This window comes from Paroedura picta, chromosome 14, assembly GCF_049243985.1.
Source record: "Paroedura picta isolate Pp20150507F chromosome 14, Ppicta_v3.0, whole genome shotgun sequence".
Taxonomy (NCBI): Eukaryota; Metazoa; Chordata; class Lepidosauria; order Squamata; family Gekkonidae; genus Paroedura; species Paroedura picta.
The window spans coordinates 20544474-20656006 of NC_135382.1; the positions used below are offsets into that span (position 1 = coordinate 20544474).

A 111533-nucleotide genomic window follows, 5' to 3' on the forward strand; every position below is an offset into this window, starting at 1 on the left:
AGAAAGGTAATGTTTACATAGATGTGAAGTTCAGGACACATTAATCCATATTGTGCCTTTTCAGTCCAAAGAGCTGCAATTCAGGATTATCTGAGAGTTAAATTCAAGATGCAGTTCCAAATTCTTTGGTGTAGTGGTTAGCAGTGCAGACTTCTAATCTGGTGAGCCGGGCTTGATTCCTTGCTCCCCCACATGCAACCAGGTGGGTGACCTTGGGCTTGCCACAGCACTGAGAAAGCTGTTCCAACCAAGCAGTAATATCAGGGCTCTCTCAGCCTCACCTCCCTCACAGGGTGTCTGTTGTGGGGAGAGGAAGGGAAGGAGATTGTAAGCTGCTTTGAGACTCCTTCAGGGAAAGAAAGTGCCATATAAGAACCAGCTCTTCTTCTTCATCCTGCCAAGCCTGCTAAGTTGCCCATGTTCTTGGGAATATGTTGAGCGTAAACAGTCACTCTTGGTCAGTGAGGAAGAGAGAAGCTTAATTTTGTAGAGTATATCTTTTGGTATTTAGCTACGTTTCCTCTGATTTGGATGTTTTGTTATGCCAATAAAGTTGTCTTGAGTCTGGTGGTACTTATTGGCCCCACTGATTAAAAAACGTAACCAATTGTGTACTTTCGATGTGAAGAAGACTTGGTTTTCATCCCAGAGATGTCCTGGGACAGAACGATGTGATCCTCTGCGGCTACAGAGCATCCTGCCCAAGATCAGATGTTGATTTTTAGCAGCCCTTAAAAAGAAATTGCTGTCAATTCACAGCCAACTTGTGATAAACTTATAGGATTTTCAAGCTAAGAGTCATTCACAAGGGGCTTCCCCCCTTGCCTGCCTCTGCATAACAACCCTGGGTCTTCCTTGGTGGTCTGCCACCTACCCACTAAGCAGGACCAGCTCTGCTGAATTTCCACAATATGACAAGATCAGGCGAGCCTGGGCTATTCGGGTCAGAGCATTTCCCTTTTCAAAACCCATGTATCACAGAATCTGTCACTCCCCCAGCTGACATTTCTTCCACTCCCCCAGAGACATACATACATAGGGGTGGTCTCACTTCCACATCATGGACCACTATGCTCTCCTCTGTATTACCAGATGCATTTTAACTTGCCATGTGTCCCATTTACAACTCCCTTTAGGTTTCATACTGATATTTATGCAGACTTGTGATGCCTAAAAAAACACATTTGTCCTTGTTGAATAAGTGGCTAGAGGCAGGGGGACTGGGGGGACAAATGGAGTTCTCCCCCACCCCCAGCATGGTTTCCCCATTTATTTCCCTGGAAGGAGCTGAATCCACTCGTGATTCTGCGCATGCCTGTCGGCTCCTATCCCATCAGCGTGTGCATTTCACAAGCCACCGTCTGAAATAATCACTTTTCTTGGGCTTTGCTGGGGCAGTCGTGGGGGAAGCAGGTTTCAAAGGTCATTCATCTCTTTCTCCACCACCCGGATCTTACCTACAGCATTTCAGAGATCAAGACTCACCCCATTCCTTCTCAGTGCTATTTTATTGTGTGCTGGGAGATTGTTTCCTTTACATGGGGGAGCATTCAAATAAGTGTTTCAGCCCTCTGTGCCGACCTGCGGTCTCAGGAGAGAGAGGCAAGGGAAAGCTTTAGGCTCTTGATGCTGCTAGTTCTGCACACTGACTCACTGTGCATGACATTTGCATTCCCCCATGGCTCTCTGAGCAAAGCAATGGCAGTTTTTGCTATTGGGTTTATCAAGAGCATTTCTATTCTGCCATTCATTCAAGAAGCTCACAGTGAACATGTGGTTCTCCATCCCCCATTTGTGAGGCAGCTAAGGCTGAATGTATTTGATGGTCCCCAGGTTGCCCAGCAAGCTTCCGTAGCGGAAAGATTTGAATTCAGGTCTTCCAGATCCTAGTCTGATACTCTAACACAGTGGTTCTCTACCTGGGGGTTGGGATCCATTTAGGGGTCGAACGACCCTTTGACAGGGGTTGGGGCAGGGCAAGCAGTTTTCCCGGCGGAGCGCCACCCACACAACAGCCTTGCGGGGTAGATTGAGTGTTTGTCCGTCTGGAGCAGTGGAAGAGAGCGAGATCGACATGGTGGGACAGAACTGAACTGAGAAACCCTGGGGAAAAAACCCATTTATATACAATCATGAACAATGGATCTTCATGCCATTGGTCAGTTTCAGTCTAATTTCTGTGCAAGAGCACTTGCATAATTTTATGGTGGGTCACCACAACATGAGGAATTGTATTGAAGGGTCATGGCCTTAGGAAGGTTGAGAACCACCGCTCTAACACCATGGGGACTTTTACACTTTAGGGCCGTCCTGGATCAGAGTCCATCTTGCCCAATCTTCCAACAGTCTGGAACCAGATGCTTCTAGTAAGGTCACAAGGGGAGCATCAGCATCAATACCCCTGAAAATGAAGGGTTGATGTTAAAAGCTACTTGGTTGCCAACTTATTTAAAACCAGTCTTTGCTTCTGTGCTTTTAAAGCAACTTCAGCTGCAGGCATTAAACAAAGGATATTTGTTTACTTGTCCTGGACAGCATGTCTTGTTGGTTTCTACAATTAAAGGCCCTGGAGCAGAACACGTAGGTTTGTCCCCAATATTTGGTTACTTTATTGCTGGGGTAGTCAACCTGTGGTCCTCCAGATGTCCATGGACTACAATTCCCATGAGCCCCTGCTAGCATGGCAGGGGCTCATGGGAATTGTAGTCCATGGACATCTGGAGGACCACAGGTTGACTACCCCTGCTTTAGTGGACATCTCTCTGCACTCAGTGGTGGTGAGTTCCATATTCAGCAGCTCTTCCCTATGTATGTACGTGCCATCAAGTCGCATCTGACTTCAGCTGACCCCAGCAAGGGGCTTTCAAGGCAAGCGAGAAGCAGAGTTGGTTGACCATGGCCTTCCTCTGCAGAGTCTTCCTTGATGGTCCCCAGCCAAGAATTGATCCTGCTTAGCCTCCAAATTCTGCCAAAATCTCTCCAGGAGCCATGTGACATAGTGGTTAGAGCTTCAGGCTCGGGTTTGGCCTCTGCCATGGAAACTGGCTGGGCGTCCTTTGAGCAGAGGCTTTCTCTCCCAGTGGTTGTTATGAGGTTAAAGGAGAAAGGAATTATGATGGAAGCAGCTTTGGGTCCGCCTTGGGGAGAAAAGCGGGGTATAAATATCTAGATTAATAAATATATAATTACAACTGACCCAGCTGCCGCTGCTGGAAGAGGGAGCCGCCAAGGCTGGCAGACTTCTTGCGGCCGCATTTACTCGGAAGTAACCCCCTTTGTTTTCAGCGGCTTGCCCCGGGAGCGCTCAGCGTGCCTTTTCCCGGCTATCTCCCTAGGCAAACCCACGACGGCCAGCTCCGCAAGCGGTGCCGTAGGGCGCCGAGCCGCGGCCTCCGCGAGGTGCCATCTTGGTGCCACCCCGACGTGTCCCCTCCCCGGTGTGGCAGCGGCGGTGGCGGCGGCCCGATCCTGGCTGGGCTCCCGCTGCGCGCAGGCAGGCCCTCTGGCGGGCAGGATCTGGCGGAACGGGGGAGGCAGCCAGCGCGCCACCAACCCAGCCCGGCCCCGCTCTCGCCTCGCCTCGCCTCGCCCCCCTGCGCCACGCCGCGGTCCCCTTAAGGAGCCGCTTGACGTCAGCCCCGAGTGGAGCCCAGCGCTCGGTCGGTTCCCAGCGCCGCAGAGCCGAGGCAGGAGCGCGCCCGGCCGGCCCCGGGTAAGTGAGCGGGCCCCGTGCGGACGAGGGCTGCCCTGCGGAGCCTCCATCTCCAGCTGCTGCCCTTGAGGCGCCCGGCCGGGCCAGCCACGCTGCGGCTGCGGCTGCGACGCGGGGCGGGTGGGGGCCCTGCACGTCCCCTCTGCGGAAGGGCAGCCGAGGGGCTCCGCCTGGCACCGACCGGGCAAAGATGGAGGAGCCCGGGTGGGGGAGAAGGAAGGGCCGGCGGGCGCTGCCGAGGCTTCCAACCTGCCCTGCGGCACGGCTTGGCCTTGGCCGTGGATCGGGACCTTGGCCGTGGATCGAGACCTAAAAGCGTGGGGGGGGGGGGTCTCTCCAAGGCCATCTTCCCAGATCGGGACCCGGTGGGGGGAGGACTCTGCACATGCTCAAGAGCGCGCCCTCCTGATGGAGATCGCGCCGGCTTGATGGACTCCTGCCAGGAAACGAGATGGTCGAATGCAGGGGTCGGCCGACTGGGCTGAAGCGCTTCCTCCAGGAACGGAAGGGTCGCGGGTTCGAAGCGTTCCCTTTAAAAAGCCCTGCAAGGAGAAAGCTAGCCCCGCGGACAAGGAGAGGGCGAGCAAGGAGCGCTCTTGCTGCAGCGCTAGTTTTCTCAGTGCAGGGGCCTTTTTTTTTTTAATGAAGAATAATTCAAAACCGGAACCTACCGCCTGTCAAGATGCAGTCCGGCCTGTATTGTACTTCCCCCTCATACTCCTGCATGTGGAAAACAGGCCTGGCGTGGGAAAAGGAGAACACTGTGGGACATTATTCCCTGCATCTCCTAGAAAGGAAATTAGCTGCTGGGAGCAGCTCTGTCTGGCTTGTAGTCTGTGTAGGCCTGCAGAGGTTGTAGGTCTTGGGGGAGGGATTCGAACCTGGGTCTCCCAGATCCTAGTTCAACATGCTAACTGCTACACTGCACTGACTCCTGACATCTTGATGGGAGACATTTTATTTGTTTAGATTCAAGTGTTGGTCTGAAGCACCACAACAAAATCAGAGTCCAGTAGCACCTTTAAACACCTTTAAGGTCCAGTAGCACCTTAAAGTTGCTACTGGACTCTGATTTTGTTATTTTGTTTGTTTATATTTATATACTGCCCTCCCTTTTGACTCAGGACGGTTTATATAATAACTCTCAAATGTGGTAAAGTACAATGAACGTTCAATATGAAACCTATTTAACAGGGATCTTGTATCAAACAGTGTAATATAAGAACAGCAACAACAAACAGTGTGGTGTAACCGTATTCAATAACAACAACAGTTTGGTCAGTCTGCACCGTGGTCCGGTTTTCAGTGCAGATTATGGGGCTTCTGGTTGGCGGCAGCGGCTTGTTCTTGGACAAATGCCTGGTGGAAGAGCACCTTTTTGCAGGCCCTGCAGAATTGTTTTAGCTCCGGCAGGGCCCTGATATCCTCTGGGAGCTCGTTCCACCAGGTGGGGGCCAAGACTGAGAAAGCCCTGGCTCTGATAGATGAGCTTCCTTGGGGCTTCCACTCTTCAGCCCTGGGTCGGAGGGGCTGCTGATCCTTCCTGGTGTTGCCAGATGAATTGGACTTTGGTGAATATACAGCTCCTTGAATTGTTAGTGCCTTGCTGAGGAATCCTGCACTGATGTTGACGTGTCCACAAAGCTAATATTCTTCCTACAGAGGTGCAGAGAATGAAGGAATGTCCACACCCCAACAATCCAAGAGCTTCCTTTTTCTGAGTGGAAAGTGCTTATTCCTCTGTCATGAGGAATCTCTGACTGGGGAATGTCTCTCTGTGGCTATCGTTATTTCGTTTCTCAAATATTTTTATATTTCTAAATTGCTATGCAATATTTTTAAAAAACCTCATTTATATAGATTCATGAACTCATGGCATTCCTAAATAGGCCACGACCTTCCAATCCCATACAATGCTGTCGTACTGTTTTAAATACACCATCGCTAAATGTATCCATGGGACACCTTGACATATGGTACACCTTGGTAAAATTTTCCAGTGCCATATTCATTGCTCAGAATGACTTCCAAGAGCCAGGTTGCAAGGATTCGACCTCACTGGGTTGTCGTGACGGTAAAAGGGAGGAGAAGGGAGCGATGTAAGCCACTGTGAGTCCCCACTGGAGCAGAGGTGTAAAATGAAGTTAAATAAATAAATTTATCCAGTGTACCCACTGATATATTGTCCGCCATGATGAAATTATCTATGTATGTATGATAAATAAGTAATAATCCATGTGTCTTTCATGTATGTTCTCCCTTTTAAAGGAGGATAAAGGCTAAGGGGATGAGCTTGAATAGTCTAGACCAGGAGTAGTCAACCTGCGGTCCTCCAGATGTTCATGGACTACAATTCCCATGAGTCCCTGCCAGCATTTGCTGGCAGGGGCTCATGGGAATTGTAGTCCATGAACATCTGGAGGACCGCAGGTGGACTACCCCTGGCCTAGAGTAGCCCAGTTCCATCAATCACAAACTAAGCCTTCGTCAGTATTTAGGTGATGGGTGACCATCACATAAGTCAGGTTGCCATGCAGAACGATGGCAAACCACCTTTGTCCATCTCGTGCCTTGGAAACCCTAAAGAGTCACATGTTCCGTCCTGGCCCCCACTGGGTGCAATGAGCTCCCAGGGGAAACCGGGGCCCAGTCGGAACTGTCTCAGTTCCGCAAGGCCTGCAAGACGGAGCTCTTCCGCCAAGCAGTTGGTTGGGGCCAGTGATTCCCATAGAATCCAATGGGCCTCTCTCAGATAGCCCTCCGTGGAGAAGGCCCTCTGACATGGGGAAACTGCTGAGATGTTGAGATTTTAATCTTCTGATTTATTTATTGGTTTTAATACGTCTTGTTGATGCATTCTATCTTATATTGCATACTACCCTGAACCGTATGGGAGAGCAGTATATAAAGCAAATAAATAAATAACAGACAGAGAGACAGACACAGCACAGTTATAGGCGTAAAATAAAGAAATCATATTAAACACATGTTCGTGAGGAGAGCATTTGGGTACCCATGGTAGATGTCTGGATCCAGAAGGTGGGGCAGCGGAGGCTTGATTGAGGCCTTCAGCCCAATGGAGCCTACTTTTATTCTTAACGAGTCTTCTTGCTCAATTAAACAGATGCAAAGTTCAACTAGGAGAACCCCCCTATCAGTCCAGTTGTTGATGGGGCTTTGCTTGGGCCTTGCTGGGAGCACCTCTGTCTGGCTCTGGATCCCTCTGTTGACACTTCTGCACTGCCCATTCACTCATTGAAGAGACCCGTTGGTGACCTGTTTTGGTGTAGGTTAGAACATTGGACTGCAAGAATCAGGGTCGAATCACCAGTCTGCCATGAAACTTTCGGTTTAGCCTACCTCACAGGGTTGTTGATACAACAGACGATGGGACGATGGTGTAAGCTGCCTTGAGAGGTAGCAAAGCAGGGTATAAATATCTAAATCCTACTCAGCAGTTTCCAGGAAGTGTGGTAGGGTGGGCAGATCCCGCTGCCTTTCCTGTCTTTGACGGTTCCTTTGCCCTGTTCCAGCTTCCCAAATGACCAGACCTCTGTGAGGCGCAGCACACAGCGGAGATGGCTGGAACGCGGGCCTTCTCGGAGGGGAAGATCGCCGGCCTCTACGATCTGGAACGCACCCTCGGCAAGGGCCACTTTGCGGTGGTGAAGCTGGCGCGGCACGTCTTCACCGGCGAGCGGGTGGCGGTCAAGGTGATCGACAAGAGCAAGCTGGACGGCGGGGCGGCCACCCAGCTCCTGCAGGAGGTGCGCTGCATGAAGCTGGTGCAGCATCCCAACGTGGTGCGCCTCTACGAGGTCATCGACACCCACTCCAAGCTCTACCTCATCCTGGAGCTGGGCGACGGCGGAGACATGTTTGACCACATCATGCAGCACGAGGGCGGCCTCGGAGAGCAGCAGGCCAAGCACTACTTTGCCCAGATCGTCCACGCCATCTCCTACTGCCACCGCCTCCACGTGGTGCACCGCGACCTCAAGCCCGAGAACGTGGTCTTCTTCCAAGAGCAAGGAGTGGTCAAGCTGACAGATTTTGGCTTCAGCAACTGCTTCCAGCCGGGCACCATGCTCACCACCAGCTGCGGCTCCTTGGCCTACTCGGCCCCCGAGATCTTGCTGGGGGACGAATATGATGCTCCTGCTGTGGGTAAGAACCGCGCTGGAACTGGCTGGGAAGGGTTGGCTAAGCCTGAGACCCGCGGGGGAAGCTTGGTGTAGGTGTGCCCTTGACCCAGTGAGAAACCCCAGAAGTGGCACAATCCTGCAGAATATGGTTGGGAAGCCTAGCTGTGGACACGCCCACCTGGGGCCCCTCCCCTTCTCACCCCTTCCAGGCCTATCATTGGCCATAGGGAAGGGGGGCAGGTTGACATGAACCATACATGGTCTTATCACCTGTAAAATGTTTAACAAATTTTAAACATATATTAAAATTAATTAATTCCCACCTGTTTGGGAAACCCTTCCAGGGTTTCATGTACCCCCTGGTTGAGACAGCTTTCTCTATCTACTACAGCACGCCGGTTCACAGACCTGCTGTAGGCCTTTTGGCCACAGATGTTAAGCAGTTATCTCCCCATGCAGAGGCTGCATGCCATAGAATGGCAAAGACAGGGGGACCTGCAACAGGGAGAGCAGTCTCCTTGCTTCTGTGCCACTGCAGAGAGCTCCCTGGAGGTATATTGCATGCCCCTGTGGGCAACCGGTTTCTAGTTTGGTCCAGTCTTTTAGACCAGGGGTAGTCAACCTGTGGTCCTCCAGATGTCCATGGACTACAATTCCCATGAGCCTCATGGGAATTGTAGTCCATGGACATCTGGAGAGCCACAGGTTACTACCCCTGTTTTAGACTTATTCATCCAGAGCAGAACTTCCATTGTGTCAGAGCAGTGTTCCATTCTTTCTAAAGACATTATTCCTATTTGTATGGATGGATAACTTGAACTCCCCCCTCCCCCGGTTCTGGGTTGGGACACATGGTCCCTACACTTCCTGCTACATTCCCACATAACTCTCCGGGTGACCTTGGACCAGTCTCTCAGTGAGCCTTCCTCACAGGGTTGTTGTGTGAACAGAGAAGCCTCCTTGAGCTCCTTGGAGGGAGTGGAGGGCAAAAATGTAATCAACAGATCCAGAAGATCTGTTTATTTTCTGCAGCATGAGATGTTACTCATGAGCTCAGAGGAACCTCACATCTTCTCTGGGATGCCCATGGGTTTCCTCGAGTGGGACAGTCCCAGCACCCCCACGGCAGGACTGTTCCAAGCTGGGGAAATGGTGTAAGGAGAAAGCTGATGTTCCGTCTCCGTGTGTATTTCCTGATTGAGAATTCTCACGTGTGGCTACAATACATGTTCTGACCCAGAATTGGAACTCAGCCCCACCTGCCTGGTTTGTAACATATGAGCAGGCCTTTGAAAGTCATTTCTGGGGCTAAGCACTGACTTCTTTCCCTCTGGACACTGTGCACACCTCGTACTTTTCACAGAGACTCTTTCATCGCTCTGTGCAATTTGGTGGCTTTTCCCTTGGCAGGGTGCGGGTGGAGTGGGCCAGCCGGAAGGAATCTTTAAATCATAGAATTGTTGTCAGCTGCCTGATCGTTTCTGGGTCCAGCCAGGCTCCTGTGTTGGAGGAGATTTCTGTGCTGCTTGGATATTGTGAGCTCAAGTGTGGGCGACTGATTTTGTATGTGTGTGCATGCACACATTTTCCATTTATCTGCCTCTGGCTGCATGGGAAGACTGGCAGATGATAAAGCCAAGTCTTAAGAGATGGAGGCTTCCTGGGCACAGCTCTGAAGGGAATGGCTCTGAATTGGTAATATAAATTCTGAGTCCAGTGGCACTTTTAAGACCAGGGGTAGTCAAACTGCGGCCCACCAGATGTCCATGGACTACAGTTCCCATGAGCCCCTGCCAGCAAATGCTGGCAGGGGCTCATTGGAATTGTAGTCCATGGGCATCTGGAGGGCCGCAGTTTGACTACCCCTGTTTAAGACCAACAGAGTTTTTTTTTTTTTTTCAAGTTGTAAGCTTTTGCATGCACAGACAATGAAATACCACATATATAAGGAGAAGGTTGGTCATGGACTATTACACAGTCTAATGAAGATGTTTACTAGGTCCACAGGCCTTGCAGGAATAACAAACTTAGATCGTAAGGTCATCTTTCATTTGGGTTCAGCTCTGGGCGAAAGAAACATTGTGAAGGAATACAAATGTGCTTTCAAGTATCTTCTTGCAAGAGACAAATCCACAAGGGTAGTCTCTTGTGACTTTTGTTGGGGGAGAAGAAGGTGATTGTCAGGTGCTTTCAGACTCCTTCCAGTAGTAAAAAGTAGAGTACCAAAAACAGCTGCTCTTCCCCCTTCAGTGGAAGCTTGCTGGGCAACTGTGGGCTTCTCAGCCTGACCGACCTCACAGGGTTGTTGATGTGATGCTAAAATGGAAGAGAGGAGAGCCATGTAAGCTGCTTTGGGTTCCCATTGAGGAGAAAGGTGTAGCATAAATGAAGTGAAATAAAATATAAATATATGTTTTGTGACTACGTTCGAACAGGTGTCATTGGTGGACTATGTGTGTGTGTTTGTGTGTGAGGTGGAATTAGAGATCCTTGTAGCCCTGGGCCCATTCCGCACACATAGGATAATGCGCTTTCAATGTGCTTTGGCAGCTGGATTTTCCTGTGCGGAACAGGAAAATCTACTTCTAAAATGCGTTGAAAGTGCATTATCCATTTTGTGCAGAACAGGCCCGGGATTCCCAGTCTTGTCCCTGGTTCTGATAATGTAAGCACATATCCTTTCTCGTTGTACATGACAACAATCTCTCCTCTTGCAGAATGTTTGGGAGACACTTCTGCCTGCTTCCTATAAAAGAGAATGAAGTATTGATTTGACCAGTTTGCAGCTGCATAAGTGAGGAGGAGAGGGAATTCTTGATCTCTTAAGAGTGTAGACATGAAAGTTCAGGAGATGAATCCTTATTAACAGCTACTCGATGACATCTGAGGCGTGCCTGCTCACAAAAGCACGTACCTTGAATAAAAAATTATTGGTCTTAAAGAAGCCCCTGGATTCTAGATTTGTTCTGCTGCTTCTGGTCAGACCACACTTGGAGTACTGTGTGCAGTTCTGGAGGCCTCACTTCAAGAAGGACGTAGATAAAATTGAAAGGGTACAGAGGAGAGTGACGAGGATGATCTGGGGCCAAGGGACCAAGCACTATGAAGATAGGTTGAGGGACTTGGGAATGTTCAGCCTGGAGAAAAGGAGGTTGAGAGGGGACATGATAGCCCTCTTTAAGTATTTGAAAGGTTGTCACTTGGAGGAGGGCAGGATGCTGTTTCTGTTGGCTGCAGAGGAGAGGACACGCAGTAATGGGTTTAAACTTCAAGTACAACAATATAGGCTAGATATCAGGAAAAACATTTTCACAGTCAGAGTAGTTCAGCAGTGGAATAGGCTGCCTAAGGAGGTGGTGAGCTCCCCCTCACTGGCAGTCTTCAAGCAAAGGTTGGATACACACTTTTCTAAGATGCTTTAGGATGCTTAGGGCATCCTAAGCGTTGGGCAGGGGGTTGGACTAGATGGCCTGTATGGCCCCTTCCAACTCTATGATTCTATGATTCTATGATTCTATGATTCTATGATTCTATGATTCTATGATTCTATGATTCTATGATTCTATGATTCTATGACCAACAGTGTGAAAATATTTTTTTAACTTTGGGAAGAAGCTTCTTGTGACCTGGCCCTCTAGTGAATGCTTCTGCTTGCTAGCACTAGTGAAGCCCTGCAGATAACTTATATAAAACAGTCCCATAAAGTTGGATTGCATTATTATTCTGGCATTGCCATGACTCTAGGAAAGGAAGTGCAGGGTTGCCAGCTTCTAGATTCTGGCTAGAGATTTCCTGATGTGACAACTGATGTCTGGTTAGATCAGTTCAGCTCAAGAAAATGGCCACAAGGAAGGTGAACTTTGGCATTGTACCCCACTGAAGTCACCACCCTCTTCAATCCCTGTTCTCCTCAGGCGTTGTGGGTGGCCAGGGAGTTGTGAATTTCCTGCATTGTGCAAGGGGCTGGACTAGATGACCCTGGAGGACCCTTCCAACTCTATGATTCTATGTCTCCCAAATTTCCAGGTGTTTCTGAACCGAGAGCTGGAGTGTGTGCGCTCAGGTTGAGAGTACAATGCTTTGACAGAGCGCTTTTAGTGAGTTCATGGCAGATATGCAGTTTGGACCAGTGTCTTTGCAAGCTCTCATGCCAAATTCAGAACTCTTAGATTTTCATATCTAATGAAACATTACACATTCATCTTCAAGATCAGCTTCATAATGAAATAATGGGTGTTTTTTAAAAATGTTGCAGTGATTACACTGTAAAGAAGAAAGGTGCTCGTAATGTGTAGCTGCTTTAATTCAGCTCCTTCCAAGCAGACCAGGCTGTTAAGTTGTTTTTGGTCAAATAGTGACCATCTCAGGGTGCAGAGCATGCTTACAGGTGCTATGGAGGGCTTGCTGGTGCCTGTCTTTGGGGCGAGAATGTAGATCAGCCTTTTTCAACCTTTAGACCATGGAGGAAACCCTAAAATATTTTCCAGACTTCGAGGAGCCCCAGAAGTGGTGACATGCCCCTTAGAGAAATGGGCACGGAAATAAAATGTGGGAGCCAGTTAATCAATCAACTGATCCTTTACTGCAGGGGTAGTCAACCTGTGGTCCTCCGGATGTCCTACAATTCCCATGAGCCCCTGCCAGCAAATTCTGGCAGGGGCTCATGGGAATTGTAGTCCATGGACATCCGGAGGACCACAGGTTGACTACCCCTGCTTTACTGCTTCCATTGTGGAAAAAGAGATTAGGCCTGTAGAGCAACAGGGGAAGTGGGCTCCAGTGGCATCTAGTGATGTCAGCGGTCATCCAAGCTTCTGAGAAAGGCTCCTGGGGAGCTCTTGCATAACCCTGGCATTCCCTGGAACCCTGGTTGGGAATCCCTGATGTAGATTGTAGCCCCTGCTTTTACCCTCAAGGTTATCCTCTGCTGAGAAACCCACTCGACTTTAATGATACAATAAAAGTGTGGCAAAAATATCCATGTGGATCAATAATACTGGACCGAGCACTTAACTTTTTATTTCAAAACAAGATTCTAACCCTCAGCATTACGGAGGAAGAATGGAAGCAGCCTGTTTTGTTGACAGTCAATAACTAGAAGCAGTTCTTGCTAAAGCAGATTAAAGGCATGCCAAAAATTCTGTGTTATATTAAAAAGGCCAACATGCCCCCAGTGTGTTGTCCCTACAATCAGTGCTTTCTTTGCCTATTGAAGCTGGATTCAAGAGGAGGACTAGACATTTCTTTTAATCAGTGATGTGAGGTGTAGTTCCTGGCCAACATTTGGGTCCCTTTCCCCGGGCCTCTCTTAACCCCTTGCTTATATTTCCTTTCATTTCCAGTCAGTCCTCATTCAAAGCCTTTCTTTAAAATCTGGACTCTTTGAGGGGATGCAGAAATCTGTTCAAAAGACATACAATCCATGAGCATCTCGATGTATTTTTTGGCTGACCTCAGTGTGGTGTTCAGAGATTCTGAAATGGAGCATATAAAAATATATATGATGTATCTGACGCATATGATTCTTCACTGCCCCAAATGACATGCATTCACTGGAATCTTCCACTCAGCATTCATAATGACCTTGGTTGTCTCTCCCTTCATTCGATATGCCTTAAAATATTCTCCCTCCCTGCTCCTTACTAGCTTTTATGTTAGGTTGGTCTTTGCATGTGTGTGAACTGGTTGTACTCATTGGTAGCCTAGCAGAAGATGGTCTGCTGTTATGCATAGGCTGAGCATAAGTAGGTGCATATGTTGTATTAAGCCTACATTAAACAGGATGTAAGAGCCTCTTGTGGTGCAGAGTGGTAAGGCAGCTGACATGCAGTCTGAAAGCTCTGCCCATGAGGCTGGGAGTTTGATCCCAGCAGCCGGCTTAAGGTTGACTCAGCCTTCCATCCTTCCGAGGTCGGTAAAATGAGTACCCAGCTTGCTGGGGGGTAAAATGGTAATGACTGGGGAAGGCACTGGCAAAACACCCCGTATTGAGTCTGCCATGAAAACGCTAGAGGGCATCACCCCAAGGGTCAGACAAGACCTGGTGCTTGCACAGGGGATACCTTTACCTTTAAACAGGATGTGTGTGTGTTTATGTGTGAGCATTCGTGTATTCTGCAAGGTGGTGAAACAGGTGTCTCCCTGTATTTGCTCTTTATGACAGGGGTATCTAATCCTGCAGGTGTCCAAAGTGGGCATGTATTCGTTTGTAGATCAGGAATGCTTGATGTCTCCCTCCATAACCGAGCGTTGGATGGGGCAGCATATTTTGCTGGAGAAAAAGTTAGCTGTGTTTTGATGTGTGGCTGTCTGTGATCTGGAAAGGCAGAACCCCTTTGGTTAGCACCAGCAGGCTGTTTTGTAATAAATAAATCCTGTACTATATTGAAGGCCTCTTGCCTCAGCATGGGGTTGGGAAGGGGAAAGGGTATGCCCCTTTGATAGGAGCAGTTTCCCTAGATGAGATTGTAGAGACAGCCTCTGATCTAGCCCCAGGACTGATGTCGCTCTTCTGCTTTCCGGTGCAGCCTTCCATCTGCTAGATAGTACAAGAACAGGAAATTTACTTCAAGTCCACCCCTCCCGTCCCCTGTGGTTTCACACCCACTGGAAACCACAGACATACCTACAGCATATGCAAGAACAGCAGATTTTCATACGGAAACAGGAAACATTTTAAAACCAAAGACAGGTGTTTTGTTCTTGCTCTCTTTGGTTTAGAAATGCATCATGGCTCCCTGCTTCAAGGATGGTCCTACGAAAAGCTGTGCTGGATCAGACCTGTGGGACCATCTCGTCCAGCATCCTTTCCCCCATGATAGCCAGATTGTTTCTCTGGAGGGTCAGGAAACAGGGCACAGAGGCCAAGGCCTTCTCCGGATAGGATGTGGAGATTCTCATTAGTCATCTTGGCCACGAGCCACTGACCTCTTCTCCATGAATCTACTTTGTAAGCTGTCTAGGGGAGCAGCAATCTCAGCTACGCAGGCAGCTAATTCTACAGTCTGATCACTTGCTGAGTGAAGAAGGACTTTTCTCATAGGAAAGGAACTCCACCCCCTTGATCTTCGTTGTCCTCTTCTGAGCTTTTCCCAACTCTGGAATGTCTTTTTGGAGATGTCGAGATTGGAATAGCCAACAGTCTTCCAAAGAGGACTGCCAACACCAGTTGGGAAATTCGTGGGGATTTTTTTTGGGGGGGGGGGAGCCTGGGGAAAGCAGAATTTGGGGAAGGGGCTCAGCAGTGATGTGTATATAGCCAAAGCTGCCATTTTCTCTAGCGAGACTGAGATGTCTGAAGATCAAGTTGAATTTCAAGAGATCTCTTGGCCCCATCTGGCGGGTGGCAGCCTTACTTCCAAATGAAGCTGCACCATTTAGGGATACAGAAATACTTGTGGTCTTATTTTTAACTCCTTTCCTAACAGTCCCTGGCTTGGAATTTGCTAGCCGAACGGATCTTCTTCTGTCTGCTTGTCAACTGTGCCTGTCTTTACCAGAGCATCTAATCTTGCAGGATGATGAGTTAATTAAGTGATCCTTAATTATTGTGTACATCAGGGGTAGTCAACCTGTGGTCCTCCAGATGTTCATGGACTACAATTACCATGAGCCCCTGCTGGCAGGGGCTCATGGGAATTGTAGTCCATGAACATCTGGAAGACCACAGGTTGACTACCCCTGGTGTACATGAGCAGCAGGCCATTTCCGGGGCGGTGGTGCAGGCTGACTCCCAGAGTGCTTTGCTTTGAGGGAGCCAGCTCACCTTTGGGACATTTGTCGACTCTTGGGGCCCTTTAGCTACAGGGAAAAAGGTTCAAGGGAAGTTGATCTGCTTTTTCTTCCTGTTCAACCTGCGCTTGCCCCAAACGGCTGCTTCTGCTCGGAGTCTCTGCCACATTCGTTTTGATGGGAAAGAAAAACTTTGTGGAAATGGCTGATTGGGTTGCCAGCACCTTTGGGGGGGGGACTGGACAAGAGTGGGACTTGAGGAAGAACAGCTTTATCAGTACTGTGGCGAGCCCAAGGTCACCCAGCTGGCTGCATGTGGGGGAGCAGGGAATCAAACCTGGCTCACCAGATTAGAAGTCCGCACTCCTAACCTCTACACCAAGCTGGTTGGGCATCTTAGTGGTTGAGGTATTTAGATTGCAGAACCAGGCAGCAGGCAAAATGCTGAATGCCTTCTCTTTCCTCTTGCTGCCCCTTTGCTCCAAATGGCCCCTTTGCAGACCTTCTGTGCAAACTATGTACTTGGCAGGGATTCAAAAACACCCCAGTAATGTGCCTTCTGCTAACCCCATCAGTCCCCTCTGATTCTGGGATTAACTTTGGCTGGGTTGCTTGTCAAACCCCAGGGAACAGTAAACTGCTGGTAAAAGGCTGGATAATGTGTGTGTTTGTGTGTGTGTGTGGGGGGGGGAACAGTGGTGCTCAGCTTTTTTAAGGTGGGTGCCAGTACCAGATACGAGTCTTAGTCGGTGCAGGGTGAATTGCTAGGTCTCCCCAGCTGGCTAATTGTCCATAGCCAACCAAACGTCTCTCCTTCTGTCCCATCCTCTCTTCCCCAGTCCCCCAGCAGCAATGAATAAGGGAGTGAAACTATTAGGGCTGCCAGCTCTGGGTTGGGAAATTCCTAGAAACTTTGGAGGTGGAGCCAAGAGTAGTTGGGATTTGGAGTGGGAAGGAACCTCAATGGAATATAATACTAATCCACCCTCCAAAGCAGCCATTTTCTCCAGGGGAACTGATCTCTGTGGCCTGGAGATGAGCTATAATTAATTCCCACTGTTCCACCTGGATCACTTTGGGCTAGTCAGAGGGCTGTTCTTGCAGAGCAGTTCTCTTAGAGCTCTCAGCCCCACCCACCTCACAGGATATCTGTTACGGAGGGAGGAAGGGAAGGAGATTGTAAGCTGCTTTGAGACTTCTCCAGGTAGATACTAGTGGGGTATTATAACTCTTTTTCTTCTTAGTTAACAGCACGTATGGGTGATGCTGACACACCAGCATCTCCCCCTGCCCTTGCTTCCGCTTGCTGTGTGCAGAGGGGGCTTTCAAGCAGAAGGCTGCTGTGTTTTCGGTACCCAGATGGGGAAGGAGACCAAGGGAGCAGGCATAACCACAGGTTCTCCCCCCTTCTCTGACAGTTGCTGAACTCAGCTAGCCACTTCCTGTTCCTTCTGATGCATGTGCACCAACACAAAGCCCGTGCATGGATTCCACCACAAATCCACTCCCTCCTTACTGCTGTGTGTGCCAAGGGTATTTATAGCTCGGGCGGAGCTGCAACTGTACAGAGAAGAGTAGAGGGGGAGGGGGAAGCCAGGCTGAGCAGCTCGCCTGACCTCCCTTCCTTCCTGCAGAGCTCAGCGTGCAGCAGTTTGCCCAGAAGAACCTCTGTGAGCTCACAAAAGCTTCTGCTGAAATAAGTTTTGTTTGTCCTTAAAGGGTTCCTGGACTTCTGCATTATTTTGCTGTTCCAGGGGTACCATGACCTGATTTCTCTATGTAGCTAGGGTGCTAAATGTAGGCAGAAACAAGGTTCAAAAGATGGGGAGATTGTGGAATTTATATATTGTGGTTTGGGTGTTCCGCTGGGCAATCTCCACCTGTGGGTGGGTGACAGTGCTTATGCCCCTGTCAGTTTTGCTTCATCTGGTGGTTACTTTTGACAGCATCAAGTAGGGGGTGTTCAGAACAGGTCTGGAGTTTGAAGTGGGTTTAAGGGTATGGACATTTTATGGTGGACAATACCTAAATCATGAATGTCAGCACAATGCCAAAACACTGTAGCATTAGTGGTTAAAGCAGCCTTTTCCAACCTTTTGACTATGGAGGAGCCCCTGGAATATTTTTCAGGCTTCAATATTTTTCAGGTTTCAATATGGCCCTTTGACCATATCATTCAGGTACATCCACGCCCCACGTGGTAGCCCTCCCCCGCATTCTGAGAATACCCCCAAAGAACAGAACCGTATCCCAAGTCCTGTGTTCCCATCTTCTCCCTTTCTCAGTGGTGATAGCTCATCTGTGGTCTGTTCTCCTGGAATCTTTAAGTGCCAAGGGAGTACATTTTTGTTTGTTCAGATCTTTTAACTCTCGCTTGTTTCACTTTTTAGTCACAAAAATTTGCTAAGTTTAGCAAGGATAGTCAAACTGCGGCCCTCCAGATGTCCATGGACTACAATTTCCATGAGCCCCTGCCAGCGAATTGTAGTCCACGGACATCTGTAGGGCCGCTGTTTGACTACCCCTGAGTTAGTGGCTGTTGCCCATTATAAAGTTGTTGAGGAGAAAGGTGGGCTTCAAAATCATTTCAGTTAATTAAATATTTTTGTCTCTGTCTGTCTGTATTTATTTGTAGCCTATATTTAACTGTATGTTATCGTGGCCCTTTCGGAAGACAGTATTTGCCTTAACACGGGAATGATTTTCACTTTTATTTCTACTACATAATGTCAAACCTGGACATTTTAATGTTTATTTAATTTTTTTTTATCTACTATGCCTCTACCTAGAAATAATCCAAAAATCTACACTGCACACTTTTTGTGGTGTTGTGTTTAGCTACCGTCTGCAGGAAATAGACTTTTATTTATTTGTGTGTTTGATTTCCCCCTCCCTGCACAGCAGGCTTATAACATGACCTTTATACAAAACTTAAATTTCATAAAACAATTTCCAAATTGTTTGGCTGAGCTTCAGGACCTGTCCTTCTTTCTCTGTCACAACGCTCTTGTGCAGTAATCTCTGATATTCCCATTTGCAGTTACAAACTGAGACAGTGTCTTGTCAAAGAATGCTGGGGGGGGGGTGGAATCTCTGTTTCTGTCATCAGTCCCAGGTTTTACAGCATAAGTTTTTGTGAAGTTTACCGGCTGTGGCCCTTCCTCAGGAAAATTGATCTGGCCACAGTGACTCCTGCTGTCATCACCCCCGGGCTTGATTACTGTAATGGATTCTGTGTCGGCCTGCCCTTGGAGACTATTTGAAAGCTTTGGTTTGTCCAGAATTAAAACAGCAGGATTGTTATTTGGGGTGAACTACAAGCCCCATTTTATTTCACTAGCATCAGGTTGCAATCCAAGCTGCTGGTTTTGACCTATTCAGACAAGGATCTGGATAGTGGGGTGGTCACCTGCTCCCTATTCATTCTTCCCGGACTCAGCATTCCCTCTACCTGGTCCATTGGTCTTCTCAGGTGAGGCAGATAACCTTGAGGCATAGGGCTTTCTCCCCAACTCCTCCAGTGTCCTTTTCTCTGCCTCTAGCACTTCCATCTGAAAATTTTCAACTTCTGACCCTAGCATTTTTAAAAAGAATTCTGTTGGCTTGAGAGTGGTTTCTTCTTTGCATCCCTATCATTTTATTGATCTTTACAGCCTTTATTTGTTTTCTGCTTTTTGATCTAATTCTCCTCAGTGTGCTGTAAATTGCTTTTAAAATCTGGCTGAAACGTTGTTGATTAAAAAAAAAAATCAAACGAGTCGATTGCATTTTGCTAATGATTGCATTGCATTCCGTCTGCTCCTGCACTCTCTGTTTCCATTGATGGCCTTGAGTGCTTCAGTGCAGAAATACACAAGTATTTTAAATAAGTAATATTGCTCTCAATAAATAATATATCCAAAGACTGCAGACTACAGTGGGAAGGGGGGGGCTTACTGGACGTTTTGTGTGGGTTGCCCAAACGAGGCGTTTGGAATTATATTTTAACAACCTTGCTTCCTTTTGCATTCTGCACAGTTTCTAAGGACTGTGGGGAATACCTTCCTATCAAATTCTCCTCACTTTTCAGTGTTGGGAGCTCAAACTGCGTGTTAAAAGGCTGCAATACTAAGCCTACTCGGAAGCCAACGCCATGGGAATGAATAGGGCTTGCCTCTGAGTAAACTTGGTTAGGGTTGGGCTGTGATCTGCTGGTGCTGTTTTGACTTCTGACTGAGGCTTTGTTTCTGGCCTGCCGTTGCCAAGGGAGATTTTGAGGGAAGAGAACAGAGCGCTCGCCCTTGCATTTGGAACTCCCAGTTCCACATTTAATTGAGGAGCGGATATAAAGCCTTCCCCTCTTGGAACGGTAACAGAAGCAGCCGGTTCAATCTCTCCCATGACGCCCTGCGGCACTTCCCAAGAAGAAAAGGCAGGCAGGATACCCGAGCAAGGTCGGATCATAACACTGTCCCTGCCCCTTTTGTTGAGGCCTTTGCCAAGAACAGTTGGTGGGAAAAGGCACAACACATGTGCTTGGTTGGCATAATCGTGAGACGCTTTGTATAATATGCAAATCAGGTGACCTGGTTTGGGGACCGGCACAATGGCAGCCCTTCTGAGCAACACCTGGCAAAGATCCTCGGGGAAGAAGCTCTCCGCAGCTTGCTCCAAGGGTAACATTTCTGAATCGGCCACCATCAAAATAACATCTAGTCTTTGTTGATCCTGTGCAGAAGGAGTCTCTTGCCATGTGTTGTTCTATAGAGCACCTCACACACTCTCTGTCCACTCTTCTTCCATCTGGAGACTGTTGAAAGTTTCAGCTAGATCACAATGCACCTGACACAAATACAAATGACCAGGAAGCTCTCTCTGTCCGGTGCTGAAAGAGCTGTGCTGATTGCGACCTGGCACAATTCAGAATGCTGGCTGTTGTTCTTTAAAGCCCCAAATGGTTTTGGGTGAGTGCCTTTAATAGCCTTCCTGCAGCTCATGCCTGCCTGTCACCAGATAGATTCAAGTGGGTAGCCATGTTGGTCTGAAGTAGCACAATGAAATCAGAGTCCAGTAGCACCTTTAAGACCAACAAAGATTTAATCAGGGCATGAGCTTTCTGTGGCGCAGAGTGGTAAGGCAGCAGACATGCAGTCTGAAAGCTCTGCCCATGAGGCTGGGAGTTCAATCCCAGCAGCCGGCTCAAGGTTGACTCAGCCTTCCATCCTTCCGAGGTCGGTAAAATGAGTACCCAGCTTGCTGGGGGGTAAACGGTAATGACTGGGGAAGGCACTGGCAAACCACCCTGTATTGAGTCTGCCATGAAAAAGCTAGAGGGCGTCACCCCAAGGGTCAGACATGACTCAGTGATTGCACATGGGATACCTTTACCTTTACCTTTAAGCTCCGAGAAGGAAGAGGCTGGATAAAATGTTAATTTGGTAGGAAAGTTTTTATTGTTGGGCTTTGTATATGCTCTTGACTCCCCTCGGTTGCATGGAAGGATCTCTGCCCTGTCTGGCAGAGGCCCCTTCCTAGTTTAACAAAGGACTCTGGCCAGTGGCAAAGGGTGATGCCCCCAGGGAGAGAAGGCAGCTGCTCTTTGGGACCTGTTGTCTCTGGCTTGTCTTGTCTAGGACATGGCATCATTTCAAGGGTAACCTGATACTGGGGACATCTGTGCATGTCAGATTGCCTGCCTGTCTGGAGAGCTATGTCTGTTAGGGGGTGGAGGGGGGGTGGCAGGATGTAGGTAAAAGGCTCAGAAGGGTTCCCCGGCCCTTTGGGTTGGCCTGCACAGAGCTGGCTTTTGAAAAGAGCCTGAGCCGATTATCGGGGCTTATCTCGTCGGCCATCTGTGCTCGGCTTCCTTTGGGGAAAGTCGAAACCTCACTTCCAGCTCACTCTCTGGCCTGCTGCCTTTCCCGCCCTTCCTTCCTTTTTGTGTGGGAGAACGGCAAGGGGTCATATCCTGCTCCTGGTGACTCCCTCTCCCCAGCCATCGGGACTTAAAGCCGCCTCCTGCCGGCCCACCCGGGACCCCTTTAGACGCACACCCTGCCCCAGCTTGGGTCTCTCTGTCACTCTGAGTCGCGTTCACTCGCTCCTGCCAGGATAGCATCTTTCACAAGGTCCCCTTGCTAGACGCCGTTGGCATTTTGAGTGAATAGGGTAGCCCTTGTATTTTCAGGTTTCACTCTGCGCGAACGAGTAGCCACACCAAACTCACATTCCCATTTGCTGGTACAAAAATGTGAAAACGTACACAGTTGGCGAATCCACGCAAAACGGCATCCGTGTGTGTGAAAAGTTCCACAACTGGAATGAGAGAGAGGGGTTATGACAGCAGGTTAGGAGCTGGCTTTGCGTGAAATTGTGAATTTTCTCTGCCTGGTATGTTCTACGTCACTTCCCCCCCCCCCCAACATACACACGCAGCCCTATCTACTCTGCTGACCCTTTTCTTCCTTCACCCTGCACAGCTCTTATCCTTAAGACAACTTACTCCAAGCAGCTTCAGAGATTTCTTATTTAATGGGAACTGTTTTATTAATTATTGTGTGAGCAGCCCCAGGACAGGATACAAATCAAGTAATAAACAAATAATTTGACACAACCCCCCCCCCTCCTTCTTTGCCTGTGAGACGCTCGAGTGGCAACTCCCCGTCCCATGGCCCTTCCTTTCAGGGGCTCCCAAAACGTTATCCACAATAGCCCCCAATCATGTGGGAGAAGTATTGCCGATGAGTGGCTTGAAGTACTTCCTCCTCGAGATAATTCCAGAGCAGACGCTGCATTCCTCTACCTCTGCAAAATGTGGGAGTCGTCCGGCTCCACCTTAGCCACAAACACAATCCATTCAGGGAGAAGCTTTTGTGAGTTGGAGCTCACTTCATCAGAAACGCTGAAGTGTCTGGCCATTAGGCACATGCCTCTGATGTAGGGCAGGGGTAGTCAACCTGTGGTCCTCCAGATGTCCATGGACTACAATTCCCATGAGCCCCTGCCAGCAAATGCTGGCAGGGGCTCCTGGGAATTGTAGTCCATGGACATCTGGAGGACCACAGGTTGACGACCTGTGATGTAGGGAGCTCTTTCCCCTGAAATATTTTCCAGGAATACTCTTCTGCTGATTTCCAAGGTGCCACTTAACTTCTGCCTTACATTCCACATCAAGAAATCTCACCCCCTGCCCTGATGACATGACATCTCAGAGTCTATATATCGCAGCTAATGCCAGAAGAGATGCTGGAATTGTCCTGAGGAGTGAAGAACCAAACAAAAGCTTTGGGATAGATCTGGTGGGAGGCATCTCTGACAGGGTGACTATTTTGTCTTTCTCCTGGAAGCTGGTCAGTCAATAGGGTGGACAAGGAACTGCATCTCCTGGTTGAGGCCAGGAGGTGTCTTTTCCTTAGGATGTTTTTCACTGCCCGTGCTCTACCTATGTTGTCCTAAACTTACAGTGTTGAGGGTGGTTCAGGAGTGTGGAGCTCAGACAGGCCGGTTGACTCTTGAGACTTCTCACAGACTCCAGAGACGGTGCTGCTAATCAAATTCCTTTCACAGGTAAAGGGTTTGATGAAATGAGCTATTCGTGTAGCCATGCGGAATCTGCCCAGGCAGTGTGAAGCAGTGCTTAGAAAGCAGAGCTAGTATGCGGGAAACCTAACTATGAATCCCCACGCAACCATGGGGGGAAGACGTGGGCCTGTCACGCTCTCTCAGTCTAACCTACCTCACAGGGTTGGTTTTATGCATATATCAGAGAAGGGAATTATATAAGGCCAATTAGAGCAGTATATAAATATAATAAATAAATAAAATAAATTCCTAAAAAGAAATAACTAAGAGCCTTGTGGTGTGAGATGCAATAGATGGTTGTGAATGTGAGGGAATGTTTTCTAGAGCTCGCGTGTGTTTGCCTCTTGACAAAAGATTGGTACCCCTGACAGCCTTCTGTTGCTGGGGTGCTCACCAGTGTCCCCCCCACCCACCCCTTTCAGCCCAGTTTCCCTCACTCCTCTTCCTTTTCTCTCTTCCTTTTTCCTGCCACAGACATTTGGAGCCTGGGTGTCATTCTGTACATGCTGGTGTGTGGACAACCACCCTTCCAGGAAGCCAACGACAGCGAGACCCTGACCATGATCCTGGACTGCCGCTACGCCATCCCGTCGCACGTCTCCTCCCAGTGTGCCGAGTATGAGACCAGCCCCTTCCTGTTCCCACTCCCATTCTCTGTGGCTCCTGTTTCACAGGGCAGGGTCATGCACCTTCCCCCTCCTCCCCAGCAAACAGGCGCTCCATCTTCTGGCCGAGCCGCCAAGTCCTTCCTTTTCCTGTTCCGTCATTGAGCACTGGTTAAGTCTCGAGTGCCCTCTGCAGACCAAAAAAGGAAATGCAATTCAAATACCCTGTCATCCCCTTATTATGGTACTGGCCTGGCTAGCCCAGTCTTGTCAGAACTCTGAGACTAAGGAGAGCCGGTCCTGGTTTGTCCTGGGATGAGAGATTAGCAAGGTTGCTACACAGGAGGAAGCAATGGCAAAACACCTCTGCTCCACCCTCGTCTAGAAACCCTCTTGAAGGGTCACCATTAGTCAGTTGCAACCTGACAGCCCTTATAATTATTATAATAAAGACTATTTATTGGATGGACAATTAGGGGGGTGCCCTGGGGAGGGGGGAGGGCCCCAGCAGCTTCCCAGCCCCTGCACTGAATCAGGGTCCTTTACTCTGAAGGAGCACTCTTCTGATGGGAGCACTACTCTGTGGATCACTCTTGCCTCCCTTAATCTCTGTGGGCTTTGCCATCCGGTCACAAGGAATAGTTAGAGGGGATCTTGCTCATGGAAGAGGAGTGGTTGTAGTAGTAGTAGTAGTAGTAGAAGGAATAATAATAATGTTATGATAATGACAACAACTTTATTTTAATAGCCTGCCCTTCCAAGCTGGCTCAGGGTGGGTAACAACCAGAAGTATACAAATAATTATGTGGATGAATACTTGTAATGCTTTATATTAACACATCTTTGTTAAATTATAATATTAACCCATCTCCTTAAAAACCTTACAATGGGCAAATCAATTTCTGTTGGGTGGGCTGGTGTTTTCTGGATAGCAGCTTTTGTGGGTGTTAGTTTCCTGGCCTCAGCCATTGGCCCAAGAGGAATAATTCCATTTTGCAGGCCTTCCAGAAGGGTTGAAGGTCTCAGCGGACCCAGATCTCACCAGGGAGAATGTTCCACCAGGTGGGGCCAGGACCAGAAAGGCCCTGGCCATGGCCGAGGCCAGTTTCACTGTCCTCATACTAGATGGGATCGCTGCATTGATTGCAGTGCAAACTTGGCTGTGTGAATCAGCAACGATGGAGGAGCAAGTGGCAGATCAGACATGGAAGACGCATAGTCCTTATCCCATTTGCAGGGCCTCCATTTAGTGTTTGAAATCCAGGCTTGGCCCTTTCTGCAATGAGACCTCAGGCTGCTTCCCCCCGAGGAATTCCGTCTTGCTGGCTGCCTGGTAACTCCTGCTGTTTTCTCTTGGCCAGCCTGATCTCTCAGATGCTGCAGAGGAACCCGCAACAGAGGGCCTCCTTGGAACAGATCGAAACCCACCCGTGGCTGCAGGGCGTGGACCCCTCCCCGGCCAGCCGCTATCTCTTGCCTCTAACGTCACACAAGAGAGTCTCGGAGGAGGAGCACGGCATCATCATCCAGGCCATGATGTGCGGCAACATAGCAGACCGGGAAACAATCCAAGAGTGAGTGTTACCAGCTAGCTCTGCCTGTCTGGCTTTCCGAATGAATCAGACTGATGGGGGTGTGGTCGGGAGAGCTGAGGGCAAATGTGAATGGCCTTTCACAACTGTTCCTGCTGATCCCAGGGTGAAGGACCTTGGGTCCATGCTGGAACAGGCATAAACTTGGGCAATCGCTCCGGTAGGGCTTCAGAGTAGCAGGCAGCAAGGGAGACAGTCCTTGTGTTTCCAGCCTTTGTGGAACTTGGAAAAATAGAAAGAAAAAGCAAGAAAAGTAGGGAAATTGAAAGAGCAATGTGAAATGCTGAGTTTGTGGAGTTACTGAGCTGTGAGCAACTAGATGGCATATAGCAGGGGTGGCTAAGCTGTTGCTCTCTATGGACAATTACCATGAGCCCCTGCCAGCATGCTGCAGGTATCTACCAGGGATGGATCTTGACATTTTGTCTTCAGTTCTGAGGGCCAGACCAAAGGAATGTTCAGAATTCTGAGTCTGGAAAGCCTTCTAGCAAAGCCCGGTTTTCAAGTGCAGTGTTTGAAACCGCTTTGGGGAGCCCCACTGCGATGGCCTTTCTGAATTCTCTCCATTTGCGTTGAGATGGGCAATATCCCTGCCCTGGATTTGTGTGCTCCTATGTACTTGTCTGGAGGGGGTCGTGGCAGAGCGCCTCCCACATCTCTGATTTTTTTCTTCTCCCTTTGTGTTTCCTGTAGAGCACTGGAGGCCAATCACTACAACCATGTTACTGCCACCTACTTCCTGCTGGCTGAAAGAATCCTGCGTGAGAAACAGGAGAAGCAGAGCCCTAGTCCTAGCTTGGTTTACAACCTTGCCCAGCACGTCCAGAGCAGGCAAGTATCTTCACTTCCTCTGCGGGGAAAACACCATATTATCACAGTTCAAGAAGGATATTGACAAATTAGAATGAAGGGCACCCAGGATGGTCGAGGGGCTGGAATCTGTGCCTTGTGAGAAGAGCTGGAGAGAGTTGGGTGGGTGTAGCTTGGAGAAGAGGAGGGCCAGGGGTGGTATGATAGCTGGGTTTAACTACGTACAAGGTAGACCTGTTGAAGAGGGGATTTGTTTGCAGCAGTTTTAGAGACAAGGACAATTATGAAAAAGGAGGTTCCACTTAAATATTAGAAAGCGTTTTCTGACGGAGAGGGCTGGCCATAGATGGAATGTGCTCCTTCTCCATTGAAAGTTTTTAGGAGGAGACTGGATGAGCACCTGTCAGGAGTGTGTGCTTTTTAAGTCCCCAAGAAGGTGTGGGGCTGGATTGGATGGCCCTTTGGCCAACAAGGAAAAAAATAGGCAATGTGTTTCTGGCTTCTCCCTCTTCATTGCTGCTTTAGCTGTTCACGTACCTTGAGCTCCTCTGTCGTGATTGAGAGTGATGAACTCTAATCTGGAGAGCCGGGTTTGATTCCCCACTCTTCCTCCACACGCAGCCAGCTGGGCGACTTTGGGCTACTCACAGTCCTTTTTGAGCTCTTCTTGTGCAGCTGTTCTACAGCAGTTCTCTTAGAGCTCTCTCAGGCCCTACCTATCTCACAGGGGAGATTAAGGGAAGGCGATTGCAAGCCGCTTTGAGACTCCGTTGGGTGGCAAAACAAACAGCTCTTCTTCTTCTTCTTCTTTTCCAGCACCATGAGCGATCTGAGCCAGCCCACAATTTTGGTGGATGAAAGCCCTCAGCCTCTGCCTACCACCAAGAGTGCTTTGGAGAACTTTACTGACCATTCTGGGAAGTCCATCCTGTCCTTCTCTGCCCTGGGAGAAAACGAGTCCCCTTCCAGCTTCCACGGATGCGGGCAGCCGATCAGAGCACTCATTCGGCCCTCCCTCATAGAGACCCCCATCGCTAAGAGCACTCCTGCCTTGCAGAAGATTTCGGAGGAGGAGGAGGAGGAAGAGGAAGAAGAGGAGGGGAAGCCTGGCCTCTTCCGAAGGAGAACCTCCTCCTTGAACCAAGAGCAGATGAGTGATTTCCAGAGTGCGAAGGCTTCTCTGCTCTTCTGCCGAAGCCTCGCAGCCCACAGCAAGCTAGCGAAGGCTCCCATGCTGGGATTCGCCAAGCCACGCTCCCTTGACCAGTCGCATGAATCTAGCCTGAACCACGTGGCTCTCCAGAGGCCCCTATCCTTAATAGACCACCAAGGCTTTTGCCAAGAGCTCCTGAACCAAGCTGTGCAACTGGGAAGCAATGCCAAGTTGCAAGGGGAGAAAAGAGCCCCTGAATCGCCCCCAGAAGGGACCGCTGAAGATACGCTGTGGCTGGGCGACAAGGAGGATCCCAGGGAGGGGGACAATGGCAGGGCAGTGCTGAGCCCCAGTGCGGTGGAACCACACATAGGGAAGGAAGAGGACAATAACAACACCCCCCCAGTTGGGCAGGGCCCTGTCAAAGAGAAGCTATTGAAGAAGGAGTCTGGGATCCATATTCCTCAGAAGAACGAGGCTCTCGCTCTGGGCACAGCTGCCCAGGCGGACACAGCCTTGGACCCAGAAGGGAAGCCCCCCAAACTGGACGGGAACCTTGAGATGGGACCCCCCAGCAGGCCAAAGCACTTGAGCGACAGCCGCGGGAACGGCAGCCCCAGCGGCAGCGAGAGTCTGGCCGACAACATTATCAAGCTCGACCCCGCCAAGGGCAAGACGGCCAACCTGAAGGACCGGATCCTACAGTTCCCTCTCTGCGAGAAGGCCCTGGCCTTCCGGATGCGGCCCGCCTCCAAGGAGAGCCTCCTTTCGCTGGGACAGTTCAACTGCTGCCACGTCATCTAGGGCCCACGTTGCGTTTGCACGAGAGAAGTGGACCGTAGCGACGAAGGCACAGGCCAGAGGCAAGCTGTTGGTTCCGTTCCCAAGATCCTCTGCTCCCCCGGAATGGCTGCTGGCAGGATGGATGCCCCCCCGCCTGCGTGAGAATGCATTCTGACTCTAGTTCTGTTGTAGCCGCATGGACGAGATGGAATGAACCAAAAACGGCTGCCCCTCCCCTCCTTTCCCCTCCACTCCTCGCTGATACTCCCCAAACCCAGCAGAGCCTCCCAATGCATGCTGGGCCTCAGTCCCCTCCAGTGGGCAGGGATGCCAGGAGGCTCTGCCGTCACATGCCGCCTTGTTTTGGAGCCCCACCTTTTAGAAGCCAGGTGGCGGTTCTGATTCAGAAAGGTGAACCTGGAGAGAGGTCAATGCTTTGAAAGAGGCCTCGATACAGGAGTCCTCCAGCCAAATCCGGGCTGCTGCAGGCCAAGGATGTGACCCTAAGAGCCAAAAACTAGCCGTCAGGCCTGCAGCTCCCTGGCCCTGATAGGTTCATCCACAGAAGCACGAGGGGGAAGAATCCCATGATGCACTGCGGTAGTAACACTTTTTGCTCCCCCCCCCCTTTGCCCAAAGAGCCATTTTCCTGCTCTTTTATGCCCTGCTACCCAATAACTATTGTAGTATAACTCAGAGATGGCCAGTCCTGCAATTTCGGTGTCTGGGAATTTATTTATCGTAGGAAAGCCGGGGGAGTCAGTTTCAAGAGCCCTTTTGCTGCATAAAAGTCCATGCAGAGTGAGGTCAAGGAAACGCCCACCCTTGCCCTGCTGCAGAGCTTGAGTCCTATCTTTTGCCTGCAGGTCCCATTCTCCCCGTGCCACTTGTAGGCCTCCCCAGTGGGCCCTGCCCCTGAACTTCCCCCTGCCCCTTGCTCCCAAGGAAAGACCAAAGCGACCCCTGTTGCTCTGTCCCAGTGCACCACTTACTGCCTCGATAGCCCAGTTGGAGCGGGCACTCGGCCCCAGGACAGATGGGGGCTGTTCCATTGCTCCTTTTCAGCCCTCCCCCCCCCCGGACTCCTCCTGGCCTTTTGTCCCACGGATGGGCAAAGGAACCCTGTGGGACAAACATACCTGCCCTCTTTGCCGTGCAAAGAGGACAGTGCGTGCTCTACTGCGAACTTCAGCAAAAGCGGTGCAGGCGAGGGAAGCCAAATCCTGCCTCCTCCCTCACCTCGCCGCTCCCCTTTGTCCTCTTCACTTGCCTTGCAGCCCGCCCCATTCCTGGGGCTAAGGCCAGGCTGGAGGACAAAGGGGGCTCGGGCAGTGGACTGCAGCGAGGGAAGGGGAGGGTGCAGATCCCCTCGTCCCCAATTCCCCTTCTGCTTTATTGGTGAACTAACATGGCTACCAGGTGAGTCCCTTGTTGGCTGTGGCCTGATGGCTAGAAGGCACCCAGGGTCAGCAGCTCACCTCTCGGCTTTCCCTTGCAGCCGGGACAAGAGGGAGAAGGGTTTGTGCAGACCGAGTTGAGGGCACCCCTTTGCTTTGGTTTTATTTTACTATAATCAGCCTACTGATTATAATAATTTATTATAATCTGCCTACTGCGTTATGGGCTTGAGGCTGTGGAGTCTAAGCTGTCCATTTGCCATTTCTACCCTCTCCCCTATGGACTAGCAGCTTGGTTTGATTTCTCCCCCTCCCTCTTGCCACGCAAGGCGGGATGCCCTTGAAGCTAGGGATGGGTCCCACTGTAAGCTCTCTCAGCTGGCCATTTCCAGCCAGTGCCCCCTCCGTGTCGCAGGCCAAGAGTCAGTGGTCAAGCCCCTCACAAGTAGCATGTGCCCCCCACTCCCCAAAGCATCCCGGCTCGGCCAACCCCCCCTGAAGAGGTGAGGTTTTTTTGTAGCAATTAAAATATTTTTTAAAACAAATAGTCTATTTTAATGTAACATAAAGATGACTCTGTACCCCTTCCTCGAGCCCAGCGTTTTCCCTGGGCAGCGATGCACTTTTTAGGAGTGAATTAGCCATGCTCTTGCCCATCTTTGGCCAACAAAGCTCCCCTTCCCTTCCTTCTCCAGCTGCCCTGCAGCTCCCTTACCTGTAAGGTAGACGAGGACACGCCCTTCTTTAGGACTTTGCTTGTTGGGATGAGATGGACAAAGAGAGGACTCCACACACCCAGTGGATCTGTGGGACCGGGTGTGCGAGACCTGCGCACCCTTAACCGACCCTGTGTTTCTCTTCCCGTTTCCCTGCTTGGCTCACCATACCAAGTGGCTCCGCGTCTGTGTTTATCCATGCCCTGTGCCGAAGTCTCCTGTCCCCACCCCACCCCCTGTCTTAAACTCTTCCAGGAAAATAAGCTGTCTGTGTATTTATCCTTCTTTTCTTGCTGGCAAGAAATGAACTGGGAAACTAGATCGCTGAGCTCTCTCTGGGTTCTGTACAAAGTGCACTGATTGGATCTAAGGCGAAGCAAGTTGAGTCCAATAAAATAACCCTTGTGGATTTTGAAGCCGCACACGTGTCCTTTTTGGAGTGGGGAATCGCAGGTGAAACTGGTTGGATCCTGCCTCAGGCACCTGACCCTTGCCCCCCAACACACACACTGACACATGGGACCCTTTTGCCCCTGTACAGGGCAGAGGCAACAGTTAACCGGAGGGTTTATGTATAGGAAAAACATGAGATGGGCTGAACAGGCCTTTTGGCTCAGGCTCACCCAATTCCAGTCTTTGTTACAATTCTTGTCCCGTCTGGCTTTTGTCTGTGAGCATCCCATGATTCTCAGCATAGTCTTCTTGGTGGTCAGAAAGCCTCCCTTCCTTCTCTGCATCATGGCCTTGAGGCTGTGGAGTCCAAGCTGTCCATTTGCCATGTCTCCTCTCTCCCCTATGGACTAGCAGCTTGGTTTGAGAAAGTCAGTTTGGTGTAGTGGTTAGGAGTGCAGACTTCTAATCTGGCATGCCGGGTTCGATTCTGCACTCCCCCACATGCAGCTAGCTGGGTGAACTTGGGCTTGTCATGGCACTGATAAAACTGCTCTGACAGCTCAACCAGTGTGGTATAGTCCTAACAGCATCAGACTAGGGGGGGACCCAGGTGTAACTCCCATGTCTACCATGGGAGCTAGCTGGATGGCCTTGGACCAGTCATAGGCCCTCAGCCTAACCCTACCTCACAGGGCTGTTGTGAGAATAAAATGAAGAGAGGAAGAGGAGGAGGAGGTTAGCTGTTTGAATCCCCAGTGGGGAGAAAGGCTGGACATAAAGGAAGTAAAAAAATAACACATCCCTCGTAACTTTGGTTATAGGGATTTCAGGCAGTAAGACTGAGTGGGGCTGAAATGATGTTTTATTTGTTTACCTCAATTTATCCTCACAACAACCCTGTGAGGTAGGGTTAGTCTGAATGTATGTGACTGGCCCAAGATCCGCCAGCAAGCTCCCATGGTGCTAGTGGGGATTCAGCTCCGGATTTCTCAGATCCCAGTCTGACACTTGTACACCACGCTGGCTTTTACGCACCCAAAATCAAAGTGGTGCCCAACACTGGCCTATTTCAAGTTCACTAATATGCTTCTGTTGATAGACATGCACATTGTACATAGTGTGTCGTCCCTGTCGGTCAAGGCTCAGTGTTTTGTTTTTTTTAATAATTTGTATTGGTATTCCAAAAAGACCCAACAATAAGAAAACCTATCGAAAAACAAGTCTAACAATATGTATCAGTCGAATTTGACCATTTCTACCTTTTGTCTTCAATTTTACATCTTAACTGGGGTACACTGAAATGATCTGATTACATGGTCCACGTAAAAATACCAGTGTTCCCTAAATTCTTCAACTGGGGGAGGGCTTCTGGAGTTAAGGCGCTGTTGGTGGGGCACCCAGTGGCACTTGAGTTTTGGCTACTGCATGACACAAAGTGTTGGACTAGATGGGCCACTGGCTTGATCTCACATGGCTTCTCTTATGTTCTGGTGTATATGTCCTAGCTGACGTCATCCTAAGGCAGCTCCTTCACTTAGAAGTTGCAGTGGTTCTAAAAAGCTCCAATTACCATGGTGTCTTTGTTCAGGCCTGCTGTCACCCACATGGCAAAGGCTACCTCTAGCAGGATCTCAGGTGAAAGCGCCATCTGCTTCGATGAAATCTGCAAAAAGGAAGAGACTCTCCCCTCTGTGCCAAGGTGCTTTATTTTCTCTCTTTGGCCACTCCTCGAACGTCAAAAAAAGCTTTTCCTGAAGCCCCTTCAATCTTGCCAATCTCTGTTGCCTGCCAGGTTTCAGCTATTGGCGGTAGGTGGGAGCCTGGCCTCCCATTTTCATTTCTAAAACTTGTTTGAATTAGGCTGGAGATCAGTTGAATCCCCTTGCCTTTACCCGTTCTCTGCCAAGAGTGAGAAAAAGGTTTTGAAACTCAAGGGTAAGGTTCTGTACACTCCAATCCTCCAGAGAACAATGCGTTTTTCCATAGAGGACATAAAAGAAGGATGTGGCAATGTCCATATCCGGCTTAGAGGACGGGAACAGGCAAATGTGACTCTGCCTGCATCTAAATTATTATTATTAATTATAATACCAGCAACAATAATAATATACCACCCTCCCATATGGCCCAGGGTGGTGTACAATATATAATACATAGATAAAACATAAGTATCAAAACCTCAAACCAATAAATAAGGATTTACCAGCTTTCCGCAGGGCCTGCAAGACGGAGCTCTTCCGCCGGGTTTTTGGTTGAGGCCGGGGTCAGCGAATGAGTGCCAACATTCCCCCCCCCCCAGACCTAGCATCTCCTCCCCACCCTCCCTGCCGCTCTGATAGCAGGGGTGGGAATAATAAGTTCCGCCATGTTGGGATTGTTTTAAAGTCTTTTAATGGGTATTTTAATGGGGATAGGACTGCTGTGACCCGCCACGAGCCTACGGGGAGTGGCCGGATATAAATCCAATTAATAATAATAATAAATCAGAATATTAAAATCACAACATCCCAGCGGTTTTTCAATGTACTTTGCCAGAGGGCATTCTCCAGAGTGTGCGTGTTTAAATACTACTTCTGGCATGAGACGCCTTATCATGCGCAAGCGCAAAAATCACAGGAAGCAGATTTGAACTCCAGTACCCTTTTCTTAGACGAGCGCTGCTAAAAATATGTTCCAAATGAATGTTTTTAAAATGATGCATTCCAAGTTCTCCCCCTGGCCTTCAGCAGTTGCTTTGTTACAGCTGAGAGGCATACACCAAAATGGCTACAGCTGAACCTCTGGACATTTCTCCCTTGTTCCTGGGAACGGGAATGTCTTTTTAAAAAGGTCTAACATCCTGGAGCAATGAATAGGTGGACAAGCATGCAGGTGAGGCCAGAAATAATTCCCTCCCCCAAAGTTGTTACACAAAGCATGCCTCTCTAAAGTTCCCCCTCCCAAATCAGGAACGAGATTAATTTTTAAAAGTTATATGCATACAGACATTTCAACGGAGAACTATGAATTAAAAAAATGTTAGCGGGCATCACAGGACCTTTAAAACATGGAGAAAGGGGACTGGCTGCCTAGATTGATTGACAGGTGGAAGAGAGTCATGTATAAGGTGCGTTGCTCCCTTCTGCCATGTCCAGCAACACTTGTGGAGAGTGAGAAAGCACAAAAAGGCAGCCGATGAAAAGCGAGACAGCAGAAAGGTGAGGAGGGGCTTGTTCAGTGCTACGCCATCCAGCTCGCATAACTCTATTTTTTTCCAATGTGCGGAAATGCCCTCTGTATTACTTAACAGTTAGACCAGAAGGTGCTGGCCAGAAAGCACAATGCTTCAGAGTACATTCACCTCTCTGCCCATCAGCGAGCACAAACCAAACCTGTAGGGTTGTTTTAGTGTATTTGCCGTTTGCTGAAACACTATCAGAGGCCAAAGTGTGATGCAAACAGACCTTTGGTTAGCGGTGGACCTTTTGGCTTGAAAACACACAACAAGGAATGTGAAGCTTTTGGAAAGAATCTCCCTCAGAGTGTTTGACGTGCAGCCAAAAGCTGGGGAACAAGAATGGCTTCGAGCAACATTTGTATGAACTGGACCTCGGAGGCATCTGTTTTCAATTAGGGTAGGAAAAAGTTCTTGCAGAGCTCCCCAGCAGGGAGAGTTTTTTTTGCATTCCAACGGCCACCTTTGGGATGCTCTTTCCTGCAGACGCAGCAGGCGGACTCTCCCGCCAGCATGTGTACAGGGACTGGGGCCGTGAGGCACGGACGGACGGCCCTTCTGGGCTGACTTCAGCCCAGCATCTGCAAATGATTCTCTACCTTCCCTCCCCCTCTCTGTAGCCTGTTGCGTTTAAAAGACTGTCCTGGAGCAGGCCGACTGGCCGGAGCACAGAACTTGCAATGGGGAGCTTCCTTGGACCCGCAGCCCTTTTCCTGTTCTTCTTCCAGCCCGTGAGCCCATTCTGGCTCTTGGATGTGCTCTTCCCACCCAATTCCACCCCGGAAGCCGCTCTGGCCAACAATACCCCTCCTGTGGTGCTTGGTAAGTTGGGCAAAGCTTGGTGTGGGATACGTCCATATATGCCTGTGGGGATTGGGCAGATCATTGCAGGCAAGGCTTGAGCCTTGGGACATGGCCCAGTGGGAGGGGAAGGGGAAGGAGATGATTGGTTAGCTAGGGTTGCCAGCTTCCAGATGGGGCTCAGAGATCGCCCATCGTAACAATTGTTCCCCAGCCTGCAGAGATCAGTTCTCCTGGAGGAAACAGATGCATTTGGTGAATGGGCTGTCTGGTATTCTAGCCCACTGAGGTTTTTCTTCTCCCCAAGCCCCCCCCCCTCCAGGTTCTACCTTGAATTGTCCAAGGTTCTCCCAAACCAGAGTTGTCAGTCTTCAGTTTAGCCTTGCTGGCCGGGATTGGAGAGGTGCTTGCCAGGACAGAATAGCAGGGGGTTCCTCTCCAGGCACCCGGAATCAGAAAGGAACATGGCAGGATCAAGGACCCTGTAAGTTTTGACTTTTGCTCCCACGAGAATAGGTCAGGACCAGGCATAACCCACTGAGGTGCCTGGAGGGGACAGATGGCTCAAACAGTGTCCTGTTCTTGTGGAATGCCTACTGAACGGTGGGAATACAACATAGATTAGCTGGTCTGTTGACCCTTCAAGGCACCTTAAATATACCAGTCTTTGTTGCTGTGCTTGGTGCAAGCCTTTTGACCATGGAGGAACTCCTGAAATATTTTTTAGGCTTCGAGGAACCCCCGAAATGGTGCCGTGCCCCTTCAGAGAAGTAAGCCCAGAAGTAACATGCGGGAACCAGCTAATCAATCGATCAATCATTTACCATTTCCATTGTGGAGAAAGAGACTAGAAAGAGCCACAGGGGGAGTGGGCTCCAGTGATATCTAGCAATGTCAGCAGCTATCTGAACTGCTGGGAAAGGCTGCCTAACCCCTGGGTAGCTCTTGCACAACCCCCAGGTCCCCCAGAACCCTGGTTGGGAATCCCTGGGGATATAAATTTCCAGGCATGCAAATAGTTTTGAGAGGGGAACAGTGACTGGTGTAACGACAGACGTAATGTCACAAGGCCATTGATGGTTCCCTCAAGTAGGGTCTCACGGTCCGCCCAGTGGCAGGCGTTCTGTTATGGGGAAGGACAGTTTTTCTGCCATGTTGGGCTTTTTCTATTGGTTGTTGTTTTAATGGGGTTTTATTGTTCTGGGTTTTTTTTTAATCTTGTAACTCACCATGAGCCAGCTTGCAGAGAGTAGCGAGTAATAATTGTAGTAGTAGTAGTAGTAGTAGTAGTAGTAGTAGTAGTAGTAGTAGTAGTAGGAGGAGGAGGAGGAGGAGGAGGAGGAGGAGGAGGAGTATTTTTCTGAGGTACTTTTGTGGGTCAGATCAACAGATGTGTTCTGGGTCAGCCTTCCAGGTTCCCTGTATTCCCCTCCCATGGTGTTTATGAAGCCTAAAATACCTTGGGAGAGTCTTCATATTTGCTCCAGAGAGGAAAACACCGTGTCCCCTAGCAGTTTTCATTTATTGAATGTATACTTCTGCATCCTCTTCCCCACAGGGGACTCAGGGTGGCTTGCAATATTTAAAAACACAGTAGTTGTGAGAATGGTACACAGTGGTCATTTCAGGTCCAGCAAACTGCATAGGAGGGTAGCCAACTCTGAGTTGGGAAATTCCAGGGGATTTTGGGGACCGAGCTTCAGGAAGATAGGGTTTGGGGAGGAGTCTCAAATGCCACCCAGCCCATCCCTCAAAACAGTGACTTTATCCAGGAGAACTGTTTTGGGCTGTCATCTGAGATCAGTCATAATTCCAGGAGATCTCTCTTGGCAAATTTCTTCCCTCTCATTTGCCAAATTTCTGGCCATTTGGGAGGCAGTGCCAGGGGGTGGCAGTGGTTGTAGAGGGTAAGGAGCTCAGGGATTACCGTAGAGCCAACCCTGCAAAGCTGCTGCTTTCTCTGGACAACAGATCTTCAACCCAGAGAATTGCAGATTCTACCGGCAGCTTGGTCACCTTACACAGTCCCACTTCAAACTGGACCTGCGCAGGTCTGAGGGGCATACCCCCTCCCAAACCCAAGGACATAGCTGAGGGAAATGCATAACCCGAGGAAAATAGCAATGTGTACGTGGGCAAATCCTGGAAGTCAGGGTCTCTTTTTCCCAGAGAGCTCCTCGAAGGCCCTCAATCACTTCTCCCTTCCTTGGGAGCGATGGATTTCTTCCTCCCACTCTCTCAAAGCAGTTTGGAGGAGGCAGACCCAGGAGCATTTGGGATGTTGTTCCAAACGGAAGACCCTCTCGACCACCTTTGGGAAACTTCCTTCTCATGCCTCAGTTCTCCAGCCTCACTGTTTGCATTTCAGACCAAACAGGGTCATCTGGATAGCATGCATGAATACGCTGATTCAACCAGTCTGGAGACAGCAAATAGTCCCAGAGGAGACCAGTCATGCCTTGTTATGGCTGCTCTCACCCTTCTCTCTTGCTCACCTGATAAACCCCTGCGTGTCCCAGTGTGGCCGTTGCATTCTAATGTCACAGTCCACATGCCCTGTGCTGCCAGGGGAGTAAATTCTGCCTGTTCCTGAGGAGGGGTAGGATCACCTGCCTGCTTTTTGGCTTCCCAGGGGTGAGCCTGAAGTCTTTTCCAAATAGTTTTCAGTACAATTTCAGTGCTGATCAATAAGGAATTCTCAAATTGGCATGCTCAATGAAGCCCTTTCCTGATGCCAGATAGGCACAGAAGTGAGACATTAGGATAACAAGTTTCTTTATAGTCTGAATTCATAATCTGGGAGGGGAAAAGTTGGTTAGTAAATTTCAGTAGCCCTTTGGGGCAGTGCAAAGAAGAGAATTTGCTGATGCATTACTTATTTACTTCATTTATACTCCACCATTCTCCTCAATGGAACACAAAGTGGCTTACATTGTTCATCTCTCCTCCATTTTATCCTCACAACAACCCTGCAAGTTAAGTTGGGCCAAGTGCGTGTTTGACCCAAGGTCACCCAGTCAGCTTCCATAGAGTGGGGATTTGAACCTGGGTCTCCCAAATCTAACCACCACATTGAACAACAATCCTTGTTGTTGGAGATGCAGGTGAAGCTGTGTTTCCTCAATGGTCCCTTTAGTTAAAGGCAGAGAAGCTCTGTCCCAGGCTGAATCTGGCATCCTTGCTTCATTGCCTTTAACCTGTTTTGAGAGAGTCTCTCTACTGTCCCCGGGTTCCTCCCCCCCCCCCATCCCCGTCTCTGCTTCCCTATTGACCCTTCTGTGAGATTATTTCCTTGCACAATTTCATTCTGACAAAAGACACAAGCTGGACTTTGCTTGTTTGCGCAGGAAGCAAGACCTGGATCCCTTGACATTGTAACCCTGAAATCCCTCAGGAGCTCTCTCTCTGTGTTCCTGCTTACCAATTTTTTATTCTGCTTTTGTTCCACTGAGCCTGTCAGATGAGAAAGGGCTTCCAGCTGCCTTCCTTCTCAGTGGGAGGCATGGCTGCCCAGGCAACAAATCCATTTGGACAGTTTCCATTCATCTACCTGCCCCGTTCTATCCCCACAACTACCCTCTGAGGTAGACTAGGTTGCAAGAGAGAGACTGGCTTGAGGTAACCAAACAAGCTTCCATGGCAGAGTCAGGATTTGGACTTGGCTGTCTCAGATCCTAGATGGACACTCCAGCTGTCCCACCACATTGGTGTTCTCTTGGGACCATAAAGCAGCGCTAGAGAAATACAGTCAGCCTGGGGTTGGTGGGGTTTGGGAAGGGGAGGGAGCTCAGTAGGGTCTAATGCCATAGTGTTCACCCTCCAAAGTAGCTGTTCTCCAGGGGAACTGTTCACAGAATCACAGAATCACAGAATCACAGAATCACAGAATCACAGAATCACAGAATCACAGAATCACAGAATCACAGAATCACAGAATCACATAATCGGGTCATCTAGGCCAACCCCCTGCACTATGCAGGATACTCACAACCTCTGGTCACAACACACCACCTTGGTCGTCTGGAGATCACTTGTTATAGCAGAAAGACCTCCAGGTATTACCTGGAGACTGGCAACCCTACTTGAGTCCCAGTGAGAAAGGCGGACTCTAAATAAGGTAAATAAATACAAATAAAAACAAAGGTGGCTGGTGGAGCTATTCCAAGCATGTCTCTGTTTCACTAGGCCTGCCTGGATAGCCCAGATCTTGAAAGCTAAACAGGGTCAGCCTTGGTTAGTATTTAGAGGGGAGACCACCAAGGAAAACTAGAGCCATGACATGGAGGCAGGCAAGGGCAACCACCTCCGAACATCTCTTGCCTTGTATGATCTAGAATCATAGAATCATAGAATCGTAGAGTTGGAAGGAACCTCCTGGGTCATCCAGTCCAACCCCCTGCACTATGCAGGACACTCACATCCCAATTGCTCATCTACTGTAATCTGCCACCCCCTTGCCTTCACAGAATCAGCCTCTCAGTCAGATGGCTATCTAGCCTCTGTTTTAACATTTCCAAAGATGGAGAACCCACCACCTCCCGAGGAAGCCTGTTACACTGAGAAACCGCTCTAGCTGTCAGGAACTTCTTCCGGATGTTTAGATGGGATTTCTTTTGAATTAATTGATCTCCTGGCTACACTACACACACACAGACACTATACGATAAATACATAAATCTGTTTTGCTGCTCTTAAAAGCATTGGAGTGGAGGAGAGGAGTCAGCCGTGCCGCTCAGTCTTCAGCTCCTACCGCGATGGCTACCGCAGACACAGCTACATAACCACAGTCTCCTCAGGACACACAAACCAATCTATGAAACTTGTGGTTTATTCCTCTCTCTCTCTCTCTCTCTCTCTCTCTCTCTCGTGGTCCTGCAGTGCCTGGTTGTCTTGGGAACCAATTAGAAGCCAAACTAGACAAGCCAGATGTGGTCAACTGGATGTGCTATCGCAAAACGGAAGACTACTTCACCATTTGGTTGAACCTCAACATGTTCCTGCCCCTGGGGGTGGACTGTTGGATCGACAATACCAGGTAGGTGCGCTTATGCTGAGGCATGCTCGACCTGCTATGTTGTGCTCCTTAATAGGGAAGCTCTTGCAGGAGGTACAAATGCAGGGGCGCATAATGAGGAAACTGGATCCCACAGCTGCCACCTGGGGCAGCTTCCACACGGGGATTTCTCTCCTCAGGGAACAAAGGAAACGGTGATTCAAAGTAGAGCATTCATAAGACGTTAGGTTCCTTCTGAGCATGATGAGTGGGGCCATTAAACCAGATCAAAGGAAAACCTCCTGTGGTTTGTTTGTTTGTTTATTTATTTGCTGCCCTCCCCCGGGGGCTCAGGGCGGTTTACATAATAACATAAGAACAATACATGGAACAGTCTATAAAACATTTGAATAACCGTGCAATAATAACTGATAATTGTAAACATATAACATTATAATAGTATAACCAATAAACAATACAGCAGTGCAACAATACAAACAGGTCCAGAGTGTATAGGTGGTGTTCTGAGGGGGGGGGGAGCAGGGGCCCTTTGGTCGCTGTTGGTTGTATCTGGTCTCAACCAAATGCCTGGCGGAAGAGCTCCTCCTTGCAGGCTCTGCGGAACTGTTTAAGCTTGTGGAGCTTCCACATGAACACTCCTCGCAAGGTTATTCTAGGGAAGATGTCAGAGCTCCATGTCTCCTTCCCTGCCCAGTGTTACCACTCTCGAGAGCCAGGTTGGTGTGGTGTTTAAGAGTGATGGCTTCTAATCTGGAGAATCAGGTTTGATTTCCTACTTCTCTGCATGCAGCCAGCTGGGTGACCTTGGGCCAGTCACAGTTCTCTTAGGGCTCTCTCAGCCTCACCTCATAAGGCGCCTGTTGTGGGGAGGGGAAGGGGAAGGTGATTGTAAGCTGCTTTGGGACACATGAGGCCTGCTGGTTGACCTTGGGCTAGTCACCGTTCTCTCAGAACTCTCTCAGCCTCACCTGCCTCACAGGGTGTCTGTTGTTGGGAGAGGAAGGGAAGGCGATTGTAAGCCACCTTGAGAATCCTTCTGGTAGAGAAAAGCTTACAACTGATTTCCAAACTACATAGATCAGTTCCCCTGGATTGAAGGTTGTCGGCTCTGCCTTGGGAAATCCCTAGAGATTTGGTGGCAGGCCCTGGGTAGGTGCTCTGCAGGGACGTAATGCCCTTGAGCCCACCTTGCCGTGATTTGCGACTGGATTTTTTTTAGCCAGGAGAGGGGAAATCTGAAGTGACGTCTGTGCTTGGCTTTGTACTCATGTCTGCTCTCTCCTTTGCCTACAGAGTGGAATACAACAGGACAACGCAGAGAATGTCCAGTGCACCAGGGGTTCACATCCGAGTCCCTGGCTTTGGCAAGACCTACTCTGTGGAATACCTGGACAAAAATAAACTGGCAGGTAAGGGGGGCTCTTCAGTGCCAGAGAAGCCACTCAGCCCCATCGCCCAAGACTAACAAATCTTTAAGACTAACAAAAGTTTTATTCAATGTATAAGCTTTAGTGTACATGCACAAATATCTGGCAATGTGTGCATGCGCACGAAAGCATGTACCTTGAGTAAAATTTTGTTGCTTTTAAAGGTCACACTGGACCTTGTTCTGCTCATTCAGACCAACAAAGCTACACACCTGAAATCTACTGTTCAATAGTGTTTGCAAGGAGGGACAGTCTGTATGTCTGCAGGGTTGGTTCAGCACCCTAGCACACCTTTCTGTGTGCTGTTGCCACCCATCTCCAAGTCGAGACTTTTCCAGTGCAGAGATGTGGCAGAAATGCTTGCTGCTGGGGTATACTCCCACTGCTTGGGGAAGCATATAGAGTTCAGCCAGCAATGTGTGCAGATGTGAAAGAACATGGATTTGTGATGGGTTTGGCCAAAAGGGAACGAAGACAGACTCTAACAAAAGAACAATGGTAAAACCAGGCAGATCGGAAAACAGTGAAATAATAAATAAGGGTGAACCCCATAAAGTTCTACCTCACAGAGTTTTTGAGGCAAGAGGTGAACGGTGGTGCCTTGCTGTGGCCTTCCTCTACGTAGCAACCCTTGTCTTTCTTGCTAACTAGAACTTCCAAGTACCAATCCTGCTTAGCTTCTAAGATCTGATGAGACTAGACTACTGTGGGCTACTCTAATACATATAAAAAGCCCATAGTATACACAGTGAAACAGGAGAGCTAGTCTTGTCCTTCCTTCTACTTGAATGCATTGATCTTTCCCCCTTTCTGCAGGGTACATGCACACCCTGGTGCAACACCTGGTCAATAACGGCTATGTGCGAGATCACACGGTGAGAGCTGCTCCTTATGACTGGAGAGTTGGGCCCAGTAAGTATGACCCAGTTGAGCTTAGCAAGCCTTAACAGAAACTTTGCTGAACAAGTCCAAGTCCCTTGACTCAAAAGGGTGCCAGATGTTGAAGCCCTTGGCCTAGAAATAAGCCTATGTCAGGAGTGGCTAAACTTTGGCTCTCCCGATGTCCATGGAGTAAAATTACAAACACTGGCAGGGGCTCATGGCAATTATGGTCCATGGACATCTGGAGAGCCGCAGTTTGGCCACCCCTGCTCCATGTCATGCTCAGAGTTGGTGGAGGTATGATTCAGGGGTGGTACTGAGCTTGATTTGAGCTACAGGTGCCTCCAGTTTCTCAACCATCTTCATTTCTCCAGGGGTACCCCATTTTGGAGCAAAAAGCTCTAAAACCAGACTGTGGCTCTTAGGACAGCATTGGTTTATTTCAGGATCAAGTCCTGTGAATTTGGGGGTATAGGATTTGTGGTGGTCCAAGGCTTGCTTTGTCAATGGAAGAACTAGGGACACTGTATTCAGAACTGAGAACCAATTTTGGCTTCATATGAATCAGTGAGGTATAATCCAGTACTGTCTCATCAATAGTGTTGTTAGCACTTGAGAGACCTCCATGTTCCAGCTGCCCCAGGGAAACGCAGGACTGACCCAGCTGCGAAGGAGGACTAGGGGACTCCTCTCTCAAGTAACCATTTTCAGCAGCTCTTTGCACCCCAGTATCCTCAACCAGGGATTCCCAACCAGGGGTCCGTTGGCGCTCCAGAGGGGGTCCGCAGCCTTTCCCCTATTGCCACAAACTAGGGGACCAGCAGCTTCCATTGCTCTCCCTTCCTGTCATCCGAGTACGAATGAGAACTCACATGGCTTCTGCGCCTGGAAGAGGATGGGGCCTGCATGCCTACTCCCACCTTCAACTGCCTCCTGTCTCTCCCCCCCAATACTCCTCAAGCCTCCCCGTTAACATGGATGGTGATGGCACTTCTGGGGGCGTGGCCAGTTGACATCACTTCTGGGGCTCCTCAAAGCCTGAAAAATTATTTCAAGGGCTCCTCCAAGGTCAAAAGGTTGAAAAAGGCTGCTCTAAACACTTGTAGGGGACTTTGGAATGTACTGGGGGGGGGGGAGGCTCTAAAATTACTGTCGTTCATAATAGTTATCGAGCTTGGTGGTGTGGTCTGGATGGCCCTTCCTAGAACTCTGGCTGACAATCCTGTTTCTGCAGATGATCACGAGGAATACTTCCGCAACCTGCGTTCCCTCATAGAGGAGATGCACGACGCCTACCAGAAGCGGGTCTTCATTGTGGGCCACAGCCTGGGCAACCTTCTTATCCTTTATTTTCTGCTCCAGCAGCCGCAGGACTGGAAAGACCATTTTGTCCAAGGCTTCATCTCGCTCGGGGCTCCCTGGGGAGGAGCTGTGAAGACCTTGAGGGTCGTGGCTTCAGGTGAGGTGCTGGATGGATGTGGGCCAAACTCAACGGCCCTCTGGTTTCATCTAAGCTTCCTCACAATGTTGGTCTTTCTGTGGTTCTCTCGGCTTCTCTTTGCTTTCTCAAACCACCTTTGAGCTCATTTTGAAATGGCATGGAGGAACTGCCAAGGAGACCACGCAAACAATGACAAATGGATAATGCCATCTGTGAGGAAATGCAAAGAAAGAACACCATAGACAAGCACCCAAATGGCAGGAAAACCAGTCTGTGAAAGATCCCTGTGTAGCCTTCCTTCAATTTTTTCTGTTCCCCAAAGAGTACTCTTCTCTCTGCCTTTTCCCAAGTATATCCCCTGGTCTGGTTGAAGGATATGATTATTCTGTACTCAAAACCTGACTTGCAAGTGTGCGGGGGCATAACACAGCTTATCTTTCTCCTTGCATCATTTTCCTTTTCTGTACAGCAGAGTCCCAGTGTGATGCCTGTGGGTATCATGACACTTCCCAGTGGCTTTCCTGGTGCCAATTTGGCGAGTGGCTTTCCTGGCTTCTAATCTGGCTAGCTGGGTTTGCTTCTCCCCCACATGCAGCCAGCTGGGTGACCCTGGGCTTGTCACAGCACTAATAAAGTTGTTCTGACCGAGCAGTAATATCAGGGCCCTCTCAGCCTCATCCACCTCACAGGGTGTCAGCTGTAGGGAGACAAAAAGGGAAGGCGAATGTAAGCCGCTTTGAGACTCCTTTGGGCAGTGAAAAGCGGGGCATAAAAACCAACCCTTCTTTTTCTTCAGTTTACCTCTTCAGTGAAGCAAACAACGACTCCTGGCTCTTCTCCACCTTACTGGAGCAGATGCAACTTAAGAAGCCCCGCGGAAGTACAAGCTTTGTATCCGCTGGGAAACACTCATTTAGAAACAGCCCATTCTGTTGTAGGAGGATGCTTGATTTGGAACTGTCAACATTTTCCTCCGTGGCAGCCGTTCTGTAGTGATGCCCATTTCCTAGGCTCAGAAATTCCAGAAGTGCCCACAAGCTCAACAAGGTGTCCCCCTTGCCAACTTCCAGGTGGAGATGGAGACTCGGGGGCACAGAAGCCATCTCTTTAACCCTGAAAGCCAGTCAGAAAGGGCTCCAATGGAAGTGACCTTGGAAATGGGAAGGAAAGAGGGATCTCTCTGGGTATTAACCAAGTCCTTTCTCCCCAGCTGCAGCTGCCTGCAGGAGGCCCCCGCAAAGGGCATTGGTAGCCAGCTTCCTCAGCAGCAAGGATAAGGGAAACCCCATGAAGCCCATGGCCCAGGACATGGCCCAGGACTGCAGCTATGGATCATTGGGAAAGGGGGTTTTATAGTCACCATCTTCATTGTAATTGTAATATTTGGGAGTATTGTGATTGTTTTATGGGGTGTTTAAATTGTTGTATTGGTAGACCTGTATTTTTTTTTTGGTGTTTTAAGAAGAAGAGTTGGTTCTTATATGCCGCTTTTCCCTACCTGAAGGAGGCTCAAAGCGGCTTACAGTCGCCTTCCCTTTCCTCTCCCCACAACAGACACCCTGTGGGGTAGGTGAGGCTGAGAGAGCCCTGATATCACTGCCCAGTCAGAACAGTTTTATCAGTGCCGTGGCGAGCCCAAGGTCACCCAGTTGGTTGCATGTGGGGGAGCACAGAATCGAACCTGGCATGCCAGATTAGAAGTCTGCACTCCTAACCACTACACCAAACTGGCTTAAATTGTTAGATGTTTTTATTTGTTTAAATTGTTATGTGATGTTTTATTGTTAACCGCCGCCAGCCAGCTTGCTGGGAGCAGCGGTATATAAATCTAACAAATAAACAAACACTGTAGCTGACAATGCTTTTCTGAACCAAAGGTGACAACCAAGGCATCCCGATCATGTCCAGCATCAAGCTACGTGAAGAACGGCAAGTGACCACCAACAATCCGTGGCTGTTCCCAAACAGAATGGCTTGGCCCGAGACCCACGTCTTCATCTCCACCCCCTCCTACAACTACACCTTGCGTGACTACCAACGCTTCTTCACCGACGTCAACTTTGAGGACGGCTGGCACATGTGGAATGACACCGGGGACCTGCTGAAAGGGCTGCCCCCTCCGGGGGTTGAGGTGTACTGCCTGTACGGCACCAGGCAACCCACTCCGGAGACCTACATCTATGACGATCAGTTCCCCTATGAGGACCCTGTGGACATAGTGTACGGTGACGGAGATGACACCGTCAACATCGGCAGCCTGGGGTTATGTAAGCAGTGGCATGGCCAGCAGAAAGAAAGGGTCCATGTGGCAGAGCTGCCCGGGGTTGACCATCTCAACTTGGTCTTCAATAACCTCACTCTGAATTACATCAATGAAATCCTGCTCGGAAACTTCGGGAACTCTACAGCTGCAGAGGAGGCAGGAGAAGATGCCGAGAAAGGGCCCTTGGAAACACAGCCCTAAATCAGACAAAAGAAGTGCAGGATGTTGATGGGATCCCAAGCCCTCAAACGCATCCAGTGGAAACTTGTTCTTATCTAAGTGGCTTCTCCATTTAGATTTTAGAACACATAGGAAGTGTGTTCTCCTATGGCACAGACGCATGGCCACTCTTTTGCTTCTATCATATTTAACTTCAACACACACCACAACTGTACACACTGTTTCCATTATCTTCGCCCCTGCCCTTTTTTTTCCCAGTGGGGAAAGATTGCAGAAATCCTTGGGGGAAACAGCTGCTTCTTGTATTGCATTGGTACTGCGGCTGGAAGGCTGGAAGGGTTCCTGATTTTCTGATTCTGTGTGCGTGAAAGCTGTTGAAATAAGGGTGCGGATTTGGTCACGTTGGTTCCAAGCAGAGAGTTCTCAGAAAAAGCAAACGGTTCACTGTTTTGGACAGACTCCACCCTGCTGTTTTGCCATCTTTGTATCATTTCTGTGTGTTGTGAGCTGACATGCAAAATCCTCTGATCCAGAAAGTCAGATTCCACAACTTGTTTGCAATACAGTGCGCCCAATAAGCTGGATTCATGAAATGTTAACTTGTTTTTATTTGAGGAAGACTCTGTTCAGTGCCAGTGGAAACAGCCTTGTGGAGTGAAGGGGATGGCCCCATGCTCTCGGGCACTGAGAAGGAATGGGAAGAGGCAATAAAAGCCAGAAGGGATTAAAGACAAGTGGTGGGGAGAAATCTGAACACATTGCAAGCCCCCTTCTCTGGGGACTAAGATTCTACAGCAGATTCTACATCAGGCAGGCTGACAGGGTGCATTTCTAGAGATGCCACTCATCTAACACTTTTAAAACTAATTTGCTATCAGGAAAGTGGCTGCTTTCTCATCATGCACAGATTACATCATTAAAAGAAACCGCTTTGTTTGAAAAACTGTGTTCTGAAGAAGCCCCACATTCTGTTTAACAAGGAGAAGGTTATGAAAGGGATCTGTTGATTTACTTCCTTTACACCCAGGCTTCCTGGGTGGGTGAGTTCCTTCCCCTGCCATCAATTGGCCATGTTTCATCAAGTGTACGGAGGTGGGGGGGGATGACATCACCCCCATTTCACTTTAGGAGCTTCCCCAAGGTCTATCTTCTTTACCAAAGATATTGGAGGAATTCCTAGGGTATACCAAGAAGGCCAACTTGTGGATAAGAGTGACGGCCTCTAATCTGGAGAGCCGGGTTTGATTCCCGCTCTTCCAGCTGGGTGACCTTGGGCCAGTCACAGTTCTCTCAGAGCTCTCTCAGCACCTCCCACCTACCTCACAGGGTGTCTGTTGTGGGGAGAGGAAGGGAAGGCGATCGTAAGCCACTTTGAGACAGTGTGAAGAATTGTTGGTTTTTACACCTTACAACAGACACCCTATGAGGTTGGTGGAGCTAAGAGAGCTCTGACAGAACTGGTCTGTGAGAACAGCTCTAACAGAACTCTATGACTAGTCCAAAGTCACCCAGCTTGGCTGCATGTGGAGGATGAGTGGGCAATCAAACCCAGTTCTCCAGATCAGAAGGCGCTGCTCTTAACCGCTACATCCAAGCAGGCTTGGCTGAACAGAATTGCTGCCCCCATGCTCATCTTTAGACATTTTGCAGTTTGAGGCAGAAAAGCTCCATAACTGATGCATGGGGCCCCATCCCTGAGCGGTTCCCCCACAAGTCAACGCTGGCCAGGGTATGCACCCCAATCTGGCTTCACCTCTCAGGCAACTGTGGGCTTTCTTTTTGAAACGCAGCATCCCAGACAAACCCGTGCAAAGCCGATGAGCGTCTCGTCGGAAGTCAGCCTCAGCGTGTTGCACGGCCAGAGCAGTACAGCACTAAAAGCAGCGGCGCCATAGGATCTCCAGGAGTCGGACTCGACTGAATCCCTAACAGATTCGCCACCATCAGATGATCAGTGCCCAAGAGAGCAAAGGTAGATCCCTGGGGGGAGATCCGAACCCCGCTTGGGGCGGAGCGCCTCGCACACCCCTTGCCCGAGGGGCCAGCCAGACGGCCGCAGACGCTCCGGGTTGCGCTTCCATTGGCCCGAGGAGGGCGGGCCGGGGGCGGCCGCTTCTGGACGAGCGACTGCGCGACTGCGCATGCTCGGCGAGCAAAGGCGCCTCCCCAGCCGCCGGGGGAAGGATGCTGCGGGAAGGCTCCGCGGATGCAGCTGCGGGGCCAGACAGGTAAGGCGAGGGGCGGAGCCTCGGCCTCAGGGATGGAGCCTGGTCCAGCCACCGCCGCAGCAGCAGCAGCCCCGAGCGGGCGGCGTCTCCGGCTTGTTTCCCCAGCGCCCTGAGCCCGGCTCCGGCCACTGTGCGGCCAAAGGGTCGTCCGGCCTCGGTGAATGACCGAGACGCCACGTGGGGGGTGAGCAAAATGGCTCGTCGGGCGCCGCTGGGCTCCTGGCTTTGTTCCTTCTGCCCGCTGGCTTTGCAGCGTGCGCATTTGGAAAGGTTGGCTGCTCAGTCAGGGCGGCCAAAGGCACGATGACAGGGACGCGGCCGTCAACCCGTTCCAGCAGACGGGGTGCATTTCCATGGCGTGAGGTCTTCCGATGGTTAATTAATGTGCATCTTAATAAAGGGCAAGGAAGCCGCGAACCATTGATGGGGCGCCTCGGTGGCTTCGTGTCTGTGCGGGCTCACAAGCCCCAGCGGTATTTGAAAAACGAAACCCGAAATATCTGCTCTGGAAGGAACCGCATAAGAATAAGAACAAAGGGGGGGGGGATTTCAACAATCACTGCATCAAAATAGAACTGCGTTTTGTTCTGTTGGCATTTTTTTAAGGTGGTGTGGTTTTTAACGCTAGGTTTTCGCGATGCTTTTATTAGACTTTTATTTGTGGGTTGTCTGAAGCACCCCAGAGAAGTAGGAAGGTGGGAGAAATAGACAAAACAAACTGGGGAAGTCAATCAATCGCATTCTCCTGCTGAGGGAATCTAGAGTCATTCACCAGCAGGGGGCTTTTCATGTTTGTGTTTATGTGGTTTATTTATTTGGTTTGCATTCTGTTTTTCCTGAGGACAGCAGACGTGAGGATTTCCTCCAGTTCAGCCTCACAGCAGCCCTATAAGATGGTTTGGGCTGCGGGAGGGTAGCAATGCTTGCTGAGAATTTGAACCCAGGGCTGCCTGGTCTAACGTATAAGAAAATTCCCAGCGGGTTTAATTGTGACAACAACCACAAAAAAGAAAAACGTTGCTAAAAATAACAAAGCTAGCAATTTTTGTTGAGGGATTTCGAACACTGTCCAAGTACGGAAGAGGTAAGCCATCCACAGAATAATGGCTTATGCGTTCTGTTTCTGGCCCAGTATGTTGTAAGGCAAAGGGAGTGTTCATTTTGGCAACTGGATTTACTCATAGTTATACCGGTCCTTTCTCCCTGGTGTGGACCCACAATGGCTTACACTGTCATTCTCTTCCACTTCACAACAAGAACCCTCTGAGGTAGGTTAAATTGATAGTGATTAACCCAAGATCATCCAATGAGTTCCCACGGCAGAGTGGGGGTACAAACCTGTGTCTCCCAGAACACGGCTCTGAAAAGGATATCTGCCTCTTTCCTTGAGCGTTCCCTGAACTCCTCTGGTCATGACAGCATGAATGTTAACCTATAAAGTCTTTCCAGGGCTTCAGCTACTTCCTCTTAAAAGCTTATACCCAAAATCTGGTTGGGTATAAACTCTCTAATGTGCAACTGGACCCTAACTTGCCACTTCCCAAGTATCTTGTGCCATTGTGAAATGTTTTCAGGCATGAGATCTCACATTGCATTGATGGTTTCCCACATCTGGGCTGCCTCATATACTTGTTAGGGTGTTCACATCTGTCTGTTCTCCTTCTGTGCCTTGTATTGATACTATTGCCCCCCCCATTTGTTGGATGCAGCGTGTCCATTGTTGATATTACCCAAATAGATGGTTTAATGTGCTCGCTCTCCTGTGGTTTCCATGCATTGTCTCCTCCCGCCCCTCCCCCTGTCCATTGTGATGACGTAAAGATTTCCTGTCTGGATCGAAACAAAGGCCCTGTCTAGGTCAACATTCTTTTCCCATCAGTGGTCAGTCAGAGACCTCTGGGAAGCTCAGAAGCAGGCACGAAGGAGGTAACCATCCCTTATTTTTCTCCAGTCTCTAAGGTATACCTACACTGGATTCCATTTTGGTTTCCAAGTACAATTCAAGGTGCAGGTCTTGACCTACAATGCCCTCTGTCAGGCTTTTTCAATGAAGGTTTCCCGAATGGGTGGAAGGAATTTCTTGACAGCCCTGGAAGAGAGTGGGAGCTAATTAATGTTAATATATTCTTTAAATTTCTTAAACATTTATTAGGTGATATGACTCTACCTGGTCATGTTGACCCCTCTCAAAATGGCCAATGGTGGGTCTGGAGGGGGTGAGAAGGAGAGGGGCCCCAGATGGGTATGTCCACAGCTTTGCTTCCCAACCATATTCTCCACAATTGCACCACGTCTGGGGTTTCTTGAAGCCTGAAGAATGTTTCAGGGGGTTCTCAATGTAAAAAAGTTGAGAAAGGCTGCCCTATGTGATTTGGGACCAATAGGCCTGAAGGACAGCCTAATTCCTTGTGAACCCACCTGACCATTAAGGTCATCTTTGTAGGGCTTCCCTTGGTTGCCCCCAGCTTCTGAAATCAGGAGTGATGACCCAGGAGAAGTCTTCCTTGGCCACAGTACCAACCCTCTGGAACTCTTTCCCCAGGGAGATTCATCTGTCCCCCTTCTGGATTTTGTCAGACTTTTTGGTTTTGTTTGGCACCCCCTCAATGATCCCTCCTCCCAAGGTTTTTACATTTAGAGTAATTGCTAGGCCAGACCAAACACTCTCCCACCTTGCTTCACACCAGCCACAGAGTCCCCCTAATCCCATGTATGTCACAGGAAAGGGGATCACCCTGGCTTCCTGTTTTCTGAGAAGGGGCAGTGTCCGTGACTCAGCGGTAGAGCATCTGTTTGGCTCAATCCCTGGCATTTCCAGTTGAAAGGATCAGGGAGATGACATGGAAGATCTCTGCCCGAGACCCTGGAGACCCTCGGCCTGTCTGAGTAGACAATACCGACGTTGGCTGCCCGGTGGTCTGACTCGGTATAAGGCAGCTTCAAGTATATGTGTATCAACTGGTCACTGTGTTTCTTTTGCAGCAGAAACACACCCTGGGGTGATTGGAGGGATGCCCTGAGATTAAAGCCTGTCTCTCTTTCTTTGCTCACGGAGATGAGAATACACAGTTGGCCTTGATGACAACCCCTTGAGGGCTTTCACAGCTCAACATGGTGCTGGACTCGGGGCCGCAGTCCTTTCCGCAGCAGCATCCTGATGATTTCGGCAACGGCCTGCCGCAGAGGAGGGTCGGGAAGAAGGGCTCCCCGTGCAATGGGCTGCGGCTTTACCCGTTCCTGTCCCCTTCCCTTTCCCTGGAGTCGGACTCTTCCAGCCCAGCACGGACCACCCGGCCACCCTCAAAAGCCAGCTGCCCCCGAAACCCTGAGCCCAGACCGCCGGTGAACTTGTGCCCCACCTTCCCAAGTCCTTGCAGCTGGATGCGCCGCAGCGAAAGCACATGCGCCGTGAACCGAAGAGACCAGGCCCGAGGACGGATCCGTAGCGCTGCGTCCCTACCTCACATCCCCAAGCCCAGGGCTGTGGGGCCTAGTAGCAGGAAGAGCCCTTGTTTGTTGGTCGCCCTGAGGCCTTTGAACATCGAGGCAGAGAGAGAGAAGTTCTTCCAGTCACGTTTCTCCTACAACCCTCAGTTTCAGTATGAGGAGCCTGTCCCCGAGGCAGTTCTGGAAAAGTACAACGAGGCCTCTGGCCAATTTATTTCACAGGTAAAAGTGCATTTTCCCTCACACAAACTTCACCTCAGTAGTTAAGGCTGGAAAGGGCTCCCCTGATCTGTTTTTCCTCCTTTCCTACTTATTCTGAGAGGAAAAAGGGAGAGTCTGCTACTGGCTCCCTACTTGGGTGATGAAGGGCAAAAATCTGAGCATCTCCTTGGCTGGCAGCATAGCAAGGAGAGCAGCATTTCTATACATACGCACTTTGAATGCTTCACAGACATCTCAGAACAACAACCCTACAAGGTAGCAGAGTCTCAAGAATTTTGCATGAATTGTCTAGGATTCAGTGGGGCAACGAAGCTTTACGCATGCATCAAAGAGGACAAAGAATATGACATGAAGTAGCTCTAGGAGTTGCCAGAAACTCTGTGGTAAAACCATAATTGCAATTCTGCAATTCCTAGCATTGCCTTGTGTCACTTCCAGACTTTTTCAGGAAATTACATAGCAGCACACATTTATTTATTTATTTATTTATTTGATTTGTATGACCGCCGCTCTCGGAAGCCGGCTCGCGGCGGTTCACAATATTTTAATACAAATACAATATATTAACCATTAAAAATTCCCCATTAAAACCCACATGGACCCCTCCCGCCCATGTCCCTGTTCTCAAATTCCCTATGGTGGCGTGAAATACAACTTTCTGCTGCACTATGGGTCAGTGCCGTCCATGGGTTGTGTAGTGCCTTAAAAAGAGATGGCAGTATCCACATTTTACTGGTTTAGCAGGGTTTGGATGCCAAAGGGGCACGCATGTAAAACAGAACTGCTAGACTAGAGGAATATACTCCTCTTGGTTTTGAACTTGATTTGGAAAATCTGTCGAACTCTTGACTGCTCGGATGCTAAGATGTGCTCCCAGCAGTGACAGATACATAAAAATAAGCTGCACAGTGTGTTGAGTGGGACTTAGGGTTGCCAACTCCAGGTTGAGAAATTTCTGGAGATTTGGGGGCAAAATGGAGTTTGCGGAGAGAAAGTAGCTCAGCAAATATGTGAGACCATAGACCCCATCCTTAGAAGCTGTCCTTTTTGCTCCAGGAGAACTGATCTCTGCTGTCCAGAGCTCATTTGTAATGCTGGGCAAACTCCAGACTTTACCTAGAGGTTGGCAACCCTAACAAGGCTTGCCATGGATGGTGGTGCATACCAGACTGTTCACTAGCGGCACTGCTCCTGTGCTGAAAGCTCCTGGTGTTGTGACATGATACTGTTGGTGACAATTTCTGGGAGGATTGGCCCTTTAGGTTCCCAGAAATACTTTCTGATGAGCCATTCTCTCAGAAGAAGAACTGTTTTTTATACTGTGCTTTTTACTGTCTGAAGGAGTCTCAAAGTGACTCCTTCTCTTCCTCTCCCCACAACAGCCAACATGTAAGGTAGGTGGGGATGAGAGGGCTCTGACAGAACTGTTAAGTGAGAACAGCTCTAACAGGACTCAGACTAGCCCAAAGTCACCCAGCTGGCAGAATGGAGCGGGGGGAGGAGTGAAAAATCAAACCCAGCTCTCCACATTAGAGACTGTTGTTCTTTATCACTACACCACTGTCTCCCAAAGAGCCAGTGCTGGGCAGAAGCAAGGCCAAATAATGCCTCTGGGGCCAACAATGCTACAGGGTCTGCTCAGACCCAGAGCCAAGCAACAGTGTAAGTGGGTGCAGACTTGCCCTATGGATGGCATTGCTACAGCCCAGGTCTAAGTCCAGCAGGGCCTGCAGGGACCTCTGGGGTCAGCTTGCTCCTGGACTGCTGAATGCCCCAAGCCACCCAACTTTTGATAGTTACATGAAGCTGGGGGAAGGGTAGCCGGGTGGACAGAAATCTGCATGTGCATAAGCACAGCCTGTGTGTGTTCTGCAGGCCATCGGAATCATTAATGCCGTCCTGGAGAAATACGGCACCTATGAGAGCTTTGAGGCAACAAACGGCGGGAAACTGCTCAGCAAATCCCAGATCTGGTCCATCATCCGGAAGTACATGCAGAAGGAAGGCTGTTCTGGGGAGGTGAGTGTGAGGCCAGCCTGAGATGGCAGCTCTCTGGTAAGCATGCATTGTACAGTGCCCCCCTCCCCAATCCCCAAGAGGGCTTTTGAGGAAGAAAAGTTGATTTTTACATCCCTCTTTTCACTACCAGAAGGAGTCTCAAAGCAGCTTACAATTGCCTTGCCTTCCTCTCCCTGCAGCAGACACCCTGTGAAGGGAGGTGAGGCTGAGAGAACTTCTGGCAGGACTGCTCAGTCAGAACAGCACTATCAGGACTGTGACTGGTCCAAGGTCACCCAGCTGGCTGCATGAGGAGGAGGGGGGGAATCAAATCCGGTTCTCCAGATTAGAGACTACGTTCTTAACCACAACACCATGTTCTCTCACCATCCAAAAGCTGGTGCACAGTTAAAACTTGCCATCCCAGCAGCTGCTTGTGCTATTTTCCCATTTCAGCCTTGAATCCAAAGGTGTTTGTTTTTTTAAAACTGTGGTCAGACTTCAGATTGCTGTCAGATCATTTCTTCTTACTTATTATTTATTTATTTATTATATTTATATACCGCCCTCCCCGGGGGCTCAGGGCTCACTTATTTCATTCAGATACCATTTTTCTCCCCAATGAGGACTCCTCTACAAGGCTGACAGCTGTCTGTTCACATCTATTTTCTCTTCACAACAACCCTGTGAAGTAGATTAGGCTGGGAGAGTGTGGCCGGCCCAAGGTTGAACCAGGATTTCCTAAAACTTGCTCCAATCCTTGATACTAACCACACCACCACACTCGCTCTTCTCCCCTGTATTCTCCCAAAACCTCTACGGCAGACGGTGGGCCCCTGCCAGTATTTTATTACAGCACATGAGAGGGATGAGGTCATGCCTTCTGAATAGCTCTCCGAACTATAGCAGCTTCTAGTGGTGTGCGTGGGAAGGTCTTCCAGGAATGTTGGCATGCCCCAGTAAGCAAGAAAGGGAGCTCTGTAGCTGACAAGCACCCTGCAGATTTGCAGTGTAGAAAAAGTTGACCCCCTCCTCAAGAAGAAGAGCTGGTTTTTTTATACCACTTTTCACTACTTGAGGGAGTTTCAAAGTGGCTTACAAACACCTTTACCCTCCTCTCCCCACAACAGATGCCCTGTGAGGTAGGTGGGGCTGAGAGCACTTTGAGAGAACCACTCTGCGATAATATCTTTAAGAGAACTGTGACTGGCCCAAGGTCACCCAGCTGGCTGCATGTGGAGGAGTGGGGAATCAAACCTGGTTCTCCAGATTAGAGTCCACCGCACTTAAGCTCTACACCACGCTGGCTGTCAGCATAGTCTGCCTACGTAGCCCACCCGCTGACCTGCAGGCCTTTCAAAAGTGTTGTCAGTGGTTTCACCCAGTTCTCTTCTTTTGCTGATCAATGCTGGGACATTCTTTGAGGCGTGCCTTTTCCAAGTCCGGTATACCCTGGGCCCAAGAATAATTCAATGAAAGAGTTTCGGGAATCTAGGAGGGCCGATTTAAGCAGAGCGACTGCAGTCCCTCACTTTCTCTCTCTCCAGGTCGTGGTTCAGCTCACGGAAGATCTGCTTTCCCAAGCTGTGATGATGGTGGAGAACTGTCGCCCAACTTTAGCCATCAACCTTTCCGGAGCCCGGCAGAACTGGCTGGAGGGCATGTTGCGTCACGAAATAGGTGAGGTCCCCCAAAGCAGAGCATTGTCCTGGGACCACCCAAAGAGGAGGTTTGCTTCGGCCGAGGCTTTGAGCCAGCGACGTTTTTTTTTACAGCATAATCCAAAGCAGCGGGACACCAATGAAATCAATGGTCAGCAGCAACATATTTCTCAGAGTTTGAATCCAGTGGCATCTTCTAAGATGAACCAAGTTCAATTCACAGTATCAGCTTTTGTGTGCAGTATAAAAACCAGCTCTTCGAGAAATGAATTCTCAGCTGTCAGTGCATGTTAGAATGGGTTAATGATACAAATGTGCTTTCAGGGAGGGAATATTTCCGAGTATGAACGGGAGCATGCCATGGTGCCTCAGGGTAAACACGCACACCCCACCTCACACTATGAAAGACCCATTCCCTTACCATGAAACCAGTCTGCCTCTTTACTCCTGTCACCAGTTGGGGGGGGGGCTGGGGAATCCTTCATTCTCCCCCGAGTGGAGATGCACTGGAACAAACAGGTTCAGAGGGCAGCCATGTTGGTTTGCAGTAGAACAGCTAGATTGGAGTCCAGGAGCATCTTGGAGAGCCACAAGGTTTTCAGGGTACAAACTTGTGAACGTTCTCCGGGGCTGAAAATCTTGTTGTTTAAGCTGCTCTCGGACTGCAGTAATGAAGTTGTCCATGCATACTTTTGAGACTCCTTCATCATACATATATATTCTGCATGTTGGAAAGCCAAAATGGGACCCTCCCTGTAGATTAAACAACTTTGTATTATTTATTCCATTGTGCTTGTCTATTTGCACAATTTATTCAGGCGTTACCATTTCTGGGGAGGAACATCCCTGAGCCATGGAGGCGCTTAACTGAGCTGTCTCCCTGACATCTGAGACCAGCCAGCGTGGCTCTTGCGCTTCAGGTGGATTGTCACAGCCATAAGGGCTCAAGAGCTGGCCGATGTTAAAGCCTGGGGCTCTTTAGCCAGTGGATTTTGTGTTCTGCCCCCCAAACCGCAGCACCGCACAGCCCTGTTTCTATCCTGCCTTCATTCATTCTTGGGAGAAGAAGAAACGGGAGGTAGATTCAAAAAGAAGAGAGTTGGCAAGGAGGAACAGAGTGGAAGTAATGCCTCTCTTCTCTCCCCTCCCCCTCTTTAGGTACCCACTACATCCGTGGTGTCAACAATGCCCATCAGCCCTGGCACAGCTTGGAAGGCCGCAAGCAGTACGGCCTGAAACCCGCCAACCCAACCGAGGAAGGGTTGGCGAGCTTGCACAGCGTCCTCTTCCGTAAGCAGCCCTTCCTGTGGAGGGCAGCCCTGCTCTACTACACCATCTACCAGGCCAGCCGCATGTCCTTCTGTGAGCTCTTCCAAGACCTGTATTGCTACGTGCAAGATGCGGGGGTGCGGTGGGAGTACTGCGTGCGGGCCAAGCGAGGCCAGACAGACACCTCCAAGCCAGGTAATGGGGAAGTCGATTTGGGATCCCCGAGCAAACTCTGCAGCGGTTGATTTTGAGGATTCCTGTTCATGCTTCCCGCCTTTGTGACTCTAAAGCGGTGTCTTGTTTTTAAACCATTGGCCTGCCACCTAGCTGTGGGGCTTAGATGCCCTCCTTCGCTTCCCACCCTTGATTGATCTCTGGCTGAGTGGCATCTTTGAAGGTGGCTCTTACGCTCTTGTGCGGTGGGGCTTGCCCAGGAAATGTTCCTGTTGGCTGCCAGCCTTCAGAAGGAGTAAAGCTGTGTAAGCAAGAGTTGGTCAGGAGGACACGTTCATGCAAACGATAGGGCGGTAGTACAACGGAATGGCCCACAAAGGTACTTTTATCAAGAGGACGGAACTAGACTCTATCCCACTGGGCTGTTTTGTTTAATTGATACTTTGGACTTCTGCCACTCCCGGGAATGCCAGCCTGTGGCGGTTTTCGAGAATTTAAAAATATACTGTAAAATCAGTACAATGAAAACAACATATAACATAACCCAGCAGCAGCAGCATCACACAGAATTAAAATACAATATGTATCACAATTGAGTCTAAGCGGAGATATTCTGACAGCGTGAGGCATCAAGGTTTCGAGGAGGGACCCCACGTGGAATTTGTCCCTATCCTGGCCTCAACCAAACACTTGGCGGAAGAGTTCCATCTTCCAGGCCCTGCAGAACTGAGTTAGTTCCATCTTCTGGAAGCTCATTCCGGGTAGGGGCCAGGTCCACAAAGGCCCTAGCCCTGGCCGAGACCTGGAGGACTTATCTCGGATGACCAACCTATATTGTTATTTGAAGAGCAGGGGGGGCATATGCTTTATATTATCTATTTGTTGTGTGTATTTTTCTGTTCTTTTTGGCTTTTTTAATGTCCATTTTATGCACAGCATGTGTGTTTTTTTGCATTAATTTTTCTAGTCCTAGCAATGCTTATTAGATCTCTCCTACTATTTGATCATATTGTATTGGACCATTTCACTGAGAATGGCAGGAGATGCAAAACGATTTCTTAAATATGTCCCCACCACCCTCCTCATCGCTCATCCAAGGCATCAGTGTGCCGAAAAGCAGAAGACAATTTTTAAAAGGAAAACTGTGGTCCCTGTGTATCTCTTGACTAACAGAATCTGTGTATGGTGGCAGCTCAGTTGTTTCTGAGGGATGCTGCGGGGAATGGAAAAGGGTTTCTATCTTGTCTGTGCACAACAACCTGATGAGGTAGATCAGGCCGAGCAAGCGAGCAACTGGTCCAAAGGTACTCAATGGGCTTCACAAATGTTTCCCTCCCAGAAATACATATTGGTGCTCCTGAACTTGAATTTTGTTCATTGAACTTGAGTCTGCAGTTGCACTGCTCCTTGCTTGAGAGAGCCAGCTTGGTGTAGTGGTTAGGAGTGCGGACTTCTAATCTGGCAAGCTGGGTTCGATTCTGCACTCCCCCACATGCAGCCAGCTGGGTGACCTTGGCCTCGCCATGGCACTGATAAAACTGTTCTGACCGGGCTGTGATATCAGGGCTCTCTCAGCCTCACCCACCTCACAGGGTGTCTGTTGTGGGGAGAGGAAAGGGAAGGCGACTGTAAGCTGCTTTGAGACTCCTTTGGGTAGGGAAAAGCAGCATATAAGAACCAACTCTTCTTCTTCTTGTTCCAAAGCATCATCTTATTGTGATATTGTGGCTGATTCTTCTCATTTCAGGATGCTTCAGTAAAGATCAAGTGTACTTGGACGGAATTCTGCGCATCCTGAGGCACCGGCAAACCATCGACTTCCACTTGTTGGCTGCTCTGGGGAAGGTGAGCTCACTGCTTCTTATCTCGCTGTCACCCTGCAAGTCTTCCCCCTCCCATCTTTGCTTAGCTCTGGCCAGTTGTCTTCCCAGATTGGGGACAGACAGACAATAAGGGTAGGAGACAGGTTAGGGTGGGAAAGTGCTTACCTGCTTCTTCCCCGCCCCAGTTTTGCCAGTCCAGATCCATCACAAAAGTTCTTTCTTAGCAAAAGAAGAAGGTTGGTTTTTATACCCCACGTTTTTCTACCAGGAGTCTCAAAGCAACTTACAGTCACCTTCCCTTCCTCTCCTTACAACACACACCCTGTGAGGTAGGTGGAGCTCTGACAGGACTGTAACTAGCCCAAGGTCACCCAGCTGACTGCATGCGGAGGAGTGGGGAGTCAAACCCGGCTCTCTAGGTGAGAAGCTGCCACTCTTAACCACGACACCAAGCTGGCACCAAACATAACTGGAACTCTGCTTGCTAAGACCTGTCGTCTTTTTAGTCTTGACATAGTGGCTGACTAGTTAACTGTGGAGGGACAACAACAGAGCACAGAGGCTGAGGCCTCCCACATGCTGCCTCCTTGTACTGATATTCAGAGGCTGACTCTTGAATGTGGCTGCAAATGAATCAAGGAAGAAAAACAAATGTTTACTCTGTGTGTTTTTGTGTAATTTGTACTGAACCCCTTAGGGCAGGGTTTCTCAAGCAGGGTTTCAAACAGGGGTTTCTTGACAGCCCTGGAAGGGTTTCCCAAATAGGCGGAAGTTAATTTTTAATGGGTTTTCAAAATGTGTTATTACCATGTTGACCTCCCCCCCACCAGTGGACAGTGATGGGCCTGGAGGGGATGGGAAGGGGAAAGCCCCAGGGTAGGCATGTACACAGCTATGCTTCCCAATCACATTCCGCATGATCACTCTACTTCTGGGATTTCTCAAAGCCTGAAGAATGTTTCTGGGGTTTCTTAGTGGTACACTTCCTCAGATACAATGCCATGGAATGGAAGGAATCAGTTCATGCTTATAGGCCATGTGTAAGAGTAAATTTATGTACAGCATAATGAAAATGGTCAACACATTCCAGAGATAAACAGGAAGCCTAATTGCTGTTTTTTTCCTGTTTACCTCTGGAATCTGTCAGCCATTTCCACTATGCTGTTTGTAAATTTACTCTTACACTTGGCCTTACCAGTATGATCTGATAACTTGAATAAAATGTTGTTGGTCTTAAAGGCGCCACTGGACTCTTAAATCTGTTCTGCAGCTTCAGACCAACACAGCTACCCACTTGAATCCATTAGCCCAGATGCCAGCTCTCTTTGCAAAGAGAATTTTACACCTCCACCCCTAAACGATTGTAAGCCTCCATGCTGGTCGAAACACAACCAAAAACCCACGAACAAACTTGTCAGGCTCTTTTTGTGTACGTGTGTGTCTCAGGTCTCCTACGAAGACATCGATCAGCTCAAGAAATTTGGGGCCCTGGACAAGGCCCGGATCCCCCACTTCATGCTGGACCGTGAACGGTACATTGAGCTGCTCGACCACATTGTCGCAACCAACCGCCTCAAGGACGAAGAGCTGGAACGGCTGCTCCCGGACTGAGCCGGAGCAGCAGCCAAGGAAGGAGGATTCCTACACGGGACAGGCGACACCTGCAATTGGGAAGCCTTCCCTCCCAGCGGGAGATTGTGCTGTTGGATTGTGGCTTGTCGAAAACAGTTCCGTGATTCCGAGCGTAGTGCTTTTTTATTTATTCTTGATTTTGTGGGTGTCTCTCGTGAAGTGTTAAGACGACAGCGTCTGGGCCGTGCCAGCGTCCTCCGGTTGACTAAAGCGAGACCTCTGGGGCTTCCTGTTGAGGGCTTCAACCGTGGGTCATTCTGCATATATCTATCATTCCGCAGCAGGTGCCTAAAAGTACACGCGTAGCCTAGTCCACTTGCATCAAGCACGTTGGCATACGCTCATTGTGGCCATTCTAAGAAATGGGTTGTGCGAATGCCACATCCAAGGATGCTGGAATTCATTGCGAGGTTGCCCAGGTAGGCTACCTGAGAAATGTTCCTTATACATTTGAAGCTAAGAACATGCTCCGTAGAATCATTTATTAGGATTCAGCCCCATGATGCATTGCATGTGCGAAAAGTGCTGCTGAGTTGCAGACGACTTACGGCCAACCTTATAGGGTTTTCAAGGCAAGCCATTGAAAGATTAATCACCATGGCCTTCCTCAGCAGTCTTCCTGGGTGGTCTCCCCTCCAAGTTCCGACCCTGATGAGATCAGGCGATCACCGTGCCATTCCACATCCCAAACGACACATGAACATGCGCAAGCTTTCAGGTTCATCAGAGCTCTTCTTCGGGGCATGGCAGTGAGTCTCTGCTGTGTGCGGAGTGGTTGCCAGGAAACTTTTGGGCAAGAGGTAAACACTTTTGGGCAAGAGGCAATACATCAGTTGAACTCTGTAGCCATTGACAGATCCGAGAAATGATCTCTAATTACTCTCTAAACCAGGAAGACTCAAGATCTAAGATGCTGGCGAGCAAGGAGGGGAGTGTCTAGGTCAGCTCCATGGGAAGATGCAAAAGAAAAGGACCGGGCTGTCAAATGCTTTTCATGTCTATCTTCAAATTGCTAAACGGAAGCAAAAAAAATAGAATTGCCCTGCTGGATTAGGCCCATGTAGCTTTGGACCAACCCCTTCCCAGCAGCTGTCCGAGTCACTTCTGGGAGGTCACAAGCTGGGCATGACCACGTGGCAAACTTTAAAAGATGATTTCAAATGCAGAGATGATGTGCAGCCCAGACCGTGGAGTTGTCCTTGTCCATTCGCGGATGAAGTGTTTGTAGTTGGCATGCATGATGTAGCCGAGGGTGCTTTGTGGTAGCTGAAGCTGTATTTCTATAGCAACCACCCCTTTAGCAACGCCCAGCTGTCATGGTTGGGGCAGGGAGTGAAGAATGGCAAGAGGGGCAGCCCCCGGGCTAGAAGTTCGATGGAAGGATGGGCAGGCCACTTGGAGGTTGCCTAAACATTTGGCTTGTGGGAAGAGCCTTTTAAGCAGGGAAGGAAAGTGCAAATACCGTATTTGCCGGCGTATAAGACGACTGGGTGTATAAGATGACCCCCCAACATTTCCACTCAAAATACAGTACTATGGGCCAGTATGTCTATCCCAACTGAAGTGCACCCGGCATATAGGCCAACCCCCCCCCCCACTTGGAGGCATGTTTTTCAGGGGGGAAAAGTAGTCTTATACGCCAGCAAATACTGTAAGTTCAGGACCAACCCAAGGTATACTTAATTGGTTTATTAATATAGTAAGTGGATGGGGGGTTGTCCTGCCAGAAGTGGCTTTGGCTGCACCCTGGAAGCCCCCCCCCCAAAAGCAAGGAATAAGGGGACAAGACACCTCAGTAAGGAGGGGAGGGGGAACTGGGCTTGTAGTGGGAGCAAAGATGATGATGGGCAGGGGTAACTAATGTGGTACCCAACATCCTCCTAGCACCTACCGAGGGCTTTTAGAAAACGAGTCAGACTTTTGGTCAGCAGGGCTCCCAATTGGCCATGTAGATTGTGCTTCAGGCTGCAGCCCCCCCCCCCCCCCCCGGGCACAAGAACCTTCATTGTGGCATTGAAGGTAAGCTGTGTCTATGCAAGAAAATATTTCTAAAGGCTACTTTTAAAAAAATATCCTGTTAAGTGGAGGTTCGACCTGAAATGCTGGAAGACTTACTGTTAGATTTATTCATAACCTCACACTGTGTCATTTTGTGGCTGGCTCTGCCTCCTGTGGCTGCCATTTAGTGGTTGCCCCCACCACCATCACCCCGGGTCAGAATTCCAAAGTTCGAGATCCCCCCCCCTCCAAGCCAGGCCTTTGCAGGAGTTGAACAGCTTTCGCTGTTTGTTCTGGGATGTGTCCAACTGCTGTTAACCTCAGTTTTGCTTCCACACTGCCTGCTCGAAACCATCTGCCCTTTTTTGCAGTCATTGGTGTAAGACGAAAAGGGTTTTGTCCTTTCAATAAAGACTCTTCTCTGCTTTTGCTGTGCTTCTGTGGGGCAGGAGATTGGCCATAAAAGCTTTGGCACTGGGCATGGAGCACCCTATTCAAGTCCCCAGGAGTGTGGTAGATGGAACTCTTGGGAGACAACAGCGTCTACCCTCTCTCTTGTTGGTTTGGCCAGTCACTGGCTGCTAGTAGCAAAAAGGATAGATGTCATCCCCTATGCCAAAAGTCTCCACTGCCCCCCACCCATTGCAACACACAAGACAGCTCCCATTTATGCAATAAAACCACACAAATGCCCAGTCCCCTGTCAGTGTCCCTTCGCCCTACATCAAATTTTGCAAACGTTCTTCTAGAATGGTCTTTGAGTCCGCCAAGCAAAATTGTGGATGTAAATTTAATCTGCCGGACATGCCTTTGTGGATTTAAGTGACACATCCATATTGGCTTCTGAACAACAGCAAATTAGGCCTCTCATGATTGTCAAATGTACTTAAAATCATCGCTGCTGTCCTCGGCTGGCTTAGGCATCATACGAGTGCAGGAATTTAAGGTTTTATGTTGGTTAGTAAAATCTTACTTGAAGCACTCTAGATTTTTTTTGTTCCCTAGAGCAGTGGTCCGCAACCTTCTTGAGGCTGCGGACCAGTGGCGGACCAGTGGCGGCAGGGAGGGCGATTCCCTGGCCGCGCATGTCATGCATGTGCGGCTGTGCATGTGTGTTTGCGGCTGCGTATGGCGCAAATGCGCATGCACGGTCCTGCTTCCCTCTCCCCCCCACACACACAAAAAGAAGCTTGCCGGGCCGCAAGCTAATTGGACGCTTTTGCAGCCGATTTGCTTGCAGCCTGGGAAGTTTCTTACTGGGGGGGGGGGAGGGAGCTGCAGCCCGGTGCCAGGGCTTTCACGGCCCAGTGGTTGGGGACCACCACCCTAGAGGAAGCAGCCAGAGAAAAATGTGGCTGAATTAGGTGCATTCAAACCCATTTAAATGAATAGGCTTCATAGGATCAGTTCCTTTATTTTAGACCCAGACAAGACCCTCTGATTTCAGCGGGTTCTTCTGATTCACATTTCCTTTGAAATCAATTCCCCCGGAGCAGTGACAAGACCTGGCCTTTATTAAAACGACATAAAAAAAAACTTGCACATACATCCAGTGGTAGCTCCTTATATACAAAACAACTGCAGCCAGGTGGGATGCTTTGTGTCAGGGTCTCCCGGACAAACACTGGTTCACCACTTCCAGCAAGTGGGCGTTTTCCAAGGCGGCCGCGACTCTCTCTTTGTCAGCCAGCTGCTTGTTTACTGGAGGAAACAGTTCCAAAACAGATTAATGCATACTCGATATCCCATTTTCTGTAGAGACCACTGCAGGGCTCGCACATGCTGCCATTTCCACCCCCCACCCCACCCAAAGAATATTTATAACCATTCCAGAAAAACCACCAAGGAAAAATGGCCAGGATCCACTCCAAGGGGTTGACTTCAGTCAGGCAATCTTGCAAATGTTTTTTTTGCCATCAAGTCACAGCTGACTTAATGGTGACCTCTTGGGAATTTCAAAGCAAGTCATGCTCAAGCGTGTTGTACTGTGGGCTGCCTACGCATCCCAACACTGGCATTCCTTGGAGGTCTCCCAAATACTTACCAGGGCTGCTTTGCTTCCTACAACTGACAAGGTCAAGCTAGCCTGGGCTAGTCTGGTCAGGGAGCTTGCAAATAGGTCCTTCCTTCCCCCACATGTTACTTAATTTATGTACCGCCCTCCCATACAGCTCAGAGACATATCATCAGCCCAGTCAGGCAATCAAAACAGATCCAACTAGTCCGTTTTGCAAGAACTCCGTGTCCTGATTGCAAGGCAAAGCTGTTCTTGGCTCAGGAACAGAGTGATTTCCAGCCCTCCAGGGAAAGATGCTCTGTTTTCCAAAGTCTTAACAGCAGTGCAATAAAAGTCCTCTGAAATGTAATTTAATACTAATTTCCATTTGGCATTTGGCAAACCATAGGAAATCAACACAGACTTCCTCAAAGTAGAAAAGAGCTCTCCTCACTTAAAAAAAAAAACCCTTAGTTCCTGAACCTCTGTGACAGTAAGAACATAAGAGCCCTACTGGATCAGAACAATGACCCATCTAGTCCAGCGTCCTGTCTCACATGGTGACCAACCAATTCCTCTGGAGGGCCAACAACAGAGCATACAGGGGTAACTTCTTCCCTTAATGTTGCCTCCTGACTCTGGGATTCAGAGGTTTAGTGTGTTTGAATGTGGAGGCTCCCCTCAGTCAACATGGCTAGTAGTCATTAAGACTTATCCTCTATGAATTTATCTAATCTCCTTTTAAAGCTGTTTATTCCTGTGGCCATCCTTACATCCTCTGGCAGCAAATTCCACATTCTCGGTGTAAAGTAGTATTTCCTTTTATCTGTCCTGAACCTACTGCCCATCAGTTTCACTGGATGTGTTCGTGTTCTAGTATTTTGGGAAACAGAGAAAAAAATTCTCTTTGTCAACTCCATCTACCTCTTGCATAATTTTATAAACCTCTTATCATTCCCCCCCCCCTAGTCTTCTCTTTTTTAAACTGAAAAGTTCCAGACCATACATGGCATTCTGCAAGCTCCAAAGAACATCCTTTGCAAGAAGCAGACAGAGCTGGTGCTGAAGTGATAGCTTTCTGGGCACAATTCTCCCCTACCTCTGCTGAAACACACTGGCTCTCAGCCTACCCTGCCTTGCAAGGTTGTTGATAAAATGCCGGGCAGGGACCCTTGCTGGAAGAGTAGGATTAAAAAATGATTTTTAAAATTCCTATCATAAATATATGATTTACAAATACACAAACAGAAGCACAGATGACTGAATCAGAATTTCAGCCGATGCCTTCAAAGGCATCAAAGGCGGTGGCAGCTAAGGAAAGTGAATCTGCCTTTGAGTCATTTGATCCTGCTGCAAGTTGATCCACTAAGACAATGGTGAGACCAGAGCTAGGGAATTACCTTTTCAGAAAATCTGTCGAGCCGCTGAAGCTTGCCAAAAAGACACCCAAGATCTTTTCCACTTGATAATTTGTTACTTAATTACACTTACACCATGAGAACATTAAGGTGAAATGCAATAGGTAATTTGAAATCTTTCGCAGTTTCTGTGCAAACCACACTTACCTGCGTGTTCAGATGCGTGGGTTCCAGGTGTTATGTGGACATCCACCTGGGTGAGAGGGAAAGTATGGAAGTAACCCAGTTTGTCCCGCTAGGCTAGGCACAAGACAAAGACCAGGTCCCCTTCTTGGTCACTGAAATCTGCAATAACACTCAAATTATTTTACTTCTTTTTGTACTTCTATTCCACTCTTTCCCAAAGGCTCAGGATTACAACATTTTAAAAATTGAAAAACTAGTTTTCCCAGAGTCACATAATTGATAACAAGAAGAGGTATAGACAGGGAGCATAATAAACCTAAGAGGTGTAAATTGGGTTAAATAAAGTTAAATAGGGAGGCCAGTAATTTTTATAGATGTTATACAGATGCCTCCATTGTAGGCCCACTGGAACAACTGCATTATGAATGCCCTGCAGAATTGTTTAAGATCCCACAGAGTCCTGATCTCACTAGGATTGAGGCTACAGCCAGGGCTGAAAAGGCCCTCACCCTGGTTAAGGCCAATTTAATTTCCTTGGGGCTGAGGATCCTGAGCAAGTTTTGCTCACTTGATCTTAAAATTCTTCGTGAGGAGGGAGAGGAAAGTCTTAATGTTCTGTAAGATATCCATTGTTCCCAAACATAAGGTAACCAAGTTTTTCCTTCCCTTATATATGTCCTGGACTTCTGTTGGTGATGCCTTGGAAGAAATTCTATTTTTAAAAAAGTTAAAAGAAACCTTGCAAAATAACTAGAAAGTGTCTGAATACACTCAAAGTTTCAAGACACAAGCCCAATTTGTGTCTAGAGGGGCTGGGATTATTCTAACTGAATAAATTATGCAAACTGGGTAGATGTTTTATTTCAATTTTGATTCTGGGTTTTCTACTGAATGGACCATTCTGCTGACATAATGTCCATTACAGTATGTCCATTGTGGGGATTCAGCTTCAAGGGATCTCCCCATTTCTCTCCCACCACTAACCCACACAGTGCCCAGCTCGGCGTGGTTCAGGGCCTTGAAGGTCTCTCTTGTCCTCGTGCAGTCAGGCAGCAGTCTTTGCCAGCTTGTCACCACTACCTCATTCCCCCCCCACGCCCCCTGAGCAATACACAGACGCTTACAGAAGCTTGAGATCTGGCTGAACATCTCAAGCATGAGTGCCACTGCTAGGAACCGCCATCTAAATAGACCAGTTGACTGGAAATGATTGATAGTTAACAGTTAGGGCTACTCATATGCTTAAAAGCTGTCAAGCATCTCTCCAGAATGGTAGCCATATTACTATACCATAGCAAAATACAGTCAAAGTCCAGATATTAAATATTAATAACATTTATTCCAGCATAAGCTTTCATGAGTCAGAGCTTGCTTTGTCTCATAGCATCTGAGCAAGTAAGCTGGGACTCACAGCTGCACATTCCACAGCCAAGGTGCTCACACTCTCTGCCCTGTTGCATTTAGTGGGCCAGTTTGATCTGCACAGCTTTCAGATTGGCAAAGAATTCAGCACCTGGAACATCTTTTCCCACATTCAGAAGCACTATTTCTCATAGGCCACCAGTGTCAAGAAAACCTCTTTTGAGCATGAAGCTGCAAGATTCATCTTTCTTCCAAAGCCAAAAGGGCACTTAGATGCTTCCCCCCCTGCAAAAGTCTCATGTCCATTCCAGCCTTTTATTTCAGCCTTCTCCAGGAGTTCTGTCTTTGCAATGCTAACCGGTTGGCATTTGCTAAGGTGACAGGAAACGTTTGCACGCACTCACCTTAAACCTTTCAGGGAGGGATCTGATCAGCTTCACTTTGATCGAAAGGCCGATCAGCGTTGCCATGCTGCAGTGAGGGATGGTGGGAGTGAACTCCACCGAAACGGTACTTTCTGCATCATTCACCTGTTATGACCGACATTTTCCTTGTAAGTACAAGACTCACAGAATATTTAACTATTTAACCAGATCAAATGCTACATTAAGTAGAGAAGACTTCCCAAAGCTCAGGCTTTCTCAACCAGGATCTTCTGAAACCATGGGATTTCTTAATAGCCCTGGAAGGGTTTTTGAATGGGTGGGAGTTAATTAAATTTGTATATATTTTCAAAATCTGTTAAAAATGTATTGGGTGATATAACCATATATATATATATATATTGCCCCCCTCTCCCCAAATAGCCAATGACTCGCCAGGAGGGGGTGGGAAGGGGAGGGACCCCAGGTGAGCGTGTACACAGCTATGCTTTCCAACCATCTTCTGCATTATAGTGCCATTGCTGGGGTTTCACAAAGCCTGAGTGTTTCAGGGGGTTTCTCAATAGTAAAAAAAGTTCAGAAAGGCTGCTTAGCTAGTTTGTTCAGTGACATCTTACTGACTGCATTCATACATCTGATTTCCAAAGGATCCTAAGCTTGCCATGGAGTGACTCTTCTCCCAGTGATGAGCCCTCAAGGTTCTAAGAAAATTTCTCAAAGGGATTCAGATCATGTAGTTCAGCATTTTGTTTTTTACCAGTCAGACAACAGTCAGGGAAGTGGGGGAAATGGCACAGCCAGACATGATGTCAGAAGCTGGCGTACAGTTGACCATTTGGCTGCTACGACTACTAATGATCTCCAGATCCCTGCAGCTATTTAAGAAGCCCACAGATTGTATGGGTGATAGACTAAGGCTCAGCAAAATAGAAGCTATCTGCCCTTCCCAAAGCAGACTCATCTTGTCCTGTTTTCCAGTTAATGGGCCTACCTGCAGCTTCTTCAGTAGTTTTCTGGAAGAACAATGATGCCAGTGTCAATGACAAGCCACATTTGTACTTACTTTGACCCGAACCTGTTCCACGACATTAAGCTCTTCCAAAGTCAAAGGATGTTCCGGGTCATTGATAGACCGAATGAGATGTTTAAAAAAAAGTTAAGGAAAGCCATTTGACTAGTAAGGAACACTTGGTTTTGGTCAAGAGGCATGAAGCAATGAGTTGGATCCTGCAGATCCATTCTGTAGGGCAGGTGATTCCCATGCTCCTCCTCCGCCCCCGCCCCCCACCGCAACGACAATCCTAGAAGGTAGGCCGCTTCCAGGTAGCTCTGCGGGACAAGGCAACCGGGTCCCTCCAGGGCCAAGACCCTCCGCAAGGATATCGAAAATCTCCCGGTCGTCGATGGCGTCGGGCAGCTCGTCGTCCTCCTCGCGTGCCGTCACGGGCCGCTCGCCCTGGCGCCGGTAAATGAGCGGGTTGGCATTCTCCAGGGCCACCCCGCCGGCCGAGGAAGGCGCCAGGGCCGGGCCCACCATCGCTGCGGAACTCCCGCGGGGTCCGCTTCCGGCGCCGGGGGGAACGCTTTGGCTGACGCTCCCGGAAGTGAGGGTGCCCCGGTCACGAGAGGAGACCCACAGTGGAGAGAGAGGGAAAGGGACCCAAGTGACGCAAACACACTTCCTGTTCCCGTCAGCCTATCAAAGCGGTGGGAGAAGGGCCGGGTACCATGGAGAGCGGAGGCCTGACAGGGCGGGAACGGGATGTCGGAAGCAGCGAGGCGCTGCGTTCTGGAGGCTTAGGGGTCTGGCTGGAGGTCTGGCCGTGCTAAGTTAGGGATGCCAGGTCCCGCCTGGGGATCCCCTTGAATGACAGCTCGTTTCCAGGCGGCAGAGATCAGTTCCCCCGGACAAAATGGCTGCTTTTTTTGTTTGTTGTGAACTTTTAAATCTGTTTAATGAACCTGGATGCTGCTTAAACCAGGAAGTCGCACTGCTTCAGGACCTCTGTGTTTTCTGCAAACTTGTTCTCGTTTTTCTCTGCCCGCTTTAGGAATCTCATCAAGTTTTTGAAAATGGCCATATTGGAGGGTGGACTCCATGGCTTTATAGTCCACTGAGGTCTCGCCTTGCCCCAAATCCTGCCTGCTCCTGGCTCCACTCCCAAAGTCTCCTGGTATTTCCAAACCCAGAGCTGGCAACCCTCCTGCTAATGCGCCACCTGATGGCACCTGGGGTTTGGATACTGTGTGGCACAGAATGTCGGTTTCGGCTGGGCCGTTGGCCTGATCCCACCCACCTTCTCTGACATTCTTAGATTTGAAGGTAGAGAAGATGCCTCTCCACTCCCTGCAGTGTGGTATAAAGGCTGGTGCCCCACAGAATGTGGAGTTTACATGACAAACAGAAGTGTTTTATTTGTGGGTTTTTGCAATACAATCAGATGTAAATTCCAGACAGGTGCTCCCATTGCTCCATTGAAAAGGAGGGAAAGGAACCCTGGGTCAGCCCAAAAGCAAACCGGCCTATTGTGGTAAAAGTTTGGACTGAAACCTCAGCCAGCATTACAGATTAATATTTTATCTGAATACATACCCCAGTTTTCTCTCTTAACAGGAGCCCAAAGCCACTTACAAGTTGTTCTCCCTTATGTTTGTTTATGTCCACCCATCTCACAGACTCAAATTTCATGTATTTATTTCATTTACATATCTCTCTTTTCTCACCATTGCTCCCATTTGTTCCAGTTCAGGGCTCATGCACTGTTGGCTCTCATAAATTGTACGTGGCAATTTTCTTTTGCAGGGTGGTTCAAACAATAAATAAAAATACTATGCAATATTAAAAACATGATAAAAGGCAGTAAAACACAGTAAGACGTCTATTAAGTGCCCCATCTCCCCCCCCCCCCCAGCCATCCCTGTACAACCATGCAGGTTGAACATTGCAATGGTAAAATACAAATGGAGGGGCGGGAGAGGAAAGGACTGGAGAGGAAAGGAGTAATAGTCCATTAACAACAATAAAACATTAGCTTAAGTGTGTTATAAAAATGAAACTACAAACATCTCAGTGCCACAATGCAATTTCTTACAGATGCAAAACTGTCGGAAGTAATTCTGGGTGGTGGTGGGGAAGTTATCCAGAGAATGTCCCAAATGGTGTCAATATCTGAGCTTTCTTTTTTGGTCTCTTGACAAGACTTGGAGTCAATGAGCAAGCAGGCTTTCTCAAACTGGATTTCTTGACAGACCTGGATGGGTTTCCCAGATGAAGAGTTAATTTTTTTAATAGATTTTCAAAATTTGTTAAAACATTTATCTGTGATATGACCATATATGGTCATGTTGACACTCTCCCCCCCCCCCCCCGCCTCCCAAAATGGCTAATGATGGGCCTGGAGGGAGTGGGAAGGGGACCCAGGTGGGTGTGTCTACAGCTATACAATCTCCCCAACCATATTCAGCACCATTTCTGGGGTTTGTCAAAGCCTGAATAATGTTTCAGGGGGGGGGGGGGTTCTCAATGATTAAAAAAAAAAAAACCTGAAAGGCTGGTCTGACTCCTTCCTACTACCTTGCAATGATACGGTAGGAGAGCACCATGAACTGCCCTGAGGTCCTTGGAGGTAGGGTGGGATTAAAATTTACTCCATAGTAATCCGAAGAACTGGAAGAAGATCAAGCGGCATTCCTGTTTTCTGGCTTTTAAAGGCTGCTAATCCACTCTGTTCTTACCCACCCTCGCTTTGCATTCAAGCACCATCCCCAAAGCCAACTAGAGATATACATATAGATTACTTTTATGGCACAAAACCAGAAATATGTATAGGTAGCACAGTCTTTGTCCAGCAGCACAGGGATTAAAACAGAACTATCTATTGGTCATACTGTCTCCATTTGACACTAAACGTGAAGCATTTTTATATTACAGCAGGCTTGAGCTGGCACACAATGTAATGCAATGCAATGCAATGAAAAGCACTTTTTGTGGTTTTCAGTGACTTGAGTTGAAAAGGAGGCTCAGCTAGTCCCTCCTTGTGCACACACATTTCTTTTGCCTTGCTGCTGGCTCTGAGAAAACAGGTTGTGCTAGTCTTGGAAGCAATGCAGGCCTTGCACAAAAGCAGATTATCACACAGGCTGAAAGGGGGATCCAAAGGTGATGAATGGCCCAAGCAACTATTTCTCTCTCTAGGTTGCCTTCAGTTCTCTGGAAATCTTTGGTGCCTATAATACACAGTAGCATGTCGGTTGCTAGAATACAGCGTAGAAGCAAATAAATATAGGCAGCCAGTGGAATTGATTACAACAGCAATGTGTTGTATCGCTGGCAAACACAACCATACAGCAACAACAAAACCCCAAAGTTCATATAAAAGTTCCATATGTTTTTCTGTATTAATGTGCAACAAGGTACCAGTAATAAATACCTTGTTTCACCTCAGCTTTGTCTCAGCATAGTGCATCTGAAAAGAAGAAATACAAAAAATATATAAAAAGCAAAACATCACAATACCCAGAAGAACAACTCCCCATGCCAAAGATTGAACATGGAACCTTCTGCATGCACAGCAGATGCTCTGCCTGTGGGCCATAGCCCTTTCCCTTTAATTTTGCTCTGCTTTCTGTCCTTTATGATCAATGACTGGCTGTGGCAGAAATACCAAAAGAAAAGTTTCACCCTCAGGTGTGATTTATTCAAGGCGTGAGCCTTCGAGTGCAGGCAAAAGTTTTAAACAAATAAATAAATGCCTATATGCAAATTCAATACACAAGTCTAAAGTTCTATTCTGTTGTTGTTGTTAGGTGCGAAGTCATGTCCGACCCATCGCGACCCCATGGACAATGATCCTCCAGGCCTTCCTGTCCTCTACCATTCCCTGGAGTCCATTTAAGTTTGCACCATCTGCTTCAGTGACTCCATCCAACCACCTCATTCTCTGTCGTCCTCTTCTTCTTTTGCCCTCAATCGCTCCCAGCATTAGGCTCTTCTCCAGGGAGTCCTTCCTACTCATGAGGTGGCCAAAGTATTTGAGTTTCATTTTCAGGATCTGGCCTTCTAATGAGCAGTCAGGGCTGATCGCCTCTAGGACTGACCGGTTTGTTCGCCTTGCAGTCCAAGGGACTCGCAAGAGTCTTCTCCAGCACCAGAGTTCAAAAGCCTCAATTCTTTGACGCTCGGCCTTCCTTATGGTCCAACTTTCGCAGCCATACGTTGCAACTGGGAAGACCATAGCCTTGACTAAACGCACTTTTGTTGGCAGGGTGATGTCTCTGCTTTTTAGGATGCTGTCTAGATTTGCCATAGCTTTCCTCCCCAGGAGCAAGCGTCTTTTAATTTCTTTGCTGCAGTCCCCATCTCACTGATCTTGGAGCCCAGGAAAATAAAATCTGTCACTATCTCCATTTCTTCCCCATCTGTTTGCCAGGAATTGATAGGGCCAGATGCCATGATCTTTGTTTTCTTGATGTTGACTTTCAAGCCAACTTTTGCACTCTCCTCCTCCACCCGCATCAACAGGCTCTTTTGTCTGTCTGGAGCAGCAGAAAAGAGCAAGATTGGCATGTGGGACAAGAGGCAGAACTGAACTGAGAAACCCCGGAACATTTTTTAATATACAATCATGAACAATGGATCTTCATGCCATTGGTCAATTTCGGTTTAATTTCTGTGAAAGAACACTTGCATAATTTTATGGTTGGAGTGATGTATAGGAGAGTGAAATAATATATTTTTTAAATTGTCGTTCTGTACAGAAAAGCTTAGTGTACCAAACTGTTTTGTAAAAGAAGACCCAGAAAACTTATTCCTGTTCTTGATCGCATTTTGGAATGTTACCAAAGCTGATCTGTTCTCAAGGCCAGAGACAGTTGTTTATATCATGCCATTTTTTATGTTACCGGAGGATTGAGAAATAATGGGAAATTACCTTTTGTAACCTTTTTCTGGTGACTTAGCATAATGGCAATGGGTGGTCCTGTGGGATGTGCAAGGGGTGGAGACCCCTGGTTATTGGTTTGACCTGAGAAGCATCATCTTTCCCTGCCTTCAATGGAATATTATAAAATCTCATGTAATCCTTTGTTCGACACACAGGCTTTCTTGGGACAACCCCCCTGTGTCATTTTGTTCTGCTGCAGTTGAATAAAATTATTAAAAGTTTTTTCCAGTCTAGTGGTCACTCTGTTTGGGTGCTGCACACTAGGCAAACGATTCCAAAATGCCCAGACCAGGCCCTGGGCTATCAGGGGGTCACCATGACACGAGGAACCGTATTAAAGGATTGCGGTATTAGGAAGGTTGGGAACCACTGGCCTAGAGGGAGCAATTAAAATAATTTTATGGTTGGGGGTCACCCCAACATGAGGAACTGTATTAAAGGGTCACAGCATTAGGAAGGTTGAGAATCGCCATCGTACGGCCATCAGACACTGTGCAAGTTGCATAATTCACCCAAGTGCAGCGGTAGCTACTGTTGGAAGTCCTTCAGCTCTCTTGGGCCATGTAGTGGCTAGCCTCCACACAATTTATGCAGTTTGGCTGGGCCTGACACAACTCACCTGAGCAATTTGCAGGACTTTGGCAACTGGGACAGGAAGCAAGGAGGAAAAGCTGTGAGCCAGTGTGATGTATTGGTTGAAATATCAGACTAGGATCTGGGACTCTCCGGTCCCCCTTTCTGCCAACTCTTAGCCCAGTTACACCTCTCTGTTCCCGCATTAGGAGACATACCTTGTTTTAACCTCGCTTTGGGTTTCCTTTGGATGCTGCGAGTTGATGCTCATGTTTCCGCATTTGGGCTTTCCTCTCTTTATTTCTCAGGCTGAAATTTGCAGCCCGCTTTTGAAGGGTCAGAGCTGAATCTCTTGTTTAGTAGCATAGCACAAGCATTTCATCCTGAACCTGCTGGAAATATCTACTGTAACCCCACAGTGCTCTAGAGCAGCGGTCCCCAACCCCCAGTCCGGGGACTAGGACCGATCCGTGGATCAGTTAGTACCGGGCTGCGGCTCCTCCTCGTCCTCCTCCATGGCTGCTGCCTTGGGGGCTGCTCTGCCACTCTGCCGCCGGCTCACTCTTGGTGCTCTCCGGCGGCCGCCATGGCTGGGGCTCTCCCTCAGGATGGCATTGTGCAGCTGCTGCTGGCAGCGCCCCCCAACGAGTGGTGGGAAGTCAGGGGCGCCTGCAGGAAAGCAAGTGGAGCAAGGGCTCAGGCGGCAGCGACGTCCCTCGGCAAAAGACTACTCCCCCCGGCCTCAGTAAAATTATCAAGCTTTGACCGGTCCCCGGTGATAAAAAGGTTGGGGACCACAGCTCTAGAGCAGCCATTCTCAAGGGGACCATAGCATCCCTTGGGAGGCTGTGGCACATTTGAGGGGGGGCACAGATTGAAAAAATGTAATGGGGGAGCCCAAAGGGTTTATGGGAGCCCTGGTAACTAAACCTATGAAATACCCTTTTTGTCATGCACAATGTGATGGATGGATGGATGGATGGATGGATGGATGGATGGATGGATGGACGGACGGACGGACCTTGGTCAAGGGAAAGACAAAGAAATCATGTAATCCGTTCCTTTGTGTGTGCATGCAAAAAAAAAATGAATGCACATGCTTCTCTTGGTCGAAAGTTCTAGAAATCTTTCTCTCGTGTGTATAAGACAAGGTACATTGAGTATAGTTATTTCACTCTAAGCCAGAATCTTTCAGGGATTTCTCAATGGTGCAAAAGTTGAGAAAGGCTCATTGCACAAGCAGCCAACCTACTGCAGGAGGCCCTGTAGCCTGAGAAGAGCTCTTAAAAGAACAATGGCCAAAAAATGGTTGAGAATGCTCTGGAGAAATTAGTTTATGTGGAATTTGTAACTTGTTCCTAGTAAGATGGGTTATTTTTCTTTCTGAATAGAGCCACATGCTTGAAATGTTGCTGCAAAAGAACTGGTCCCTGCCTGAGGAGATTTCCCTCAGCGGTCGATACGGGGCCTTTTATCACACGTGGATCCCTGTTCCCTGCCTCACATCCCTGGTGTGCGGAGTCCACATGGAGTTAATGTTTCGTCACCTCATGGGAATCAAGATCTGTGTTTGATGCTTGACAGGAGTGTTTAACTGTGACAAGCGAACAAACAATTTGAAATGCTCACTCGGGTAAATGCAGAATATCATATTGCACCTTGCTCTGCCTTGTATAACAACAGCAGGGAGTTCAGCTCACAGGTGCTGAGGAATGAATCAGAAGGGAGGAACAGGAGAAGGGAGGGTGTCATGGGATTAAGCTACTGTGTGCCCCTACATGTAGACTGATTCTGTGCCGTTGGGTAAGGATAAATCAGGTAGGGCACAATTTAAGTGGGAAAGGTAAGATAGCATTCGGCACGGAAGGAAGGAGGGAGGGAGGGAGGGAGTGAGGAAGGAAGGAAGGAAGAAGGGAGGGAGGTAGGGAGGAAAGAAGGGAGGGAGGGAGGGAGGGAGGGAGAGAGAGAGAGAGAGAAAGAAAGAAAGAAAGAAAGAAAGAAAGAAAGAAAGAAAGAAAGAAAGAAAGAAAGAAAGAAAGAAAGAAAGAAAGAAAGGAGGGAGGGAGGGAGGGAGGGAGGGAGGGAGGGAGGAAGGAAGGAAGGAAGGAAGGAAGGAAGGAAGGAAGGAAGGAAGGAAGGAAGGAAGGAAGGAAGGAAGGAAGGAAGGAAGAGGTGGCACCTCACAGATGTTCTGACAGTGAGTTCGAGCATAAGCAATATCAAGGAAGAACGGGGGGACTCATTTGAGAGAGCAGGAAATTGTAGACTGGGAAAAGATGGCAAAGCTGGAAGAATGATTGTAGGCAGAGATAAGCAGTAACTAACCATCTCTAAGAATCCTTATGCATTATTCTTCCCTATGAGGAAAGACTGTGGGACTTGGAGAAGAGGAGGTTGAGAGGGAACATGATTGCGCTCTTTAATTTGAAAGGGTGTCACTCGGAGGAGGGCAAGGAAGTTTCCGACTGGCAGCAGAGAAGAGTACCTGCAGTAATGGGTTTAAATTAAGTGTAGAACTCAGATACCAGGAAAGAAATGTTCACAGCCAGAGTAGTTCAGCATAACCGTTATTTTGTTGTCAGAAAATGGATAATCTCCAACAAATCTTGTGGTATTTCTCTGGTGGTACAAGCACAGAAAAGTGGCTGGCCCAGGAATTTTTCTCCCTGTCTTGCTAGCTTCCTAGAGTTTTGTTATATGCACAGCGTGCATACCTATTTTTCCTCTGCCCAACTTTGGAATTAAAGGAAAAGCTGTGAACTCTTGATAATTTTTTTTTTTGGGGGGGGGGGGTGATCAGGTTCCAGTTGGACAGCCTCCAAACTGGTTTTTCACCTTAGGGAGTGGAGGGGAAAACTCAGCCTCCTTCTTTGGACTCGCTTTCCCCATTGGAGCTCCTGTAGACGCACACCCCTGTCTGGAGACCTTTGTGCTCTTTAAAGCAGAGAAGCAAGCATTTCACCAGAGGCAGATTTGAAAATGTTGCCTGTCCGCAAATCCTGGCTGCTTTTTGGAGTACTGCTATGTGCCAAGTCCAGTGCTGGATCAACAACAGAGGGCCAAGGTAGCTTTTTTTGCTATTTGTGAGAAAATGTTATCAGGGCAATTAAAGGGAGCTGCTGTTCAGGCAGAGGCTTACATAATACCGTCCCTAACAAGACTTTTATGTTGCTCAGCTATTTGCTTCGTTTAACTGTACTGTGAGGCATCGCAAGAATGCGTCCTGCACTGCTTATCATGTGAGATTATGTATTGTCTGTTTTATACACTTCTGCCTGATAGCTGTGTTGAAAAGTGCGTGTCTGCTTAGGAATAAGCCCCTGTCCCACTTAACGAGACTTAGTTCTGAGTAAGCAGGCATAGGGTTGCACTGTTAGACTTGGTGTGATAGTGGGAAGAACGGCGGGAGAGCAAATAGAACAGGGGAGTTAACTGCAATGCTTCTCATAAAACGAAAATGGGAAATGAATGGAAATTAGTGAACAAGCAACTTTGAGGCCAGTGTCTAAAGGCAAAATTTGTTCTAGTCTTTTTGTCAAGCTGTAGAAGTGTGTGAATCAGCAAGCCAATATGAGGATCCTCTTAGTGTTTGTTTTTATATGTTTGTATTCCACTTCTCTCCACAACGGGGACCTAAAAACAGCTTAGAACATCGTTCTCCCCTGCTCCATTTTGTCCTCACGGCCACCAGCCTGCGAGGTAGGTGAGGTGGAGCATGAGTGACTGGCCTAAAGCAACCTTGCAGGACTTCTATGACAGTGGCAATTTGAACCCAGCTCTCCCAGATCCAACACCCCAACCATGACATCTCATTGGGGGATCCCAACCTTGTTCAGCCTGTGGAGACTCGTAGGGGACCATCACAAAATGGCTGTTGTGAAAGGCTGGGGCCAAGTATTTATTATTATTTATTATTTATTGTATTTATATGCCTCCCTCCCCAAAGGCTCAGGGTGGTTCACATGAAACAAGAAAATGATACAGGTAACATCATTTATAGTAACAACAAGGTGATAACAACAATAACAAACATAATAACAACAATAATATTAAAGAATGGTGGAAACTGCAAGGAGCCTCTGCTCAACTCTTACTGAGACCCAGTGGGTTGGGCAGATTCGTAGCCGTCGTAGTACGAGGGTGGAAGGGTTGGGGGCCAATTGGAAAAAATGTCTATTATCGGGTACTGAGACCATTCACAAAAGAAGAAGAAAAAGAAGAAGAAGAAGAAGAGTTGGTTCTTATATGCCACTTTTCCCTACCCAAAGGAGGTTCAAAGCAGCTTACAGTCGCTTTCCCTTTCCTCTCCCCACAACAGACACCGTGTGGGGTGGGTGAGGCTGAGAGAGCCCTGATATCACTGCTCGGTCAGAACAGCTTTATCAGTGCTGTGGTGAGCCCAAGGTCACCCAGCTGGTTGCATGTGGGGGAGTGCAGAATCGAACCTGGCAAACCAGATTAGAAGTCCGCACTCCTAACCACTACACCAAACTGGCTCTCGCAAAATATTGAGAAGCTGTGATGCAAGTATCTTCTTACCATGAAGTCAATGGTTTCTGGGTTCTCCTGCTCCATTGAGGTAGAAAAGGCCAAGATTGGTTCTTTGAGTTGGGGGAAAATGCTTTGGGGACAAGGCAAATGGATCTCAAGAAACCCACTGGTAGCATATTGGGGATCTTGTCCAATATTCTGTAGAATGAAAATTCACAAACAGACAAAAAAAAGTATATTCTGTTCAGTGATAGAGGATGGCAAGTCTTCCACTGTAAATAAAGTTGAAGAGGATTAATTTTTTTTTAACTTGGTGCAGCTTTTAGTTCCAGGATTCTTGTATATTGTGTAACACTACCCTGTCATGGCTTGCTGTCAGTGAAAGTGGTCAAGGCTGATAAATTAAATCTTGTCTGTTATATACCTGGACTATGGTACGTGCTGAGAGAAAAGGGAGGGTCTTTAAGCATGTCAGGCATTTTTAGGAACCTGGTTAAAGGAATGCTCCACAAAAGCCCCTGTGTGATGATGAATGGAATTGTTTAACATCATGTCATGTTCAAGCTGTTTGACATTCTTCCACATAAAGAATCTTTTCAGTGTGTCGGACATGAGGCACAACAGAATAATACCTCACTGTCCTGGGCCTCATGGGCTGGGAAGCTTTCCCACAAAAGCTCCTGTTGAGATGAACGGGACCGGGTAACAACATGGAAGGTTTGGCTGGGGACTGTCCCCTCACAAGCTGCCTGTCAGGGCTCACGGCCCTCATCAACAACTCAGCTGCTGCCAGCTCAAGAAGGGGCACTTTTACAGAGCAGTTCTGCAAGAATGAGCATACCTGTTTGCAGCTTTTTCCGACTTCACCTATAGAGAACAAACGGACCCGTGGGAAATTCAGGAGGGGGGGAGAGGGCAGGGCTGAATGAAGAGGAAGCTCTCCAGGGGAAGAAAGGGAATAATATGAGGGTGAAAATGTAGGGGCCAGATTGCTGTAGTAGTAGTTGCAGAAGAAGAAGAAGGTGTTTTTATACCCTGCTTTTCTCCACCACAAGAAGTCTCAAAAAGGCTTACAATCACCTTCCCTTCCCATCCTTACAACAGGCACCTTGTAAATGTAGGTGGTGCTTAGAGAGTTCTGTGACTGGCCAAAGGTCACCCATCTGGCTGCATGTGGTGGAGGCATGGAGAAACAAACCCGGTGCTTCAGATTAGAGTCTGCCTCTCTTAACCATTAAATCACACTGGCTGGATGCCATTTCACTCTTAGTCCCAGAGGTCCAAACCCGCTGTTCCTGAGCACAGGCACAGGCAGCTGCCAGTTGACCTCTTCAGTGTAAACAAGGCTCAGATTTCACCCCACCAAGCTCCTTGCCTGATCTATCAGATGGCTCTTGGATCTTGCAGCAAGAATCTGAGGAGACTGACTAGATTTCACACTCATGGGTCACCCTCTTAGGGTCAGGCACATTCCCTAATTGCAGGAGGAAACCGTGCATGTGCAAGCTTTGGGCAGAGAAAATGTTGGGCTTTTGTTTCATGCTTACTTTGCCCTGTGAACATTTGCCTTTAGCCCACTTCATTAAAACCTTCTCAGCCAGTTCCCCATTTCTTTGTTTCAAAAATGCTTCTCTCCTCCACGCCCTTCATGGAAACCAAGACTGCTAATGCTATTTACCGTATTTGAGATAATGTCGTGGAATTCAGGGTGTGTGGAAGGTGGTGTCAAAGAAGGAGGGCTATTGGAAATATGGAAGGGGGGGAAGCGGTCCAGGCTTAAGCATAAGTCAAGAATAAGCTGGTGCAAGAAAACAACACCTGTCTTCCTACATGTGCATCCATACATACCTGAAGAGAGGTAGGCTACAGCACCTTCAAATCAACATAAGTAACAAAGCAGCAATCTGGGCCATCCTTGATTCACTGTCAAAGTGCTTTTGCAGCTGGATTTTCTCATGCGGAACTGGGAAATTGACTTCTAAAGTGCATTGAGAGCGCATTGGCCAACATGTGCAGAATGGGCAGACCACTCACGCGGTCTGCACTGAGAGAATGGTTAGTGAACCGGTAATGATCTCTTTGGGAATTATTTTCTCAGCTGCTTTCTGTCGTATTTAAATACATTGGATTTACATTTTGAATTTATGAACATGACCCTACTAGACTTTGAACCTGGCCCTTCGGACTCAAGGGGCTTTTACTAAAGAGATCAGTTCCCCTGGAGAAAATGGCTGCTTGGGAGGGTGGACTCCATAGCATTATCCTCCACTGAGGTCCCTCCCTGCTCCAAATCCTGCCCACTCCCAGCTCCATCCCCAAAATCTCCAGGTATTTCCCGACCCAGAGCTGGCAACCCTAAACGGAAGAAGAGTTGGGTTTTATACCCCTCTTTTCACTGCCCAAAGGAGTCCCAAAGCAGCTTACAATCGCCTCTGCTTCCTTTTCCCACAACTGACACCCTGTGAGGTCAGTGGGACTGAGAGAGCCCTGACAGGACTGCTCTGTGAGAACAGCACTATCAGGACAGTGACAAGCCCAAGGTCACCCAGCTGGCTGCCTGTGGAGGAGCAGGGAATCCAACTGGGATCACCAGATCAGAAGCTGCCACTCTTAACTACTACACCACCCTGACTCACTTAAGTCTTTGAAGGTTCCCTGCTTGTTTATTTCTAATGTCTACTCCCCTCTGTCGAGGCCAGGACTTCTGTTCTTTCACATACAATGAAGAGGTGTGTTGTGTACAAAGCAAATTGCACTAGAAGAGCTCCTTGACTGCATTAGTCTTTATCGATGAAGCAGAAAAAGCGCAGGAGGAGAAATTTGGCTGGGCTTGTGCTTTCTTGTGCTGTGCTGAATGGTTGCCAGCTCGATGCAAAGTCCAGCCCTGCCTCTGGTTCTCTGCATGAAATTCTGCTGCATGTGGGTAGCAACAGCAAAGGTCCTCTGGCTCATACACTGATAACTGTTTTATCTTCATTGCACAGACCACAATCCTGCGCCTTCAGAAGTGCTCACTAAATACGGGCGGCTCCGAGGCCAGCAGGTCGTAATCAGTGGCATACAAAGACCTGTGAATGTTTTCCTTAGAATCCCCTTTGCAAAGCCACCAACTGGAAAACTGCGGTTTGCCCCGCCAGTACCAGCTGAACCATGGAGCGGTGTCAGAGATGCCACATCCTACCCAGCCATGTGAGTTCCAACTGGAGAATCTCTCAGGACTCTACAAGGAATGTTGGCAGAGTTTAAATGTGCAGAAGAGAAATGGGATGCTTAAAGAATAAAATAGATTTTATTCAGAAGAGAAACAACTCTGTGTAGAAAGGAGAGACCTAACTAGCTAGCTAGCTGCTGTCTGTAGTCATTCTTCTGTCCAACTGCTGTTCTGAAAGCAATCAGGGACAAAGTATGTTCAAAGGAACAGGAAGTCTGCAGTGAGCCAATCCAGATACAGGAGGAGACAATGTCATGGAAGTTCCTAATCTAAGTATGCTAGACAGATGTCTCCACCAATCCCCCCTGCAGGATATTGCTCAGTCATGCACCCTGCAGATCTTGCATATTTCAACAGAAAGAACCATGTGCTCTCATGGCAATGTTAGAAGGCTTGAAACTGCCCCAGGAAATTACTATTTGCCCCGCTGGGGAAATGTTCCATAGGGTGTAAAATTGAGGATACAAAAATAACACTGGGCAAGGGTTGTCAACCTCCAGGTAGGGGTTAGAGATCTCAGCAAGGGTCGTCAACCTCCAGGTAGGGGCTGGAGATCTCAGAAAAGGTCGTCAACCTCCAGGTAGGGGCAGGAGATCTCCCAGGATTAGAATGATCTCCAGATGACAGTTCCCCTGAAGAAAATGGCTGCTCTAGAGGGCGGTGTCTGTGGCATCATACCACAACCAGCTTGTTGCAGTGGTTAAGAGCAGCAGACTCTAATCTGGAGAACTGGATTTTATTCCCCACTCCTCCCCATGCAGTCAGCTTGGGTGACCTCCAAACATCCCAGGTATGGACTGTTATAGTTCCTGCTACCCAAGCAAGTAGTCTTGGCAGCCTTGTGCCACTAATAAGAATTCTTTTTAGAGGTTTTTTTTTAAATGATGGTTAGAGCCTCTTGTGGCACAGAGTGGTAAAGCAGCAGTCTGAAGCTCTGTCCATGAAGCTGGGAGTTCAATCCCAGCAGTCGGCTCAAGGTCAACTCAGCCTTCCATCGTTCCGAGGTCGGTAAAATGAGTACCCAGCTTGCTGCTGGGGGGTAAACGGTAATGACTGGGGAAGGCACTGGCAAACCACCCCGCATTGAGTCTGCCATGAAAACGCTAGAGGACGTCACCCCAAGAGTCAGACATGACCCAGTGCTTGCACAGGGGATACCTTTACCTTTACCTTTAAAGAGATGGTTGTGAGAGAACACGTTAGTCCCATTGCACCAAAAAAAACCCTACCTCATTATGACTGTGTTTTGCTTTGCTTTGCGAAGGTGTCTGCAGGACCCAGTGGCAGGAAAAGGTCTGTCTGATGCGTTTACTAACAGAAAGGAAAAGGTCTCTTTGACTATTTCTGAGGACTGCTTGTATTTAAATGTCTACACAGCGGCTCGTTCGGACATGAAAGCTAAGCTACCGGTAAGTATATGTCATGTGACTCTAAAGAGGCCTTTAGTTATTTCTTGATTCCATTTCTTGTTTCCACCCTCTCCTCGGTGATCCTAGCCTAATACTCTCCCATTATATTACTTGTATTTGTGTATTTGCTACCTTCTGCAACCCCCCCCCCCCCCCCCGGAAGGCAGAAGGCAGCTGACAGGATGAGGATTTTGTGTATCCCCTTTTGTATCCCCACTTTGCCATGGAAGTTCGCTGGGTGAGCTGGTCGGGAGGAAGGGAGGGAGGCAGGAACAATATTGTAAGCCCCTTTGTCTCCTTGCTGAGAGGGGAAATGGGTTATCATTGTTTAAGAAAGACACTGCTGTTAAAAATCTGCGTAACAGTGGTCCACAGTCCACCAACTGCTTCTGCAAGAAGATCCAAAAGAAAATGCTTGTTCAGTGTGAATAAAGTTACCCACGAGCACCTTGCAGAAGTCATCTAAGTAGGGGGCCCATTGAGCCTTCACTTTGAAGGCTGTTCCAAAGAAAGAGAGATGAATGTACATGGTGCAGACACATTGATCAGTGAAGATTCATATGGGCAGCATGCAAAGGATGTGAGATTGGGTTCTCCCTCTGAGGCAGGGTTCCCAGCTCTGGGTTGGGAAATACTTGGAAATTGGGGGGGGGCATAAAGAGGATGGGGGTTGAGCAGGGGAGGGGCTTAAGTAGGGTACTATACCATAGAGTTAACACTCCAAACAGCCATTTTCCCCAGGGGAAATGATTTCTGTTGAAATCCTGGGAGACCAGTTGAAATCCTGGGAGATTCCAGCCACCACCTGGAGGCTACAACAAAAACTGGGGTACACAGTTAATGGAAAATACCAGGGGGGAAAAGAGCTATGTAATTGTAACTCTGAAACTATAGTAAATAATGCTTCCAAAAGTGCAAACATAGTCATTTATAAAGCATCTTAGACAATCATAAAAACCAAACAATACCTGTGCAGGGGGATCCTGGTGGGGGCACATTCCCGTGTTCAGGATGCATTCTGATCCATTTTGGAGGCTGTGGAGAGCAAATGATTGCACACAAAACCATATGTTTTTATTTCTAGGTAATGGTTTGGATCCATGGAGGAGGTTTAGCGTTGGGTGCAGCGTCCACCTACGACGGGTCGGCGTTAGCGGCTTATGAAAATGTGGTGGTCGTCTCAATTCAATACCGGTTGGGCATCCTTGGTTTTTATAGGTAAAACATACTCCTTCCGAGTTTTTGAACCCACTACATTATATCTCAGCCCTGTAGTCTAAACATGCTGGTCCACTTTAGCCTTCCCTTGCCCCTCTCCCCCAAACTGGCCATGAGGACAACATCGAGTTTTATTGTGAGAACATCGGAAACTGTGCACATTGTGATGGGGGTGGCTTCCCAGTGTCAGTGCTGCACGTCCCTGTGGGATATTAGCTTGCTCTTCCCAATGAAGTCCGACACACAATCAGCTGTCCTGGGAACACACCCTTATGGTTGGTGGCTGGACCCCTCCCCACTTTGAGGGGAAGACTGCCTGCAAACACCCTTCTTCAAAACACCATCCACCCCTCACCTTCACATTGCCTGGTTGAAATATACACAATGGATGCCAGTTGCGACCAAATTGTGCCGTCTGCTTCCAAGCAGAAAATAGAACTGTGCAAACCAGCCAAATGCCACACTTACTGGAGCTGCCTGGATTCCTTGGATTAGATCATTGTGGCCTTGCAGGGGCTGACTAATTGCTGGCTTTTCCCTCCCGGCTCAAAATAGTAATGCATGTCTGCAGGACAATAGAGCTTCTAATGGTGTTGCAAATCACCCCTGACACCATCAACCCTTTCCTTCCCCTCTAACCCCCCAAATTAGGTAATTACTAACTGCCTGCCCCACCTAGTCAACGTCCTTTCCTACAATTGTCAAGAAACTTTTTGTTCCACTAAGGCAGCCTTTCTCAACTTGTTTATCATTGAGAAACCCATGAAATTTTCTTCAGGCTTTGACAAACTCCAGAAGGGGCACGATCGTGCAAAATATGGTTGGGAAGCATAGCTGTGTACATACCCACCTGGGACCCCTCCCCTTCATTCTCCCTCCAGGCCTAGCATTGGTCAATTTGGGGGGGGGGGCAGGTCAACATGACTATATTTGGTCACATCACCCGGTAAATGTTTAACAAATGTAAAAAAATATATTAAACATTAATTAGCTCCCGCCCATTTGGAAAACCCTGGTTGAGAAAGCCCACACTAAGGCAATGCAATCAGGACTTTTGCCTTTTTTCTCCGAGAGATTCATTAAGGATCCATCCCGGGGAAATCTCAGTTATTGTTCTTATTTTGATAAAGATCCGGGGTTTCGCCCAAGGTTTCTGCCCCAAATTGAACAAGGTCATCACATGCCTTACAGTTTCTTTATGACACACATGTAATCCCCTCAAGTACATTGTTTTAGGGGTTACCTTAGCCTGAGGATAAAGATTTTCTATTTACGTCAAACATCAGCACTCATCTCTGTGTGTGTTTCCTGGTATCAATATGCACATCCCTGCATGCTTGTAGGCTTCATCTCTCCCAGTTTCTCCCACTGATAGTTTCTCCCCACCATGACAGTAGCTATATTTTATACGCTCCTCCCTTATATTCCCCTCTCGCACCCTCTGAAGCCTGCTTTAAATTTCTTTCTTTTAAAAAAATGTCATTTCATTTATCTGTGTCTGGTTCATTGAGAGTTTCTAAGGAAATAACCGTGGTCTACGCTGGTGGAGATCCCATTGTTACCCCTCTTGCTAGCTAAATTCCCCAACTCAGTCTAATTTGGGTAACATCATTGTGGTAGCTTCTGTGGCCCACAGTGCTCTTTGGAGTCGCAGGCAGTTTATTTTTGGGGTGGAGACAGATACCATTAGACCTAGAAAGGAATGCTTGGTTCATTTATGACATCTTCATCCACCTTTGTGGACATTTGCCGCTATCCTGGAGCTCCTTCTCCGCGATATAGTTTCACAACGGATCTTTGAGGCAGGTTAGTATGAGTCACATTTGGCTCTGGCGCTGAAGGCTGCAGACTCCTCATCTAAATCAATGTTTGGAATCTGCAGTGGGAGGGATGAAGGTAAACAATCCGTTAGGCAACGGTCCATTTTCAACATGCACATATTTTAGATAAATGAAAGTATGCCATTTTTTCTCAATAAGAAGAATAAAAACATCTTTGTGGGGGCCTGATACTACTTCTTACCATTAGCTCTCTGAGAGACGAGTTATCGAGTTTCTCCTTCCAGTACTGCTGATGACGAAGCCCGTGGAAACTGGGGCCTTCTGGATCAAGTGGCAGCCCTCAAGTGGGTCCAGGAGAACATTGCAGACTTCGGAGGTGATCCAGGATCTGTTACTATATTTGGTGAATCTGCAGGTGGATTCAGCACTTGTGCCCTGGTAGGTTATAGATGATCACTAAAGAGTTGTTTTGTATTTTCTAAACATTTATATCTATATTTAGATGTATGTATGTATTTCTGGGCAACCCTGAAACATTCCATAATTATTTGGTTTGGAATTACTGGTATTTGTTATTCTTTCAGAAATAGTCATCTAGTTAAATTATTGTAAGATGGTCCTGGAGAATATTTTCTTCAAATGTTGTCGGTGAGGTTTTAGCCAATTGCTTTCAATAAGAAAAGGCCATTTGCAGGAAAGTCTCTTTACTGAAGGCAACAATGCAGACATCTACCTAGAAGCTTTGCTAAGACTAAACTTCTGCTGCCTGTTGCTCTGCCTTAACCTCCATGTTGCCCCAGCTCTCTCCACTGGTCCATTTGGGCATGAAGATTCCAGGATGCCACCTTTCATTAGCCAGAGAGACACAACCACCCATCAAGGCCATGATAGAGACAGTGGCACTAGGCAACAGGATAGGAATTTCCCCCACCAGCCAACTAACACATTACTGCTAGAATTCACACCTGGCATCTAAGATAATCAATTACATGGACAGAAAACAGAGCAAGGCAATAAAAGAACAAATGGCAAAATCAGGTATGATTTTGACATCAACTTTCGAAACTCCACGGGCTATAAAGAAAGTAAATAAGCATATCAACAATGCATAAAGTAAAACAGCCAACTGGGGCATTTTGGGTAGTAAAGAAGTTCTTATGTTCTCTCTTTGTCACTTTGTTAGTTGAATCTTAGAGACCTGCCCAGCTGCTTTGAGAGGGAGAGGATGGGGAACTATAATGTACCTGTCACCCTCCCCAACCCTGATTTCCAGCGCCTTGGAGCAGGAGGCATTTCCAGTTGGGGAAATGGCATAGAGGGGCAGTTAAGCAGGGCTGACACCTCTAGATGGCATCTAGAGATCCCCCACTTTAACAATGGATCTCTAAACAAGTAAGATCAGTTCCCCTGGAGAAAATGGCTGACTTGGAGGATGGACTCTGTGGCATTGTACCCAATTGAGGTCCCTCTGCTTCACAAACTCTGCCCATCCCATGATCCCCCCCCACCCCCAAACCTCCAGGTATTTCCCAACCCAGAGATGGCAACTCAAAATTAACCACCTCCCTTTGCCATCCGTGAGAACCAAATCGAGCTCCCCTCCCCACCCTCACATCAGCTCAGTTTCACATCTGGGGATTCCAACGCAGGTCCCCACAAATGGCAGCGGTCTCAGCCTGCCTTCCTCTCCCATCTGTGCCTGCTGGATCCAGGGCAAAAAGAATTTATCAAAGTTGGGAACAAGATCCAATGTTTGTTTTGCAAACACCTTGGCATAATTGCCCAATGTTGCTGTAGACTTTCAAAACCACAATCACTGGGTTGAAAACAAAAGCAATGGCTTATAACCTTTCTATCTCCAGGGACTGGTAGACCATTGCAGATAGGGATGCCAGTCCCCAGGTGGGACCTGGAGAAACCCCTGGAATTATAGTTCATCTCCAGGGGACAGAGATCCCCCTAAGCATTCTTTAGGATGCTTAGGGCTAATCCTGCGTTGAGCAGGGGGTTGGACTAGATGGCCTGTATGGCCCCTTCCAACTCTATGATTCTATGATTCTATGATTCTATGATTCTATGATTCTATGATTCTATGATTCTATGATCAGTTACCTTGGAGAAAATGGCTGATTTGGAGGGCGGAATCCATAGCATTCTACTCCACTGAGGTCCCTCCCTGCCTGAAATCTCTTCCACTCCCTGCTCCACCCCCCAAAGTCCCCAGGGATTTCCCAACCCAGAGCTGGCAACCCTAGCTGCAGAAGATTGAGAGGGAGATTGCTAAAGCCTGTTGGTCTAAGCTCTGTTACCCAAGAGTGCAAGTGAAAATGCACCTGGCCTTCTCCCAAATACTAATGCAAATACAGAGCCTTTATGGCATAACAGAAATGAAAAAATAAACCAAGAACAAAATACAGTCCCGGTGTGAAACCAAGTTTGCAAAATAAAACTGTTACAGACAATCGTGAACCGTTGGCAACTAAGATCTAAACTAAGATCAGTGCAATCGCACGGATCTTGACAGCGTCCTTCTCCTTCAGTGCTGTCTCAATACAGGATTTCACATCTAGATGGATGACATTAGTCTTGCATAAGGCAATCCTCCAAACTGGGTGACAACTTCCAAAATGAGGGCAGTCTAAGATTAAATGATCCAGTGTATGATCCACCCATGCAGGCACAGCCTTTGGGAAGCAGGGATCTTATTAAAGGCTGCCTGTCGCTAAGTGAGAAGGAAAGATGTCCATTCTGGCTAGCAAAAATCCTTTTCAAGAAACTGCATTGTCTAACATGAAAAGATAGGGATGTATTTCTCTATAGTCTGTTGTTATTCCCCAGTGCTTTGGCGAACATGAACTAACTGTCCCAGATCTCAAAAACTGAATGTCCACATCCTCCAGTGACCTTCTCCCTTTCCCCTTGGGTGTACATTGCAAAGAAAGTCAGGAATGTTATCTTGACTTTCAAGGAAATGTGTCTCTTACTGCATATCTTTTCACTGATGAAGAGAGGCTTCAAAATGATTGGGAAATGGGTACATGGTTATAGAAGAAAGGCTATCAGTGGTATATGTGCTTCCCTTCCCTTCTCAGGTCATCTCTCCACTGGCAAAAGGCTTGTTCCATAAAGCCATCTCTGAAAGCGGTGTCTGTACATTGAGTGGTCTCATGAACACCAATCCAGAAAAGCATGCTAAGGTAGGTTTTGGGAGGGAGTACTAGAATTGACATGGAAGCACCAGAATGAGGTGGGAAGAGCCTGTGAGTATCACAGGCTGCTTGAGGGTGGGGGCACCGAAGGCTAGGGGGGCATTGGGTATTTGCACCAGAAATGAAAGGAAAGAGTCTTCTTTTGCATGCGGTTTGAAAAACAGAAATGGACAATTTTGGGTACATAATATGAACTGTGGGAAGTGAAGACAGCATGGTAGAACCCAATTTTGTCAGATCTAGGAATCTAATCAGAGTTGGTGTTAAATCCATGGGTTCAGAAGTGGACACAGATTCTGGAATTGATTTGAGCACTTTATTATGATCCCGGCACGGTGCAAGAAGAACTGAAAGCCGAACCAACAATCCCCTAAAAAATCCCAACTTATGTTTATTTTTTATGATTTTATTGTATTATTTTATTTATATACATAAGCAAACAATGGATCTTCCCACCAGTGCGTGCTATTGGTCAGTTTTGGTTTAAACTAGCTGGACCTGGTAGAGGGGATCTGGCCATGCATTGGTCAATTACATTGTAAGCTACGATTGTAATGCATAGCATTATACGATATGGCATAATATCCTCTTGAGCTCCCTTCTCTCCCTGAACCTGCTTTCCCCAGGTTCCACTTCTCAGATCTCCAGGATTTTTCCAGCCTGGAATGGGGAACGCCTGTGCTGTTTCCATGACCTCTGATCCCTGTACCCTTTTATGGTGGATTTTGAGGCCATTGTTTTCCATCCCATTAAAACTGTGGTAACCGTCTTTCCCTCGGCTGCAGAAGATCGCAGAAGCTGCTAGCTGTAAGACATCAAGCTCCAGTGAGATGGTTCGTTGTCTCAAGGGGAAGACGGAAGATGAGATTTTGCAGATCATTTCCAAGATGGTAAACATGTTGCGATCGGGTGGTTTTCCATACAGCCTGCATGTCACGTACGACGCGGCCCTCTTGCCAAAAATGTCACTCTGTGTTAGGTTCTTGTTCCCCTCCTTACATTTTTGTCTCCCTGACACACTTTGTTGGCAGACGGAGGTGAAGAACGTGATGACCTCATTCTTTCATCCATTTTTAGCCCCCGTTTCTCTGCAAAGGGGACCTTACAATGTTTCTTCGTTTTTCCATTTTAACTCACAACGAACCTGTGAGGTAGGCTAGGCTGAGAGCACAGGTGGCCGGCCCAAGGTCACCCAATGAGCTTTCATAGCAGAGTGGGAATTCGAACCCGCGTCTCCAAAATCCTAGCCCACTATGCCACACTGGATCTTCTTTGCTGGTGCAGTTTAATTACCAGCGTTAATTACCAGGTGCTAACCAGCGTTTTATAAAACGAGGATATTATCACATAAACACTGAATATTATGCAACTGGCTATTCATGTCATTTCTGGCTTCATAATGGGTCGGTTTGAAAGTTTACTCCTACATATACACCTTCCCCAGTATCTGAAAGGCATGCTTGATATCGACTGTACTATACAGAATTTAACTCATGTTGTTTTAACTCAGTTGCATAGGTTCAGCTCACAAGTGACGTGCATGCCGGCACTTAGGAAGACGCCTGGACATTCCACACTGGGCAGTTTTCAGGGTGCCTACAGTTTGCACTGCTAAAGAGCTCTTCAGTTTGCAGCAGCTTGCCCAGCTGAAGAGCCCTCCAGGTGCCTTCTTTTTGCACTGCTTCAGAGCTCTGTTGGAGCCTGCAGTTGGCACTGCCAAACGACTCTGCAGATTTCCTTTGGAAAGATGCTGAGTTCTCTGCACCTGCTTTCCATTTGCACTTCAACTAAGTTCTTCATTTTGCGGTGCCGCAGAGCTCTGTAAACACAGTAGATGTTGCGGCATATTTGGGAGTGGGGGTAGGACAGTAAGGTAGGATTCCATTTTTGGCCACGTAGCTGTCTTGTAACATGTGGCGTCGTGAATACAAACATGGCTGGAAAATAACACAGGCTGGGCGATTTGGAGATTTCTGTTAACAGATCATTTATTTCCTGGATCACAGGAAACAAGTGAGAGAATTAATAATAGCAGGTTGGGCAGGACTGGCCATATTGTGTCACAGCAAACACCAACGAGCTTTGTGAAGCTTATAAGACCAGCATTTATTCTGGCAGAAGCTTTGCAGAAACTGGAACCTTCTTGGTCAGGTTATCCTATTGTTGCCTACATAAAGTGAGAAAAAAATGTAAACGCTGGGGAGATGAAGCAAAAGTACAGGCTCTGATATTTCTATGCCAAACTCAAATGCAAGTTAAACCACCGTGAAACCATGGTCTTCTTTAGTGAGTCCAAAATGAATGGAATTAATCTTGGAATCACCGGGAAGTCTCCCTTTGAAATTATTTTTGTCGAATGAAGGTGATTTATTATTCCAGGTAGCATCCCTGAAGTATTTCTGGGGTCCCTTGGATACTTTTCAGAATGCCAAAGCAAAAAATGCTTCTTACTAGAGATGGGAGGTTCTGTCCTTTAGGAATTTCCCTATGGACAGTGATGCTCTTGTTCAACTCTCCTTTTTGTGGGATTTGTGTGGGGAAATTCTGGGAGGACTGTCTCTATAGCTGTAAAAAAAAGAGTTTCCTATTGTGATTTCTCTTGCCATTCCAGGACGCCTCCAGACACAATCTGGATGAAAGTGAAAGAGTAAGCACATCTCTGCTGACCTTTGATCAGTCCACGGGTCTATTTGGGAAGAGATCAATTCTCCACATAATTTTCTCCTAAAGCCAATTTGAGGAAAAGTGTGCTTGAGGAAATGAACCTTTAAAGATGGGGAAAGGTGCATTTGTTTTTGGACTATGCTGATGGCGGCAGTAGCTGTCCAGTAGCGATGTGAACTTGTCATTTTTCAAACAGCAGGCCAAAAGCAGGTGAGATTGTTTAGGGAATTATAGTGGACCCTCAAGAAAGGTGAACAACAAGGTTGTGTAAGTTGACAGATCTGTGGCTATCTGCTTAAATGTTTGTTTAAATGTCTCATTCAAAATCCTTTATTTCAAAGGGGAGGAAAGTTAAATTTTATTTTTTAAACTCTTGAAAATCTCCCTGGAGAAGTGAGGCAGTAAGAGTTCCAAATTCCAAAAGATGGAAAGACAGACATGGGACAAAGGCTGGTTCCCAACCCAAGAGACTTCCACTGCTTTGGATTAAGGACTCTACCAAGGTGGCCCACAGTGTGCGTTTGGGAGGGGGGTGTTGCCATGAGACTGATGACATCTCATGGCAGTGGGTAGTGGGTAGAAAAGTCCCACAGATTTGCAGGCCCTGATTGTTCTTGCCTTCTGAGGTGTCTGGGCACCAGCAGCTGTCCAAAATCCACCTAGCTGCACATGCCACCCACCTATGTTTCCCAACTCTCTCCTTTCTGCCTAATTTCAGTTCAGCCACTGCCACCACATGGCCTTTGTAAGAACTACCTGTTGAGAGTCTTATGGTTCCCAACTTCCCTTCCCTGCACTGGCAATCTATGGCCTTATCTCATGCCTGTATCTCCCACTACCCTTTGTCTGGGTTCCATGGGGACAGCTTACTGAACCTGTGCATCTTTGGGGAACTTTCCAACTGACTGCACTCCTTGTGCACTCAGTTTAAAATAGTATGCCTGGAACGGTGGAGATCTATGTGGTACAGAGAACCACAAGTAAAAGTTATTAAACATTTATTTAAAAGAAAATGCCCACATACATACTCGGCACAGCAACAGACTGAGCAAAGAATCCAAAAGAAAAGTGTAAACAGGCAATTCCTCTGTTCTTGCCCTAGCTGATGTTAATCTAATACATTTCTCCACAGGTTGTTCTAGGAATTGACATACATTATGGTTTTAACCATAGAATGTTCAGCAATTCCTAGAACTAGAAGAGTTGGTTTTTATGCCCCACTTTTCACTACTAGAAGGAGTCTCAAAGTGGCTTGCAATTGCCTTCCCTTCCTCTCCCCTCACAGGGTGCCTGATGTGGGGAGAGGAAAGGAAGGCGATTGTAAGCCACTTTGAGCCTCCTTCAGTTAGTGAAAAGCGGGATATAAAAACCACTCTTCTTTGTACTGCAGAGAGGCTGGTGGGGCAGTTCCTCAAGCCACAGATTTTCCTGTTTCTCACTACCCAAGGATCTTGGGGGCTGGGGTTGTGTTGGAACATTGGGCGGAACATGTGTCTGCAAATCTGCATCACTCTCTGCATGATTTTGTTTATATTAACTGGGACAGCAGTTTTGCTAAAAAGTAGATTCTGGAGAGGCAGCATTTTTAAAAGTCCCTTGCAAAGGCTACAACTTGAGCTGATGTTCCTAAAATTTTTCCTTTTTTTATTTCAGTTTGCTGTGTTTTCCTATGCTGTTGTAGATGGTGTGTTTTTCCCCAAATGGCCAAAAGATCTACTAGAAGAGAAAACATTCAGTAACGTGCCCTACATAATTGGGCTCAATAACCATGAGTCTGGATGGCTTATTCCGCATGTAAGATATTTCTCTTGCTTTTAATGCCACCCCTTAAGCCTGTTTTCCTTTTGAGAAACCTACCTGCGCTTCCTGCACTGTTCACTTCCTGTATCCACTGTTCTAGATGCTGAAGTTTCCAGATTTCACAAGAGGCCTAGACAGAACAACAGTCAATGCTATCATCCGTGGCTTAAACCAATTCACGGTGAGAAGGCTTAATTTGATGTTTACAGCCATCCTCGTTTTCATCCTGGCCCCAATTGTCATTTAACTTTCTGCCTATTTAATATTTGCAAGGGAGAGGTGGGTGGGAGAAACAGATGGCAAGCTAAGAGGTCCCGAGAGATTGACGACGGCCTGCTGGTGGAGTCTAAAGGGAGATTGCCCTGCCCTTTCTGAGGTTCTAAAACACTGGCTGCTACTGGAGACCCCCATGAAGGGGCATGGGGAAAGGAATGCTGGGATTTTCAGCAGAAGGGGATCATAGGGTCTGGAGCTAGTTGCAGAGTTTGAGGAGTCCCAGATGGACAGTTCCCAGTCCCCCACCCATATCTAGCCCCAGCCACTCATGCCCTCATTCTCTCCCCTCCACCTGCTCTTGTCAGCTGACAAGCATTCCTTCTGCCCATCAGATCACAGACTTTCCCCCAGTGGTGCCAGGAAGTGCATGTAGCAGAAAGCAAGGGTTGAGGAGAGCTAGCAAGTGAGTGGGTGTGCTGGGTGTGGCAGAAGTTGCCCTGTCAGAAGCACTGGACTGGGGCAGCTTGCATAGCTCAGGGTATGCCGATAGGGTCTATCACTTACTTGTACCGACTGAACCTCTGGGCTGCAGAGCAAGCAATCCTCTGGTGATAACAGTAGACTGACCAAGGATGCTACATGATTTTTATTTGCCCATGGCAGAGCGTTGCCCCCGAACATGCTCAGATCATTAGCGATGAATATCTGAAGGATATTGAGGACCCCATACAACTCCGAGACCAGCTTTTTGATATCATAGGAGACGTGGTCTTCCTTGCTCCCTCCATTCAAACAGCGAGATACCACAAAGGTGAGCATCTGTCACAACAGCTTGCACTGGGAATGGTACTCCTGAGATCCACAAGATCAGGAGTGGCTCACAGACATGCCTCGCTGCAAAGATGAGGACTTGAAGCTCAGCTGCTCGGCAGACAATCTATTCTTCAAAAAACCTGGTGGCAGGAGTGGGATCCAACAAAGGATCGCCTAACGCAATAAAGCTTATTGGGCCACTGGGGGCCCATCATTCTTTCTCATCTCAGCCTTCTTCAGGCTTTCTCAACCAGGGTTTCATGAAACCCTGGGGTTTCTTGGCAGCCCTGGAAGGGTTTCCTGAATGGGTGTGAGTTCATTACTTTTTAATATATTGTTAAAATTTGTTAAACATGTATTGGGTGATATGATCATATATGGTCATCTCGACCCACCACTCTCAAAATGGCCAGTGATGGGCCTGTAGGGGGCGGGGAGGGGCTCCGGGTTGGCATGCACAAAATTGTGCTTCCCGACTATATTCTGCATGACCTCACCACTTCTAGGGGTTCTCGAAACCTGAAGAATGTTTCAGGGGTTTCTCAGTGGTAAAGAAGTTGAGAAAGGCTGGCCTAATGCATGGAGTTATTATAATGTGAAGGCGGGGGGCACAATATCATAAGTTGCTTTGGGTTCCTATTGAGAAGAAAAGTGGGGTATAAATATTGAAATTAATAAAGACAAGATCAAGAGTGAACCCATGGCGATGGCTGCAAATGAACTGCAGTAAAGTTAGGCAATGCAGGGTCAGCTGGATGACCAACCAGAAAGTTGACATCACCTAGGAGAAAGATGGGAGTGTTGCCAGAGAGGAATAAGATAAAACAGGTAGGCTGAATGAAAGATTGTGTGCAAGGAGCAATACAAGACTGCAGCCCAGAGCTGCCAAGGGGAGGGGAAGCCTGTTGAATTTATTTTGAAGGTTGTCAAAACACCATGGAGATTAGGGTGGACCTTGGAAGTGTCAGAATTTGGAAAGTAGACGGTCGCCATGGTGGTCTGCAGGGCAAGGTTTGTGGGACATGCAAAGTCTTCTGGTGTGTCGGATGAGCAGAGCCAGGTGTTAAGAAGACCAAGGACTGATAGATTTTGGGGATTTGAAGAAGAGGAGAAGAAGAGTTTTTCCCTACCCAAAGGAGGCTCAAAGTGGCTTACAGTCGCCTTCCCATTCTTCTCCCCACAACAGACACCCTGTGGGGTGGGTGAGGCTGAGAGAGCGCTGATATCACTGCCCAGTCAGAACAGTTTTATCAGTGCCGTGGCGAGACCAAGGTAACCCAGCTGGCTGCATGTGGGGGAGCGCAGAATAGAACCTGGCATGCCAGATTAGAAGTCCGCACTCCTAACCACTACACCAAACTGGCTCTCCAGAGAGAATTTGCTGTCTCTCCAGAGAGAACCTGGTAGATAAAACCAATGCTGTCAGACAACCAACTTAAAATAAAGTAGCCAGAAGGGCTGAGAGGAGACAGTCATGGGGAGAGTCTGCTTCCTGGGTGAGGGATGGGGAGTTCCGGAAGGGACACAGTCAAGGGAGAGGCAACAGAAAGGGGTGAGACTGTGTCCTGCTTGGGTAGAATCCAGTTGCAAAGACGAAATCCTCTTCCCTTGTCCAGATGCCGGCTATCCAGTCTACGTGTATGAATTCCAGCATCAGCCGAGCTCACATCGGGCTCTCAGGCCAGACTTTGTTAAAGCGGATCATGGGGATGAAATTGGCTTTGTTTTTGGAAGGCCCTTTTTAGCAGGTGAGTTGGTGCGGTGTGGTGGTTAGAGCATTATAGACCCGGAGACCTGGGGCCATTCCGCATACACTGGATAGTGCAGTTTCAGTGTGCTTTTGCAGCTAGATTTTCCTGTGAAGAACAGGAAAATCTACTTCGAAAGTGCACTGAAAGCGCATTATCTTGCATGTGCAGAATGGGCCCTGGAGCTCAACCAGATCTCGGCTCTGCCATGAAGCTCATTGGGCATCCTCAAACTGTTTCTCTTCTCACAGATCCTGTGGCAGTGGCTGGAATTGTATTTTAATTTGTGCACAAAAGTAAGAGATGGGAATGCCTTGTCACTCTTTTTACAGAACCATAGCCACTATACAAGAGCTACATAGGGACCTTATATCCATAAAGGTTCTGCTGGATGGTGACAGTTTTTTTGCTTATGCATCTTGGAAGGTCTGGGCTCATGTACATGCAAGTTGTTTGTCCCAGCTTTGGTGGTAATGGGAGCAAGCTCTTTTCCCTCTTCCCCACAACATTTTGGTGCTCCTGTGTACTTCCTGTCTTGCCCCCATATTTCCTGCAATCTTGTCCAAACCCACTTTGCTGCAGTGACCTGGGTACAATGGTAGCCAAGCCAGAATGGCCCCCTTATAGTCAGGACAGCCTGGACCTTCCTGATCCAATCCCTTTTGGCACCACTTCTCACCCTTATTCTTAATACCACCTGAGCATTTTTTTAAAATCTGCAAATGATATATCATTACAGTGTTATACATTACGGCTCACCAGCATCTATGGCCCTCCCCCACAGTCACCTCCACAGAGAGATACCCAGTTGAGAGATATAAGTATTAAGTTCTGATATGTCAGTTCTTATAGGTATAGACCTATAGGAGGCTGCTGTGACTATAACTGAATTGCTGATGATTACTTATGTTTTTACTATGATTTAGACTGCGAATGCTATTTTATTGGTGTTAAAGTATTGTTAATTTTTACTGTATGTAAACTGCCCTGCACCCTATGGGAGGGCAGGATAGAAATTTAATAAATAATAATAATTATTGTCATTATTACAATCTGGCTTTCAAGTTCTCAAATTCCTAGCTTCCATTAAAAAGGAAGGAGAAAACCCTCTAGCTCTTTCTGCTGCTGATTACCCGTCATTTCACAACGGTACAAATGAAAAGACTGTAGAAGCCACGCAAATACACAATTCAAAACCTGTTTTCTGCCATTTTTTAAAGAAAGGAATTACAATGAATCCACGGTGTCACTGAGTGTAACTTGTTTACAAATGCACTGTAATAAACAGAAAATGGGAAATTATTCTGTATTCTGGGTAGCACGTTCATGTTAATTGTAGACATTCTACCTGTTTCAGTTTGTTTCAGTTTAGTCCTTGTCATGAGCCATCTAACATATTTTTCGTATTGGGGTAGAAGAGTTTGGAGGAAGAGTCCTTGGAGAATGGTTGGAACCCCTCCATTATCCTTTAAGACAGGGGTAGTCAAACTGCAGCCCTCCAGATGTCCATGGACTACAATTCCCAGAAGCCCCTGCCAGCGAATGCTGGCAGGGGCTTCTGGGAATTGTAGTCCATGGACATCTGGAGGGCCACAGTTTGACTACCCCTGCAGATCATTAGTTTACCCACATTGTCCAGCATCCAGATGCTCACATTTAAATTTGGATGCTCTCTGTGCAGTATGACATTCCAATATGCCAGGTTTTATAGGTGTCGTCACGCTGAATTTCAGCCATTAAGATTTTATATCCTGATGCTACACAGAATTTTCACAAGACAAGTTACATGCAGGTGTTTTCCACATGGGGACAGATTTGTGTGGTTTCCCTATTGCTGCTGCAACTGGAACAAATTGTGGGTAGAACACAGCCATATTTTTAAATATTCCATTGAATAAAAATGTCCGTCATGTAGTAAAGGAGCACCATCAAGGAGAAAAGTTTGGCATAGAGTTTTTTAGATTCTTTTTTTTGGGGGGGGGGATTAAAAAAAAAGGTCTACCCCATCTACAATTGGAAACAGAACGATCCAGAAATCTGCCATCCCATTTTCTATGGTATGTAGATCATCTGTCGATTGTTGAACATCTGGTCTGTCTGTAACTTTTGCTGATGCTGTTGCTTTCTGCTTTGCTTTGCAGGTGATGCTACCGCAGAAGAGGAAAACCTTAGCAGAACGGTTATGAAATACTGGGCTAATTTTGCTCGCACTGGGTAAGAATACAGTTATGGTGGAAAAACAAGACAATTCAAAGTGAAAACCAAGCCAAAAATTACAAAAACCCATAGCAATAATGGACACAAAATGTTTGGGCTGCAATAGAACTGAAGCTGGACTGGACCTTGTCTTGTCTGCTTTCTCTTTGCAGCACTTTTGGTTCCAGCCCAATCCCAGAAGAGTGGGAGCTCTGCCTTTCTGTTTTGAGAGGCTCTGGTAAAATTTGAGGAGGAAAGTAGTGTGACAGGAGGGGTCTTGGCTCAATGGCAGAGCATCTGCTTGGCATGTAGAAGGCCACCAGCTCAATTCGCAGCATCTCCATCTAAAGGGAGGAGGGTAGGCAGTGAGGTGAAGAACCTCTGCAGGAGACCCTGGAGAGCTAGACAATACTGACCATGATGGACCAGAGGTCGGATTCAGTATAAGGCAGCTTCATGTGCTCAATTTTGAGAACTGCCTTCCTCAACAGGGCTCGTAAATGCTTCAAACATTGGCAATCATACAGCAAATTTTAGCTCCCAGGGAGGAATCAAGGCTGGTTAAAAACAGATACACCAGTTGTAAAACAGTCTCAAAGCAGCCTCGTTCCGTCCAGCCCACATTTAAAACCAACAATTCTGCATGTTTGATGCATGGCCTGGTACATCTGCTCTCCAAATGCAGAAGCTCAGTTCAAACCACCCCTGAAGAATCCACTGTCGTTTCTCTTTTATTTTATGGCAGTCATTACCCCTTTCTCCCCAGAGTGCAGCTGTAATCGTCAGGACAGAGGTAGTGGCAAACTAATCCTCCTTGCTTAATGCTCTTAGGGACCCCAACGGTGATGGTCTGCCGACGTGGCCCAAGTACAACCACAAGGAGCAATACCTGGAAATCAACTTAAAGCAAAAGGCTGCACAGAAGCTAAAAGAGAATAAAGTTGTCTTCTGGACCAAGACCTTGCCTGAAAAAATAGCTGAAAGCAGAGGGATGCACACAGAGTTTTAAGCCCGCAGTGGCGTCAAGCCATTTTGCTATTGAGAAGGGGAAATTAATTACTTTGTTTCAGTGGCTTGTTTGTGGTTTCAGAAAACTTTTCTCTTGATTTGGAATGTTGGTCAATAAACTGGACAAATAACCCCGACTGTCTTAATTACTACAGGCATTCCTTGTCAAATTCACTGCAAACCAAGTTTGCTGCCCTGTCTACGAAATATGTGTTAGACTAAGGAAGGCATAAATCCAATGAGACAGACCAGGAGCCATTTTTCTACAATAAAAGCCATTTTCAGAAGGGAAACAAGGGGAAATTTTCTGCTGTTCCATCCAGCCAAAACGAAGATAGAGCTTGGCTAGAACTTGAGACTAAGATAACACAGAAGTTCAACAGGTAGAGTTCTTGCAAACAAACCACATAGAGACATGCAAGCAATAGGAATCACTGTAAAAAATTCCTCACAGGGGAAATGGGGGGTTGTTTATAAGACTAGGAATAAGAAGAATGGTAGTTTTATATACATACATCTCTAATACACCTTAAAGATTTCAACAAACGCCTTGAGGAGATGGACAGAGAAATATAGGACAAAAAGAAACCTCACTTAAGTCATCACAATAGCTTAGATGCATCTTGGATTTTCTAACGTAAATCAGACAGGCTCTTTGGGAAGCAAGAACAGCAGGTTAACAATTAGCAGGATTCAGGATGCCAGCTTATTTAAGCATCAGGAACCAGGCCAGAGAGAGAAACCTTTGCCAGCTGAGATAGATTTAAAATTTTTAAAAACGTTCTAAAGGAAAACCTTTGATTTCCCACAGAAGGATGAAAAAATAAAGTTTATTTAAAGGAATTTAAGTTTCTTTGAAAGACTTCATGACCAGGCAGCTGTTGATAGAGTCTGAACAGAAAGGAGAAAGTTTGGGGACATATCTGAATATTGACCAGCAGACAGGTCTCTTTCTCCATCTTTGGTTGACATAGCTTGGTGATGTATTTTGAATGCTGCTTACATGTCACCATGAATCATGCAGCTATGCAATGGCATATAGATTAATGATATATACGCTTACATATAATAAATTCTTATGTTACTGCACAATATACACTATAGCATCCATTACTGCTAGTAACCAAGATCTCCAGAAGGGATAGTTTTTTGGGAAACTAAGGAATAAGAACAATTGTCAGAGAAGGTTTTCCTACAATGGGTGCTGTCAAGAGACAGGACACATCAACAGCCCTAGGCTAAAGTAGAAGCAAGTTTAGGAACGGTTCCAGCACAGGACATCTTGGCCCAGTAGAACTGGGGTGTCCTTGATAAGAGGAAGTCCAGACAGGACACACATGTTTTTCATGACCATGCAATAATTTTTGCCGATAATGATATGTCATCAAATGGATAGAAATCCAAGAGTAGTTGTAAGAATCTGATTGGGTTAGAAGAGGGGGCTGAGGAGCCAAAAACCATATAGGAATAGGAGAATATCCAATGAGAATCAGGCAGAGAAGGTCCAAAACCTCTCTCCCTCACTTCCCGTCTTTCAGGTATTCATCTGAAGGAGAACCTCATGGAGGCTTGGCCTTTTCCTACCAGGCTCCCTTTGTATCAACTTTGAATGGGCTCCACTACCGTTTTCGGATTGGTGAGATTCATATGCTGCTTGCTGTGTTCTTATGCTGCTTTTCATGATCTGTGCTACTTTAAGTAAAATAAATGTTTCAGTACATACAAGGTTAAGCTAAGCTATATGCTCTCAATGTATCTTTCTGTGCTGTGTTCTGGAAATTCCGAATGTGATTAAAAGAGAAAATCCCTGTTAGAGCTTATGTACTAATAAAATCCCATTAGGTCTATGAACCTGTCATCCAAGTTCTTTCTTTTCCTGGAAGTATCTTTCCCAGAGTAAGAATCAAAAAATCCCTCTCGCCTGGAAATAACGCAGGAATGGAAAGTTTTCCATCTATCTTTTCTTCACTTCTACGTCTTTCAAGGAACTTGTAGTAGACCCCTGCCTGATACTAGAGGTGTGCAAAAACAACTGGTATTTTTCAGTCACGAGTATATTGAACAAAAAAAGAAGTATTTTCTGATATTCTTGAATCCTGATACCAGTATGTTATTTGCATTTGGAATTTTTTGGAACCTTAAATTTTTTGGTCCTATTATACCCTAAGGGGTTAATTATGGTCAATGGTCCCTAATGGATATAATGGAAAATTGATCTGGGGGTATCTGGAAATCTGGGAGGGGGGTGTTTTGAGGCAGAGGCACCAAATGTTCAATATATCTGCTGGTGCCTCTCACCCCAAAACCCTCATGTTTAAAAAAGATTGGACCACAGGATCCAATTCTATAAGCCCCAAAAGATGCCCCCGTCCTCCATTGATTTCAATGGAGGGGAAGAGTTTTAAGGTGACTGCATTTTTTCCAAGTAGTGAGTTCACTTAGACGGCATTTAAAGGAACTGCAATCCCTTTAAGCACCCTTTAAACTCTAAAAAAGTCTGGAATATTTTGAGGATTTTTCAGGCCTGGCCATTTTGGATAGCAAAAAAATATCAAAATCTAGCTAAAATAATAGCTAGGAAATACTGATAAGGTATTTTTCTTTTTCTTTTTCTTTCTATTTTGGATGTAGCCAAATACACCCCCCCCACACACACACCTGAGACAGCAGGGACATTCTCCATGTGGAAGCCCCTGTGCCACTGCCCTGCGTTGGCAATAACACCAATATGGGAGCTTTGGAAGGGAAGCATTGCTATGTGGAATAGCCTGTTGTGATTTCAAAATTAAAATGAGTACCCGGCTTGCTGGGGGGTAAACGGTCATGACTGGGGAAGGCACTGGCAAACCACCCCGTATTGAGTCTGCCATGAAAACGCTAGAGGGCGTCACCCCAAGGGTTAGACATGACCCAGTACTTGCACAGGGGATACCTTTACCTTTACCTTTTTTAGACTGAGCAGACAGAGGACATCGATCATTAAGCAGAAAGCACCATCTCTGCTCTTGGGTTCCTCTTGTACTCTGAATGGAACTTCAGGTGATAAACTGAGACTTCCATATTATCATATTATACTTAATCATTAATAAAAACAGAGTAAAAGTTGTCACATAGCTTATATGAAACCCATTTTTGGAAGACACTGTGGGTTTTGTGAACCAACAGTACAGGATGAAGTTTTTAGAAAGAAATCAATGGAGCACCCATGCTATGTACTAACAGCACTCCCTTCTGGTTATTTTGGAGAATAAAACAGCCAATATTTCAGCACCCTTGCACAGAACAATGGTGTGCCTGGATTTAGAATAACATGTGCAGTTCTGGTCACCATATATACATACATATACCTATACCTATACCTATACCTATACCTATACCTATACCTATACCTATACCTATACCTATACCTATACATATACATATACATATATAAAGAATATGGCAGAGCTAGAAAAAAGTACACAAGAGGGCAACCAAAATTATTAAAGAGCTGGGACACCCTTCCTATGAGGAATGGCTGAAGATGCTGGCCTTTTTTCTGCACTAAATATTTTTCTGTTTATATGCTGTCCCTTCCCTTGGGGGCTTAGAGCGGAATAGTCTAACATATAATAAAATAACATATAAAATTAAATTAAAATTAAAGATTACAATCCAACAGTTTCAGAAGGGACGCTTCCTCCTCTTTCAGGGCATCTAAAGTGCATGTTTACCAGTCAGTCGGCAGGTGTTACAGGTGTCTCAGGTAGAGGGCCAGGCAATTAGTACTAGTCCCTGTGGAACTGTCTAAGGTGCTGCAGGGCCCTGTTCTCACTGAGTCGACAACATAATGTGCTCCTCCTGTTGCTCCCTATTAATCCCCCCCCCGCGTTTATACGCCTTCTGTGGGGTGGGAAGGGCATTATTCCGCTGTCAGGTGTATGTGTCTGTGTGTGTGTGTGTGGGGGGGGGGTTATGGTTATGTTTTATGGGGAGGGATTTTATAATTTTGTTACCCGCCAGTTACAGGAGCGGCAGAATACAAGCTCACACTTTGAAGAAAACTTTGTTGGTCTTTAAGGTGCTCCCGGACTCCAACTGTGCTCTGCCACTTCAGACCCTATTACTAGTATGGGAACTCTCCCCACATCATTATTTGGGAACACCCTTTTTATGGAAGCACCCATTTATTATTAATCTAGAACAACTATTCATATCAATAGATTCCAATGAGTAGCCGTGCTGGTCTGAAGTAGCACAATAAAACCAGAGTCCAGTAGCACCTTTAAGACCAACAAAGATTTATTCAAGGCGTGAGCTTTCGAGTGCAAGCAGTGCTTGCACTCGAAAGCTCACGCTTTGAATAAATCTTTGTTGGTCCTAAAGGTGCTACGGGACTCTGATTTTATTATTCATATCCAGCATTAGCACCGGACCACAGATAGGGCTAACTTCTGCTGATTATTCCCAAAAGGCTCCCTGATCCGGCCGCTCTTCCCAAACCACCCCCTCCCCCGACTCCTTTTCCCGCAAGGACCAGCGGGCGCGTCTCGCCGACCGCCGGCGCGTGTCCCTCCTCCCTCGCCTTACCCACGTGGGTTGTGACGACAGCAAGGGCCCTTCCTTCCGGGTCCCTTTGCCGCACGTGTGTGTCACGCCCGATGGCTGCTGCTCCGTTGCCGCCGGTGCTGCTGGGCTTGCGCGATGCCGCCGTCCCTGTGCCCGCCGCGAGCTCCTGCCAGAGCCGCCTTCAGATCCCGGGAGTGGCGAGCCGGCTGGGCGGAGCTCCGGTGAGAAGGAGAAGGGTTGGGTTGGGGGGTTCCTTCAGCCCTGGGAGTGCCCCGATGGACAGTTTCTCCCGAAAGGAAGCAGCAATGCAGCCCTGCCCAAGGGCAGCCCCTCTTGCCTTGGGGCGGCTCCCGAGGTCGCTTCCCTCGAAGTAGCCGCCTTGCTTCCTTGTAGGCAAGCCTTGCTCGCACGTTCCCTGTGGGATCGCACCCGCGGGGTTCTGCAGGGCTCATGCAGTTCAGTCTTAACCCTTAGGAGAGGTCATTCGTCCTTTCAGAATTGGATGCCATCAGTATGCTGACGACACTTAGCTGTTTATTTCTCTAGCCAAATCTCCTAGTGATGCCTTAGAGCTGGGGTGGCCAAATTGTGGCTCTCCAGATGTCATGGACTACAGTTAGCATGCTGGCAGGGGCTCGTGGGAATTGTAGTCCATGGACATCTGGAGAGCCACAGTTTGGCCAGTGCTACGCTAAAGGTGTTGAACCATGTGCCTAGACTGCTGTGGTTTAATGCCTAAGAGTGACAGGTTGCTCCCCAGGAGGCTGTGATCTCTAGGATGCTTATGCATGGCACTTGGCCTTGAGCCAGAGCTGTCTGCACTGATGCACTGAAATGTATGTGTCTGTTTAAGTAAAGCTAAAGAAGAGAGCTCTGATTTACAAAAGCTGACACAGGTATACATTTTGCTGCTCCTTTTTGCTTCTGCAGGAAAAAAAACAGCCTTTGCCAACTCTGAACTGCCCAGAACTGGAAGGGCATTTCTTCATTTTAACGGAACTATTATCCGTTGAAAGCAAGAGTTCATCTTTTAATGAGGCCACTTTGTTTCCTTCGATTCCAGGATCGTGTCCCTTCGGTAACTCTGGCTCATCCATTTTGTGGGATTTGCAGGGCTGCCTTGCTGCATGTTGTGCAGCTGTATTGCCCTCTTGAAGGCTCACCGTTCCATCGGGTCCTTAACGTGTTTGCCTGTGCTCGGAAAAGCTGCTGGGGGAAATCAGAAAGGTGAGGTGGGGGGCTATATTGTGACCTCGCCAGTGCCTTGTGTGTGTTGGTCCAGAGGTGATGGTGACAACCACTGATGTAATAGCTTAGATTAAATGTTCAGAGATCTTCATCTTTCAGCTATCTGTACAACAGTGTTGCAAGGTAGTTCAGTGTTGTTATTCCTGTATTGCAGATCTGGGGGCTAGCAGGGAGGGAAAGGTTGCCTACTGAGTTCATGGCAGTCATAAGAACCACACCTAGGATGCTGTTTTATAGCTCAGTCTCCTAGCTAATAAAAATGGAAATGCTATGAAATATGGGCAAGGGCCATGACTCTGGTTGGCATGCAGAAGGTCCCAGGTTCAATCCCCAGTATCTCCAGTTAAATAATTTGGTAGCAGCTTATGTGAAAAATCTCTGCCCACAACTGCAGAGAACTGCTGCCATCTTGGGTAGACAATATTGATTTTTATGATGGCCCCATGATCTGATTGAGTACATGGCCACTTCATGCATGTTTCACTTCTCTTCCAAAACATTGCTGATGTTTTCTTTCATGCTGACCTCCTCTTGCAGCTGGAAGGTATTACGGTCCCAATATTTGGAAGTGCAAGGAAAAGCAATGCAAGACGGCAAACCAAAGCAGGTATCCTATGCCAGTTGGTGCATTTTCTTTGGCTCACTTAACAAAACAATCCTATGAAAACATTGTCCTGTCTAAATCCACTTAAATTAATAGACTGGAGTAACTGCATAGGATTATACTAGGAGGGTCAGCTTTAACATAAGTGGAGTGCCTTCTAGTAAGTATTAGGGGGAAATGTACTGTTGAAAGGTCTGCTGTGTTGCTGACTCCCATGAACCTAGCAATGGATTCCTTTTAGAACCGGCTCACTTGGCCTTCACTGACAGCTGGTGGGAAAATGTTTATACATGAGCATAGCCAGGAAAATAGCTCTGTATGTCATTGTGCTAGAACAGGCCTCAATATAATTTTTGCCATTTACAGGTAGGATGTATTTACAGTGTTAATAATTTTGGACTTGTATCTTTGAGAGTGTAACATGAAATCTAATGGGGAATTTAATGTGCTGGTGGTTGAGATATCAAAACCCAGTCACACGATCCAAGTGACCCCTTAAGAATTGCCAGGAAATATTCTTAATCAAGCAGCAACTTCTAGATCATACATCTGTTAGATTGTTAGTTCTCAAGACTTTGAATGGTGACCCACTTTGACATTTGTTCTCCACACTTCCCCCCAAACATAAGAAAAAATAAGTTCGTTTTTATGTGCTGCTTTTCTCTGCCAGGAGTCTTAAAGCAGCTTACATTCACCTTCCCTTTCCTCTCCCCACAACAAACATCCTGGGACATGGGTGAGGCTAAGAGCTCTGATATTCCTGCTCAGTCAGAACAGTTTTATCAGGGCTGTGATGAGCCCAAGTCCACCCAGCTGGCTGCATGTGGAGGAGCGGGGAATCAAACCCAGCTTGCCAGATTAGAAGTCAGCGCTCCCAACCACTACACCAAGCTGATATAAAATACAAGAATCACACACTATCTCACACCAAACAACTTTATATTTTATTTTTCATGTTTACAGTTTATAGTTCTACTGATGAATGGGTTTCAGGACCATTTTGAACATTCTGTGAGGGCAGACTCTGCTTTGGCCACAAACCTGGTGGAGCTTCCTTTGCCTGTTCCACCCCTTTTCTCCTTCTCCTGGCCTTGCAATCTGGTTTAGACATTGCCCCTGATTTCAGTTTCAGCTGAAGAGAAAAGTGAGATATAAATAAAATAAAAGCAAAAGGAAAGAAACATCACAATGTAGATTGTGGCTGAGACTGCTCCCTTTATAATGATATGAAATCTAAGTTTGGCTTCAGGTGGACCATGCACAAGAATTTAAACACCGTTTAACAGGATCACTGCTTCATAGCCCAAACCCATCCATATTTACTCAGAAGCAAGTCTCATGAGCTTCATTGGAGTTTTCCTTCCAAGTATATATTCACATCATTACAACTGCATTCCAACGTACCAGCAGAGTTGAACCATGGCTAACATGTCTCCTCTCACTCGAGCTGTAATTCATCCTTTTCACTGACCTTAAGTCCCCAAAATAAAAGCCTGCAGACAGATGCTTTCAATTAAGACATAACATCTTTGTTGTCTTTACAGCTGGCCCCACAGTAACATTCTTAGATGAGCCATGCTGTGTTCAGTGGTTCTCCATTCCCAGTTTATTAGGTTTGCAACCTTAGCAAGGTAATCACAAGCCAGGCTTCCACAGTGGCCATTCTCTTAGATGTCGAGAAGTTTACGGCTACATGTAAAACTTATCTTCTGACTCGCACTGTCCCCTACAGTTGTGCTCTTGTATTCCCAGAAACAAGACAGCCCGATTGCAGCCAAGGATTGGTGTGATGATTCAGATGACTGGGGGGAAGAAAAAGATGTGGGCTCGTCTGAGGACATGCGCGGCCCAAGCCTTGGCTTGCAGGCAACATCCGACCCCTTTCCCGGAGAGGGCGACTGCACATCTCGGTTGCAAGGTCTTAGCCTGCAAGAAGTTCCAGGTAGTTCCTGCGTCTCATGCTCTGATAATCCCATTGGGAAAGAGCAGAATGTTCCCGTGTGGCAACCATACTACATCAGCGCCGTGGAGGAAGACGATTACCTTGGCTACGATGATACGGATCATGCCCAAAAACTCTTAAAGGAGTATCAGCAGAGGGAGGGGGTCGATCTAGAACTGCTGATGTCAGAAAGGTGAGACTACCTTGCCTGTCTGATAAATATTGGTCCCACGGTTCATCTGAAGGGAGTGATGGGGGGGAAATAGAGCGAATAAAGAGGTGTGTATCTCGATGACTCTTTTTCTCAGCAACATGGTGGACAGCTTTGGTGAGAAATACGAGAAGAGTCCTGTTGGTAAGAGAGACGAGGCGTTCCACAAGTTTATGAAAAGGATCTCCCCTTGTCAAGAACAGATGTTAAGGTAGGCTGACCAGTTCAGGGGCCACCCGTTAAGGAAAAGAGAACTTGGCAGGAATTGACTGGTTCTGTCTGGAGACACTCCTTAAAAGTAGTGGGCTCCAGATCCATTTAAAAGGCCCTGTAGTTTGGGGGAGGGCTTTAAATCTGGGCTGGAATGGAAGGTGCGGTATAAATATTTTACGCAATAAGCTTAGCTCAATAGAGTAGTAGAAAAGTTCCGATCCACTCAAGTTAGAGGAAATGGGGGAGAGCCCTTCAGGGATGAAGGCAATACCAAGAAGGCAGCTGAAGGTGGACAGCAAATCTGCTCTGTAATATTTTAGATATTTATACCCTGCTGTTTTTAACCAACTCTCAACATTGTTCACATTGCCTCTGTTTTATCCTCAGAACAATAGCCCTGTGAGGTAGCTAAAGCTGAGAGGGAATGCCTGGCTCAACGTCTCCCAGCATGGTTCTGGGAGGAGTAGAATGGGAAATCTCTGCCCAACCAGCCCTAGCTCAGGACTCTAACCACTATACCCTACTACTGACTCTTGGCTAAAGTTACTAATCTTGCAGCTGATGCACAAAGCAGCTTCCAGTCCTCCAAGGTCTGTGCTGAAAAATGGCCTGATCCATTGGCCTGTGATCCTGCAGGATTATCACCTGGTACTAACACAAGAGGTATGTGAGGCATTCTAAACAACTGATGTTCCTTGTGAGGGATCCAGCAACGCACCAGCAGAGCAACCACTCTCCTTACTGGAGCTTCTGGCTTCAATACCTAGTCTTGTGGTGTAGTGGTTTAAGTGTCTGACTAGTGGCTGGGGAGCCCAGGCTTGTATCCCCACTTTATTTATTTATTGGTTTTACCTCCCCCCCTCCCTCCCTCCCTCCCTACAAGCAGGCTCAGTTGGTTCACAACATGCATTACATGCATCCTATTATAAAATCACCATTAAAGCATTTAAAATCTTATTTAAACCCCGCAGCACTCCGTTGTTCCTACTCATTAATGAGTCAATCCGCCTCCTAGTCCTCTTTACAGACAATATATAATATTGTTATACAGTGTCTTTTTTAGTGCAGGGAATAACCCCTGGAGATGAATGAAGGGAGGCCCTTGGATTTTATTGGCTATATTCATAACTTGTCCCGGCCTCAATTAAAGGCCTGGTGAAAAAGGGCCATTTTGCAGGCCCTGCGGAACTTGTGCCATGAAAGCTTGCTAGGTGACCTGGGGCCAATCATACACACTCAGCTGAATGTACTTTACAGAGTTGCTATTAGGGCTGTGTGCTTCAGCCGCCAAAGCAGGCCGTGCTGCAGCACGGGGAGCGCACCACCCTAGTTGCTATGAGGATCAAGCAGAGGCAAGTGGTGTCAGCCCCTTTGGAAGGAAAGAAATGAAGGAAAGAAATATCGGTGAGAAAGAGATGGTGAAGAGAGCCAGTCTTGTGTAGAATGATAGGTTGTCTTGTGTAATGGGATTCTACATGCAGCCTCCTCCACATGCAGCCAGCTGGGTGACCTTGGGCAAGTCACAGTTCTCTCCGAGCTCTCTCAGCCCCATCAACCTCACAGGGTGTCTGCTGTGAAAAGAGGGAGTGAAGGCAATTGTAAGCCACTTTGAGACTCCTTTAGGCAGTGAAAAGCAGGGTATAAAATGAACTCTTATTCTAATGGTGACACATGTGTGTGTATCTTTCTGTCTCTTCAGATATTCCTGGGGTGGCCAGCCTTTATTTATAACCTGCCCCTCATCTGACTTCAAGACAACTGTCCCACTCTGCTATAACTGCCAGAGCAAGAGAATCTTTGAATTCCAGCTTATGCCTGCCCTGGTCAGCATGCTGAAGAGCAGAGATGAAGGTACACAATATCTCTGTTACAATTTCTATGTGTAAAAGAGGTTGCCCTGGGACAGTCAGCAAATTCATACCTGCAGAGCGAAGTGCCCTGTAAGGGCCATAAGGCAGCAAGCGATCCCGCAAGTAGGTAGGGCCGAGCCGCATATAGCCTTAAAGGTAAAAACCAATACCTTGAACCTGGTCCGGAAACAAATTGGCAGCCAATGTAGTTGTCTCAGCAGCGGCTGGACATGGGCTGATGACTTAGTGAGGACCCGCGCAGCTGCATTTTGCACCAATTGCATTTTCTGGGTCAGAGACAAGCACAGGTCCATGTACAGTGAGTTACAGTAGTCTAACCTGGAAGTGACCATTGCATGGATCACAGTGGCCAAGTGTTCCAAAGACTGGTAAGGTGCTTTTAGCCACACTTGGAGCAGGCGAAAAAATGGCATCCAGCTACTGTTGCAACCTGAGCCTCCATTGACAAATAGGCATCCAAGGTCCCACCCAAATCCCTAGCTTGGGGGGCAGGTCAGTTGCACCCCCATCTAGGCATGGGAGACGTGCTTCCTGATTCACTTGTGTTACTTAAATGATATTTTCAGAACTGTATTAAGGACTATGGATATAATATAGGGTTTTACAACGTTTTACGATATTTTACTTCAAAACTGTCATTTTTTTTCTTCCCCCTCCTTAGATTTGTCAGTGGAATTTGGAACAGTACTGATATACACATGTGAGAAGAGCTGCTGGCCAGTCAATCATCCAGTGTCCCTGGAAGAATTTATTTTTGTACAAGAAGATCCAGATCAACAGCTATTTAAATAGATGCTATTTAATCCCTTGTATAAACTTGTATTTTATTAATTCAAAAGCAACGTCTTGTGTGTTCATCACAAACATAGAAGGCTGAAAGTTGTATTGAAAAATATCCCACTTCCAGACTTGGGTCCAAAATACCGGAAGTACCATTTTCTCTCATCTCATTTTGCTTGGTTCCAAGGATTAGTGGGTGAGGCATTGGATGAGGTAAACGTGCATTGGATGAGGTAAAGTTGGGGAGGGAGCCCTTCGGTGGGACTTGCCAGTGGCCTCAT

At 47.6% G+C, this 111533-nt stretch overlaps 6 protein-coding genes across 14 annotated transcripts; 5 read left to right on the forward strand and 1 right to left on the reverse strand.

The window, feature by feature from the left end:
• Positions 1-3509: 3509 nt before the first annotated feature.
• On the forward strand, positions 3510-30624 carry LOC143823580 (serine/threonine-protein kinase MARK1-like). The gene is made up of 6 exons (XM_077310029.1): positions 3510-3712; positions 7246-7879; positions 23623-23764; positions 25115-25327; positions 26039-26176; positions 26972-30624. Exons 2-6 carry the CDS (start codon positions 7291-7293, stop codon positions 28110-28112), a joined length of 2223 nt encoding a protein of 740 aa, XP_077166144.1. The 5' UTR covers positions 3510-3712; positions 7246-7290; the 3' UTR covers positions 28113-30624.
• A 3407-nt stretch (positions 30625-34031) lies between these two features.
• LCAT (lecithin-cholesterol acyltransferase) lies at positions 34032-46412 on the forward strand. Its single transcript, XM_077310875.1, has 7 exons — positions 34032-34211; positions 34432-34633; positions 39491-39647; positions 40920-41035; positions 41870-41965; positions 43170-43394; positions 45254-46412. The coding sequence occupies exons 2-7, from the start codon at positions 34492-34494 to the stop codon at positions 45838-45840; spliced, it is 1323 nt and encodes a 440-aa protein (XP_077166990.1). The 5' UTR covers positions 34032-34211; positions 34432-34491; the 3' UTR covers positions 45841-46412.
• A 1492-nt stretch (positions 46413-47904) lies between these two features.
• Positions 47905-62697, forward strand: MATCAP1 (microtubule associated tyrosine carboxypeptidase 1). Of its 6 annotated transcripts, none has more exons than XM_077310872.1 (7): positions 47905-48047; positions 51103-51716; positions 53592-53735; positions 55262-55394; positions 56534-56839; positions 58566-58663; positions 60088-62697. In XM_077310872.1, the coding sequence occupies exons 2-7, from the start codon at positions 51159-51161 to the stop codon at positions 60250-60252; spliced, it is 1404 nt and encodes a 467-aa protein (XP_077166987.1). In that variant the 5' UTR covers positions 47905-48047; positions 51103-51158; the 3' UTR covers positions 60253-62697. The 6 variants fall into 6 exon arrangements, with proteins under 6 accessions (XP_077166987.1, XP_077166984.1, XP_077166988.1 ...); XM_077310869.1 differs by having other exon boundaries at positions 47907-48047; positions 51030-51716; XM_077310873.1 differs by lacking the exon at positions 47905-48047 and adding an exon at positions 48248-49973.
• Positions 62698-63763: 1066 nt separating this feature from the next.
• CIAO2B (cytosolic iron-sulfur assembly component 2B) lies at positions 63764-69201 on the reverse strand. 3 transcript variants are annotated; one of them, XM_077310877.1, is made up of 5 exons: positions 68938-69201; positions 68620-68697; positions 67578-67703; positions 65833-65925; positions 63764-63972 (listed from the first exon to the last, which is right to left on the reverse strand). In XM_077310877.1, the coding sequence occupies exons 1-4, from the start codon at positions 69091-69093 to the stop codon at positions 65863-65865; spliced, it is 423 nt and encodes a 140-aa protein (XP_077166992.1). In that variant the 5' UTR covers positions 69094-69201; the 3' UTR covers positions 63764-63972; positions 65833-65862. The 3 variants fall into 3 exon arrangements, 2 of the variants coding, with proteins under 2 accessions (XP_077166992.1, XP_077166991.1); XM_077310876.1 differs by having other exon boundaries at positions 65833-65878; positions 68938-69194; XR_013226670.1 differs by having other exon boundaries at positions 63875-63972; positions 65833-65970.
• Positions 69202-76956: 7755 nt separating this feature from the next.
• On the forward strand, positions 76957-99967 carry LOC143823384 (fatty acyl-CoA hydrolase precursor, medium chain-like). The gene is made up of 14 exons (XM_077309665.1): positions 76957-77135; positions 81547-81751; positions 83038-83182; positions 84267-84400; positions 86466-86619; positions 89274-89378; positions 90176-90280; positions 92002-92037; positions 93708-93848; positions 93955-94035; positions 94734-94881; positions 96500-96631; positions 98773-98845; positions 99659-99967. The coding sequence occupies exons 1-14, from the start codon at positions 77051-77053 to the stop codon at positions 99834-99836; spliced, it is 1722 nt and encodes a 573-aa protein (XP_077165780.1). The 5' UTR covers positions 76957-77050; the 3' UTR covers positions 99837-99967.
• Positions 99968-104410: 4443 nt separating this feature from the next.
• Positions 104411-111310, forward strand: PDCD2L (programmed cell death 2 like). 2 transcript variants are annotated; one of them, XM_077309638.1, is made up of 7 exons: positions 104415-104604; positions 105447-105610; positions 106169-106238; positions 107988-108370; positions 108486-108599; positions 110301-110452; positions 111134-111310. In XM_077309638.1, exons 1-7 carry the CDS (start codon positions 104476-104478, stop codon positions 111262-111264), a joined length of 1143 nt encoding a protein of 380 aa, XP_077165753.1. In that variant the 5' UTR covers positions 104415-104475; the 3' UTR covers positions 111265-111310. The 2 variants fall into 2 exon arrangements, with proteins under 2 accessions (XP_077165754.1, XP_077165753.1); XM_077309639.1 differs by lacking the exon at positions 108486-108599 and having other exon boundaries at positions 104411-104604.
• Positions 111311-111533: the final 223 nt, after the last annotated feature.

Excerpts from the sequence above, each read along its gene's own strand:
- LOC143823580 (XM_077310029.1), top strand. The coding sequence starts at position 7,291 with ATGGCTGGAACGCGGGCCTTCTCGGAGGGGAAGATCGCCGGCCTCTAC. Across the intron at positions 23,765-25,114 it reads GTCTCCTCCCAGTGTGCCGA|CCTGATCTCTCAGATGCTGC; the intron begins GTATGAGACCAG and ends TCTCTTGGCCAG. Across the intron at positions 25,328-26,038 it reads GACCGGGAAACAATCCAAGA|AGCACTGGAGGCCAATCACT; the intron begins GTGAGTGTTACC and ends TGTTTCCTGTAG.
- LOC143823384 (XM_077309665.1), top strand. The coding sequence starts at position 77,051 with ATGTTGCCTGTCCGCAAATCCTGGCTGCTTTTTGGAGTACTGCTATGT. Across the intron at positions 77,136-81,546 it reads ATCAACAACAGAGGGCCAAG|ACCACAATCCTGCGCCTTCA; the intron begins GTAGCTTTTTTT and ends TTCATTGCACAG. Across the intron at positions 93,849-93,954 it reads CTGGATGGCTTATTCCGCAT|ATGCTGAAGTTTCCAGATTT; the intron begins GTAAGATATTTC and ends CCACTGTTCTAG.
- LCAT (XM_077310875.1), top strand. The coding sequence starts at position 34,492 with ATGGGGAGCTTCCTTGGACCCGCAGCCCTTTTCCTGTTCTTCTTCCAG. Across the intron at positions 41,036-41,869 it reads GGACAAAAATAAACTGGCAG|GGTACATGCACACCCTGGTG; the intron begins GTAAGGGGGGCT and ends CCCTTTCTGCAG. Across the intron at positions 43,395-45,253 it reads CTTGAGGGTCGTGGCTTCAG|GTGACAACCAAGGCATCCCG; the intron begins GTGAGGTGCTGG and ends TCTGAACCAAAG.
- MATCAP1 (XM_077310872.1), top strand. The coding sequence starts at position 51,159 with ATGGTGCTGGACTCGGGGCCGCAGTCCTTTCCGCAGCAGCATCCTGAT. Across the intron at positions 51,717-53,591 it reads CTGGCCAATTTATTTCACAG|GCCATCGGAATCATTAATGC; the intron begins GTAAAAGTGCAT and ends TGTGTTCTGCAG. Across the intron at positions 55,395-56,533 it reads CATGTTGCGTCACGAAATAG|GTACCCACTACATCCGTGGT; the intron begins GTGAGGTCCCCC and ends CCCCCTCTTTAG.
- PDCD2L (XM_077309638.1), top strand. The coding sequence starts at position 104,476 with ATGGCTGCTGCTCCGTTGCCGCCGGTGCTGCTGGGCTTGCGCGATGCC. Across the intron at positions 104,605-105,446 it reads GCCGGCTGGGCGGAGCTCCG|GATCGTGTCCCTTCGGTAAC; the intron begins GTGAGAAGGAGA and ends CTTCGATTCCAG. Across the intron at positions 108,600-110,300 it reads TGTCAAGAACAGATGTTAAG|ATATTCCTGGGGTGGCCAGC; the intron begins GTAGGCTGACCA and ends CTGTCTCTTCAG.
- CIAO2B (XM_077310876.1), bottom strand. The coding sequence starts at position 69,093 with ATGGTGGGCCCGGCCCTGGCGCCTTCCTCGGCCGGCGGGGTGGCCCTG. Across the intron at positions 68,698-68,937 it reads ACGACCGGGAGATTTTCGAT|CTCATTCGGTCTATCAATGA; the intron begins ATCCTTGCGGAG and ends TTTTTTAAACAT. Across the intron at positions 65,879-67,577 it reads CCCTCCCTGAAAGGTTTAAG|GTGGATGTCCACATAACACC; the intron begins GTGAGTGCGTGC and ends CCTCTCACCCAG.